The sequence below is a fragment of the Chiroxiphia lanceolata genome, chromosome 17, assembly GCF_009829145.1.
Source record: "Chiroxiphia lanceolata isolate bChiLan1 chromosome 17, bChiLan1.pri, whole genome shotgun sequence".
NCBI lineage: Eukaryota > Metazoa > Chordata > Aves > Passeriformes > Pipridae > Chiroxiphia > Chiroxiphia lanceolata.
The window spans coordinates 4,563,586-4,692,989 of NC_045653.1; the positions used below are offsets into that span (position 1 = coordinate 4,563,586).

The following is a 129,404-nucleotide window of genomic DNA, read 5'->3' on the forward strand; positions in this document are numbered from 1 at the left end:
GTGGCGTTGGCTGACACCTCCCCTGCCATCACTGAGGGCAGGGTCTGGCCCGCTCTGTGTTTCTCAGAAGGAACATCTCAGTTTCCAGAGGCAGTCTCTGGTTAGTTTTAAGTACCACAAACAGGAAAATACAAAAACGTGACAACATCAGACAAACTCTGCGACCTTTCGCAGACGCACTTCCAGGAGGGGATGTTGCAGGTGTTTATCAGAACAGAAGAAAATAATGACAACAAAAAGGTTGGGGGATCAGCTGTGTAAATGAACACCAAGAAAGCATCTAATATATTATTCTGTAATACAAAAAGAAGAAATCTGACTTGATCGCCCTATTATAAATTTGCTAAAAATACAGATATATATTTATATTTTTATATATATATAATTAATTTTTTTTTTTTAAATCTGAACAGAAAAATAGACTACTCTGGAATGCATGAAAGTCACACGACTTTTCCATACATTAGATACTTATAAAGCCAACACAATGGCAAGCAGGAGGTACAGAGGTAACTAGAACTTCTGTACTTTATTCAAGAACTATTTAAAGCCATATTCTCCCCAAGCGGGTGATCCGAAAGCAACCCAAGGTAACACTAGTTCAGTCTGATTACCGTGAGCAGAAGTGACTGCCCGGACATGAAGGGGTTGGAGCTAATTTGGAGTGACCGGGGAAGGCCAAGTCCCCACGTTGTTCCCGGCTGGACTGTGCAGGAGGGCACTGGTGCCACACGGTTCTCCATCGCCCGACTGCTTTATTCAGTAATTCTACAATTCTCTTTAAAATGAGGTGTTAAAAGCTAGTGGAGATCATGTTATGTGGAGCTTACCAACAGAGAGAGAACGTGGCTTTAGAAACCTTGTCTTTGCAATGAGTTTTACATACCCTTGCTATTGACTATAAACTGTACCAGTCATAATTCTGTCAAGACATAAATATACAATAGGTACAAATATTAACAATACATTACAATTTTACAGAAGAGAATACTGTTTTCCTTAGAAATGTGTATCTTATTAGCTGCAAGGGAAGAAAAGGCTACAGTTTATCACAGCCATAGTTGCCAAAGAAACCGACGGCCTCGGATGTGTTTCTGCGTGACTCGCACAGGCGGATATTCCCCGGCATTTGACACACGGCATGTTCAGGAAGGGAATGTGCGTTCCACGGGTTTTCTTTTCCTCTCTCTCTCTCTCTCTCTCTTTTTTTTTTTTTTCCTCCTTTCTTCTACCTTTATTGACTCTCGAACCTTTCAGAAAAAATGTGGATTTCACAGGAGACTCTTTTGTTTTGGGTTGTTTTCTGGTTTTTTTTTGTTTTTTGTTAGGGTTTTTTTTTTTCCATAAGTGTGCTTAGGTGAAGTTTCTAAGAAAAGGCACTGAGAAATCTACTGCAATGTCACGGCTTTTTTCCTCTGTTCAAGGCTAAAACTCAAAGAATCTTTGCCTCCTGGTTAAGACAACTGCACCCACTCCTTCCACATATATATATGTTCTATATATATATTTATAGATATGTATTAAAAACAACATTGATGGTGTAGGATACAAGCAAGCGCAGACATCACACGTACATAGTCCTTTCAGGTGTGAAGTCTTCTGCAGCAGCAGGTGAGGCTCTGTCAGCTTGCTTGATACATGGTGCACAGTAAATTCGCAGACCTGAATGCCAAATATCAGTGATTAAACTGCATGCTTTAATCAGGAGATACTGCATGCAGGAGATAATGCCTATTTTCCCCAACTGTTATGAACTTTGGGAAACATGTATCAAACAAACTATAACATTAAATTGTCTTTCTAGGGTCTATAGGATTTGGTGAGCATTATGTTTTCAAAGCACTGCCTTTCCTTTGCAATGAGTACAGATTTAGTCTATCACAGCTTTAGGTTAGAGTAGATTTCCCAGTGCTTACATTATATATATGTGTATTATGCACACACACACATATATAGATACATACTTCATGTTCAGACTTTATTTCATTAAAATAAATTAAACATACTTCCTTTTTAATTGGGCACAAAATGAGAGCTACATCTTCATACACAAATAAGAAAGAAATGCTCTTCAAGCATATTATATGCTTAATTTTTAATTATTTGCTTTCTATAAGAAATCTATAGGACTTTGGCTATTCAGACTTAAAAGGTAGATTTTTAATGATACTTTTGAATTTGGCTTTCAAAAGTGACTCAATAAAATGCTACTTTAAAGGTAGGACTAAATAGATGACATAAGGTGTGTGTCGTGAGCGATCACACAAGGCAGACAGAGGGCCTTTGGTTACAAGGAGAGTTGCACCAGTTGATTATCAGATAAAAAATGATAGAATTGTTGATCTATACATTTTTGTCAGTGCCATCTATAAACCAAATACATCAATTTGGATGAGAGTGTGGTAAATACTACACTATATGGCTATATTTAAATACGTTCACTTTTGCGATATGTAAAATATGACTTTTTTTTCCACATGAAAGCATCAGCTCTAAAAATATTTAACTTGGAAATCACTATTAGTTACTTTATCAAAAAAATTTTCCCTGATTTTTTCTTCTTTTTACAGTTGTGCAGATGGCAGACATGAATGATCACTAAAACACAGAGATTATGTTAAGACTGTTCTCCTTAAGATTTCTCGTTGCTGCTCCGTGGCCTCAGAAAGCCACAGAATAAATCAGTATTTAAAGCTTATCTGCTGGAAAGTCACTTCACTTTTTCATGTCGGCTCAATCTTAACTAGTATCTCAGCAATACGTCGGTTCCTCTAAGTACACTTGTATTTACTATGGCCAAATCCTAAAGTCCTTCACCAGGCAAAGAGCCCACTCAGAGGAACGGTGGTTTAGGCTGCGGGAAGGCAGAGTAAAAGCGAACAAACCTCAGGAACTGGCCCTGTGTAAATACCCTGTGGAGCACACGGTGCCTGGGACTTCTTTTGGGTACCTTCCGCGTCACTCTTTGCGCGGCACGAGGTAATTCCTGAGGGGGTGGCTCAGGTCTCACTCGCGCCTTCCCGGGGTCTCGCCTTGCAAGGGCGGCTCTGAGCGAGTCCCTGGGCTGGTCCCACCGCCCGGGGCCAGGGTCGGCTGAGCAGAGCAGAGTCACTCCACCGTGTGTACAGTTTGTGCCGAGGAGACACCTAACAAAGCTCTCACCGCAACCCACGGTAGTTACTAAAACAGGTATGTGCTTATTGCTTTTGTCTGTACATGCTGCATTCACCACTAGGGTTACAGACAGGAGTGCGGCACGGCCTGGACGGACAGACGGTACATTCAGGACTAACCAACGGCTTGGTTTTACAATAGGAAGGAACAAAACGCAGCGGACTCGAGCGGCTTGGGGGGGGGGTCTTCCTCCCACCTGTGTCTCCGCTCCCGCGTCCCGTGTCTCAGCTCGTCCCCAGACCTGCTGCCTGCAGATCGCTACACGCCCCGGCAGAACTCGGAATAGGTCAGGAAACGCTCATTGACAGTTATTTACAGTTGAGTTTTACAGTAGAAACAGAGAACAACGGAAAAGATTACCATCACAGTTATCACAGGACAGGTTGTGACTTGCTACAGGCGTGTAACAAATCACAGTCACAACAGGAGGCACAAATTAAAGTAGTGCTTGGTTAAAGTGCTTGATTGTTACACTCTGCTATCCTACTCCAGCATTGCAACAACGACAACAAAAAGTCAACGTAAAGTGCTTTTCCCCCCCAAGATTAAAAACCAAAGACAAATTATTTCCTACACAATTTGACATAACTTTATTGAAACAATAATATTTTAAAAACCTAGGCTGGTGGCTGCTAGTTCTGTTCACTTAAAATGGTCAGATCTTTTTTTTTTTCTCTTTTTTTTTTTCTTTTCTCGTTTCGCTTAAAAACGACTGGATGTTATTAAAACGTCAGGCCTGATTCTCCTGCCTCTCGCAGCTGCTTCATGCCACGGCTCTGCAGGAGCCTCTCCTGTCCAACCTCCTGGCGAGAGGGAGCACAGCCAGGCCCGGGACGGGTCACTAACGAATCCCTCTTTTTGCATATTTATGTAACACTTGCATATCTTTCACTGCGCTGCTTGGGCGCAAAAAGCTTCGGACCAACCTGTTCCTCTCCTACGCCAAGGGCGAGACTCTGGTTGGCGCCTGGAGCCGGCGGGCGGGCTGGAAGGGGGGGCCAGGCAGCCATCCCGGTGCCCCCGGAACGTGCCGGGGGTCTCGCCGCGCTCACCGTCCCCGCGGGCAGCGCAGCCACATCTCCCTCCCCACCGAGGGCGAGAGCCGAGCTCTCCTTCCAGCCCTGCGCTCCCCGGCACCGGGAAGGGGGTCTGGCTGCGGTGCCCCTGGAGAGTCCTGCTTCTGCATGGCTCCTTCACACCTTCCCACGTGGGCTGTGGGCCCCCGAGGGCCACGCGCTGGCCCTGGGGCAGGTACCGGCTTTTAGCAGAGGGTCAGTGCAAGTTTCACTATGTCCTAGGGGATGTTTGGGATTAGATACAAGTGGTGCAACTCACCCTGCTGATATTTCAAAAGAAAACATCAGGTCCTACAGGATATCGGATTGTTAAACACACAGAGAGCATTTTAATAATTGGTTTCTCTAGACCATTATTTGTTTTAAATGGTTTTCACTCGGATTTTCCAATAATGCAAGTGTTCCCTGTTACCTTTAGACATAATATCCATCAGAGAAAGCTGTAGATGGGGAACAGCTGCCCTGAAGCAGTGAGCATTGTGTTTTTGAAAGCTTTATACCAACCCCAGCAATTTATTCCAGAGTTCAAATCTGGCTGCCTTGGCATCCTTTATGGAACTAACGCAAATCAGATGTTAATATTTCCAAAAGGAGCTCTAGCGTTCAAGGGGAATGGATGGATATTTGGTCACATTGGCTTCACTGGACAACATGAAAGGAGATCAATGTGTGATCATGATTTGCAATCCTTATTTTTGACTGATGTGGTCAATGTCTTTAGAGTTGTTTCAGAGAAGGACATTTTCACAAACCCACACTGGACCTCCCCCAGACTTTTAGAAACAAGTGGCTTGTTTCAGCCAAGTTCATGCCATGCAGAAGCTCTTTTGTTTGTGTTGACTGTAAAGACATTCCTTTAAACTTTCAGTAAGTTCTTTTGGAGCCCACCTCAGATGCTTTGATCATGTGTGTTAGCATGTCCTCCACTGCCTGGTAATACATGGACTTCTGGGGAAATGTGATTTTCTAGTCTGACAGTCTCCTGATTGCCCTGGGTTCTTCCAGTGATACCTTCCATAGAGTAAATGCAGTTCTGCCCTATCAGCTTAGGGGAGGTGGGTAAAGCAGCAGCTTCTAGATGGTTCTTCTCTGTTCTATAAACATGGTCCTTTTGCTTTAGATAGCCACTGTTTGTAACATTGTACTTGGGACTCACATTTCCGGGCGGACTTGAATCGTACATCAGCTGACCTTCGTCATCGGTGTCAGCGTCTATATATTTGTGTATACCAGCATCATGGAAGTTGAAAGCTATGGCTGCCTGTGACTCCGGTGACTTTGGGGGGGTTCTCGCGCTCGCAGTTGTGTAGATTGAGGGTTCTGGGCTCATGAGAGATCTGTCAGAGAGTAAGGAAGTATCTGTGGCAGCAGCAGCTCCCCGGCTCTTGAGAGAGTCTGGATATATCCTCAGTACATTTGATGCTGGTACTAATGTGCTGGTGTCCTCTTCCATGAAGTTGACTTTCAGAGATCTTAGTTTTAAAGGGTTACTGGCCTTTATGGAGCTTTTGGGACTTTCAATGAAAAAAGCAGAACGGTGGCTGCCTTCGGAGCTCGGGTTCATTTCCACATACCTGGCACCGCTCCCCTCTGGCCTGCTCTGCTCCTGGATGACGTTAATGCTGCCCTTGCAGGGCAGGGTGGTGAGCGGGCTGTGGGAGAACCGCCCGGAGTCGGGGAACTCTGCCGCACAGCTTATGAAGCTGTCGATGCTGGACATGCTCCTCATGTCAACGATCCCATCAGTGCGAGTTGTCAGCAGGGGCACCATAGGGCCGGGAAGGGTTTCCATTTCTAGCTCTTCCTTTTGCCTTCCGGGCTGACTCGACTCTTTAGTGTTAAGGTTTGGCTGGGACTGAGTCTTTGCCATTTTGTTGTACATGTCCTCAAGCTGCTGGACGTTCAAGTGCTGGGGACTTGAAGATGACCTGGCTTTTTCTGGGGATCCCGGTTCCTTAGTTTCAAAAGATTTACTAGAGCTAGTTTCAGAAAGGGTTCTCTTGGTCCATTTCCATTTGCTGGGAGATAAATGATTGTCCTGAACTTTATCCTTTTTGGTTATGCTTTCTCCATTCTTTTCAACCACAATGTCCATGAGTTCTATGCTGCGGGCAAAAGCATCCTTCATGTTCATGGAAACAATACTACCATTCCTTTTTGCTCTTTCAAGAGCTTCCCTGCGCTTAATGGCTTTCTCCTGCCTCTTCTGCTCTTTGTAGAACTCAGAGAAGTTATTGACAATAATTGGGATGGGAAGAGCAATCACCAGCACACCAGCAATGCAGCACAGTCCTCCTACTATTTTACCTAAAAGAGTTTTGGGGTAGATATCTCCGTAGCCTACTGTTGTCATGGTGATTGTTGCCCACCAGAAGGAAGCTGGGATGCTCTTGAATTTTGTATCATCCTCGTCCTTTTCTGCAAAAAACACTAAACTGGAAAAGATCATAATGCCCATGGCCAAAAACAAGATGAGTAATCCAAGCTCATTGTAACTTCTCCTGAGTGTAAACCCCAAGGACTGTAAACCCGTTGAGTGCCGGGCGAGCTTTAGTATCCGGAGTATCCTCATAATCCGAAATATTTGGACCACTCGTCGTACATTTTGGAACTGAAGTACACTTTTATTGGATTCAGTGAGGAAGATAGTGACATAGTAGGGTAAGATAGCCAGCAAATCTATAGCATTCAGGGGGCCTTTGAAAAACTTCCATTTCTTAGGCGAGGAGAGGAACCGCAGGAGGTATTCCATTGTAAACCATGCAATGCACACTGCTTCCACGTGGGCAAGTTGGGGGTTATCTGTGGTCTGCCCAAATTCATCCATGCCTTGTAGTTCAGGAAGTGTGTTAAGGGACAAGGCAATTGTAGATAGTACAATAAACATGATGGAAATGATTGCCAAAATCTGGAAAGGAAAGAGAAAACAGTGAGTTCATCTCAGAATACATTATGCTATCGCTGCCTTTAACACATGGCTGTATTTTCACTTACACACTGCAATACTAATTTTGCTCAGTACACAGAAGTCAGATAACCAATGCACCCTGAGCTGATTTTATTTTGGAAGCTGTTTAAGTTATGGCAGATGCATAAAGGAGATAAAACATCTACTTCAACTCCTGTGCCTTCATCTCCACGTAGTCAAGGAACACATACCCAGCCACCAGGATGCCAGGAGGATGCCAGGAGGGCTGTGAAGCTGATCACAGCAGGAGCTTTTGAGTAACTACTAATTAGGTGCCCAACAAAGCCCATCTGGACAACAGGCTCTGAAATTTAAGCAAGAAGGAATGCAACTCTGAATATATAATTCGATCAGAGCAGTGTCCTCCAGTTAATGCACAGTTACAGCTGTAATTTTGGGTGCTTATGGCTAATTACAGAGATGTGTGTACAATTCTACTATGTAAGTGTACAAATAATACACTCTTGTTTAATGACTCATCTCTAATTTGAAACTTGATGGTTGTGAAATACATGAAAACTTCACCAAGCTTTTTAAGGCATTTTGAGCTCTGAGCTATTCTGCAAGTGACCGACCAGGGGAAAGACCAAACATCCAAGCAAACCAAACTGGACACTGGGACAGCCAAAGCAGGGCAGGTCCAGCCACTGGAGACCTCATCTGTTGTCAGAAAACAGCTGAAGAGTGCAACGAGATCCTGTGCAATGCTCTGCAGTGAGCAGCCTCTCTAAGTCCCACGTAAATCTGATCAGATCCTGGGCCACCGACTCTGAAGTGCTGCATTAGTGTGTCTGCAGCTTCCCCATGGCGTAGGCAGGCTGTCCTTCCGTACCTGTTTTGTATAGACATTAATTCTATACTTTCCAGCTTTCCCTAATTACACCTCCTTTTAAAGCCTTTTTAGGGAGGTTTTAGAGCTGACAGACAATTCGAGGAGCATTTTTTCTACTAGTGAATTCTCTTTCTAGTTTATTGATTGGGTAGGGTAATATATAGTTTCTTAGGTAACTGCCAGAAAACAGCTACGACTACAAAACACACATACATGTGACTAACATTTTATGTCCTCACTTCAGTGTAAGCTGGTCCCTTATGAAGGCTTTTCTCCTTTTTTATAGAAAAGCAGCATGAAATTGATTGCAATATATATGCCTGATGACTAGATACACAACGTTAAGCAATGAATTACAAAACACATGACAAAGACACACTCTTTCCTGGCCAATATAACACAGTCACAGTGACCTTTCTCAGCCAGCCTTAAAATACCAGAATATCCACAGTTACCACCTGGGGAACTGGAGAAAGAAATTCTTGATGGATTTCTCTTCAGCCAAAGCCAGCACAAACATCCTAACAGTCAGGAAATATCAGACTTCTGAACATTTATCCCCAAACAGGCAGCTGCTGCAATGGAACAAGCCTGGTTCTCCTCCAAGGAGAAATATGCAGGTACAACATGGTTCAGAAACACTATGGTCTTCTCTAGAAGACCTTTTCTCCACAGCTGAAAGGTAGAAATAGTCTACAAAGGTTGGATGCTTCACTTGAATTAAGCTCATATAGCAAACTATGATTTTAAGAGAAAAGCCCATATACCTTCAAAAAACCCAAATGTAAGGCAAGAGTTTCAATTTTTGAAAGCTTGATTTCAATGGGTGTTTTAAAAACCACTTGCTGTTAAGAAAACCCCTTCCAAATCAATGTTCTGAAGCCATTTACCTTTGAACTCACTAAAATGCACTGTATAACTGTGATTTGCACATGACACTGCAGACTTAGGAATTTAATCTGGAGAATAAGATTTTACTAGAAACAAGAATTTACTCCATTAAATGCTCTGGTTTCATTGTGTGAATTGGATTAACTAGAAGAAGTGCATAGTGTAAATAGCCTCCTATGCAATGCTCTAGTACCAGGAATTTTAGAATAGCCTCACTTGCAGTCACTAAATTGGTGTTTCCAGGAAAAATGCTGAGAAGATTCCTTTTTCTTTCTAAACAGGCAAGAGAAGGTTTGTTGTTCGCTGTGCTGTGCACTCTCCCAGCACTAATGAACCTTCTGCCTCTCCTCACTACCTTCCTCTTCCACAAATTTGCTGCTGAAATACAAACAGCCCCACAGGAACTTGTGCAATGGGGTGTTTGCCTCATTGAGAGGCTTCTCAGGTCAATGAGCCAAAAAAGCTGTGGGGAAAGACTTGGGGGGTGCAAAAAGTAGGAAGAACCACGGAATGAAGAGAAGCGGAGACGGACACAGGGAAAAGTGCTTGAACTGGTGGCTTCAGACTCAAGAGAATAAGATGTAAGTCAAGTGTCTCATGGTGAAGTGTGGGGAAATTTAGATGTTAACCATTTCTGCATGATAGCTTGTTTCAAAAGACCATCTCCCAGACACCAGGCACTACCCCTGAGAAGCAGGAGTCTGATTTGCTTTTCCAGAAGGCTCTTTTTGGTGGTTTTGCTGTCATTTCTTTGTCTACAACCCACCATTTCGGAAGGTGTTTGGGATTTTTGCAATGGTAATTTCTTTTTTTTTTTCCTTTGGCTTTATCTCTGCCCACACAGAAGGGCTTATTTGTAGGCTTAGATGTACCTGGGTTTTATCTCCTTCACTTTCAGTGTAAATATTAACACTCCATCTTTATTCAGTGAATGGCATCCAGAAGCAGTAATTGGTGTCAAACCTTCTGTTTCCTTTGATATACCTTCCTGCTTTGAAGATCAAGGCAATGCCAGATAAACATAAATAAATAAATTGGGAGATCTAAGGGTAATATTCGGTTTTGGTTTAGCAGATTTAGCCATGAAGCCAAGCAATAAAGAGAGAGAGACATTTATAATTTCTTCCACAAGTTGCAGCAAGGTGTCACCTGTGCTCCCAAGATACAGATTTCCCCCTAACTGGTCTGCTGCAATCATACATCTTTGGGAATCTTGTCAGGCTAAGAAAAACTTCTAAATATGAGGTGACTGTCCTCAGGTATTGAAAGCACTTTTGAGTTGGGAAGTACAAAAACCTGTGAGATGAAGTATCTTCTGTAAAGCACACCTTGTCCTGGGAGCATCCACCATCCACCAACAGCCACCCAAGGAACAGCTGTGCACAGAAAACTGGATCCAGCTGCTGTCAGGCATTAGCACAGGGCTCTATCCCAAAGTATTTACAGTCTGGGATTTCAGATTATAGAAATCACCATCTGTCTCTCTAATAAGGTTTCCTATCTTGGCTGTACTGAGCCTCTAGCTTGGCAGCTCTTGTATTTTCCACTGTCAGTAATGAGAGACGGAAAGCTGAAGGGGGGACATTTCCACCACCAGGAGTGCCTCTGGAGATGCTCTGCAGGCAGGCTTTTCATTCCATTCCTGGTCTTTCCTCCTTCCTTTCCTCTTCCAGGTTCACTCCTCTTTAACAAGAATAGTCAATGGGACCAATTTGGACTTGACCAGAAATTATCCCTCCTCAGTGACTGACACTCCAGCTGCTGGAAAACTTTTTTCCAGTTGCTGGAAAAAAGCACCTGTGGTCCCTGCTCCAGAGCACTGACCCCAGACCCCACAGCTGCTGAAGCAGAAGCAAGAATGGGAGAGGGCCTCCTCCTGTGGCACTAGTTTTCATGATTCCTTAAAAACCATGCAACATGGTCTTGTGCTGGTGAGGACTTTTGGACCGGCAACCAAAGAGGTTGAACAGGCTCAACCACAGAGAGGTCCCTAGAGCTCAGGCTTGGACTGGCAGAAGGAACAGGGATGGGAAAGTTCAGCATCAGTGGCCTGTTAGATTTTGTGAGTGCTGCTGAAATATCCAGATTCCTACTTATGGAGCAAGCTGTGCCCCTCCCAGGTTTGGCTGCTGGCTTATCTGGCATATGTTGGCTTGTTATGGGGACTGGGGAAGGCACCTCCAGCACCACTGCAGGTGCACCCAGAGCTTCTGACTCAGATACCCATGTTTGCATTAGATCTATAAAATGCATAACTAAAACACTGGAGAAGCTTGCACCCTAAAATTTGGAAGCACAGGGGGAAAATGGGAGCCACAAATGGCTAAAATGACTGGCCTGAGCACACGCTGGTGACACAGGCAGGTGTAGGAGTCCATGTACTTCTGGAGCCACATCCATGGCAGATGTTCTCCACTGTCCTCATGTGGACTTCATGGGACCTAATGACAGGAGTCCTGACAGGCCAGGTCTTATGGGACAGTGTCCACAGAAGAGCAGTACAGAAAATCCTTAAGCTACTCATAAAGCTGACAGGGTTAAAGACTAGTTTTTCCTTGCACTACTTTCAGACCATTTCCACTAACAAATTGCATGAGAGCAGCTCTGTGGTTCCCTTCCTCTTTCCTTCTGTGTTTACTCTTACATTTCACCTGCAGCAACACACCATAAATTGTGAAAATCCCCACTAGGTACTTTTCTAGGTTACTTGCAGAAGTTGTTGGATGGGCTCCTAATGATGGTACTGGCTGGTAGTGCAAGTCTCAGTATGTATGGGCAGGATTCCAGAAAAAACTTCTCCTTCACTCAGGCACTTTGTGACTGTTTCACAAAGATTTTTGTGAGGTGAATCTCTGGATTGCTGCTATGGTTCCTTTGTGGAAGCTAAATAACCCAAGGACAGGCAGGGCAGGGTTTTAGATGAATTTAAAGCAGTTGCCTTGAAGTGATTAGCATGATTGTACATACATGCTGGTTATTACACATGCAAATGAGACAAGCAAGCTGATTATGGGAGCAAGTGTAGCCAGTCTGTGCAACTGCTGCTTCCTGAGGCAGGATGGATGTGTCATTTTTGCCAGCCGTTAATCCCCACCTGCCCCAAAATGCCCTAAAAAACTAGGTAGGCCACCTCTACCCAGCACCTTTCAGGACATATCCCACTGTCCTGGGCCTGATCCTGATTACTGGGTCAGAATGGCCCCAGGAATTCATCCTTCATGATGGCAAGGTCTGTGCTCATCCCTGGGGGAAGAGGGCTCTCGCCTGCTCAGAAATTTCCCATCTTTCTCTTATTGCTTGATTATCTTTCTTTGCACTGCTAAAGACCCTAACTGAGATCAAGGCATAAGACCAGAGACTTTCAAGGCCATTAAAATTAATGAGAACTGGCTGTCCAAATCCCATAGATGGCTCTAAAATCTCAGGGTAAGCATCCGAGATCTCTCTGATTGTGGCAACGTGCCCTATACTTTTTCTGTCTTCATACTCAGTAATGAAGCTGATATAGCAAGGAGAAGGGGTGGTGTGTGGGAGAGAGTAGGAGGGTGTTTGAATATAGATTTGATATTCTTGGAAATACGATGAGGAAATTGTTATGTAATCAAGAAGTTCAATAATGGTTTTGTCTAATGCACTTTTTTAGCTCCGTCAAGGCCTGCAGAATAAATCCGGCATCAGGACCAGGTTTCATTCATATGCCTCATTTACTGAGGGATTTTTCTTGCATCCCCCCTGCTTTCCCAAGCTACAATATACAGTCAGACTGTCCAGCTCCACCCTGCCATGCCTATGCCAGCCTCTGTCTCCCCAGGCTCTGAGAAACAGAGAGCACAGTGTATTTTGAGCGATACCCACGTGCTGCACAGTGCAGAAACAGATGGAGAGTTCCTTAATCTCCTCCCCACTTCATTCTACACAGGAATAACATCTCCTGCTCACAGCAGCTATACATGTCTGTGGTATTTATTGACAGGGACTTGTTTTAGGAAACATCTCTTCACTAGAAAATGCCTATTTATTCATAAACTGAAAGAGTTTGCAGAACATAGTCACTTCTGATGTCAGGATTCTGACCACTGGGCTTGCAGGATGTTTTTTCTAGAAAATGCTGAGGCCATAATGAAAGATAACAGTTGCTTCTTCTATCATGGCAAGTTGAGACCAAAGTTGGGGATATGGTTGCAAGGGAAATACAGAGAACTTTTAATCCGCTTTTTCACGTGAAAGGAGGTTAAGATGTAATGTAAGACCTTGAATCTCCAAAACCCTTAAGTCCCACTGATTCCTGGGGAGTATAAACTCATGCTTAAGAGTTTTCCCTGGCCTGACACTTCACATGCCTCTTCTGCACCCTGTCCCAAGGGGGTTCTTGGGACCCCTCTGCACCAGGAGATCTGTGCTCTGGAGGGGCCCCTGCACACACCAGCTCACACCCCCATGGCACCTCAGTGACTGTGCACTCAGTCTGTGAGAATGTAAACTCCCACGCTCCTCTGTAAGCATTACTGCACAGGATAAAATCCATAACAACAAAATCAAGACAAAGCCATTTATATTTTGCTTTGGAAACACACGAGATCTTAATTTTGACATTTGCCTGGAAAAGCCCAGATTGAATAATGGTTTGATTTCAATTATAGCTGTAATAACTTTATCTGTTGAGAGAGTAAGTCTATTTAGTTTAAATAGTATACAGTACTATTTAAATAGGATACAGTACTTCTGCTGATTATATGTCAATGCTTCATTTGCCTACAGGCACCCAGAGAGCTGCAGCTACAACTGCTGCTGACTAAGCCAAAGTGGGCAGAAGAGTTGCCTTCAGGCATGGCTGCCTGTAAACTCTTTAATACTCTTAAGAACATGTTTAGTTGTCACAGAGCTATCAAACCCCATTAAATGATAAATGGTGTCAGTCTTCTTTCAGAGCAAAGCCCAGATGCAAATGGTGCACCAGAGAAAAAAATGATAGATAAATGAAAATACTGAAAAGGCAAACTTCAAAGGCACACACTGCATTCAAACATCAGTGCTCAGGAGGGGATGAGAGGGGAGATCTGTCCTATTTCTGCTGCTACTAGCATGGGGGAAATAAAAAAAGAAACCAAATGAATGGCACATGGAAGCTGAAGTTTCCCATTTTTCTCCTGGTATTGCCTTCTGCCCAGGACGACACCATCCCAGTAAACAACACTGGAGACATCCAGCCCCAACAGCTCCAGACAGACCCAAAATATGTGCATGTCCCCTCTGCATGTCCATGCACACAAACCCTACTGCCATCCTTGAGCCTGACCCAGGGGTCTCCATTGAGAATACTCCTACCATCAATCCCCCCTCCCTCCCTCTCGCTGACCCTCCATATCTTCATCTTGCTCACACATTCCCACCCTTTGTGCCGTACAAAATGCTGAAGCTGGAATGGCAGTGTGGTATTGCACAGCCTGGCCTTTCCCTGGAAGACAGCTAAAGAGCCAGGCCCTGGTGGTGACTCCCCATGCACAGAACATCCCAGCTGCTCTGCATCCCTCTGCACTGCAGCAAGTCAGCAGCTCTTATCAGGGCATGATGCAAACCCCATTCCCAGACAAAACCTTCCCACCAGGTTGGGGGTCCCCTTTCAGGTACATCTCCCATTCCCACCATCTGTCTTGCATTCAAGCAGACAGTGGTTTAGACTCAGAAAAAGCAAAAAATAAAACAAAACAAAAAAAAAAGAATGCCTTCCCCCTCAGCACTGGTGAGCGCCTGGGAACAGCTCTTCAAGAAGCCTTTGTGATTTTACCCTGCACCAGGGAGAGACGATGCTCGTGATCAACTCCCACCATGCAAAGCAGTCTGCTCAGCCTCAGACACTATTTACAGGGGATGCTGAGCTCAAAGTGTTGGTGTTTGCAGGAGTAGTTGTGGGAGGGGTTTTTTTTAATGGTTAAATTCAATCAGGAATGTGCCAAGATAGCATGAAATCAACTAAATGTAATTAAGCAAAAACTATTAGCCTGATTGCTAAACCAGTCTTCCTCTCATGAATATGCATGAGAATAATTGATATTAATTCTTTTCAAATCTGAGGCACATTAGTCCTGCATATTATAGTGTGGAATTTTTTGGAAGACTAAACCAGTTCCACTGCTGCTTTCTCACCAAAAGGTATAATTAGTTTTGCTGCAGGGAGATTTACCGAGCCATTGATACCATCTTGGGTTGCCACATAGAGAGGAAATTAGAACAGAGCTCAAGTGATGTTGTGTCTGCAAAAATATGGTGACCTGTTTAACATTTCTTCCAGAAATATATTAGGAGAAGTGGCAAATCCAGTTACCAGTCACAGTAATGACGTTATGAAAAGGCAGGGAAGCCTGCAGGAACAGTAAATCCCCGCAGATAGAAAGGCAGGGGCAATATCCTCTGCCTGCTCAATGTGTTTGACATCAGCATGGTCCTGTTTCCTGAGTGCCCAAGTGTCCCAGGGGCTGTTCTTAAGGGACCTTCAGCTCACTGGGGCTGCTGCACCTGGGGCTGCTGTAGGTCATAGGGGACTTCTCCATCAGGTTTCAGAGGGGCTTTTTTTTCTTTCATGCTTGGAATAAGGGCATAAAATTTAGCCTGAGGCATTTCTGCTGCCTGACAAGCCAGGGGACACGTGCTCCTTGGGAAGATAAATTCTCCTGAGCCGCGGGTGCAGCCCAGGCTGCACAGCCCCAGGTCCTGTCTGTGCACTTACAGCCTGATGGGAGAGGAGCTTTAGTGGCATCTCTTACACTGATCTGGAAACCTTGGGATTACACCTGTTAATTGTTTATTCCTTGCAAGCATCCTGCAAACAAATGGAATGCTAACACCCTTCTTTTTGCAGGTGGTGGGAAACAGACCCGCAGTATCTCGGCACCTTTATGGTTCTTAGTCCTTTATTCTGCTAAAACCTCATGCTTTCCTGTCAGCTTCTCTGCTCTCCATCATGCCCACACTTATCCTCCTGTCTGGCAGACAGACCTTGTGTCAGACAGAGGGCTTTGATAAAGGGACATGTCCACACACAGGTCCACCTTTCCAAGCCAGGGTTCTCAAGGCTTTTCTCTACAGCTGAGCTCAGTGCCCTCGGTGAGGGCTTTGGTACAAAGTGAATGAAGTGTTTTAATCTCAAGAACAGATGGTTCTTCCCTTTGTAAGCACTAAACACTGGATTAGATATCACATATTTAATAAACAGCAACAACTGTATACAAACTGTGTACAAAAGCAGCTAAAAGCTAATCCTTGGCAATTAATCATTCATATTAGCATGGGGCCATAGCAAGTGGTAAGTAGAGCCAGTGGACAGCAAATCTACATGAACATAAAAGAACAGGCAGCTCTACATCAGCAGCTCAACAAGAGAGTTTGATCTTGGCTCAGTAAGACGGTTTTGATGCATTCTAGCTATAAATATAGAGGATGAAACAGAACTTTGGAGATGTGTACTTGGTTCTTTGTTGGGGTTTGGGTTTTTTTTGTTGCTGCTGTGTTGGTTTTGAGGGTTTTTTTTAAACTCAGTTGAGCTCAGAAGAAGCTCAAACTCTTTGAAGTGTTGTCTGGCATTCTGGGAACACTCAGTCCATGCTTGCTGGCTTGTGGGCATTGACACGACAGCAAGCCTTTCCAAACCACAAGGAATAAACACCTACTCGGACAGCCCTTGGCTTCCTGAGAGCTCTGCAATCCCTCACAACAGCCCTTCCCATGTCACCAAACCCCAGTGTGCTCCCAACAGGCACTGCACAGGCTGGGCAGGTGTTGCACACACCTCAACCAGCGCAGTCCCCTCCTGCTCTCATCCTCCTGCAAAGTGCACTTACAACAGGAACTTACTTCTTCTTGACCAGGCCTTTTTTCAATGCTCAGGGGACTGCAGAAAATCAGAAGGGAAAAAAAAAAAAAAAGGGGAAAGAAAAAAAAAAAGAAGTAAAAAAAGTACAGCCCCTCTGGCCATTTGAGTAGGGAGCAGAGCTGGGTTTTGTGCTGTTTCTTGGAGGGGGGGTTGGTTGTTTGATTTTTAGTAGCTGGCTTGCTGATATTTTGCACTTTACCCTAATAAAAGTCACGTGAAACTTTGGAAAATGCAGATGTGCTGCCTTCTAGTGAAGGTTTACTGAAGAGTGGGGAGGGGAGGAGGAAGGTTTCCTGTAAGTGGCAGCTGCAGAGTGCCAGATGGTACGTCATGCATTAATCTACTTGGAGAATAGCAAAGGCCAGCACTGAAGATTAAGGGAAATGATACACCTCATTGGCATTTAGTGCATTTTTCGGTTACCTTTTTTTTTTATTTGGGGTTTCTTTGTTAATATAGGATGATGCCACACTATACACTGGCTGGCAGAAATAATTCTTGTCACAAATGTACTTCTTTGAAAGGCTGAGCCTTTCTGAGCCCTTAATTTGAGCTGATTTGACTGTCTCATCATAGCAGCAGACTTTGGAATAGCAAAGTTGAACCTTACTTGAACTTGTTGGCTACATTAGCACTGTTTTTCTTTCTCCTCCCCACCTCCATCCATGAATAATAATGCCCTGTATCACTTTTTTTTTTTTTTTTTTTAAATCCTAGCAAGGAGTCCTAGTCACTGTTTGCTAAACAAACACACACTAACATGGCGAGTTGGGAGAGAAGCACATTAAAGAGCCTGAGTTTTCTTTGCCAAAGATAGAACTTGTCATTCCAGGGAAACTCGCAGTTTTGATGGCCTGGGAAACTCAGGATTTTCTGTCAGGCACATGGCCCTGTTATCCCTGTTATCTCTCACATCGAGCACGCAGTGAGCACGACAGCTTTGGGGTTTGCAAAACACACGTGGCGTGTGGCCTGGGACCAGGTCACTTCTGGCTTGTGTTTCTGATCTGAAATGTCATTGCAGTTCAGCTGGACAGTCCTTGCCTGGACTCCCTGTTTTCCTCTCGGAGCAGGGCTCTGCCTGACTCATCTCGCTGTGGTTCCAGGTCACTGCAAGGAAGCAGCTCAAGCGTGGTTTGGATGTTGCAATTCAGGCTCTGCTTGGCCAGCAGAAAACACCCCGTTCCTCTGAGCAGCCCTGGCTGGGACAGGTCCAGCCCCGGTGCTGGGTCCCTGCGGCAGAGCCATCCAGCCCTTCCACCCGCAAAAACTGTCTTTGGGCAGAGCGGGCGGATCCGCAGGGCCGTGACCCGGGGAGGGACCTGCAACCCAGAGCAAGGTCAGACAAAAGCCACCCTGCGCTTTTGTTCCTTTAGCCGCTGGATAAAGCTCTGTCTCCGATCAGGCTGCATTATCCCTAACGAGCTCTGGCAGATGCTTCGGCTCTCTGCTCTTCCATCAAGGCAAACTGGTAAGACCCACCTTCCCGAGGGCAGCGTTTAACCCTTTCCATGGACGCTTGCTTGCCCACAGGGAAGCCCAGGCATTACCTGGGGCTGGGACACAGCACGTGAATGGCTCTCGCTGCCGCAAAATGCTGATTACTGACCAGGGGGATTCACCTCACAATCTCCCTGCTGGAAGCAGCGACCCCAGGGGCTCCTGATGCCCCACACGTCTGCAGAAATGGGCTCCTATTTCTGTGCTGCCATTTGGCCTCATCGCGAGTGAAGCACAAAATAGCAAAATCCCCAACCGAGCAGGATTTGCAAAGGATCTCAGCCCCAACGTAGGTATTAAAAAAAGGCTCTTCAATGTGCACATTATCCAGCATCTCTCATTGACAGCACTTCTGACAGTCACCTGCTGCCTGATGGCTTGACCAGCGCTGGTGGGGAAGTGCTCAGCACATTTGGAAATGAGACTCGGGGGAAGCCCAGCACAGAGAGAAATACACTGCTGAGTGGGAAAAACAAATCAAATCTAAACTGGGAGTCATTTAAAGAAGGCAAAAGACTAAGGGAAAAGTCACTCAGCATGCCACAGAAATAAGTTTATAGGAATTACCAAGGGATCTAGCAATAACCTTTCAATGGTTGAAATCTGGCACAGATGTGAATGAGCCTCCCTGGCAGCTGAGGGCTCTCCATGCATTACATGGAATGAGCTGGCAATTTCCAAGGGGATCTTGAAGGGTCAGGCTCATCAGAGCAGCTAATATTGGCTCATTGTTTTCCTTTATTTCTTGGAGAGAAAAAAGAGTCCTAAGGGCTGCGACACTGGAGCCGTGTGTCCCAATTAACCCACTGCAGGTAGGGTCAATCTGCTCTCTCCTGCATCCCCTTCAGAGGGCACAAAGTATGTCTGTTCCCATGGCCACTCTCCCCTGAGAAAGAAAGAGGAAGGAAAAAAGATGCTGCTCTATTTATGATTGTCCTGCTTTATGGCACTGCCCTTTCTGCAGTCGGGCTGAATGGTCTGGCTTTTTTCCTCTGTCTCTCTCTCATTTCTCTGTCAATTGATTGCTCACTGCCAGAGAGTATTATTGGCTTGAAAAGCTTCATTTTCTGGTCCCTGAGCTGCTTGTCTTTTCCTGGCTCATTGTTGCTGCTGGAGGTAATATCTGAGTCCCAGAGTTATTAGGCCATTTTGGGTTTGACCTTGAGAGCTTCCTTTGCTCACCCCATCACATGAAACACCCCTTTGATCATTGCAGACATGCATTTAAAAAAAAAAACAAAAAACCCCAACGGCCAGAGATGGTTTGATTATATCAGTGGTGAGTAGAAATAAGCTGGAACTAAAACATTCCCAGCCAGGTTGAAAGAATGCCAGTGCCTGGGGTGTTCCTGCTCCCTGCAGTGCTTGGGGTTGTGGCAGCACCCTGGCATCCCTGCACACACTAAAAACTGGCTTCAGTTCTGTAACTGAGCAGCAATTGTGCTCTGGTCCCAGCTTTTGCTGTGGACAAATTCAAGGGCTGTTCCTGAAAGGTTTCCCCCTGGATTGGAAATTCTCAAACTGTAACTTTCAGCGAGTGGCCATTGAAAGCCCAAGGCAAAAAAATGGAGTGGTGAATCCTGAGCTTCTGTGCTGTGCTGTCCCACCTCACCTGGCCTGGCTGGGAACCACAGAGAAAACAGTGCAGTGCTAAAAATACCCCATAGAAAACAATTATTTTCCTAACTTATCACCTTATATACTGCTCCCTGTAGTACTCCAGAGAATTAGATTGTTCTCTGCAGAGTGTTCCTCACAAGGTCTCATGAGATTGAAATCTTGGATGTGAGATTTCTGCTATCTTCTTGGCAGAAACATCTCTATCAGACTATTGAGTAGTCAGTGGATTTGCTTAGGAAATGGTTCCTTAGATGAGCAGGACCAGGAGCAGACACTTTCCCTGGGCAGTCAGGGAATTGGGCACAGCCTCTCCTTATTTCTGGGACGAATAAGCCAGACATGGAGCTGCAACTCCTGTGGCTGAGCTTGACCGGCTTTGGGCAAGTTGGATGTCAAACCAGATAAACTGGGACATTCTGGCTGACAACCTGCTCTTGGAGATGTGAAGGGTTACCTGGGCTGTATTAAAGCTGCCTGTAAGAGGTGACGCTATTGGAAACCAAATAAAAAAATGGCAGGAGGGGGAGGGATGGCTCCTGTTTAAAGATGCCTTAATCAAATCCAGCCCCTTATACACCTCCAGTTTTTGCTACAAAATCCAGTTAAACCACTAAGCTACCAAAGGTACCAGTTACCAAAGGGAGAGGTAATGAAGATACAAAAGAACAAAATGAGTGGCAAAGCACTGCTCCATGGGAGAGCACTGAGTTGCTGACAATTTACCTTTCAAATTTCTCAAATAAAACAACTCTTGAAAATTGCCAAAACATTATTAACATAAACAGCAACAAACAGCAGGGTGGCTTCGTGAAAATGACAGCAAAGGCCACTCTCCCCACGCTGCCAGCAGCACCACAGCCCTGCCAGGAGGGTTTGGCTCTGTGTGCATGGGGGGCAGGATGTGGGACCCCCATTCCCCGTGCCCTTGCATTCCCATGGGTGAGAGATCCTCAGCCTTGTGAGCAAAACTTGCCTAAATAGAGGACTTTCAAAGATTGGGATACGGGACGTAATGGGCTTCCTCCCCTTAGTGCCACCTTCTGCAAAACCTCCTCTCTCTGCACCAAAAAAATAATTCCCAAAGAAATGAGCTTGAAACTAGTGTGGCACCATGCTCAGTCCCTGTGAAAGGCAGCCTGGAAGTCTGGGATCTGCAGTACATCTTGCACAGCTCACCCTTCTCCTTCCAAGACTTTTCCCTTCAGGTTTGCATGCTCGGTGGAATCCCAGTTGGACCTTGTATCCCATTCCAAACTTGCTGTTTGCAGAAAACAACTGTGGCCAATCTCTATCTATGTGAAAATGGTGGAAAAAGTAAAAGAAATGGGAAACCTGGAGGGAACCGTACAGTTTCTCAAAGAAAACTGTAAGTATTTCTGTTAAGAAAAATTCTATTGAAGGAGAAAGTAACAATCACCAAGTCTCTGTGTTTGTAGCGCTGTGGCTGCTACTTTGAAATCAGGCTCTGGCTGATGTTATTTTGGGGTATTTAAGCCAGACTCTTGCTGTCAGCATCTCAGTGTTCTTGGCTTTGTTACTGTTTCTCTGTTTTATTATTCTGAAGAAAATAACTCTGTTAGTGTTCTTTTTTTGGCAAGGAGCGGCTGCGCGAGCACCACGTGGACGGACTCCAGGTGGCACAGTGGCTCAACACACGAGTCCCTTCCTCCTGCTACAGGCAGGTGCAATGTCACAGGGATTCCCCTCCCAGGGCACAGGGATTTTATGGCTCTCAGTGTGTATCCCCTCTTAAAACACCTGAGCTGAGCTCCAGTCCTGTGGCCAAATCCTGCCAAAGAGGTTCCACTGCCTGGATGTGATGCACGAGTGTGCACATCCCAGCTGGCCATGGTCTACCCTGTCTCTGCCTTTACAAGCATCTGTGGCATGAGATTTCACAAAAAAAACCCCAGCCCTTGGTATACTGCCAAAGTTAAAATCCCTTGTCAGGATTACTCTGTGCACAGTGTCAGGGAGCCCTTCCCCTGCCTCCACACTCACAGGACACCACTGCCCTACCTGCACAGATGTCCTGGGTGTCACAGACCCAGCATCAGATGTGGCTGTCCCCACCACAGGCTAGGATCCAACCTGGCTTCAACTAGGTTCACCTAGTAACAGCCTGGCAGGGAGCCAGGCAGATCTTCACATCCTGATCACTTTTTTTTTTTTTAGAATCTATGAGTTGCCTGCTGTTCCAGTAAAGGCTGGTGCTGTCTCAGCCTCCTTAACTGCCCCCTGAAAACCCCCATCCAACAGGTACCCAGACAATTTACCAGGCAAGGCTTCATGCTTATAATTAAAAGGGTGACCCTAGTAGGAGAAGCATTTTCGGGGCCAATCTGTAATTTGAAACAGTTTAAACACATCTTTAAGCAATCCTGTAAAATAACGTGCTGCCAAGCACGAGCTTTGGGTTAAATTCTATCCCCACAGAAACCACAGCTTGTGGGGGCTGCTGGGAGGTGACAGAGCCGTGGTTACGGCAACCCCAGTGGGCGACACGGCAGCACTGCAACGAAACCCGAGCTGAGGCCACCGGGCAATCCTGTGCTCCCTGGGCACGTCCTGCTCCGGAGCTGTGCCCCAGCACGGGACACGAGCCCTGAGCCATGTTTTCACGGGAAACAGCTTCAGAAGAGCCAAGCGTGTCTGCTCGGCTGGGGGAGGTTTCTGGGCTTTTTCTTTTCCCAGCTCAGGCTGCTCCAAAAAATAAACACAGAAACTGCTCTGCACAGTGTTTCTTGACACAAAGCCACTGCTCTGCCGTGTTGCTTGCGACAGTGGCACCGTAAAATATACATTCCCTGTGCTCTCTATTCTGACATTCCCAGCCTGCAGCTTAAAAGTCAACTTTTCCCCCTTCCTCAGCCCTCTCCCACATCATCTCCTATGGAGCCAGGAATACAAAAACACTAAGTCTCATTGCTAATGGCCTAAGCAAATGATTTAATCAGAGTGATGTAAAAGGAGCGAGGAGCCTGTAGGATGGAAAAAATGCTGGATAGACAGTAAGACTAATGAGGTAACGTGTAAACCCAGGCATTTTCTAACAGATGGGACGTGGCAGAGCTGACAGGTATATTGAAAGGGACATAAAAACATAGACAAAACAATAGCCTGGGTTGGCCATAGCTTGATTTACGCAGTGGAAACATTTTTTCCTCTGAAGGCAAAGGCAAGAAGCATAGAAGGCTCCAAGCTTGGTAGCGCAGTTGCAGCATCGTGACTGGCGATGCGAACGCCTGTGCCCAGCACACCCGGCTGTAGGGTGAGCACCCAGGCAACAAGTTTCCCAGGGCTCTGTGAGATAAGCCAGGATCTCCGTCCCCACAAGGGAAAGGGAGCCCAGACACCCTGTGAGACATCTTGGTGCGAGGTGCATGGGTGCCACCGCCGAAGCGGCAGCCTTGGTGTGTGGGAGCCACGTGGCTCGTGCTGGCCACTGCTTGCAAGGCAGCTCTGAAAGCAAAGTGCAAAGTGAAATCCCTCCGTGCCATCCGTGCAGAGGGTAACCCTGACTCACACCTCCAGCTGCCACAGCTGTGTCACACACACCTGTGTGCAGACAAGCTCCCAGTTCACACCGCGAGTTTGGGCAGCGTGAAGAAGTGGTCGCTGGGCGATGCCTACGGGCACAGTGGTGCCACCCAGTCCCGAGGTTGGGATGAGACATCTGCCTCCCATCCAGGATGGGTGTTGTGCAGCAAGAGAGCCGAGTGACACAGCTCTGGGGCTGCCAAACATATGGTGTGCACACTTCTGAAAAACACCAGCTGCTCAAGGTGAGGGCACGAGCGCCGGGGAGGAGAGGAGAGCTCAGGGACAGGAGCACGTTTCACTGTGGGATGGTTAATGAGGAAAGTCTGTATTTTTGCCTGCCTGCTCTCACTGGAGAAACCCCTCGGAGATTCCTGGTGTTACATGCAGAAAACCGTGAAGCAAAAACCCTGAGTCATCTGTCTCAAACTGTCACAGCAGCTTCCCCTGTCAATCCACATGACCCACTCAATTCTCATCCATTTTCTCCATTTTGGGGGAGTTGTGAAAAATAACTACAACGATTCCAGCTGATTGGTTATAACATATGCTTAAACTGCAGTGATTTGGCCAAACTCTCCTGTGTCTGTACCACAGCTTGGGCTTTATACAATCCAGGCAATAGCACCAAACGCAATCAGGGGCCCACAGTGCTGCTGTGCCCTGGGCTGATGGGCCACAGCTCAGTGCTCTGCAGCAGCTCAGCCAGGGGAAAAAAAAATAAATGAAAAGAAGAATGTAGTTATTAATGTCATTTTCCATTGAGATAGTGTGTGAAATCAATCTATCATGCTAAATCTACAAGTTCCAAACTGTATACATAAGGTATATTAAGGGATTTGGAAAGATTAAGACTAGCTCCAAAGGGTCTGTGTGTGTGTAAGCACTGATTGTTTTATCTGTGAATTACCTGCTGCTGCAGAAAAGGCAAAGATAAGGAAAGCAGCTGGAATTGGTTTTGTTGGGAGCAGCATTAGTGGGACTATTTGCTCACAGCCTCTGCTCCTCAGGTGATGTGAAAGAATCCTGGAGGGGTGCTGCCCTTCCGGGCTGGGGAGCCCAAGGGATATCTGCTGCCCCTAAAGCAGCTGGCATTGTTCATGTGCTCAGCTCTGTCCCTCACAGGGGGATGTGCTGGGGCTGTGCCCAGTGCTGGGCTGTGATCCCAGGGCTTCCAGCCCCACAGACCAGCTGCTGCCCAGAGCCTCACTCCCTGCCCAGCCAGCTGATCAAGGTGTCCTCGACATCTCTGCCAACCACCTCCTCCTCTAAAAAAGCACTGATTACCTCTGCATTAAAAAAATACAGCATTAATAAAATACAGCACTAAAATGCCATAGTGACTGGAGCCTGTGGGAAGAGGCCCTTGCTCACAGCAGGAGTTTGGGGTGCCTGCTGGCACATCCCTTGGGTTTGGTGCTGCTGGAGTGTCTGGGTGCAGGGGAAGAGCCCTCGCTGTGAGCACCAGCACCCAGGCAGGCCAGGCTGTGACAAGGGGCACTCTGGGTGTGCAGAGCCCACCTCGCCCTGCCTGGGGTCCCTGACCCTGCACAGCCCAGTGCATGGCCTTTCCAGGCAGCAGATCGTCATGGAGCACTTGGGACAGCCTGAGCAAGAGATCAGGACCAGTGCTTTTAAAACTCCATCTTGTTTCCAGTGCAGCTCCTCCGTGTGCCAGGGATAACCACCAGGGTTTGTGGCTGTTCCTAATTAGTGACCAAGCGTCAGCCTCAGCCTGGTTCCATTCCCGGGGGACCGGTGGGGCTCTGGTTCTCATAGGTCCAGGAGTCCTGTCTGTGCCCCTCACAAGACAGGCAGATGAGATGCCCATCCCCAGGACACAGCCCTGCTCTCGCCTTGGGACCTGCTGCATCTCCTAATTCCCTCGGGAAGGCGGGTGGGCAGGTGTGCTCAGCGGTGCCGTGTGAGCCCGGGCAGGAGAGGTTCAATGGGGCTGACCTGGCTGAAGGCACCTGGACTTCAGTCCCAGGATCAGTATCAGAGGAAGTGCTTACAAGGAAAGACTGTTCCACAGGATAGCTGGTACATGACTCTCACTGCCAGAGGCAAACCTCAGTGCCCCTGGCACCATGACATGTGTGCTGCTCCAAAGTGGTTACTGGGGCTGGTTCCGGCAAACCTGCGTCAGGCAGGATCCCTTTCCCCAAACATTCGTAGCGTGCGTAACCACGCAGGTTATAAAAAGCATCCTCTGAAAAGATTTTCCTTCTGGGTAAAGGCCCATTACGAGGACTTCCTGGCTTAGGTGGCCGTTTATAGCAGCAGTAATCCTATTATGCTTATCCTAAACTGTCCTCCACCGAGCAGTGAAATGAACTCTGCAGAACACTAGAAGCTTAATTAAGCCTCCAAGCCTGCTGTGAGCAGCTCAATTCTGCCTCTGTGCAGCTGCATGGTCATGTTATCACAGAAAACACAAACAGCACACCTGTACCACACACCCCCAAAGGCTGTTCCCTGTCCTCAGTCAGATGGTTCTAGTAAATTCAAGGTAAATTCTATGTAGGAAGAGTTGTCCCACTAATTCTTTATCACTGAGAGCCCAAATCCACGACCACATACATATGGCAATAACTCTGCTCTTGCAAATAGCTGTGCCAAGGCTGAAGATATGCTGCTCACACACTTCAGTGTTTTCATTGCACAGCTGTGAGGATAAATAAACCTGGTACTAATCAGCCAGGCCCTTAGCCTGGCCTTTCTGGAGGGGCTTTGTAAGTCTCTAAAGAAGCAATTTTATGCCTACAGCTGGTGAAAGGCAGCTGGGTTGCAGCAGCCCTGGTGTCTCTGTGGACTGTTTTTGCTGAACATCAGAGTGAACCTTTGTAGCACCCACAGCCTGGCGAGCTAAGCATCTGCATGGGTGTTGAGGCAGATTTGAACGACTGCTTCCTTCCAGCTGACAACATCCATGTTTCTCCCCAACACCTTTTCACACCTGACAGTCTTTGAATTGCTCCAGAAAAAGCTGAACGTCAAGGAAGGTCCTGGGCAGAAATCAAAGGGATGAGTAAGAGCAGAGAAGCTGCAGCGGGAAAGGGCTAAATGGGTGATTATCCTGAAATCTTAACATTGCTAACTAATGTCTTAAATATTGCTTTAGAAACCATAAGACAACTCTCAGTCCTGCACACAGCACATGTCTCCCTGCCATGGCAGTCTGTCTGTGTGGTGTGCCCAGGCCTGGACAGGACCAGACCTGACCTGGGATGTCACAGCACATTTGTGGCGCAGCAAGAGGTCCTGGCATCACCCCGTGCATGGCCTGCATGGCTTAACTACTAACCACCACTAAACATGGATTTCTCTGATTTTTTCAGAGTTCCCTTGCTCCTTTTCCTGATGGAGGGCACCTCTGACATTTAGCTCTAGAAATTAGTATCTTCAAACGCTTGCTTTTTTGGTGTAACAGACTGAGACAGGCTAAATATTTGTGCTCTTGTCTTGCCTGGCTGGTAACCCAGATACTATTAGTGAGGCACAACTGGGTCATGTGAATTAATATTAGCATCTGCGTTAGCTGCTTTATTTACAGCACTGTAGCTGTCAAAAGTTGTAGGTAGCTTAAAGGGAATATGGTTTATTCATGTTGACACTAGCAGAGGAATAGCCAGAGTAAGGCTGGCTGGCTCCTCAGGACCAAGAGGCCAGGCAGGGCCCACGGCAAGCACAGACCCAGGCAGGGCGAATGCCCGGTGAACAGTCTGGACACCGTGGGGTGAGCTCATCCCACTCACATGGGCCAGCAAAAGACTTGGCTGGTAACAAAGCCTAACAGTGTCCACCGGGTTTCTGCACTACCCCAAACCAGTGTAAGTGTTGCTGAAATAACAGAGGATGGAAGGACCCTGATTTTCCAAAGATCCGTGTTTCAGGCAAGCCCCGTCAGCATCGTTCTGGCTGCTGCTGAATGCAAACATGTGAAAGGCCTGTGTCCTCATGGCTAAGCAACAGGGACAGTGGTCAGTACTGACTGTTCAAATCTTGCTTCTTAAGCTAAATTCATACATTCTGTGGAGATCTGTGTTACTTCAAGAGGTGGACCTGGCTGGTCTTCATCATGGCTCAAGATGAACCTTTTCTTGATGGCCGGTCCATGGCTCTGACTGCTGCAAACTTCCCTGCATGCTGCTGCTGTCACACCAGGACTAAGGAACCCAGGCCCTGTCATTCCCAGCTCCTGCTGTGGTGTGTGCCCATAAGTGGGGACAGGGGAAACTGCCCTGCAGCCCCCAAGGCTGTCCCACCACCCACGTCCTGCCCTGGGAGCTTGGGTCCTCTCCAGCATCTCACTGTGCTTCAGTGGTGCTGTGCCAGAGCCAGAGCTGGATCTCAGGCATCAGGTAGGAGAGGTTAAGCTTTAAAAACTCTGATCACTGTTTCAATATAATTAAGGAATTAATTAACTTTCCAGATCAGTAATTATGGAAGCTTCAGCCCCATGAAGTAGTGCCTCATTCCATAGGTCCCTGTGGGTCTGACAGTGGTCAGTGGTATCTGGGAACACCTCACAGATCCTGCTGGGAGCAGAGGCAGTGGCTGCAGGGGTGGTGTTTGGAGGGGGTCTGGTGTGAGTGCATCAGACTGGCAGGAACCTGAGCACACAGCACGTGGGGAGAACACCACTGTTATTATTTTTAGCTGAAGATCAGAAGATGCCATGAAGTGCTGGGTCAGCTACACCTTCTCCACTGATGGCTGCAGCCAGGAGCTCTCCAACATGCAGGCGCTCAGTCATGTCCCTCTGAATGGACGTAAGAGCCAGGGCTTTGCCTCCACCTTAGAGTCTACTGCTGTGAGGAACTGGGACTGCCTGCTAGTGCATCTCCTGGTGGTTCACTCCTGGTAGGTGACTTTCTCAAGCAGATGCCATGTCCCTGCCACATTCTGCCCCCTTTCCAAAATCCCCACACATCCAGTGGCAGGAAGCTGTCCCTAGATACTCTGAGACACATGGTAGAGGGAAATAGCTATTTGCACATATTAGCCTTGAGCATACATTACACACCTCCTCATCTTTCCAGAACACCCCCTCCCCTTCTCCCCTGCAATCCTCCTCACAGCAAACTGAATCTCCTTGAACAAGAATGACTTCCAGAGACCGAGAGGTGATGCTTCACTGCATCCCCTCTCACATGCACTTGCAAATCCCACCTAATGATTACACAGACATTCTTCTCAGCATGAAACTCTCCAGAATTACAAAGGAAATGTATTTGGAATACTTGGGAATACCAGCAAATGCTGCTCCTGATTGGAGGAATGAGTTGGAGTTGTTTTGTTGCTCTCTGCACTGCTGTTGTGGGGCCAACAGATTGTCCCGGGGGCTGTTCTCCTCATCCTGAGGTTCATGGGAAGGGAAGTGCAGGAAGAACAAACAGTATATGAAGAACTGGTGGAAAAAAAGAATTGTTCTGGCTGGTTATTTTTGACAGAGAGCTCTGAGTTGGCTTTAGTTTTGCTAACTGTACTTTTTAATTTTGGCAAGGATGCCTGGAGCCCAGGAGAGGAATGCACTGTATATATAATTATAAATCAAAATATAATATAATACAATAAGTAAAATGAGCACTGAAAAATACCACTCGCTAACTGCATATGCCATCTACCTAATAGTTCCAGGCTGTGAGTCACCACTTGAATTAAAGAGGTGCAGCAAAGTGGTGGAGGGCCAGCTCTGCAAAGGTAGTCAGGCTCTGATGCCTGCCCTGGCACCTGTTGAAGTCAACAGCTCCCAAATCCAACCTAACCCCCCCAAGGACTCTGAGCTCAGCACTGTCCTACCTCACTGCCCTCAGCTGTGGGCTGTACATCCCCTGTGTCATATAGGCAAAGAGTTAAATGCCTGAGAAATGGGATCACAGACCTGAGATCAGCCTAAAGCAGCAAAAGAAATCCCAGGCTTGGGCAGAGCTAAACATCACCGTAAAAGGCAGAGAGGAACTTCCAGGAGAAGGACACCTACACCAGGGCAGTCCTTTCCCATAGGAAAAAAGGGAGAAAGAGAAGTTGTTGCCATGCCCTGAGGGCTGGAGCACATATTTGTGACTAGAGGAGCCAGTCCAAGCTCTAATCCCTGCTCTGCCAGGCTGGAGCAAACGTTGTAGCGAGGGAAAGGATTTGACAGTGCTGCTGAGCTTTAGTGCTGGGGCATGGGAGGCTGTGAGGAGCAGAAAAAACCAGTGTAACTGGTGTTACACTGATTAAGTGACCACTTAATCATAGAATATCCCGAGTTGGAACAGACTCACAAGGATTGTTGAAGTCCAATCCCCGGCCCTGTACAGGACAGCCCCAAGAATGCCACCATGTGTCATTAAGGATTTAGAGAATGGAAATGTGAGGGTGAGAGGGACAAGGATGCAGATTCAAGAGGTTGCTGCTGCCTACCTTAACACCCTGAATGAAAGATCAAACTTGCATGAAGACAATGAGCAGCAGGGTGAGTGTAAGGCTCTCCCACCTGTACAGAAGCCAATGTCACCCTGAGCTGCACTGTCCAGGCAAAGCCATCAGCCACAGGTAGGACCTTTCCTGAGCCCCCCATCCCTGGCCCTCCTGCAATAGGTGCTTGTGGACTTCCAAAAACCAAGAGTGGAAAATAATTCACTGCTGCTTCTCTGCAAGATGTCAGGATCCCATAGTAATAAGTCATGATGATTTCATAGTACCTTTAAGCCAGTTTTCATTCTGCTGCCAAGGCCATGTGTCCTTGGCTTTGAATCGCTTTCTCCCCACTGGAATTCAGCCACCTCTGCACTGGGACACACTGAGATTTTAATCCTGTAAATGACAGCATCAATCCTGGCCTCAGGGGCTTCCCTGGGAGCAAGGGACATGCTGCAGCATCCGTCAGTTCTGTTTCTGGACAATTAAATATTTCCCGCTAGCTGTTAATCTTTGAGAAATGAGCTGGGCTTTGGTTATCATTACTTAAATGGAGGGGATGGCAGAAGGAAGGCACCTGAAACCTCACCAAAAACCCCAGCCAAAAGGTATGAATATTTCATTCCTCTGCTAGAGCAGCAGCTATAGTATGTGACAATGCTGATAGCTTGCTGTCTTGCTGCTCTGACTAGCAAAAAAACAGGAAAAAAAGCCGTTCGTGACACATTTTTCTTCACAGGATTTTCTTCCAGAAAAGTTCTTGGTCTTTTTGAAACATCAGCAACAATGCAAGAAGACCGCAAGTGTTTCCTTCACAGCAGTTTTTGTTCCTAAACTGCTCTATGTTTGTGATGTTTGGGATGGCAATAACAACAACTAAAGCCCATAAATCGAGGCACGAGGCACTCAACCACCTTGTGTGTGGTTTCAGCGAAGCAGATTTGTTTACGGCGTATTAAGGGCACTGGGAGGTTTGAGCATTTTTACCAGCTGTTCCTTGTGATTTTCTGGCAGCTCTCAGGATGTCATTGTCATTCCCAACATAGCTCAAGATGGCTCTCAGAAGCCCAGGGAGTGGCAGCCAGGCACTTGGGCACCCTCCTGGGAGGTTCAGCATGCCTTGCACGCTCCGTCGTCTTTGCGAAAGGAAAACCCCCCCCAACCTTGCTGTGCCTTGGAGCGTGAGAGGTCGGCGGGTCAAGAAGTTCCTCTCATTGAATGCAAGATGCAAAGACAGGGAGGAAGAGCGGTTTTAAAATATTATTTTAGTCCTTTTAGAGCTTCTCACTAGAAGCTTTTGGACTTTGAACTGTGATGCTGGAAATAGAGCCCCCTGCTCTCGGGCTGAACCTGGACAGGGACTTTCCAGAAGGTCTCACAGCATACCTGGTTCATGTGATTGCCCCTTACAGTTACTCTTTCTGATCCTTTGATCCACATTTGTTTTCCTCTGCAGGAAATTAACTGCTATGCTTGGTGGTTGCTCCTTTTTCTGGTGAGAGATGGACCTTTACGGTTCTCGTAAGACCTTCAAGATATCCAGGCTGTAATTTGTGTGTTCCCTTTCTTGCACATCACATTCACTTGTGATTTGCTCCTGCAAAATTGCCAGAGAGGTTTTTTTTTGTGGTTTGCTAATGTATTTTCTTTCTTGATTGATAATGCTTCAAGAGACTGTGATATATTTACCTGTGAACTCCGGCAATATACTGCACATTTTGTCCTGTGACAAGGCTCATCCAGTTAATGCAAGAAGTTTAAATCAGATACTGCTGAAGCTCATGTTGATGCAGTACCTGCTCTTGACACTTTCAAACTTGATTACAGCCAAAAGGGCCCTTTGCAGGCCCACCATGATAATCAGAGATTGAAGGACTTCAGTGTATTCATAGACTGAAGTTATCTCAGCCACAATTTAGGCTGATGAAACAATCAATCCCACTACTTCACAGAGCAAGCTTTTTAAACCCTGTCATTATTAAAGGTTAAAAAAAAGCTGTAGTCTCTCAGGTAGCTCTTCCCAACACAAAGCAGGAATTAGTATAAATCGGTGCCTCAACACAACCGTGTAATTTGCATTTAGACTGTTACAGAGTCAAACACAAACCTTGCTTTGCCAGACGTGATGCTGCACTGAGACCGAGTCCGTCGGTGTGCAGTGTGCCACTGCTGAGCCAGGAATGAAGAGGTAGGGTGGGAACCCAATGACAAAGGACTGGGCATGAGGGGATGGGAATGATGGAGTGCCCAGGGGAGAGTAAGTCACAGCGAGGGGAAAAAACAGCACTTGCTGTTAAAGAACAGGAAGTGGAATTAGGCAGTCTGGGTCCTTTTCCCAATTACGGCATTTTGGATTTGTTCTGCGACCTTGGGTAAATAATTTATTCTCTTTGTGCACAGTTTCCTCATCTGTAAAAGAAGGTTAATAGCTACTCTCAGAAAAGTTGGCTTTTCTTGGCTTAGGTGGAGGTATGAGTCAGGGCAGACCTTGGCACAGCAAGTCTGTGATGCACTAAGAGACACGGTGGAGGTAAAAACTGCAAATAATGACTATTTCTTTTACCTAAGGTAGGTGCTAATCACAGATGTATCAATGGTGCACCACTGACCAGAGAAGTTGCCCACAGTGTGAGCAGGAGGAATTCACAGGCCAAGAAGGAAGAATAGTGGAATATTGTACTTCCTCTATGTTTTTTTCAACCTAACTGTAATGCACAGTAGATGTACTTGCTTGGAATCTTTCGAGCTGGCTGAGGGTGATGCAGTGACCCACCAAATATAGCAGTTTGGGTCTGACCACATTTTCAATCCCTTTTCTACAGATGCCATTCCTAATGCACAACAGTCCTCCCTAGTCCAAGCGATACAGCTCCGTACAGAGCTTTTCTGTCTAATTTTGGTACCTAGAATGGATTTGTAGCAACCATGAGCACTCATTTTAACTGCCCTGCAACCCAGAGTAACTGTGAGCATCACGCAGTGGGATGTGGAATAGTCACATAACATTCAGTGACTTAATCAACAAGGCAGCTGAAGCTGATGGCATGGTCTGCCCAAAGTACTGAATTTCTATAAATACCCAGCATTTGCACTAATATACCCAAGTAGAGAATTTATCTCCCAATAAGAAGAAGTCATTTTAAGTCAAGCTATAATGCTGATGTTCTGTGCAACTTTATATTCACTTCTTGTTTCCTGTAATATTGGTAATGTACAGAGTCTCTTTCATGGTAAGTGCCCACAGAAGACTAAATATGAATTCACTGTACTACTCACCCTACTATTTCTTAGTGGTGTGAAAATGCAGAGCCCAACTCATTCACAGTGTATTAGTGCTGGCCTGGATCCCTGCAAAGTCGCTTTCTTTCATCTCAGTGCACAGTAAAAAGAAAATCCAAGAGCACTAATGTTGCAGCATCAGCCTCAGGCACCCTCTGTTTCACCAAACAGACAAGTGGGAACTGCTCACAGGGGAGCAGAGCTCGTGGGTCCCACAGGCAACAGGGACCCTCTGCAGTGTCACAGCACTGCTCTGCTTACCCAGGTGATACACAACAACTCTGTGCCCCCCCCCAGGTACAGACTGGTTTTATGCTCTGCTAAGGTTGGTTTGTCCCAGCCCTATAACAACAAACAGCATCCTTATAATTTTATTGAATTGCTCAGATTTCTATCTCTTTTATAAAAAAGAAGCCACGTGCACATATAAGAGAGCTCATATTTTCGGAGTTTCCTATTATAGATGTCATTCCCAATGGTTAATAACTCATCCAAGTGTGACTTGAGTAGCCCACATCATCAATATTAAATGTGACATTTACTATCAAGAGCAAAGTTTTGGGGCTGCTGCCAGCCCCACTCACTGAGCCGTAAATATTTTGATCAGGGAGCAGGAAGAAGAAGGAGCTGATGAGCCCATTCTCGGGGCCGAGACCAGCGGGGAGCTAATGGGTGTTTTCACAGAGCCCCAGGTGGTGGTTCAGCACTCACAGCCTTGGCAGGAGCCTCCTCGGCTGGTGGAGCCAAGGCGGTGAGTAACGGGCCGTGACCCTGAGTGTGCCATGGGCACGTGGGGGAGGATGGAGACACTTCTCCTGGGGGTTAACTGCATTGCCACTGGAACACGCTGGAGCAACAGTTCCATCAGTCCTGCAAATGTCTGCACTAAAGGGAGCACTCGGCACAACCTGGGAATGGGGGAGCCCCAGTGCCCTGGGGGAGCCCCCCGGCCCACCACAGCATCCAGTTTCCAGCAGGTCCTCAGATGGGACCACCAACATGTCACCTTCCCTACGGGAGATCAGCTGAAGTCTGGTAAGTGATTCATGCAATGATCTGACCCTCTGGTGATGTTTTACAGAGACAGTTTGCTCACGGCTGTGGCCAGCCTGGAGCTGCAGCTGTCTGGGATGTTTACACATCAATGAAATCACACACATTTACATCCATAACCGTGCTGGTGCTACCTGTGCCCTGTGCTGGATTTCGCTACAGCTGCTCTGTGATTGGAGCTGTTGGATGCAGTGGGATCCCTTCTAACCAATACACAAAGGTACCAACCTGAGGAGCAGCTGCTGCTTGAAATACCTGTTATCACTGTGATTATACCTGTCCCACAGCAACGACCCTGCACAGCTTTTGAGAAGAAAGGCCCATGTGAGGGACCTACACATTAGAGCTTCCTCCTAGTATTTCACCTTCCAAAGCCATCCCTGAGTCACACTTCTCATTGCTGCAGACTGAACTGTTCCCTGGCTGCAAGCTGTGCAATGTCTCCTCTCCTCCTGAAAAGAAATATTTTGGCAACTACATGATTTGCTAAAAAATACATCACTCAGCTATGGCAGTAGGGAAACACCAAAGAAATACTGGCAAATAGTTATTTTGGGTTTTGGTTGTTTGTTTGGTTTTTTTTTTTTTCCCCAGAGTCCATCATTTTAAGGAGAATAATTCTTGGAAAATTATCAACCATGTTTTCATGAATGTGACCCTCTAACTAGACATGATGAATAAGTCTGGAAGGTCTCATTACCATGGAATGGCACTGTATAATAAAGACTGCAAATACCAAATAGCTTCATTACTCCCATTATCATCTTTTATCTTTGTTTAATTGTGTGTATCAATTTTTAATAAAGAAACTTCATGTGCCTAAGAATTAGATCTTACTGAGAGGGACTTCCATTGATTGCAGAAACACAGCCAGGCTAGCTGGGTCATGCAGACAGAGAAACAAGGTGGAGCAGGATTGAGCTCCTGAACATTAGTTAATCTCGTCTGCACGATGAAGGGAAACACTTGTTGAACTTGACTGAGTGTCACTTAATGTTACAAGCCCTCCTGGACCAGAGGGATTCTACTGCTCCTCCAAATAATGACAAATGGTGCAGCTGGACAGAGCTGAGCTATTCACTCCAGTGATAATTGTGCACAATGATATTAAAGAAGCATTCACCAAAAACTTCCCTGGTTAATGATGTTTAATTCATTATTAAATGCAGCTCATTACTGTTGGAAATAAGGCCATTTAGCAGCCATCAGCTTTGCTAATATTGCTGAATGTCTTGCAGTGGCCAGACAGGGCAGGGGGATGGCATGTTTTAAAAATATATTTTCGCTTCAGAATAAAAATGGGAAAGTTTTTGCCAGTGTTTTGTAATGAAAAAAATGTCTAATACCATCTGAATCTCTTGCCTTCCCGTAAAATCAGAGCAAATAGTAGTTTGCTCCTGGAACTAACATCTCCTTTACATGGGATTTTAAATGTGACTTTCGGTGGATGCAAATCTCTGTGTTCAGCACTGGTGTTCCCCACCAGCTGTTCAGGGGTACAGATGTTTGAACCACAGCCTGTCTCTAAGCACTTTCCTCACTGCCACTGAGACCCCAGGTTTTTCCCAGCAGGTTTTGATGCTCCTGCTCTTGCAGACCCTGGACAGTGCAGCCCCCAAGCCAGAGGAGGTCTCAGCCTCCCCCCTGCACCCCCACATGCTGCTGCAGGGTGTTCATGGGAGTGAGGTGCTGAAGGTGAGGCCAGATGGTGCTCTACTTTCGAAGCTCATTAGGGAAAGGTGTTTGCTGACCACATTAATGCTACTCCAAGTCCTTGGGTACAATTCCCAATGCCTTTCCCAGGTAGACCCCACATTGCCCAGAGCTAGAGCTGTGCTGGCAGGTCAGCCAGACAGCTCCAAAATAAGACCTGAAACTGGAGCACAAAGACCCCCAATATGAGGAGAGCAAAGCTATAAACTCTCTGAGTAATCTGTTCTGGGGTCTCTATTCCCTCAAAGCCCTTGTCCATCCCAACACCACAATACATCACTGTTCAATATGCAGAGAAATGACTTGTGTTAAGGGGGCAGGACACACAAGCCCACAGGAGCTCTGTGAGCTGGGTAAATCCAAAGCTCTTTCTGAAAGCCAGATGTGCTAATGGTACTGCCTCCCTTCTCCCCCAGCTCATGCCACAGTGAGACAGTGAAGCACAGCACGAGAGCTGGATCCCCACTGAGGCTCTCCGAGATGCAACACCATATGTTTGCAAGACAGTCTTCCCAGACGTGTTACAAACATTACCTAATTAAGCAGCAGATAATTCTCCTGAAAGGACTGGACAGCACTATCACCACCACCATCTACACGTGCAGAATGGAGATGTAATGACTGGCTCATATTTTCACCAGGCTGATGTGTCGATGTGGGTGCCCATCCGGGGGATGGTGGGGATGGTACCTGACTCCCAGCACTCTCTCCTAGCTCCCTGTACTTCTACACCCTCTTCATTTTGCTGTCTCCATTCTGAAACTGGAAGCATTACCCATTACTTCCAGCATGATGAGACACCTGAGTAAAGGGATCCAAATGCTCTTACTCCTAGTGGTGTAAAAAACAGGAGGGCCATGGGCCACAAACAGCACAAATTGTTGGTTTAAATTATTTTATTCCCTTTTTTCCCTTCCAATCCTCCCTGAACCTAAGCTCTGGAAAGAACTAGGAACTAGTGACAGAAGACATCTAACTCCATGCAGAGAAGCTAAACCACCTCTATCCAGATAATAACATTATTAGGTCAGCAGCAAATCTGTACTGAAAACATGAGACTCTGTGGACCAGAGACATGCCAGTCCTGTGCCCTGCAATGGCCCTCAGGTGCCACACCACATAAAATAGTATTTTGCTCAGCAGGAAGCCAGAAAGAGAATTAATCAGCTCAAGAGATTGCTTTGGACCTGCAGCAGGACCAAGAAGTCTCCCTGTTGGGCAGGTTGTACCTCCCCATGCCCATGGCTTGAAGCAGGGCATGAGCTGTGCCCTGTGCATCACCCACTGACACTGATCCTGCAGAGACTGGAGGGGAAGTCATCATGAACTGTCCCTGCTCCATCTGCCATCACTTGCTGGGGACAGCTCTCAGTGCTCTCTCCCAACTCCTGGGTGCTGCAGCTGCCTCTGCAGACAGTTCTTGGGATATAGAAATACAGATAAAACCAACAAGTCAACCATCAGCCAGAACAGTGAGCAGGACAGAAGTGAATCGAGGAGAACTGCATCCAATAAGGAGGTAGATCTAGTGGTTTGCAAGATACAATTACCCAAAGCAGTCATCCAGGAGCACCAGAAGCAGTGGGCAGGAACTGGACTGCTATGGAAAAGACTAGTTTTACCTGGTGGATGTGTTTTCACTCAGCCCTCCTCAGACAACCACAGTACTGCACACTGAGGGAGCTGGGGTGCCAACTTCCTCCAAGAAGATACCTCAGCAATAATTCACATCTTTTGAGCTAAAAAATTGTACAAGGTAATGTCAGGTTATAAAACAGGCCCCTGATTTGCCCTGGTTTAATTAAGATAATGAGAAGTGTAGGATGATGAGCTATGGTTCCAGACAGCAGGAAAAAAGGATGAAGAGCAATTACATTTGGAACAGTGAAGAGCCTACAGAGCTGGAGAACAGGCTGTGACAAAGGGGATGTCTACAGGAGATTTATTGGCACTGAAAATAGAGCAAGGCAGGACTGAGTGATTGGAGAAGTTTGGTGAAGCAGAGGCTTGGCACCTGGAAGGCAGGTGCTGGTGCAGCCTGCAGCTCCTCTCCAGTGGGGTCTGATGGGTAGAGGAGAAACGAGCCGGCAAATCTCGGCTCGGTTCCTCACACACAGAGTCACAAGCTTGCCTGACCCAGCAGGCAGGTCTCTGCACAGGGCTGCTCCCCGTGCCAGCACCACAACACTGCTCCCAAACCTTCCCCAGCTTCAGTGTCCAGCTCCCAGTGGTGAGGTTCCAGCTGAGGGAGCCCCGGCACACACACTGCGTGTTGAACAGTCCCAGGAGCCTCTGACAGACAGCCCAAGTCTGCATTTAAGACTCAGAGATTTCAGTGGGACTTGTGTGGACCCAAGCTGAAGCATCTGTTCCATCACTTTACTGAATTGAGCTCAGCCACTCCCAGTGCCCAGACACACACAAGAACATTTCTTCCTTAATGCAAAATGCTGGGAAATCCCGGAAAAAAGTCCAGGCACTGTTAGCTCTGCTAACTGTGAGGCACTGTTAGCTCTGCTAGCTCTGGATCAACCCCAGAAGAGGTTCAGTACTTTGTAGTTTAAATATAGTCTGTCCTTCCCAAAGTGTACCCCTGTCTCTAATTTCTATCTCAGCTCAGAGCCCCCACCACGACAGAATTTGGGTAAAAGTGTGAGAGATCCCTGAATTCATTGCTGATGCTTTCCTAATAGCAGTAACTATAATAATGTAGTAACACCTTCACCACCACCCCAGCACCAAAATCCTTGTGACTGAATTTACTACTCTGTAGCAAATAAGTGTTTGCTTCTCCTATACCATCATTTCAAACCATTGCCTTGGAGAAACCACAGACCTGCCCTGTCCCCGCTTCACTTGGAAAACAGCTGAAAACTGTACTCTAGGAAATCCAGATCACATGCTGCACTGGGACAGAGGGGAAACTCCAGATGGGTCTTTATGCCTGTGCTGCACAATTCACTGGCACCATAATTAATCCAAATCACGTAGTTTTACAAGAAGTCCTTCCGCAGAGTAATTAAGCTTATCAGTGAGCAAACTGGGGCCAACTTCAGCATTAGAGGAGCAGCCAGAGACACAGTTGGGAACAACAGGAGTGAAGGAGAGTTTAGACAAGAGACAGTTGATCAATATAGGGATGACATGAGACTTATTATAAACTGCCTTAATAAATATGCATTTAGTCCTGATCCACTGTGTCAAATCCACTTGTCTGATGCTGTATTATATTGCATTTCTATGCTGATTTTATGGGTTGAGTCCCAAGAACCATAATTTATTGACATTACTTTATAAATCTTTAAAAGGGCAAGAGAGACTGACTTAATCAGAACAAATCATTTCCCTTTGTTTGGACTAGTTTAAAATCAGTTGCTTGCTACTTGATACAATTTAAGTGACTAATTATGACTTGATTTTCTCCCCTCCCTATCCCTTTGAATCATAATCAGTGCTTTCAGCTAATGAATTTACCATTCTCAGAGCACCATTAAAGACTTGGTCTTCTCCATGAATAGTCTTATTTATGCGAGTTCCCCATCGACTTCAGAGAGCATCAGAGTGATTAATTCACAAATAATTTATCTGACAAACGTTGCTTCCCCCTCCCCCTTCCCCACCCTTGCGAACTGCCTGTGGGCAAATTAGAAATTTTTCAGTTATTCATTATTCAGAATTACTTGTGAATTTTTCTCAGCAAATAATTTTTTGCCCTAGACATCAAGTAGCTGCAGTGCACGTGAGCGTACTTTGTGCTCTGGGGCAGCTTCTGAAGCCACGTGGCCTCATTTCAGCCCACAGCCAGGGTGGTTTCCACACCGGCACAGAAGCAATGGGGAATGTTACTTTCTGACATACAAAATTACAGCTAATTCTGTGCTATCTTCAATTATTTATCTACGAGCCCACTTTGAGGTATTTTAGGCAAGAGTTACATAAGAGGAAAGTATTGTTATTCCTCCACGTGCCCCCCTTTCCCGGGACAGCGCTCCTCTCCTGCCTGCTCAGCGGCTGCGGGCGTGGGCAGCGCTTGAACTGCTGCTCTGGGGGGCTCGGCGAGGGAGGATCTGCGGGAATGCGGATGGGGAGGGAGGATTCACTTGATCTCAGCGTGCTCCTCCCCGCCCCTCGCCTTTCCCCCTCTCACCAGGATGCCCAGGACAGGGAAACTCGCTGTGGTTCCCTGCTCCAACACCTGGACACAACAGACGCTGAGCCTCCCTGAGAGTGGGTTTTAAACGGCGATGGATGGAGCTTGTGGGATTGCGTGACCGGGGTGGGGACAGGGGCCGTGCACCCCTGGAGTGCTGTTCAGCTACGTGCCAAGGCCCTGGTGCTGTGGGTGGGCTGCAAACAGCACCGAGAACTGCACCAGCAAAGGCACCCCGTGCCCGGCGGGGTCTCAGGGATCACCCAGAGACCTGCCCGGCACCAGAGTTCCCAGCAAACGTGTGTGTGCTGGGCTCGGGGAGACTCTGATGGGACTGCCACCACACCTGCCCGGCGTCACTCAGCCTTACAACATCTGGTGGGGTTGGACCTGGCAAAGCCAAGGTGTTTTTGGCAGCAGGCAGCTGTCAGCACCGGTAGGGCTAAGGGAGGCGGTGTCTGTGAGCTGGGAAGAGAAGCTTCTGGTTTGTCGGGAGATCAGATCTGACAGCGAATTCTGGGCAGCCACTTACTTACTCCCTTCTTTCTGTGGAGGGTTTTTCCACTCTTCGTACTCAATATTACATGTAAATAGAACTGATTTTTATCTGGAGAAGAAGCTGCTCAGTGAAGGAAAACAACCAAGCTCTGCAGAGGGAGGTTTGCCAGGGCACACATGATGTCTCTCCTCCAGCAAGGGGCTCTTTCTGTAGAAAACCCTTCACATGAGAAGTGCTCTGGTGGCTGACAGAGCTTCATCTAATTTAAATGAAATGACTCTCTCTCTTTCTCTCTCTGACCTCTGGTCCTTGCTGGTTGCCATGGAAAACGGACAGATGAAACCCAGAAAGAATTTAAAGGAGAACTTAACTAAATTGAAATTGTAGCCCTAGAACCTTGTTTGTTAGCCTGCTCCTGTAGTGGCCAGGCTGTTAAATAATTGAGCAGTGCATTAACAAAGCACACATTACAAAGTTAAGGGAAGTGTCAGGTGGGCAAAGGCAGCTTGGATGGCCCCCTGATCCCTGACAGGGTCTGCTCTTTGTGGAGAACAGCCCATCCCAGCCTGTGTGGAAAGGGGAGTTGGCATCTCTGGTTGTATCTCCCCACAACCCTTCTGCTGTCACTTGTTCCTGCTGGAGGAAGGGCTGGACTGAGGACAGTTACAGGGACTTGAACCATGTCAGCCAGGTGGAGAGGAAGGAGGGCTGGAGGGCTTATTTACATGTGTGTGAGGCTGGGAGTTCCCACTCCATTTTATGGCCCCTCTGACCCTATCTCCACTTAGCAACATCGAAACACCCCCCCCCCAAAAAAAAAAGAAAAGCAGGTATCTATTATGCATAAATAACCTTGTTGCCATGACAGCAGCAGTATCTGCAAGCATAGTATTGAGAGCTTTTAGGTAAATGAGAACTGACACCCTGCTCATAAAATGAAACTCCCAGGTTAACCAGGTGAAGAAGAGCTCAAGTCATCTGCCAAAGGGCAAAGGGCTGGATAGATGTGTTTTGGTTTTTAAAGAGATTTCTGAGCACAATAGATATTTCATCACTATGCCTTTGGAAGGAAACCAGTCTCTGAGGCGCAGGCTTGGCTTGGAGCACACGGGATGCACACACAGTGACAGAGCAGATGCAGCACCATCGTGTCATCCCCCACAGCCCTGACAGCCTGGGCTCACTGCAGTGTGTGTCCTGTGTCCATCCTGCCCCATGGCTGCCGTGAGACCGGTCAGTAATCGAGGAGCTGCTATTCCTAAAAGATTTGGCACATTTCCCAAGTGCCATTTTTGACTTTCATGAATGAACAGTGACTCACGCACCGCAGGGAGAGCCAAACTGTGAGCACGGACACAGCGGGGGCAGGTTTGGCCCATGCCAACAGAAAGGAGTTACACAATGGATCATCCCAGTGGTCTAATTCATCATCATCTCTCAGTGCAATCAAAACCAGATGAGGCCTCTCAATTTCTCCCTTTTGTTTGCAGTGAACTGCCTCTTGCTTTTCAAGACCCCGTGGAAGAAGAGAAAGGCAGTGCAGTGAGAAGATGGGGTCACTGACACTTTGTGGTGGGAGAACTGGCCTTTTGCAGAAGGTTCATCTTTCTGAGGTGGAGAAATTGCAAGGTGGATACTGTGGCTCACTTTGTGTGTGTGCTTTATCAAACTCTGAACCTCCAGATATCAAGCCAGACCAGGAGAGCACAGAAATAGTGCTCTGCCTGATGCACAGCCTTGCTGAATCCCAGCTCTGGGTGTGTTTTTGCCTTGGTGATCCTGCCTTTTCAAAGTCTAATGAGTGACAATTGTGGATGAGGCATTTCCAGTGAGTGGGGGGTCCTCTGCTGGCTCAGGGGACCATTTAGCTCCTGAACACCTCTGGGGTCAGGTTTTCCCTGCCTTCCCTGTCTCCAGACACATGCCTAATAAGCTTAATGTCCCAGGTCATTACTTCAGGAGAGCTGATCTGCTATTCCACACTGGCAGCAATAGGCATGGTATCAACAAAAACCTGGTAGAAATCTCTCTCACACATAATATGCAAGGCAGCAAGGACAAAGCACAGCAGAGGGCCCCTCCCATCTTCACTTTTTCAGGGACTTTTTCTCCATTTTTTGAAAATGATCTGCAAGTATTCAGCACAACTAAGATTAATGGCTTTGGATTCGTCCCAAAGAAGTATTGCTCAATCTTAGGTTTGTGCTTCTGGAAAATGATGTCTGTGTTAACAGGATCACTGCCTTCCCCTGCTCCCGCTCTCCCTTCCCGAGACTGCTTCCATAACCATCATGTCCAGTGGCTGGTGAACTGGCTGCTGTCTGCTTCCAAGTTTATTTTTAAAAAACATTTTGCACTGCACAGTCAGCTGGTGCCAGTGCAAATCTCTGCTGGTCCCAGATGGAGGAGAGGCCAACAGGTCATTCCTGCTGCAGATGTGCCCCAGCCCCTTCCTGTGCTCCCTGCTGGGGCCCAAAATAGCCTTTGCCAGAGGGCACCTCACCCATAAGCTGAGCCCTGAAAGTGACTCTTCTGATGTGAACTAGTGACTCCAAATTTTCCATGCAACGTACTGTGAGAGAAAATTTCCCTCACTGGCTGCTTCTGCCCCCCAAGGAACCACTCCAAAAGTGTTCCACAGGCCCTCTGTAGATTCGGAAATTACTAGTGTGACTAGGATATATTTTCCCCAGGGAAAGAAACAGGCTTTTTTGCTGAAACAGTTTTTCTGTTCAGAGGAAGATACTTCACTACTAGAGTTCCAAATGCGAGGTGCACATTTTTCTTTTAGACTCTTCCTTGACTCTTCCTATTTTTTCAACTGTCTCTTAAAGACAAACGGGTGCTGGAGGAGGCTGGGGAGATGTACAAGAGGAAGCCTCTGGAAGGAGCTTGTGGAGGGAACAGGAACATACTGAGGCCCCTAATGGCCTTTTTGGCCACTTTTTTTGAATGGAAGGGGAGGTGTCCGGATGTAGTGTCAGTCTGTGATTCCCAGCTTGTATCTCCACATTTAGTTTTACTGAAAATCAGCGCTCAGCACATACTCCACACACAGCTCTTTGTCAGACAGCACGATCTGGTAGTGCTGCAGCAACTGGTGGGTGCTGCAGGATTGCTTAGAGAAGATGGTGTGGACAGTACCACCCTGGCTGTACAAGGCATTCAGGCTTACAGAGCCCGTGGGGATGTCCTGCTCATTCCTTTCCCTTACTGGAAGGTGGATACACACTCATGAACCACTAAAGAAACCTTTTACATTCCCCTATTCAAGACAGAAATAATTACACTGACTTAAATGGGAAATCTCCAGCGTGCTTTTTCCAACATTAAAATATATCCTTGTACAGTAACCTTATTACAGCCAGACAAGTGACCCCACCATAGTGCTGGCCTTGTTTAGGTTTCTCAGTAAGTATAAGAAGATTACTATATTCATCTTATTTCTGGGGTGATAAGCAGCTTAGACAATATGACTAAGGGTCATTCCATACAATAGCTCTATGGAATTATATGTAATTTTCTGGTGGGCAGTGAAGTGAGCTGAAGGTTTCCAGCATGCAGCCTCAGGGCTTTGCCATTAACCAAGCAGCTCCATCCTAAGACTAGAGCTTGTCAAGAGGCTGATTGTTTTGTTTCCCATAGGAAATAAGGACATTTTGACATTTTCTGCATGACAACATTTCTGAAAATATAACATGTTTCAGATAAATAAGAGAACATTTGGAGAATACTGAAAAAGTTTGTTCCAATCATGACCTTAAGAAACACTTTGTTACTTGCATGATAGAAAATAGGATAACCTTGGAGAGAAAAGCCATTCCAAAACCAAATCAAAATTGGACCATCTCAACTTCATCAAACAGAGTATTTTCCTTGCTGTTTCCTTCCATAATACACATCTCTGCTGATATCCCCTCTCCAGAACAGGCAGGTAGAACACCTCACCCTCTGGGTAACTCAGTGCTTGTGCAGGGAGCAGTTCCTCAGGGAGCTGCTGATTTCCTGGTGGGCAGCAGTACTGGCTAAACCCACCTTGCCCCCTGCAATCCCACCTCAGGGAGCTGATGCCCCAGCACAGAGCAGAAGTGGGTGCAACCCATATTTCCTTGGCCTCGGTTTCAAGCACAGACCTGAGACCTGCTTCTTGGTGAGCTACAATCAGCCCAAACTAATCCCCAGACTAGGAACCACAAGAGTGCAGAAAAACAGAGCAAACCTGCTTTTAGCATGAACTCCAGAGGACAGGAGCTGTTCACAGGAGCCAACACAGATCTGGGCAGGAAGCACTCTGCTCCTCCCTGGTTTCCAGAGTTATATAATTCCTTCACTCAAAACAGCTGGAGCCACTAATGACCACCTTTCACCTCTGCTCCTCGGATGTGTTGCTGTCCTGCAGGTTTAGGAGCACTTCAGAGCTATGTTGTACCATCCAGTACTGTTGTGAAGCTGCAGTAAGATGCATTAGCAAACAGGTCAAAATGCTATTGACTGAATTTGCCAAGAGAAAAAGCAGTGCAACATTAAGGAATTCAATAGATAATGCGGCTCAGGGCCCAAGCAAAGCCAACTGACCCATGGTCTGACTCTGAACACTTGAAAATGTCAAGTTATGGGTTGCAAAAGGAAAACCTGGGGTGTTACAACTGCATCAGCAATTGTCCTAATTGAAGGATTCCCTCAGGTCCCTTAACTGAGGTAGAACCACCACAGAATTGATTTTGGTTATATGAATGTAAGTGCTGTGCTCCTCACTACGCACCCCTTCTGACCCTCGAAATCCATTTCTCACACCCATCCAGCGAAGTGCAGGTGTAAAGCTCAATACAGGTACTCATTGATCAGCCTAATTTACAAACCAGGTGATGTGTAAACAGTTAAACATGCCCCTTAGATCAGATATAAACAGATATGTATGGGCAAAGCTGCATTCCAGAAGCAGAATGTGCTGTCTTTGACACAGGGCTGACCTGCCCCCGGGAAGAACTTGTGCAGTCCTGTGGAACTGTTGGAAATCTCTCTGTCCCCTGAACTAGCTGAGCTTGAAAGGTAGAGAAAGTGCCAGCCAGGGAAATGCCCTGGGCAGCCTGGTGCATATTGAGATTTGTTCTGCTGTTTATTAGGGGAGTGACTCCCAGAAGCACAGCCTGATACAGTGCTGCCCCTCCAATGATGTTTCATTTTCCTGGCAAACAGGAGATGAAACACCCCTTGAGACCTGAGCTGCAGATGACCAAAGCTGTACCACGGTCCTGAGCAAGGACTGCACATCAAGTCCAGGTCTTATTTATCCACTAAGGTATTGATTTCCTATTGACTTTGCCTGCTGAGCTCCCTGCAGAGAAAAGCCCTCCTTAGTTGGGTCCAGAAGCAGATTCCATCTCTGGGACATGGATTACGTGATCCTCCAAAGTGGTGATGGCCTGCAGGAATCTTTTGGCTTCAATACAATGGCATGGGGTTTTTCTGTGAGATGAAGGGGAGGTCTCCACCTCATTTCTTTGCAACCCATCTCACAGTAACCCTATTTACTGTTTGCTCAAACCATTTCCATTAGCTTGCAGTTTTTGCTGGGAGTAGATGTTGCCAACCAGCAAGGACTGAGCAGATCAGACAGTCTGAACTCCCTGCTCATCCTCGTGGCTCCTACCAGCAGAATCTGGAAGTGCCACTGGATAAGGGATGAGAGAAGGTGCCCTGGCCACTGCAGACACAGCTTTGCAAAGCACACAATAACCATCAGTGTCTTTCCCAAAGAACAGCTCTGCAGCACAGTCAGTCCCTGGTACAACCCCACACATCAGGTATCATTCCAAGCAGATTCCTTCTGAAAGCAAAAGCTTAATTGTGACCTGCTTTTTTGTTACTGGCTCATGGAAGTTTTTGAAGGGCCTTTGAAATCCAGAATGCTAAATGGCTCCATGCAGAAAGAAACCTTTTTTTTCTTTCTTCTTCCTCCCTTTGCCAGCCTCAAGGATGACTTTCATTCTCAGCATTGTGCATGTCAGTATCTCCCTCCATAAATCAATTATTAATACAGGGGTGATTAGGCCTAACACAGCCTGGCTCTTTGCAACCTCACTGAGTTGAGATGGGAATTAGAGAGAGGTGGGAGCATTAATAATATGGGCATATGTCAAGTGGAGATGCACCTAAAATCCCATGGCTTTGGTTCTCAATCAGAAGAGAGGTGAAGGGGCTGCAGCTCTCCCTCACTCTGTCTCCTTTCTGCACAGCTGACTCTTAAATCACCATTGTTAGCCTCAAATTCTTCCATCCTGTTTCTACTGATCATTGGACCTCCATGGGCTGTGAAACCAGGCAGGTTCACCTCTGCAGTGAGCAGCTCTGACACGACCCCCAGCCCTTCCAGCCTTCACCTGCAGCAGTGAACAAGCACCACCAGCCCACCTTGGGCTGGCTCCTGGGCTGTCTGTTTCAGCCTCCAGCCCTACATGACATTAGGGATACCTGGCTTCATCTGGCCTGGAAAAAACCCATGTATTTATGGAGCAGCTCCCTTTTTCCCCATCCACATCGCCCTGCTGAATGTCCCCCCATGTCTGGCTCCATGAGGTGATGCCCAAGCCTCACTGCATCCCAGGATGCTGTGGGTGCTGGGAGTGCTGGAGGTGTGGAGGGGGGTGAGCAGTCTGTGCCATAGCTGGAGGGCAGAGAGGATTAGGCAGGGAGGAAGGGGAGGTAGCGTGGGGTCAGCGTGTGCCTGGGTTTGGGGGGACAGAGCCCAGCGCAGGTGGTGGATTTGGATTTACAGACAGCGCATTCTCACTGGGAAGGGGACGGTGTCATTGAGAGGGAGCAAGAAAGGGGAAAGGAGATCATGTTTTCTCAATGCTCTTATCTGAAACAAAGCCTTAATAAGGATTGGGATGAGCCTGGATAGAAGGGAGGGTTACCTGTGATATGGTGAAAAGCTATTGGCAGGGGGCTGCTGGGGAAGGGGGCGAGTGTGTGGAGTGGGAGCTCAGCTGGCCCCGGGAGGTGCTGACATGGGCATCACCCTCCAGTCCAGAGCAGCACATGTGCACCCTGCCATGCCAGGCTGCCACTGCCAGCCAGCACCTGCCTGCACACGCAGCGCCCATCGCCGGCTCTCAACCTTGTAGGAAAGGTTGGAACACTCACTTGGCTAATAATGACAGGCACTGGGCAAGCGGGGTCAGGGGCTCAAATGAATCCAAAGCCCAAAGACAAGGCCATGACGTAGTAGCACTCGTCTGACACCTTCCACAGTTCTCACTTCTGCTGGTCCTCTTGTGTTTTGAGTTGTTGTGGCTCCAAGGCTTGGGGGCAAAAGGTGAAAATTCCTTTTTTGATGAAAAGAAGTCCTCTCTCCATTCTCTAAAGCAAGTGAAGCCAGAGGACACTACAGGCTTTGTAGTATGTGATGTACTATAATGAAAGCCCAGAAAATACAGGAGGCCTGGAAGACCCGTCCATCGACAAAGTGTTTTCCTTACAAACTCAGTGTGGATGGGAGTGGGGATATGGGAAATTCACAGCCTTCTCTGCAGGGTACCAGCCTCACTGCACCAACCACAACCCTGAGCCCTGGATGTACCAGGGGTGTCAGGAGAAGACTCCGGGGTGGTATTTGTGCCCGGCACAACAGAGTTGGATATTTTGCCCACCACCACTGCCATCCTGAGTTATTACTGACCTCAGCAAAGGCAGGGCTGGCTCTTTCCAGATGTCCTGGGAAAAGCCAGTTCATCATGTCTGACTCAAGGAATGAGAGGTTTAGCAGCAGTGTTAGTGGGGCACAAATGGGGACTGTTTATGCTCGTCCCTCGCCCATTAGTGGCTGCTCTCAAAGAAGAATGGAAACGGGGATTAAAGGATTGAAAACTCACTGGGTATTAGTGCTACAGAAATACTCGTGGTGCGTGCTGGTTTGTGGGGAGGGTGGGTGGTGCAATGGCAATGGCAGAGCATCTATCTCCTGGGCTCAGGGTCTGACAGTGATTCCAGTCTCTCCTGGTGTTTCCATCCATCCTGAGGAAGCTGCTATCCTGACTGGAGGCCAAACATAGCGGGAACCATCAGTTGTGACAGAAATTCCTCTCTGAGGGCTTGGAGAACTCAGAAGTGCCATTATTTCCTGCATTTAAAATGACTGGTAATCAAAAGCCTTGTTTGGAAAGCCCCATTTGTGCCTCACACAACCCCAGGCTCTGATGTATACTAAAATCCAATGTTAATTATGCATGAAATGTACATCTTTGGCTTTTAGGGACAGAGGAAAGAGTTTTGTCTTGGGAATAACTGAGAATTATTTTGGCCTGGCGTCAAGAACACACAGCCCAGTTTTTGTTCATTTCAGTTGGTTTTGGGTTTCTTTCTAAGTGCCGGCAGCTGTTTGACGAGGGCCTGTTTCCTACAGAAAAGAAAGTTATTGTGTTCTCTGCAGATTCTTTCAATGCACCATTTCAAAACCAGAACAGGCAGCGTCCTCTTGTTTCCCCAGCTGCAGGGCTGGCACCGCACAGATCTCAGGTGCCTGCAGAGGACATGTAACCCTGTTTGGAGTTGTATTCCACCCCTCTACCTCTGAAAATCCAGATGTGAATCCTCCAACTAGGAGGCATCTAAGTAGTTTGTAAACAGTGGGCTAAGGAGCCTGAAAAATGGTTGCACGTCACAAAAGTGATTCCATTAGAATGGGGGATCTGGAGCTGGGAGAGGCAGTGGGGCCAGGGGAAGCTCCCCATGTTGTGCACAGCCATGGACTCATCCAGGCTCTGTTTCTGATGGATGGCACCCTGGTTTCAAAGGGCTAAGGGTGGCTGAATGCCACACAGCACCCAAGGGAGAGACAGGCCCCTCTCAGGCACCAGGCACCAATGTGGGTACAGAACAGTCTCTCAGGAGGTGAATGTGAAAAATCCTAACAGTTGTTACAGTCCAGGGCCTTCACAGCCACGTGGCCAGACTGTGGTCCCCAACCCACCCATTCCAGTGGGTACCTCGGTAGCTCCTGTGGGTTTGGTGGGATGTGGTGCAGAGTGGGGCATTTCTCCCTCGAAACCAGCCCCAAGTGAGTGGCCAGTCATGCCCGCAGGACCTGCTCCTGCTCCCAGCACAGGCTGAATGAAATCCAGGTGCCACTGCACTCTGCAGCAGGAATCCTGCTCACCATCTTGCTCCCGGCCTCAGGAGCATCCCAGGAGCTGCCTGTTTCCAGATTATGCTTCCAAGGAAGAGCAAACAATGCAGAGCTGCCATGATATATTTAATGATGAATCATTCTCTTAAAAATTATCAGCTGTGAAAGGCTTTCACCACTCTGGGAATAATGCAATGATGTATTTCATGTGAATCAGTGTGGAGCGTATCCATGGCAACCCCATCCTTGCAGTTTGCCAACAGTTGGGGTAACCGGCCTGGAAGAGTTGCAGAAAATAAACCTGCATATTATGGGTTTTTAAAGGAAAAATCAGGCTTGTTTTGAATTACAAGTGGCCTGTCTGTATGCTCGGCTCAGGCTGGCTTGGTTGGCACATTAGAAGCCCTTCAGTGGGTGTCACTACTGGGGGGGGTCATCCATCATCCATCATCCATCATCCATTATCCATCATCCATCATCCATCATCCATCACCTCCAGGCTGCATCCAGCCCCCCTGGGTGGGTGCATATGCCCAGGGGCTCCTTCCCCTGCCATGCCCTGCTCATCACACCCACGGCTGGACCCAGGGACCTGTGACACAGGGTACAGACACAGGTGCTGAGCCGACTGTGGTGCTGGATTTACCCTCCTGCTCTCACAAGCAGCGCAGGCACCGTGGGGCAGGTCACTGCAATGCTACAGGCAAACAGATCCTAAGCCCACGCAGAGGGCACTGATGAAGAGGATTCAGATCCAACTACAGGTGCAGCATTTCTGCCTCACAGTAGCTCTGAAGCAGCTGAAATGCTTGTGATGTGCTCAGAACGCCTGCTTCCAGCGAGTGTTCCAGAGCCTGAGGTATTTGGGAAGCCTTCCGTGGGGGCTTGATCCCCAGGATGTGTCTTTTGGCAGGTTTGGAGAACGCCCTGTTGTGTTCCCTAGGCTGGTGTGAGCTCCAGGAAGGTGGTTCATGGACAACTGCTGCCCCTGCTTCCCAGAAATGTTGGGGCAAGACTCAGAAATTCCCTCTGTAAATGAGAAGTTGTTCCGAGCAGCCTCTTGCATTACTCAGGAGCTGAATTTTGAACATCATACATAAAGCACTGGGGAAAGCCTCAAAGGAAAAATATATTTCAATTTGCTCTTTGGCTCTGGCACAGGTGTTAGACTCTCCCAGGTTCAGTAATATGAATCCTATAGAAACGGAAAAAATGTAATTTTTCTGTATGATAGCAGGATTTTCATGAAGTTTCTTAAACACTGAAATTCCTGCAAGAGTGCCATGGTTTGTTTAACACTCGCCGGGTCAGTCTGGGGTCTGTGTCTGCCCCAAGGAAAGAAGAAGCAGAGAAGGGCAAATTCCTGTAGGGAATGAAATGCCTGGTTTGATGCAGATCACTGGACATTAGCAGGCTGTGTTGGATGTGCCTCCCTGTGCACTCAGACCAGAAATGGTCAGGAATGGGGAGGGCAGCAGAGCTGGACCATCCCTCTGGAGTGCTCAGCCTGGCTCCCGAGCCTCAGTCCAGTCCTGGTGCTCCGGAGCCCTGGGAATGTGTAAACTCTGCTGAGCTTTGCTCCATGCAGACACCTAATGGGTTTTATGCCTGGTGTGTGGAGCTTGAAAGCCCAGCCTGAGGCAGCATAAAGCATGATTTTCCCCACAGCATTATGTGGTGAGTGACTCCAGCCCATCTTTATTTTCCCTGAAGCATTCTGAAAGACTAAACACTCCAAGAAAATGGCATCCATTCACAGCATGCCAAGGCCACCGGCGTGCTAATAAAAATTCTAATTGCGAGAGGATAACTATCAATCTCTCTGACTCATGCTATGGAAGATGCTGAAATGGCACTCTTGTTTTCATCTCTCAAGCACTCTGTCGCAGCTATCGTCTCTTTATGATAACATCTATAAAGCACATGCAGTTCTTGATAAGTTTTATGATTCCACTGAGCATATCCCTTACATTTCCCCATTAAAAATACGGAAAAAAAACAAGGGGGGAAAGGATGAAAAATGGCAGAGAGAAGAAAAGAGGGAGAGAAAATTGGGTAAAGGAAGGTTAGGAAGAAAAACAGTTTGGCTTCTAACAACCTAAGATTTTTTCAGTCTTCTGAACCAAATATCTATCTATTTCTCCATGTTTCACCTCTCCAAAATTCCACCATCCCACATGGTACCAGGTCATCCTGGCTGCCATGCCCAGCCCCTGTCCTGGGGACCACCTCCTCTCCCACCCAGCAGACAGGCCAGTTGTCTGCAGGCACTGCTCAGGACAAACCAGTCCTTCTGCCACGTGGAGAATTTCCAGGATGGTGGGATATATCCCAAAAACTAGCAAACCCAGCTCAGGGAAGTAATTTATGGATGCATCCATTATCATATTAATCCTCTGACTAACTTCCAGACAGCAGAACTGTGTCTTGGCACAGCCCCAGAGTTCCTGGGCCCATCCTTGCTGTCAGCAGCACTACCTCGGTCTCGGCCAGGACCAGACAGTGCAGCCTCAGGGAACAAACGTGAGCAAAATCTAATTTTCTGCTGGATCAGCCTTTATGTAAATCAATAGCTGAGTTTCTGATTGTTTTGTGGGGTGTGTCAGCACTGACCAGGGCACGGGTTCTGTACAAGTCCTGGTGTTGACCCTGGCACAGGTGACAGAACCTGCTGGGTTAGGGAGATGAAACAGGTACAGGTACTCAAAGTTACTAAACTTCCCACAGGCAGTTACCAACACTCCTGCTGCATCATGAGCACAGACATGATTAATTACCTCACAGTACCACAGAGAGGCTGGCTGCAACTGAAGTATGTGAAATAACAGAAACTGGTGTTCTGAGAAGCACTGGGAGGTGCAGATCCATGGATCCCCAGCACTACCTGCCTGCCCATGGAATCTCACCCACTGACTGGCTCCTGCTTAGTTTCCAGCAGTGCCTGGACTACTGGTGTCTGTCTAGAGAAGGGAGAGACTGTAGATATTCAGACTACCCTGGGTGATGCTTATTTGGTTGTTAATACGTAAAACCTGGGATGGGACCCTGCCAGGTGACTGCAATATTTATCAATATTATTGCATTATACAAGTAGTTACAAAAGCTCACGTTTGAGGAAGGCTGAAAGCCATTTATGTATACATGTGCAGGTATATTCTGGTTTTGGAACAATTAAAACTCAACCACCCAGGACATGAGGGAGCTACAGGTGTTCTGTCCATGTTCTTGGCTTGGACAATGGCAGAACCAGGATGGGTCACTTAGTGTAGCTGTAATTAAATTGCTGTGGCAATGCCAGGGCCAGAGCCCAGATGTGCTGGCTCTCAACATCCTGCCTTCAGACAAGACCATTCTGGTTCAAATGGTCCATGCCAGACGTCTGCACTTCCCCAGACAAGCGGTGGTAGAGTGGAGAGGACAGGACCCACAGACCATGTGTGTGTCTGGGTAAGAGCTTTGTGCTTTCACACTGAAGGGAGAGGACACAGCCCAGAAAACCCTGATGTCTGTCCATCTGAGCCTCATGCTGGACCCACCCATACCTGGTTGTCCAAGGACAGCAATAAGGGGCTGAGCTGACATGTCTGTCCCTCTGCTGCTGCCCAGGTTTTATTGATAAATCTCAGTCACTCCCTTTTGGCACGTGAATCAAGAATTTTGACTTACAAAGAAGTGTCTCACCCTTCTCCACTTCATTTCTACTTGGTTTCTGTCCATGTCTGCTCCGTGCAAGCCCACTGCAGCCAGGGCTGGACTGTGCCTGCCAGCTGGGATGGATTGTGCTCACGACCACCAGATCCACCAAAATGCCTTGAATTACCAGGCTCTGCAAAGCACTGCTGGCAGTTAGCACCCTGCAAACCTGCAATAACATTCATGTCCAAAGGGACACATTTTCCTTATCCACATTTGCCAACAACCATTTCAAAGACTTATGTGAACCCAAAACAATCCCTGGTGGACAAAGCAGGTCTGGACACAAACTCATATGGAGCAATAAAACTTCCCTGCCTTCCTCCCAAGCCACAGTCCTTTTTGTGCAGAGGCAGTATCCCACCACTGGCAGGACAAATGTGCACGACAGGAACAAGATCAACAAATCTTCCATCATGGCAGAATGAACAGAGGCTTCTTTTAGAGGGAAAGACAGATGTATATTTTCTGAGGCCTCAGTCTGCCTCAGAACGTCAGTCTGAAGTTGGCCAGCACAGCTGATATCAGCAATAAAATAAGATCTGACTGGTTTTAAGGAGCCAGCAAAGCACACTGCGGTGCAGGACTGGGACCTGCAATGCTATTTTCAGGGCTGTGTTCTTTTCATATTCATGCCATTGGTGGATCTGCAGCATGCAAGCAGGCAAGCCACAGAGGGGAGGTTAAAAATACTTTTTCTGAACACATAGCCCTAAACAGTGGAGACTGAGTTTCAGCCTATTAAGATAAGCAAATTGAATATGCCATTCTCTTAGCACTATTTTCAAAAGGTGGGTTTTCCTCTGGAGGTTGCCACCCTATTAATATCACACGTCCAGGTCTTACCTTTCATCACTTGCATTTTGCATCACCAAGTGGCATCTGTGGCAGAGATAAACTGACCACTGATGACACTCTGTCTTCCAGAGGTTAAATGACTTTATCAATGTCCTATTCATAAAGACTCCACTACTCTTGATTACCTGCTTCCTTCTAGGTACCCTGGAATCTGGATTTCCACCTTGGCTGAGAGCAGAGTCCTCATGTTCTCAATTCTCAGCTGCCTGGTCAAGCCCCGAGGACCCTCAGCCTCCCATCAAAGTAGGTGTAATGTAATTTTACAGAAAAGCTCAACAATGTGCTTTTACTGTGTTGCCTTACAGGTTTGCATTGATGGCTGCAAAAGACAGTCACGGGTAAATCCCAAATGCTCACCTTTTTTTATCCCACTGATTTTATTTGTTTCCTGGACTGTGTGTGTTTGTGTGGCTTTTAAGATGGCTTTTATAGTAATTGTTTGCAACCAGTTTCTCCTATGGACCAGCTGGGAATGGCTGACCAGAGCCTGAGGATGCTCTGGAGGAATATAGCCTGGGCATCCTGTCCCTGGTCCTCACTGTCACCAAAAGTCAAAACTCTCACAACTTTTCTAAACCTTTCTGCTGCTGGAGGCCTGGCAGCTAAAGAACCATCCATTTCCTCAAAAAACAACCTGTGAAATGAATAATTTTGATAGGTGCCAGGATAACATTGTCCTGTTTTGTAGGAATTTATGTTCTGAAGCGATACAAGTTGAGCTACAAACAAAGTAGAAAACCAGAAAGATATGTGAACACAAATTTACATGGTTGGTATGACAACAGGGATGTTTTGTTTAGATAAGACTGAAAGGCCTTGAGAGAATATGTACACTCAAAAAAAAAAAAAAAAAGGCAAATCTGGAATGGCTTCCCCAAGATAGGCAAGAATTTATTAATAATTTCCTTCAGAGAGAAGATAAGGTTGGCACACAGAAGAATTAACCTGAGAATCATCAGTTCTCAATGAGCTGAAACCAAGTGGTGAACACACCTCATGGTTACATCAGAGCTGCAGTTGGGAGGGATGGTTAGTTATTAATTGTTAATCATATGAACATTTCCTCTGCCTGTGCTAAAAATGCTCAGTGTGTTTGAGAGATAAACCACAATGGAGAGAGTCTGCACATTTCCCACTCTGGTATTCCCTGATTTTATGCACAATAAAGAACTTTCAATTCTCCAAAATCAACAGGTATGATGCTGTATTTATGTTTAGTTTAGCGAAGTTAATCAGAAAAATCTGTTTTGTGGAAACTTTTGATAGTCTGGAAAATCAACATTTGTGTTTTCTTTGGAGCAGTGGAAGATAACAGGCTTTGATAATGTTGAATTATGATGTTTTGTGCTAAAACTACAAAGTCATAATCCACTATAAAAAACTAAACAGCAGATGTACCTTATACTCTTATACACTGTCTTTTTAAAGCTTGTATTTTCATCTGCCTCAGAAGCCAAAATGACACAAATTGAAATGATCAAATCAAAGGGAAACATTTTTACCTCAGCAAAATGAAACACCTTTGATGTTATTGAAACTAAACAAGAAAGTCAAAATGATTTGACACTTCCCATCAAAACTTAGTCAGTACTGACACGCTTCTGTAAAACATTTCTAATTTAAGGAGGATTCAGGAGGCCCTGTACCCTCCCATGTGGAACCTCCCTGGCCCTCTCACCCTGGCTCCCACCTCCTGCTCCCTGCCCATGTGCTGGCTCTGCACCAGCTCACTGGAAAACCACTATGCCCATACAAAATGGCTCAGGTTTTCCAGCCAGGACTGATTCTGGAGGCTGTGCAAGGCTGTCTGTCCTTCCTCCAAGGGTGCTTTAGCTCCTGCAGCCATTCCTCGTGTCCCTGGACCCTGCGAGGTGGATGGTGCTGCGCAGGGAATCCCACAGACCCAAACATTGCTGGGGGGGTCACCACGGGGGCCTGGGAGGCTGGAGGATGCACAGCTCTGGAGCTGGGCTGACAAGCTCCATGAGGGATGTCTCCATGCACCCCAATGCTCCTTCTGTTGGCACAAGTGGCCTCTCAGGAGGACTGTGAGTCTCCCGCTTTCCCATTCCATGGGGACCAGTTCCATCTATGCTCTGTTCCATCTTCCCCCCTAAAAAAAGTCTCTTCGATACTTGTGGTGACAAAGTGCTTAGAGATCAGTTCCATTGCCACAAGCATTATCTTAAGAAGCTGCAGGCATTAATAAAAAGTTTATGGAGAAATTTATGCAGCGACTTCCATGATTCAGCTGAGAATTATACTTCATCTAGATCATCTTTTACTCTGGTTTAAGAAAGAACATTATCCTTTGTAAAATCCTATAGGAGCTTTTATGAGAGACTTAAGAAGGGAAACAAGAACCGCATATTCCATCTGATTCATCCAGTATCCAAGAGGTATCTTAATAAAGTTAGAAAACAAGAGAATGTAGTCCAAAAGTACTAAAAGCCTTCCAGTCCAGGCTTCCCCAGTACAGGTGGAATAAAAAGCGGAATTAGTTGTCAAAATCAATTATTATGTGATTTTGTTCAAAAATGCTCAGTGTTCCTAGGTCTACCCTTTAATATTCTAGGGAGGAGAAATCTTAAACCCTGATTTTTGTGTTTTGACTTCAGGGAACTTGTGTTTACCACCTGTTTGCAGAGCAGTGTCTGTTTAACTATCACAACAGAGACACCAGCTGTGACTCAATTAAGCTGTTTCTCTACCTCTGCAGCCCAAGACAGTCTCCCTCTTGCTCTGGGGCTCCTTCTCTCTCTGGCTGCTAAAGAAACAGCCTGGCCAAAAGTGACGTGCTGTGTCCCTTCCAGCCCATTCGCCCAAAGAACGGGGGAGGAAAACTCATTTGAACACGGTCCTTTCACAGAGCCTGTCTGAAGCCACCCCAGGGTCCAGCTGAGGCTGCTGGGGGACAGCAGCAGTGTTGGAGCACAGCGCGGTGCTGGCCCATGACAACCTCTGCATCCCGCTGGGAAACAGCATGTCCAGGCTCCCTTTCCCATCCCTTAGATGGAGGCCAGCGCTCTCCTCCTGCAGATGACAGGAGCTCCCCATCTCCCTCCTCTCCTGGACAGCAGGATACAGCATTAAAAATGTATCTCGTTCCATACATAGCAGCAGACAGACCCAGAAATGTCACCCGGCTGAGCGCGCAGCCTGTGCGGACTTGGCCAACAGCTCCCGGGTTTATCAGAGCTTCCTTCTCACTGACCTCAGCAATTCCAGAGGCTCAAACCACAGGGCCTTGACTGTGAGATCCCAGAGCTGGTTTAGGCAGCTGAGGGTGGAAGCAAAGAACAGCAGCTCCAGCAGCTCCAGTGGCTCCAGCAGTGACAGTGTGGGAAGGGAAGGTCTGATCCCTCCTCAAAGCAGTGTTTGGGTCGGAGTCCCTGAGCCCAGGGATGCTGGTGCCTCGCTCCAGGTGGCTGGAGGAGCCTCCTCCTGCCTGAAGCACGTTCATGCTGAGGTGGGGTTTTACACCCACAGAAGAGTAAACTTGGAGAAGTTCCATACAGAAAGGAGTTCCCGATGTGAACAGGCAAACAGGTCTGACCTGTGCTCTTGTGTCATGGGCTTCATTGGGCAGATGTGGAGAAGAGGCAGGGAGGAGGCTCCCAGTTTCCCTCTTGTTCCAGCAGTTCAAAGAGGTCTAATGAAACCTTGGACATCTCAGAATCACCCAGGATAAGGTTAAATAAGTACCTCTTCCACTGTTCACTAAAAAATGAGTATTCAGAGTACTGCCTTGACATGGCAATGACACATCAATATTACAATCCTGTTTGTTTGATGAGGCACATGAGACAATATGAGCTCTGGAGCTCACAGTACCTTGTAATAGATGCTAACCTGAAGCTATGAAAACATATGACAAAACAATGCCTTAGAATAAAACAGAAGACCTCTATGAAAACAAAGTTTGTTTTCGTAACAGTCCCCATATGACACCATTTGACAGACTGTGGGAAGGAGGTCTGACCCAAGAGTACCAAATATCTATGACACAGTTCTATTGAGCTTTCAGACTCAAACGAACAACCTTCAGCTCAGTACCCCCCACGCACTCATTTTTATCACATTTGTTCAGATTGTTTCCTCACTGCCAAATTTTTGCCAGGGGGGTCCCAAATGTCACTATTTACCAACAGACAATTACTTCTCTTCAGTGCCACCAAAACCTAATCCTATATATTAGCAGTTTCTTCCCACTCTTGTAAAAAGAGGTGCATCTCAACCTGCGAGACCCTGGCATTTGACTTGGTTTGCAAGTACCTCAATGTGCTGCAGCTCAGTTTTATCCAGACATTCTCTGAGGAAAGCAGAGCACTTTGGGCCTGACAGATTCATTTGAGTTTTTACTTCAAACACTTTGCAGGATAAACTCACTGCAAAGGGTTGAGTTATACAACTGGAAACACACTCACAGAAAGAGCCTACAAACATAAAATATTTCTGGAGCTAATCCCTTCCTTAGTGTTTTACTTTGGTCTTTTAAACAGCCCTTGGAAGGACGTGAAGAGGGTCCCACCCTCCCCTATGCCTGCTTTTGTGTCCCCCTACTCCAGCTACACATGAGGGTCAGCCCTGCCCTCCGGCCACGCCGCGCTCCCCTCGGCCAAACAGCTCAGGAAGACTCATCACATTTGTGACTTGACTTCTCAGCGGGTGTTTGTGAGACTGCTGGGGTTTGTTGGGCCCCACAATACATTGACTTCTCCCATCAGACTCACTCTCCTGCCAAGGAAGTTGACTGAATGGTGTTTTCTCGTATTTCTCCATTCCCAGAGAGTGTGACTTGCCTTTTGAATACATCCACAGGTCCAAAGTAACTGATCAAGCACATAATATTCAAGTTTTGGTATTTTCATAGCTATATACCATGTCAATAGCTGTCCTCTCTAAGAGCCTGATGGGATTGCCATGTGCAGGACCAACACCACTGACTGATGTAGCACTCTGGGGTCCTCAGTCTTCTCCCCCAAATGTATTAATCAGAATTAGAACCACAAGCTGTTGTAGTGCTCCCAGTTATAATAACTAATAACTTATTTAACAGTTCTCATTTCTAACCCCCAAACACTGCAGAAAAAAAGGGGACTAGCAAAATCTCTCTTTGACAGAATTTTATCCTCCTGTAGCACAGGAGTTACACACAAATCAGGACACAGGGAAAAAAGCCAATTTTCACAGCTTGAACCCTAGGGCCTTTGGCACTCTCCCATATTGCTTGTGCATGGATCAAGTAATTTGGCAATAAATGGGTCCCTTCTAATTAAATCAAAAGTGTGCTGATGTTTGGAAAAAGCTCAAGGGGGAGGGAATGGGACAACGATGACAACCATTATTTTTTAAATCTCTTTGTCTCATAGAACTGACTGATCTGAGCTGAATCACCATAGTTGTTCTCAAATCTTTTCAGAACCATGTTTGAACACCAGGAACACTGAAAACCTTTTGGGAAAAATTATATTCCTAATTTGAAGGGATAGTTTTGGATAAATTTACTAAAAAACATGGTGACCTATGGGGCAGCTTTCTAAAAGGAACTGTTAGATGCTGGAACCAAACAAGGGCTTGGCTCAAAACCATTCAGAATAGCTGAAAGCAAATTCATTGCACAACTTGGGATAAGGTCTGAAGGGATTCTCTTACCATTTCCATGAGACCAAGAGGGACTGACTGTGCTGGAGTCAACAGAAAGAGGGTAGAGAAAATGGGTGTAAGAGTGAGGTCAGAGCCAGCCCTTAAATCGTTAGATAACAAGCCACGCTGGCTTTATTATCTCATTTAATGACACATGAACTATGGAGGTGTGGGAGTAGAAAATCTGAAAAAGCCAAGATTCAAATGAAAACATTTTATCAGATAAAAATTCTTTTCCTTTCTTTGAGAAAGCTAAAAAAAGAAGAAGGGAAATATCCAGAATAATTAGCCCAAATAACACCATTAATCCTGAGCAGAAAAAGACACTTATTCTTCCTGGACCCCTGGAGTGGGATGAGAACATTTTATCCTGTGCAGTGTAGTGATTTTCCCTGTTTACTTGTTGCACATTGTATGCTCCTCTCCTAACAAGCAGCAGCCATTGCCAGTCCTTCAGCACAGCCCAGCATAAGTGTTCAGATTATATTCATCGCTGTTTCAGAGCCAAAATGCTGTAAATAATCTACCACTCGAACTTATTATTATCTTGACTGCCAAAGCCAGCTGCTCTTGCTGCCTCACATCCCCTTTCAAAGGAAACACTTTGGTTCATCCAGCTTTGGGTCTCCTCTCACACACCAGTGGAAGCAGGATAGGTCTTCAGAAGCCAGTGGAGCTGTGGAGATGTGAGCTTGGGGCATGTGAGAAAGCATTTATTGCTGTTCTGTTTTCTCTGTTGCCATAACTCCCCCAGCCCCTCAACCAAATACGTGCTCCAGTTGTGCTGGGAGCTGTACAACGTGTAATCCTTGCAGCACTTGAACTCAAAACAAGCCTGTTTTGTTTTCTCTCTGGTTTATTTTCCTTATGTGGGAGCTCCTGGGAAGCTAGGGGCATGAATACATTGCAGGATGCTACCCAGGCCTTGAGCAAGGAGTTGAGCTTGGAAAATATGGTGAAGAGCCAGACTGTCTGAAATAGAATGCATTTTATTACTTAGTTCACTGCTAATATGATCAATTCACCCTCAAGACAGAAGGTGAGATGATGACATTTACCTCTCTAGAAGAAGATGTGAGTCTTATCCAAAGGTCTTCAGTGTTGTATATGTTGTATACAGTAGCTAAATATCTCATGTGCCTTGCAAAAGAGATGTGGAAATAACATGGGGAGAGTAGAAAACACACACGACTTCTACAATGCAAACTCCTTTCCACAAAGCTTTAGTCATCTGCTGAGCTTCATCTGCTCTTCACACATGACAACTGTTCAAAAACAACAGGGTCCTGGATAACAGGATCAGAAACCTGACTACCTCAGCTCACCTGTGCTCTGACCAGAAGAGGTACTATTAGATCCTAAACCGGATTTGACACTATATTGTCTCTAGAAATGAATGTAAGTTAACATATAGTTGGTATATAAACAGAATTTCTCATTCTGCTTACAAAACTACACCTGGAATACACAGAGCTGCCACCCAGCTGACAACCAAGGGAGTCTGTGGCAATGGCTGTTAATTGTGCTCATTCCTTCTCACCTCTATTAAAAAGTACTTCTGCTTATTTGCTGGATTTCCAACCATACCAGAGCTCTTCATCTGGGAACACAATTTCAGGCATTCAGTAGGGTCTTAGCAGAGGTTTTAAATGAGACTTCTTGCATATCTTCCTGTTTTCCTCAGTTTTTCCTATGATCTGGCTAAACATTTCAGCCCTGAACCACCTCGGCTAATGCACCTCAGAAGCATCTGCAGTGCTGAGCCAGAGCCTGGAGCCTCCAGGTTCAGAGCTCCTGTGAAGGCCATCACAGCACAGCAGCAGCAGCAGAATAGCTTCACTCCCTAGAGACCTTCTGCCATTGCTGCCTATTCATTTCATCCTTCAAATGATGTCCCTTCCACCATTTGGTACTGTGCCAGCCCTCCTGGGGTTTGGAAGCACAGCCTCAGAGCGTGCTGTCAGGGATCCCTTTGCAGCTCCAGACCTGTCCTTCACATAAGCAACAGCAGCAGGGAGGGAAAGAGCCCTGACATGGTGCATCCACCCCCAGGGGCACGGGTTGGGAGTCTGCTCTGCAGCATCTTCAGTGTTTTTATTATACACATTAACTACAGTGAAGATAAGCCTAAGCCGGGCTGTGGTCCCCATGGAAACAGGTCCAAAGAGCTCTGGTTGATCATTAATCAAGGTATATGAACGTCCTTTCTCCTCCAGAGGTCCTGAGGAAATGTGTCCCATTAGGAGCCCCAGGAGCAGATGGACACATACCCAGGAGGCTGTAGCCTGGGGCTGGCACGGGATTTTACTTGCTTTTCCCACAAGGAATGGAAAGAAGGAAACCTGTTCGAACCTTCAGCAACTTTCCACCCTTTTTATCCCACAATACACCACCATGAGATGGTTTAGAGACATGAAGTCACACTTTGTCTCCTTGGTCTTGGTACTTGAAGGCCAGCAGTGGCGTTTCCAGGGCTGGCGTTCGGGATGACAAAGTGTTTGCAAGCAGGGGTGAATCATTTCCCTAAGGACACCCTCACACTTGTGTTCAGGAGGAGAAAATGTTCTTCCTTTGGCCTTGACAGTCTTTTAGCTTCCCTGAAGTCCACCCATCAGACGTGCAGTCACACACAGTGCTGTTCCTGTGTCCTCAGCTGTAGCTGTTACTGATTCTCCCAATACAGAACAAACACAAATCCCAGTGGCCAAACTACCACACATCAGGAGTTCTGGGTCACGTGTGAGAGAGCAGCACAGTCACAAAGGGGCTTGAGGACACTCAGACACCTTTTTCTTTGGAGCACACGACAGCCACCAAGGAACTGCACTGGCAGGAAATGTGTGCCCCCCTCCTCCACCCCTGCCTGGTTCCTAGACTAAATTTGCACTGGAGAGTGATGGAAACTTTATGTCCAAATCAGAAAAAAAATTTTAAAAATCCTTAAAAGTCCATATAAGTGGGATAATTAAATTATTTACGTCTATAATTTCAAAATATTTTTGTAGGATTAAAAATGGTTCATTTTTAATATTATTTTTAGCATAAATTAGCTGAAGTTTCATTGTAAAAGCTGTTTTGAATCACACATCAGAAAATCCCATTTCAAAGCTTCTCTAAAACTCCTGTTTTAAATTTGTTGCAAAGAAGGGAGCCCTGCAAACTGTCACTTTCCTGTATCAGCTTCAACTTCAACAGCCATCTTCTAACAAAAATATTTAGCCAGAAAGTTCCCAAACAGCATTTCTACAGCACAGCATTGCCCCCTGATCTTAAAACAGGAGACTTGGTGTTATCAATCCCAAAGTCTTTCTCAGTCATAAACACTTTTCTTCTTAAAGGGAAAGCAGACTCATGAGCTCTTCCCTCCCCGTGGTGACCCAGCCCTGAACTCATGGTCAGCAGTGGGAGTCCTTCTTCCCTTTCCAGGAGTTTTTGGCATCGGGCTTTGTTTCATGGCAACAAAGAGGAAGCAGAAGAACATTTTGCTCCAGGATCCACCTGCTGCAGCCCAGAGGTCCCAGCCACCTCCAGGGCAGCTGGACATGTCACCACACAGCCACGGTGGTCTCTGCACAGGGTCACTGCAGCCACTCAGAACCTGCCAGACCCTCCAGCACAGGGTTGTGGGAAACCATTCCTCCAGTCCTTGGGGAAATGCTCCCCCTTGGGAAGCCTCCACCTTCACCAGTGGGCCTGGCTTCCAGCTGGTCCTGTTGGCCACTTCGTGCCTGCTCTATGGGAGGTTCTCCAGGATGGGAACTGGCAATGGCAGGGCCCAACACTAGTAGAGGAGGAACTAGAAGCTCTTGGCCAGTTGTGCCCATTTAAAACTTGTGTCTTGGCAGAGCTGAGCTTCCTCTCTGGGCACAGTCTGTGTCTGGGACCCCTATTCCCTGAGCAGAGCACTCTTCATAGCTTGATGCTGTGAGCCAGGGAACTGTATGATCCCTCTAACCCTCTCTTCTGAAAATGAAAGTTGTAGATTTCCCTCCTCCATTGCCCCCTGTTCTTTCTCCCTCAACATAGTGGGTGCTCTGAGTAAAGATAACATAAATTCCTCATTCCCTCTGCCTCTTTCATGACAACAGGAGTTTGTGAGCTTTGCTCACGAGATGCCACAGACCACATGCACAGGCTGCCACAGGAACAGGCCACTAGACTGGATCTGTGCTGGGCGTGGTTACGAGCCCTGGGAGTTAAGGGACAGGGAGGATTTAGTGCTCAGCTCCCAGCCATGGGCAGAGGAGCAGGGGCCACCAGGCAGCACCGTGTGCTCTTCCCAAGGCTCTGTGTGCTCCCTGCTGTGGCAGTGCAACGGGCCATGGAATTGCCTGGAAACTCAGTGGGATCTCATTGTTAGCTCAGCTCCTCCGTGGCTCTGGGGACAGCCAAAATGGTACAAGACAGCCAAGTCACTGATCACATTCCCCTCATGGGAGTTTCACAAGCTTTAAGTGTCTAAAGCAAACAATACAAATCGGGCAGCAATTATTTGCTGGAAGTTTCCTTTTCTGTCTTTCATTAAACAAAATCTTTTTTCCCTTCTGTCTGTTCTGGAAGATTTGGGATCTCTGGGCTGCACCAGGGAGCTGCATCCCTCCACCCACAGCCACACCATGGCACTGGGTGATGAAACCATGGTGCCATGGGGCCCTGCAAGCCAGTCCTGGGAGGCTGCACAAAGAACAACTGGACCGGGACTTAATCCCAAAAACTCCTCTTCAAGTCTTCCCAGACACAAGAATGTCTTCACTGAGTCATTACATGTTCTTTAAGCAATGACACTGAAAATAAGACCACGACAGGACACTCAAAGGGAAAATGAAAATGAGTTGATTTCAAAGAGTTACACGTTCCCTCACTCGAGTTCAGAAGCGCCTGCTCAGAAGACACACACAGACCCTGTATCTGTCCTTCAGCCAAACTCAAACAGAAATTTCTTGCCCTCTGACAAGTGACTCTGTTTTGCACAGTCTCCAGGTAAAGTCTGAGTAAGAGGCATTTTCACAAGGGAAAGAAAAGGCCCATCACCTTGTTCTGCAAACCTGAGTTGTTCTCTGAACACAGGATCAGGGTCAGAACAGGTCTATCTGAGTTTTCTATTTCTAGTCAAAAGCTTTACAAAACAACTCTGTGCCAGCAACTCCCACAACTTTGTTTGCATGGAAAGGGCAGTGACCTCCTGGCCAGCTAAAAAATGAAAACATTCAGGGTCCTTCTGACCTCATTCCTTTCTTGCAGAAGAAGAAAGGCTGGGAGAGGAGATGGAACCCACAGTGACTGGGGGGTGTTCAGCAGCACTATCCTCCTTCCAAACAACTACTGACTTCAGGCTCCAGCTTTTCACAGCAGCTTCAGCCCAAAGCAAAACACAGGAGTTAATCCTCAGAGGCAGCAGCTGAAATAACTGGAGGTCAGACAGCCAGATCCTGCTGGGTATGTTTGAGTCTTTCAGAGGATTATGAAGTTTTCCACAGAAAGAAAAGGTTATGCTTGAGCTCCTGTTTTTGCCCAGAAGTAAGGTGTCATGGTGCCTCCTCACCATCCTCTGCTCTGCCCTGCAGGGAGCCACAGTCAAATCCACATGCCAAGGAACAACAGAATATTTAGATACTTATTTCCTAGTTGGACTAACAGATATGGGCTGTTAGGCATTTGCATAGGAATTAGGGCCCTTAGAGCTTTTCAAAACTGTACTTAAAATTTGTTTTATCCTCACTGAACCAGAAAGCCTGTGGCATCATCATGAGAACAGATCACATGGGGGATGGCTGTTTTCCACATCACTGCTTTATCCCCTGGGCATTAACAATTTTGTAAACTCATGGGAAACACACACATGAGACTGCTTTGGGCAAAAATCTCTGGCCTTAAGGAAAATACAGTGGTGAATAGTGATCTCAACATGAAATTAATGACCTGAGAATATTTTTGACTTTTCTTGCCATAATGATGAATTTGTAGAAGAAATAATAAAGACAGTGGATAAATGGTTAATGCTCCTCTGCAGATGGTCACAGTTTATTACTATTATTACTACATTATTATCATAATGATTCAGAGACTGGCAGGGAGAACCTGATTAGCAGCACAAAATCTCTTGGAGGTGAATGTCACTCTTAGTTCCTCCAGAACTGTCCCTTCTTTAGAGTTCTCCAACACTAACTGCTGCCCAAGAGCCTCTCCAAAAATTTACACAGTTTTTATCATCTGCCTGTGTTTTCTTGAAGGAAAAAAACCCAGGAATCTCTGTAGATAACTTCCCTGCTGCGCAGGCACAGGCCCACAGGCTCTTGCCAGGCCACACTGGAAAAGTGGGGTGGTGCTTTTCAGTCCTATACTGGGACTGGGAGGGAGAGCCCTTTCCCATCTATCAAGATTTTAAATGGGAAGCAGAACTAAAATGTTTCGTAGCAGCTAAGTTTCCTGAACTTGACTTGTAGCTCAGCAGCCTTCCTGAGCACAGCTCAGTTGTCCTTCCCAAAATACAACGTGTACCGAGCACACTTTGCTGTGTCTGAACAGCTTTACTGCTCTACTTTTTCCTTTAAAAGCATGCATATTCTAAGGCTGTTTTTCTTTAAATAGCTTGGTCCAGCCTGGGTGGAATGAAAGGCAGACAGGGAGGAACAGGCCAGTTCTCTGCTCACCTTTTTGCCATGCACAGTCTGTGGATATAGTCCAACCTTGGAGCAAGTAGGAATTTTTCAGGCTAGACAAAACCAGTGCCAGTATCTGAGTTTCACACCTGAGGAAACTGATGCACAGGGTAATTTTTTTTTTTTAATCAAGCCTTGATCTTGAGTCTCTTATATCAATGCCCTGGCTGACAGCATGGTCCCTCCCTGACTTGTCCTGCTACTCCATCCGTTTTGCTTACTCAGCTTTGAGCAAGGCAAAAGACTGATTCAACCAAGAGAGATGCATTGGGAAGCCTCTGTATATTCATATAGGAAACCAACAATCAGGGCACACAAGAATGATTTCCAGTGCTGCCAATAGCCAGAAGAGCAAAAGGGAACTGAGAGCTGCCAAAAGCAGAGGGGTCCCCAGGCAGCCACGACCACCCACTGACTTCACAGATGCTGGTGGGGTGGACCTGAGCACCACACACAAACCAACAGGCAGGAACATCCAAGTCAAAGCTCTTTGGCACTGCAGCCTTAATTTCTCTTGCTCCATTACCCTCCCAGTAAACCCAAATGGTGTCTGATACCTCTCTCTGCTGGAGATGGGTTGCCTGTGTCCCCAGCCAGCTGTCCAGAGCAAGCAGATGGACTGTTGGTTTGCACTGCACGACTTATCCAGTGACAGTGGATGTGTTGGCTGTATTGTCCCCAGGACACTGTTTGTTATTTGTTATACTAAGTAAGAAATAACATTTAAAACAAAATAAAACAAACCTGGTTTTTATTACTCTAGAGATTTTAATTTGGTGGGACTGCCCACTACTACTGACCATAAAACGTTACATTAAAATCAAATGATATTACAAGAGTATGTTACAGAGTAAGAGCATGAGATTAAAAGCCAACTGTAATTTTAGCAATCTTGTCCATAACAGCAGTGCTCCTCAGTCTCTGGATGAGCATGATGCATGTTTTAGAGACACGTTTTTATTGACTATAATTTATAGCCTGAAACCCTATTGTCTCTGTGTGAAAAGAACACTTTTGTTTTCCAGTGAGCAAACAGCTCTCCAGAAGGCACCCAAGTCCTCCAGAGAGAGGCAAAGGCAACAAAATGTTTAAGGAAGAATAAAGAATTTACTGCTGGACCAACACAGGCTATATATAACCTCTTTTGCCACTGACCTTTCCTGAACAACGTAAATGAGAGATTCCAGCCTGACAATGAGCTACAACCATCTGGCAATCTGCTGCTTGAATGTGCAGCAAAGGGGACAGCAAACTCATTTTCCCCATAAAAAGGGATGTGTTCTCTGCAAAACACCAGCTCTGCACTGCCACAGGCTGCTGTGCAGAGCAGGGCAGTGCATTCACTGCCCTTACCCAGCTGAGAAAGCCCCTGGCACACCAGCAGTGCTGCTCCCCTCCTCTTCCTCACCCATACATCCTTCAGCCCCCTGGAGAGCTCAGTCTCTGAACTGTTTCCCACACGATTTTTGTGGGGCAGAGTGGAAGACAATCTCTCACTGTTGTAATGACTGTGGGGTGACAGGAGAAGAGCCCTAAGGGGATCCTCACCACGCTTCCAAGTGATAACGTTGATCAGCAGCACTGAAAACAAAACAGAAATTCCCAGAACCAAACCCGGCTTTTTTTTCCTCCCCAGTAAAAACGGGTTTGTCACACATCAGTTACCCAGCCCTAAAAAGCCATCTGAGCTTCTACTAATGAAGAGGTGAAAAACTTTCATTTCAAACACGTCTGTTTCCCAAAAATGTACCTAATTTATGTGCATTTAATTACAGCAGTTGCAGAACAAAACAGCCTTTGCCTGTGTTCTCAGTAATTGCACATGAGCATAAGCATGGTCTATGCATTAAAGAACATCTTGATATCTAGTGGTAAAAATAGTATCAGCTCTGTAGACAGTATAAATGAATGGCTATAAAGCTCTCACAGTTTACTTCCAGTAAGGTTTGCTCTGTAATTTTTAACCAATCAACATCTTTTCAGTTGACAAATGTGAGCCAATATGGATCATGTTGCCTTGTGAGGCTGAAAATAGATTTTGCAAATATGTTTCTGGGTGCGGAGGTGGTTCATGCAAGTGAAGCAAAAGATGAAGAGAGAAAAGATGGACACATTTTGGTTCCTGGGGCTGGGTCTGAGTCTCTCTCATCTGCCTGTGCTCATTAATCAGTCCAGAAAGGAAACACTGATCCTATTCACAGAGTACACGACTTGTGCTCAGAACAGAGAATGTCGCTGGGACTGACAGTGCTTCACATTCCTGCAAAAGGGTAGAGCAGAAACACCACCTCGTGTGTCCTAACATGTCCCACCATCAGGTAAAAGAGCAGGCACTGGTACTCAGATTCCTATTTCTAATGCTTCTGCTCTTAAAATTAAGATCAAAGGTAGGTAGCCCTAACATTCGCCTTACCCAAACAGAAATTGGAAGTTTGATTGGGTTTTAGTTGGAAGACAGTTTTATGATGCAAATCTCTACTATCTTTTAATAGTTTTGTCATACTGTAACTTTTTGGTTTTCCTAAAGAAAAAGAGACACTTCATTGACTTGCTCATTTATTTCAGGAAGAACAATATTTGAGAGCATTGAAAAATGTTCAAGAGCAACTTATATAAAGAGCTGTAACAGCTGGAGTGGAACCATTACTTGTCTAAAACTTGAATTTGCTACAACTGTATGATTTTTATGTCTGGCAAACTATAGTAAAATCATCACATAATAAATTACTTACAACTGACCTATTTTTATTTGGAGCAAGCAGAGAAAAAAATATCTGCAAATGAGCTGGAGGAGGAGGAGGGGCTCAGAGGATGTCTCCTGGAGCTCCAGGGAGCCAAGCCCTTTGAAGAAGAGATACAAGTAAAAGTCAGTCTGTGTTTCAGGGATGGAGAGAGCCCTCACTCTCAGAAGAAAGAGGATGGGTACCTGAGGATCTAATTTCACAAGCTTGTGCATGAAAAGTACCTAACTGAGAACCATTTGCATGGTTGTCCTCCTCCCCACAGCTTTGACTGGGTAAAATGTCAGTGGACATCTGGTCCATGGAGCAATAGGGGAAAGGGCAATTTCATGGGGCTGCAAGACCATGCACAAAAAACTTCCAAAAGGGCCTGGCCCCTTGTTAGGAAACACAATGAAGAAGTCAGGAAGGTGCTGCTGAAGCAAACACAGCTCGATTCCTGTGCCCTGTGCCAGTCTCCAGACTGCCCAGGGAAGGCTCACACGCAGTGTCCTGCACAGTGTGTGGGGCTGCCCCCCAACCTCGGGGCTGCTCATCTCCAACCTCAGGGCTGCTGTCCTGGGGCAGGGGGCAGGTCTCTCTCCAGCCAGTGCCTCAGTTTCCCCTGGTCAGGGCTGAGCAGTGTCAGTGCCCTCCATATGCCTGGCAGGTCAGTGGATGAGAGGACAGTGTGAGTGCTGCTGTTCCAGACAGCCACACACACCAGGTCAAGGTGTAGGGCAGCTGGAGGGACACGCTGCTGACTTTAGACAGTCCCATCATGAGACTGGTACAAATATAGTTTTTTTCAGGTTTTTTATCTGCCTTCTGGTTTTTTAACTTTTAGGGAGTATTTTTGTGCATTCATGAAGACCTGATACTGTAGTTTCTTCTTTTAAATGAAGAAATGTAGTTTCTTCTTTTAAATGAAGCTGAAACCTCTATGGACTCACAGTTTTGGCACAGGAGCCTTCAAAGAGAGCATGACCGAGAGAGCAGACAGCTTGCACTGAAGTCCTTAGTCCATTTGTACAGAGCCACTGCTGTGTAATGTGTTTGTTTTCCCATAGCTTGATAGATCATTCCTTAGCTGTAAAGTACCCACCCACCTACTTGCCGCCAAAATCATGCAGAGACAAGTGAGCTGAAACAGGTTCTGGAGCTGCCTGTCAGGACATCCATGCTTGTTTCTAACCAACACATACTGTTCTGTGCCTAAAGGACATCGACATGGTGAATCACACTATATCTTCTCAAAGAAAGCACCCATTTTCTGCCTTTCTCCTGTTACTCCAACTAATGTGGAATCTAAATGAACTTCTGCCACATATCTTAAAATTGTCCTGTTACATACCAGAACCCACCACTGCCTTTTAGCTTGGCTTTCCTCAAAATCAAAGCTGGAGTCTTAATCCCACTAAAACTGAGGCAAAACACCCATTTCAAAGCCTGATGTTACATCCTGTGTACTTAGTCTGCCAATGTGATAGGAATAGATACAACAGGAGAGGAGCAGAAGAAACATATCCTGATGGGAAATGCCCTTTTTCAAATACAGAAATTCTCCAAGAAGTTCAAACTTTATCCAAAAATCTCCCATTGCAAAAAAAACCTCATCCATTTTACGGTCGCAGCCGGTTCCTCCCATGTCCCAAATTCTATTTGTATTTTTTTTCCACAATGACTGTTTTTCAGAAAACCCTTTTCCCACTAAAGCCCTGCAGTGTTGAATTACTTTTTTTTTTTTTGAGTGGTGATGGAAATGCATAAAGGGAGATGGAGGGAAATGCATTTCCATTTCCACATTGCCCTGTGCTCCCACGCGCGGGGGCTGCCATGGGGAGTCACGCCGTGTCAGAGCAAGTGATAAACTCGCTCAACAAGAAGCAGGAACACAACACAAGCCGTCGTATCTGACATGAGATGACACAGGTTGTCATAAGAGTGCTGTGTCAAACAGCCAGGGAATGGAAATAACAAGAGACACTTCACAGCTGTCCGGACTGAGGTTTGGAGGCGCAGCCGTCTGAGCATTGCAGGGGCAGAAACTCTTCCCCTGGTCTTGTACAGAGCATGTATCCTTCTATTAATGGCAAAACCAAATCAGAATTAGATGTGTTCTTCTCTGGAGCTTCTTTCTGCTCCTGTGCATTTATAGCCTCTTTCAATCCAGATAATGTGGCTGACAAAGCAGGATTGATTTGATTAGCATGTAAATAAAGCCTCATTGCTGCTCCTAGCTTGTCTGTCACGGTTATGTTTTGATGGGATTTCTGTCTGCCTTTTCTATTTACATCTGCTTCTTACTATCTTAGGGTGGAAAAGACCTCTAAGATCATCGAGTACAGTTATTAACCCAGCACTGCCAAGGCCACCACTAACCCGTGTCCCCAAGTGCCACATCTACACGCCTTCCATCTCCAGGGATGGTGACTCCACCACTTCCCCAGGCAGCCTTGCTTGCTGAGTTCCTGAGCCCTCATTTTGGGAAGGGCTCAGGTCTCCGGGAACTGCTGGATGGAGACTCCTCATGCACTAGCACCACAAGGCACATGTGGAACCACCTGAGCAGAGACCCAGGACCATTGGGCCATGAGCAGCACCAGGAGCGTGGTGGTGCTCAGCATTTCCCCATGTTGGTCTGCACTGGTCTGGTGGGGAATGAACAGGGACTGGGGAAGCCAAACCAGCTGTATAGCTTACAGCTATTTCAGCTGTAAGCTGAAAGCCAGCTCAGCTCAGCCAGTGCCAGCTCCCAGCTCCAGCTGGTCATGCCCAGCTCACGCTGGGGACCAGCATCAACTTCTGACCATGCTTCCCTTGCACTGCCAGGCAGGATCTCTCTGGTTCTCTGCAGGGCTGCTCAGCCTCTGTCCTGAGCAGAAGTCACCAGCAAAGAGACAAAGGTCCCACTCCGAGCACGTGGCACTTGCTCCTGACCCAGCTGCAGGAGCAGAATTCCATCAAACCCATCCTGCCCCCTCCCGCTCATGAGGGAGCAGAGAATACTGTTATATTCATATCTCATTTTTCAAGCAGAACAGTTCTAAGCATCTTATGGGGGAAAGAAAGAATTGAAGCACGTTCCACTGAATGCTGGGAATAGAGCAAAAGGAGCCACAGATGGAGAGGTTCCAGATTGATTGGTTCAAGTAATGGTTAAATACATGTTCCCCAGAATTAAACAAACAAATCCCTTTTCCAAATAAATTTCACCACTCCCCTGTCAGTTCCAGAGCTGGTGCTGTTTTGAGTCACTATAGCAAGGAAGGATAAATCTGCAGAATTTTTAACAGTAACAGCTCCAGGAGTGAATCCTGACAGTGAAAGATGGTTTGCAATAACCTGTTAACAGGAGACAGAATCCCAATAAATGGAAGTGGCAGAAATCCACAATACAAAGCAACAGACTGCAAGCTAAAACTGATCATCAGATAAATTGCTACGACGAATACAAAACTTGAAAGTAAACACAGAAATCGCCTTGCAAAACCATCAAAAGAGCTGCTGAGTGAAGGATTGGGTCTGTGCATGTGGACACATACATGTGTGAAAGCCTGTGTGCACAGGTTCACATGTGCCAGAGCACAGCTGTGAACCCCTGTGTTTATGGATTTGAGATCTTTGGCTTTCCTTGGAGTAACCCTATCCCCATGGATCTGCCAGGGATGCTCACACACACCCCTGAGGGACCCCCGGGCCCAGCCCTGGACCATGGAGAAGGTGTCATGCCATGTGCCCAGGAGAAGGGACCGCTCTGCCCTCCTCTAGAAGCCCTGCTTTTCCCTGGGGGATGGAGGAAACTCAAGGGCAATTGTTTTCCTCTCGTCTGCTTGGAGCAGACCAGATTTCTGCCATGCCACGAGGCTGCTTGTGGAAAGTTCCCTTAGCTTCTGGAGATGAAAATTTCTCCGCTCCACATCCCAAAAGCCCAGGGAACCCACCCGGCTGGTCTGAGGCTGGAGCCGCTGCTCGGATCTGGCGCGGAAGCTCAGCCCCAGTGGAGCAGCCAGGCCCTGCTGGGCTCCCTGGGCTGCCTTCAGATTTGGGGGGATTTGGTTTATTGATACTCAGATTTTGATCTTGTAATAGTCCTGAAGCACTGCAAGTGCATTTGGCCATTCATGGCAGCCAAAAATAATTACAGCTGTGCACTGTTATCTAAGACAGGACTCTCTCTCTCAGGCCCAGATGCCACACTGACGGGCTCTCTGGAATTAGATGTGCCCTCAGCCATCAGAACAACAGGGCAGATTAGGAAAAATGGAACTTCTGATTCGAACTGAAAGGAAGAAACAACATTTTTGAAGTTTACCCAGAACAGCAATGCAGAAAGGTTTGTTAAAGCAATGCCACATCAGTTTGTTTCCCAGTGCTGGAGCAGCCAAGGGAATAAACACGCTGAATCTCCACACCGCTCGCTGTGGGAACAGTGGAAAGGGTTCATCTGATGTGAAGGAGAAAGAGAAGTGCAAAAAACAAATTCAATTTGTGTGTCTCTAAAACAAACCCAACAAAGCTGTGCTTTCAGGCAGAAGATTATTCTTCATTTAAAAATTACTCCTTTGCCATCCCTGAGGCAGCACTGGGGAGGACCAGCACTCGGGGCACCCCTGGCCCTTCTGTGCATTGCCAAGTTCCTCAGGTGGCCATGGCAAAGCCATCGCTGGTGCCTGGTCCCCCTCCCTGAGGTGAGATAACAACATTTCTGCAGATACACTGGTCCCATCACAGACCACAGGCAGTAACCAGGCTGATGGCTTGGGACCAAGGACAGAGCACTAACCCCTCACCCTGCCTTCCCCTGCTGCTGAAGGTCTCCTGTGCCTGCCGTTGCTTAATAACTCTCCCAGGTAATTTCATTATTATTATGATGATTATTAGGATTATTATTGTCAGTCCAGCAAAGAAAGCACCTCAGAAGCACTTTTGTGCACACTCTGGGGCTGTGGAAATTAATGGGACGTTCATCTGTGACCAGAGGCAGAGTGTCCCCGGTGGGACTGCACTGTCCAGGTACAGGATGGGAGCTGTGCCTTGGCATTTAACCCTTGCTGCGGGGTTAGTGCTCCAGCCACAGCAGGGTTCAGCACAGAGGCTCTGCAGCATGGGCCCTTAGAAACTCTGCATGTTGATAAACTCTGTTATGAGATAAATGCCAATATATACAATGAATCTCCCTGTTTGTGGCAGCGGGGTGAGGCTGCAGGCTGACAGCCTGCACACTTGGATTATATTATCCGAAGGAAGCACCAGCCAAAGACTGCCTAATGTCATTTTCCCTCATTAGGAGGTTATTAGTGATTCCACTCGCAGTGCTGCGCTGCACCCTGACGCTCGGCAGTATTTCAGGGGATGGCATTTTCGACTCTCATTTATAGGAAAAGGGAAAGGATAAAGTTCACCATCATGAATGTCTGGGCAGCAAAGTGCCTTGTTCATGAGGTCCTTGAATCAATGTTTCACAGGCATCTGATGGCATGGCTTTACCAACAGGAATGTCCCTAGTTTGGGGTGGATGTGTAGAAGTGAGGGAGTGAACCCCACACGTCCCTACAGCAAGAACAGCCCTGACAGTGCACGCTGGGCACATGTGGGGTGATCAGGTGCAAACCAGGCCAGCCACGAGGGATGACACCTCCAACTGCACATGCAGGGGTGTGTCCCAGCACGGCAGGACCCGCTCCTGCCCACCCCACTCTGCCCCGGCACAGCTCTGGCACAGCCCTGGCACAGCAGCAGGAGCTCAGCTGCAGCTGGGGCCTAACAATGCCATGTGGGCAGGAACCACAGTTGCCAGCCACGGGAAATCCGGGTTATTACCGGTTTAGGTAATAAAATCCTTCTGCCTCGGAGAGAGAAAAAAGCTCCAAATCTTGAAATTTCCTACGGAGCGAAGTTGAGGGAAAAGCTGACTCACTGAAACACTGTGCTTTAACCAGATTGATATGCATGATATGAATATTAACTATAATAAGGAAATTATAGTTAAATACAATATCTGTATTTAACATAAAATTAAACAAAACAAGACCATCAGTTCATTTGGGCTGTTCCAGTGGGGAATTCAGACAAAATTAACACAGCCCACAAAGCATCTTAATTTGAACATGACTGAAATATTATGGTTCTGCTGGGGGATTTCTGAGCAAATCCAAAGTTTTTAGCTAAGTTACGTGACTTCAACAGTAAAATCATTTTTCCTGGGGCACAGTCCTACCCTAACAAAACACTGGACAAGGTCTGAATATCCCCAAAACCCAGGACTGTTCCTGGCCAGTGGAAACACAGTCTCCTGCTTTGCTGTCCCACAAGCCCCTGCTTACTTGAAAACATGGAGCAAACCCACATTTTTTAAGCAAAATTATCCAATTTCTCCCCAGAATCTTTTCTGCTCTCCTCTCGAGGGATCAGCACCACTAATCACTTTGGTGTTTTGAATCCCTCCTTCTAAACAGCCAACTCCTCCCACAGCAGCCATCTGACGGGGCTGCTGCAATCAGGCATCGCGGGACGGGAACCAGGACAGCCATCCTTGGGGCAGGCACGCCTCTGCCTCGCTTATAACATATCTGCTATTTTTATCCATTACAGAGAGCTAAAAAAAGCTGATTTTTTTTTTTCTTTTATTAAGAATTACTTCAGTGGAAAAGAAACTCTGCACTGAATCCTTCGGTAATTTCTGAGCAGTTCGTCCCCCCCAAAACACTCAGTACCCTTCCCCCTGCCTGCCCCTTCCCACCATTAGCAGATGGGGGAATGGTTGGGGTCTCTGGCTGCCTGTTCCCCCCCGGGGCTGCTCCAGCCACTGCACTACCAGTGTGCCCCAGCGCTGCTTGCCATTTTTGGCAGTCAAGCCCAGAAATATGCAGGAGACATAAATAATTCCTTTTTCGAATTTGGTCAGGAGGATGGAGCGCTGCCTCCCGCCGGCAGCACGGGATGGGCGGGCAGGGGCACACAGAGCACCCCACTGCCCTCCCCCCAAACGTGGGGGGTTCTCCTAAGCTGTCAACTATCCACCCTTTCGAGGATGAAGGAAAGGAGAGGAACCCAGAGATCTGACAGCAGCCCTAAGACAGGACATGTTTTCAACAGTAATTATTGCAAGGAGAGGTGGGCAGGCCAGCAGAGGCTGATCCAGCGGGCACCAAACTGCAGAGGGGCCCTGCCCTCAAGTTCTCCTAGCCCAGGATTTAGGGTAGCAGTACCCTCCTCCTGTGTGTGTGCTCTTTGGGGCACATGTGAGGCAGGACCTCTCTGTGGCTCGGGCAAGGGAAGTTTCCAGTGGAGATGGGAGCTGCTGCCCAGCCTGCACATCTACCGTGCTCTGGCCAGGCTGCCACATCTCACCACAGCTGTTCAAAGGGGTTCTGTGCTGGAAAAGTGCCCTTGGAGAGTGAATTTCTCTTACCCCAATCCAACATGTGTTATGTACCTGGATGCTGCCATCCACTTGGTCCTTGGCTTCTGCACTGCAGCTGCCTGCCAAGAGGCTGAAGTTCACAGCCAGAGACCGACTTGTTAGGGAAACAACCATTCCTCTTACATGTTATGGCATGGCTGAGTCTCACAGTGACATTCAAAAGTGCTGTCAGGCTCTGAGCTCCTGCAAGGTGCATTCTCCCTGCTCAAGGCTGCTGACACCCTCCCCAGAAGCTCCAAAACCTATGACCTTCATCCTCCCTGGCCACCTCACACCTCCCCATGCTCATCAGAAAAGGCCAACACATGATGAAGACCCCACCTCCCAGAGCTCTCATCCGGAGCACCCTGACTCAGCAGCACAGCACCACCACAAGAGGGTAACGAGGTGCTGGCACTGCATTTCATAACCCATAACAGTGTTCGGGCAACAGCTCATTGCCCAACATCTGGGTAATCCATTAACAGTGAGGAAAACCACGGGCTGGGCAGAGTGCTGATGTACGGGCAGGGATCAGGAAACTTTAAGACACACAAGGCTGGAAGGACAGGAGACCTGGCAGAGGGCAGCTTTGGCAGGAGGTCCCCTCCCCACTGCTGGGGTCCCTCAGCCCAGATGGTCTGTGATCACCATTACAGGAGCCTGCAGTGGCATCAGACCCGGTCTCGCATCAGGAAAATCTCAACCCGAATATCTGAACCGGGTCTCTAAAACTGGCCTGTGACCATGGCTCATGCATTGGAATAACCTGCCCCCTTGAAACACCTCGTGATTTCATCAGCTGCCAAAGAGCCTCTACAGCAGAGCCCTTAGCACTGAGACAGCTGCTTCACGCCAGTATTTATTTCAGCTCTCCAACTGCACGAGAAAGAAAAACAAAAAACCAACAACCCTGAAATATTCTCCTGGTGCCCTGAAAACAAAACACTCCAGAGTTTTGGCACCATGGGCTGATCCTTAGTAGGTGGAGATTTGCATTGACTCCAGCTGAGCTCTGCTCTTTGACATCAGCGCAAGAACTCGCCTGCGTCTGCAAATACCCTGCTTATGCAATGCCACTAAGTACATTCCCTTGCTGCTACTCCATCAGCTTGTAAATACAGCCGGCCCCACACACCACGGGGGCTGCAGGAGCAGTGAGGGAACAGGGATGGGCTGGAAAAGCAGGGCTTGATTTGTTTGGTCACTCGGCACTGTGGGTATTGACAGATGGGAGCTCTCCTGAAAGATTGTGTCCAATTCTCTGTAAAAGGACTCGAGAGGGTTTTCCCCCTCCTGCCCAGCAGTGTATGGTGAGCTGCTCCTCTGCCTGCCAAGGCACTGAGCTCCCTGAACCAGCTGTCAAGGGCCCTTTGAGCTGCAAAGAGGGAAAAATCTCATGTTTACTCACCGTGGGTGAAAAAATATTCACTGGAGGGCCCAGTTTAATGAATAATGAGGGGATAAAAGGGCTGCAGCAGCCCCAGTAAATCTGTTTCATGCTCAGTGCTTCCTTTTTCCATTGTAATCTCCTGGCGCTGGGTGCCCGTGGCACTGACAAACTGCTTCTCCTCCGTGTACCGCACACGTGACGCTGCTGTGCCGCCGTCAGGGGATAACTCGGAGGCGCAGCAGGGGAGGGACGCTCACAGCCCCCTTCCACCTCCACCCAGACTGGGGATCCCCCGGCTGTGGGTCCAGTCCAGCCTCTCTCCAAAGGAAGCGACGGCCTCGCATCTCCCAGCACGACTCCTGCATTCCCAGCCCTTCCCAGACGCTCCAAAAGCTGGAGCTGGCAGATCACCACGAACAAAATAAGGTCCACTAATGGCCCTGCAGGCTTTGCAGGCTCCAAATGAGTGGGGTGTCTGGATTTTCCTTCTTGTGCTTTTAAAATGTCCCCAGTCGAAGCCTGCAGCTCCAGCAGTGGGAACGAGCTGCCATGGAAACCTTCAAATGCCCTTTTCTAACAGCGGCTGCCTAACACACAGTTGAAGAGCATTCCCTCCCCAAGACACACAACTAGGAAATTACCCCTGCTATCCCTTGTGGGATCTTCTGTGTGCCTGCAGCGTTCAGATAAATGGTTTGGAAACCTGTTGTGGAGCAAATTCACTGCAAATGAGGTTGGGCACAAAAGGATCATAAGCCAGAAATTCAAAGAAATCCAGATATACGCCACTGTATTTCACTCCTGTCCTGGGCTAATGAGTTTCCTTCAATGACATTTGCTGCCACAAAGGTATTTCCTGGTGCTTATGAGACTGGCAAGGAAAAGAGAAATATTTCCATTTTCTGACGATTCTAATCATCTCCCGCCCACGTCTCTCTTTGATCAGGGCATCCCGAAGCACTGTCAATAAGCCGCAAGTCACTCACTGAATGAGGCCAATGGGCAAACAGAGGCAGGAGAGTGTGCTGAGAAAGTGCTGAGCTGCACCAAGGCAGTGGGAGGCAGGAGCCCTCAAAACCTAGAGCTTCTTTAGTGCTGGTGACAGTGTGGGCTTGAAAGAGTTCAGTGAGCATCCCGAAGCACGAGTGCAACAGAAACCCCACATGCTGCTCAGACTTGCTGAAAATTTAGGTGTTATTGATGCAGCTTGAAATCTACTGGCCCATAAATGTTATTTAAGAAAAACTAGCAGATACTTAACCTACCTGATTACAACCATTATCAGTGTAAATCCTTTGGTACCCAGGAACCTTTCCGAATCTGGCCCAGGGTCAGGGACTTGGGTTGACAGGAGGCTGCCAACAGGAGAGGTGCCCTCCTGGCTCCTCAACTCCTGCTCTGGGCACACAAAAGCTCCCTTGAGGAGTAGGAAAAGGATTCAGACAGGCAAAGACCCCAACTTCCCCTTGAGGTCTGGACAGCCTCCCGACAGAGTTCCTGCTGTCAGAGCCATGCTCTCACACCAACCACCCCAACTTTTACACTGAATTTCCCAGCTTATTTGTTGTTTTAATAAGTTTTGCGGGGGCCGAAGGAAGAACAGCAGATAAGATCTGTGTGAGTTAACTGAAGCAGCCATCAAGGGAAATTCTGACAGACTGATAAGCAACCAAATGCAATTCTTGCGACAAGAGTTATCAGACAGCTTAAAGATTAATGAACAGCACCAGCCCCTGGGAACGAGGCCTCCAGAGCTGTTGGACTCTCAGAGAAGACAGGATGCCATGTCCAAGACATGCTCAGACAGCAAAAAGAGGGGCAGAGGTGGGGTAGAAGTAAGAGCTACGAAAGTACTGTACAGTGCTATTCATTGTATGACTTGGCTTTGGGTTTATTCTGCTTGGTATTCAGGTCATTTGACTTGTCTTGATGAGAGGAGGGAGGATTTCACAAGCCAGCTAGAAATTATTTCGACCAAACAACGCATGAGTGCTGCCAGAGTACACTGCAGGCAAAGCTGAGAAGGCTGGAAGGGAGAGGAGAGAGCCTTCATTTGCTTGAGGACAGATTATCAATCTGGATTTAGCCACTGACCCCCTCAACCTTCTCCATTTACTTTCATCCCATTGTGCCAAGAGGGCTCCAGCCTGGTGTTCAAACACCAGTTCACTCCTGACCATCACAAGGAAGGTCCTGCAGCAGCCGTGCAGCAGCTTGGGGTACACCCCAGCCACCCATTCCTTTGTTGACTTGTTGTGTCTGGCTAATCTGTCTTTAATCACTTTAAATTATCCAGCATTCAAGGGAGATGCCATTTATAGCCTTTAATTGCCAAGTTCCTACCAGTTCTTGTTGCTGCAAAGCTCTTGTGCTGTCAGTCAGAGACAGTCCCTTGTTGCAAGATAACAACATGAAATTTCACTACACAGAAAAAGAGACCTCGTACAAGATTGGCATCTAATTACCAGCAAAAATCAAGAAGTTGTTAATATCTTTATCAAAATGTAGTGTATGTTGGACATACAGAATAACCAAGGCTTAGTGCCCAGGTTTACCTCAGTCCTCCCTGGCACTTCATTTAATTATAACGAGTGTGCAAGTCCTGGAAACCTGCTCAGCTACAAGGAAATGTTCCCCATCCTGTACCTGAGGAAAGCAATGAGCAGCTTCTTCCCTCCCACAGCTTGCAGCCAGCACTCAACCCAAAAGCTGCCACGCAGAGCAGAGCAGAGCAGGGTCACACATCCCAGCCTTCTGTCCTTTCCCATGCAGGTTTTTCCAAGCAGAACTAAAGCAAAGCAGAAAGCGGGCAGCAGAGCCCTCCCTCCCTGCCTCCTGGAGCACTGAAGACTGGCTCAGGGCTCAGCTCCTTGCTGGCAGGAGAGGGATGTTCCTGCTTCACTGCAGATCCCACGTGCTCCCAGGTTCCTTTGGCCTCTTGACTTACAGCCTAAGCCCACCAAACGTGTTCAGGGGGCTGATCAAATGCCAGGTTGTTTGGGAAGCCCCTGAGGGCACATGGAAATATCAGCAATTCAGGTGGGCTTGCTTTTCTCCCTCTTTCTAACCTCCAAAGCTTGGAGTTCCATCAGATGTCTCTCCAGCTCTGCAGGACCAGCAGAGCTGGGGCACTGGCAGCTGGGAATGGTCTCAGTGCTCTGTGCTCCTGAGCTGAGCAAATAAGTCCCCTCAGGAATTTTTTCCCTCAAGGACTGCTTGAATGGAAACAGTCTGACCTCTCCTCAAGGCCTCTGTGGGCTGGCAGTAAAGAAAATTGCAACAAATTCCTGGCCTGGAGTTAGAGCTCTCCTGGGCTCAGTTTCAGCCTGAGTGGTCTTTGCCTATTTTCTTTCTCTTTTGTAGGTGCTTTTTTAGCCCCTTCACGCTGGAGTTCCCCTTGGTTACCAGGCTCTACCATGGCCAGAGGTCTCGTGACTCTCCAGTCCCCAGGCAGGGCTGCACAACTTCACCCGTGCTCAGCTGCCTGCCAGGATGCTTTGTGCTCCCCAGCCCAGCACAAACTTCATCCCTGCCTGCAAGACTTCTTACAGCCTCTCTGGGAATCTTCCAGATGCTCCTTTAACTCCCTTTTTTTTTTTTTGAAGCCTATAGCTCTTTATTAGAATTTGCTCTAATCTTATTTTAATTCCTTTTGCGAAGTCTCTAGTTGCCTTAGATCTACTTTAATTCCTTTTGCAAGATCTCCACCTCTTGTTTTATGTCTTCATTTAAAGTCTTTTGGCCTAAGGTCCTGGGCTCTGTGCACGGCTTGGGCATTTGCTCCATGAGATTCAGCAGCAATTCCAGCTCACAGCTTGTTCCTTTGAAACCAGCTCCTGCTTCTGATAGCCAGACTTATCTCTGTTTGATCTGGATCAAAGTTTGGGGCCCCACCAGATGACCCAATTAATAGGAAAAACTGACAAAAGACTTAGGCATTTCTCTGATGAAATCCTACTTATTTATGCAGAATGAACAGCCCTGATTCCCTGAAAAGAAACAGGAGTAAAGTTTCCTTTCCTACAGCTCCAGGCATGCTCAGGCAAGGCTTAATCCCCCTAACTGCTCCTTTTAAACTTTTCTGGGATAACACCCCAGGATGCCCCTCCTGATTTATTCCCCTCCGTCTCTGTCTCCATTCTTTATTCTCCTCTCGCCTAGACTGATGAAAATTCATCAAACAGTTGCCTGGAGGTTCTTTCCTCAAGCTGTACCAGTGAGAAGACAGGAGTAAAGGGACATATTTTAGAGGCAAAAAAACAAGGGGTCAGCTCCTACCGACCCCACAGCTCCCACCAGTGCAGGCTGGGGTGAGTCACTTCTTCCCTTTGAATTACATTCTCTCGTTTTAAAAATGAGGGCATGACAAAGCTTTCAAGAAAATTTTGGTCTGGTTTGGACAGAAACCACGGACTTTGTAAAGAAACAACCTCCCCAGCGTGTGCAGCCAGCTGTGCCACAGCTGGCACTGTCCACTGCCCTGCACACACACGGCCATTCCCAGACCCTCTGAGGCTCTTGGTGTCTCTCTCTAGAACCAGGATCTCCAAATAACATCCAAGGTTGCCTTTGTCCCCCTGGAAGAGCCTGCAGGGGGAATTCAGCCATCCTGCAGCTGCCTGGACTTACAGAGGGGGAAGAGGGAAGGGAGGAGGGAGCTTGTTTTTCTGCTTGTCGACTTTTGGAAGTGAAACCAGGAGCAGTAAGAATTGCACTAGCAGACAGAAAGACAAGTTTTCACTGGTGGCAAGACCTTAAAAGACAATTGTTTATTTAAACTAAGTCAAGGTCACAGAGATGTCCAGCTTGAGAGAACTCATTTTCTTCCCTTTGAAATTCTGCATCTGAAGTTGCTCAAAAGACAAAGCAGGACGGTATGTGCATGTGGCTCCTGCTGATAGTGGGAGGGCAAAGGAGGGCTGGGGAAGATGCTGGAGCCTGAAGAAAAGCAGAAGCTTTCTGTGAAAGAGTACAGATTTGGGCAGCATGGAAAGGTCAGCCCTCCCTCCCAGCAAGAGCAAAGCTCGGAGGCAGCCAGAGGACTTCACGATCTCTTCTTCTAGTTTTGGAAAAAAAAAAATTCAATCTCTACCTTTTGAGGAGTGAGGATTTAAATGCTGGGTTTTCCTAAATATTACAGCCTATTTCCCAAGTTCCTTCCAGTGGCAGGTGGCTGGGCATGGCCAGGGTGAGCTGGGAATGCAGTACAGTCCTTGGTAGAATTTCTGAGCCTTCTAAGTTTGAGCCTTTTTGTTTGAAGAGACTGCCCAAGTGCTGGAATGAGAAGGTACTTGGACATTCAGATTTTGATTGTAAGCACAACCAAAGCGAAGTCTCATCTTGTAATTGAAAAGACTGAATTGTCAAAGCTCTTTGGATTTATGGCTACTGGAGATCACCTCCCAACTATTTTCTAAATTGGTTCTCTCTGAAGTAAAAAGAAAGCTTTAAAGCTGCATCTCTGCAGAGATTTTGCTGAGGAAGAAAAGCAAAGCACCTGAAATTTAACTTTGATTTATTTTCTCAGGGATTGAGTGATTTTTTTTCCACGTGGTCCAGTACAACAGAAATTTATTGATGCTAGTACCATGGGAAATGGAAAAGTGACGTTTGTAAGAGTTAACTCACGTTTTTCCTAAGCTTTCCTTCATGGATTTATATGCTTGTGATCACATGCTCAACAGACCCATGACTTAGTCACTTCTTAAGAGTCTTCTTTGCAGATAAAATATCTTCTCAATTTGGCCTTCCCGTGATTCAGAAAGAAAAAGCCTTGAAAACTGGCACGAACAAAGCAGCCTGATGCAGTGAGCAGATGGGAGTCCCAACTCCCCTCGGACACCTCCGTGCTGCCCCCAGTCCCACACACCCTGCCGAGCTTGGGCCGTGCTTTGGGGAGCACAGAACTGGCTCTGAGACTCTCTGGCTCTGCTTTTTGAGTCTGCAGCTCCCACCTCACAAGCTCTGTTGATTTTCACTGGGAAGGACGTGATCGATCCTCCCAGCACAGGGCCGTAGCTCCAAGCACACCAGCCAAAGGCAGAAAAGATCCTGTGACAGATTCCCAGCCGTTGAATGGTGATTGGGAGCGATAATTAAAAATTATGGAGCAATGCAGTCTGTCAGAGACATTGCGCACGCTTTCAGCAGAAAGTTGAACGGCTCCAAACTGGAAATACTGCTATTTTCTCTTGCCAAAAAGCATTTGCAATTTTGAACCCCTCTTACCCTGACTGGTCAAATATCCATATCCATATAAATCTGCAATTGCAGCTCCAAACAGCTCTATACTTGCACTGCAGGAGCAGTCTTTAACTATCAGGCAGATCCAGTGGGCAAAGAGAGCCCATATGTAGGAGCTGGTCAGCAGGTATTTGAAGCCTATAAATACAGGTATTGTATATGTACCTGCCCAGTAAATATATATATGGACTCTTTTGTTCCTACACAATGAACCACCTCAAAGCAATACCCTATCCACTGCTGTCTGGAGACACTAAAACCTTCTACGTGCCACATCCCAGCCTGGAAACCACAACTGCTTCATTTTCCAGCTCTAACAGTTCTGACCTCTCCCAGCCTTTCGTACACTCCCGAGACTCATACTTTTCTCGGGATCACAGTGAGCTTGTGTTTTTCATTCTCATGTGATTAATAAATTATGCTCTACAGATATTTAAGCCGCTCGTGTTTATTTTTCTGTCAATGGAAAGAGAATGTTTATTTGATCTGGGAGCCCTATTTTCCATTGTCTGAATTTAAACTGCAAAGCAAAAACTTGAGATATTAGGTGATTTATGAGCCTCTGCTAAAAATAGCTCAGCCCATTCTCATCAGTGAATCTCCCATTTTGCTCTTAGCAATATCCCAGCAAAGCAATGGGGGAAAGGGGAATCAAAGTCCATGGCTACTGGTACAGTTAGACTTATGAACAGAGACACCTTGATGTTACACTCAACTCTGCTCTGACAAGACACTGGGACCTCCCATGCACCAAACAAGGTTCTACTACTGACTCCCCCAAGAAACACGAGCAATTTTTTGTTTAAGTTACAATAACTTACAGCTTTAGCTCTTGGATTGTTGTTCTCTCAGCTAAGGTATCTAAGCCCAGCTACTGCGGGGTTTGGTGTGAATACCTCTTAATTTAATCTCCATTTCTGGACCATGGTTCCTGAACAAACTTCACTTACTAAGTGGCTTCCTCCCTACAAAAACCTGTGTGATACATCAGGGGAAGTATCTTCTACGCTGGGGGCTCAGAGCAGAGGGAGAAACTGGCACTGAACTACAATTCCCATGAATCCCTGCAAAAGCATTTCCAAATAATTTCGGGGGTTTTTTTTGGGGGGGGGGGAGGGGAAGAAAGAATCCAAGTGATCTATAGCAAACCACTTCATTTTGCTGAAATATAGTTTTCAGTTGGACGCTTTTCCAGCAGCTGTAGCTCTAACAGTGGTGCTTCCAGGGGCCCTGGGAAAGGGCTGGAATGGCTGATGAGCTGGTCTGCGGACAGCGGGAGGCAACAGCGGGCCAGAGACACCTTTGTGTGCGGGGAAGGGCTCGCACACGGGTCCTGCCCTGCGTCGGGCTTGGGGCAGCTCCCTGCGAAGGGCCACTTGCCCAGGGCTCCGCGAGCCAGAGCTTCTCCTCCTCCCCCTGGGAAGGTGCTGGGAGCCCATGTGCGAGGCAACCCCTCGGCGCCGGGGCGGATGGGGAGTGTGGTTCCCACCTCTATATAAAGTCTCTGATTTCCTGTGATGCCGAGCGTGTGGGTGTCAGCGAAATGGATGTTTTCTGTCAGGGATGACAGTACCGGGGTGAGCGTCTGCTTCCCGCACGCGGCAGCGCCGGGAAGGCGGCACGAGCCGGGGATGCTGCGGCTGCCGCGGGGATTGGAACATCCCTCGGGAGACGGTCTGCTTTCCTCTGCCCTTTCGCTGCTCTGATCCCCTCCTTCCCCCCGACACGCGAAGCTGTTCACAGCTCGAGGAAACGGCCAAATTCTCGCCGTGCCCTGCGGGTCCTTGGCAGGGGCCAGGCTGAGCTGGGTGGGGAGCCCGCAGCTCCCCGGACCGGAGAGCAGTGTAAATAGCAACATCTCCCCGGCACCCACCTGAGCCCGCCCCGTATCTCCGGACCATTTCTCTGGATAAAGAACAAAAGACAACTGGTATTTACAGGGCAAAGAAGGTCTCTAAGGTTATGGCTTAGGGGATAAATCACGAAAAGCAAACAAGCCAGTCTGTTGGCAGAGCCAAAAGCCAGGAGAACAAACCACAACCGTACTGCACAACAGGCTCAAATTCAACAGCAGGGTCTTAAAAAAAAAAATAATCGGTTTGCTTGGGCACTAGCAGGGCCAAATGGGCCACTGTTTCTTCCAGCAGGGATGCTCACCCATGGTTAACCTGTCTTGGGGGGTAGTTAATGGCTCCCACACTGCTATCTCCAAAAAATCCACTGACACAAGTTTGCCTGCTGGATGCTGACTGTGTCAGTGGCAGATTTTCTTTCCCACGGACAATGGGGCAGGACCTGTTCCCACCCCACTGTGCTGTGCCATGGAAAGTCAGATCCTACATGGAGAAGGAGCTACGGGTCAGGGCTGCCTGGATCATCCCCCCACCAGCAACTCACTGGGGTGGGCAACACAAGCTCATGGTCTCTCTCAATCCCTAATTTCCGGAATACGTCAGAAAACTATAATTAAGGAGCCCTCCCCTTCTGGTGGAAGTCTGCTTGTGTCAACAGAGAGACGGGAGTATTTAGCAGACTTCTTTTTCCATCCTGCTAATTTTAGCCCCTTATATAACATTTCTTTCAATACAACCCAGTTTCTGTAGCCCACTGAAGGAACGGCGCTTCTCATTTGTCTTACACCAGTGCCTAAAATATTCCCCAGAGCCTGAGGGCTGGCTCTGTGCTCCCCACCACATAGGGGGCCAGCTCTGCCTACCTCACCCCAGGGTTTAAATAGACCAGTATGTAGAGGGGGACACACACAGAGGCAAAAGGGGGGATGTCCTAGTGCAGCAGCAGCGGGGGATGGAATAAAAGCCAACCAACTCCTGGTATCCCCAGGCAAACACCAGTAGAGAAAAGAGTTGAGGAGATGACACCTCCCCAGCCTTCACACACTGATGTCTGAACCTCCTGGTGAGCTCTGAAGCTCCACATGATGGTGCTTCAGCTTTCAGCCCTCATTGCAGATTCCCTCAGCCCCTTCCTGTGCTGCCTCCAGCTGTCATCTTTGACGGGGAGCAGTTCTTACCTTCCTAAGTAAACCTCAAAGTTTGATTGTGATGCTCCAGAGCGCATCAAAAATACATCAAAATAACTCAAACTCCCTTTGACAGACCACATAAAGTTTGCAATTAGCATTTCAAAGCCACGATCAGGCATGGAAGGCAAAAGCAAACAAGGCGGTAGCAGACACCCAGACCTGTCAATTATCCCGCTGATTTTTTTGCACAAGGCTGGGAGAGCTGCAGAAATAATTGCCTGAGGCCAAGCTCATTCCTGCCCTGGCACTGCTGAACTTGGTGGCTTTACACGTGTGACAAGATTTGACTTTTCTACATACTTTTCCATGTGAAAATGCTGGTTATCAGCATCACACCGCAGGGCAGCCTGGGAGCACGCTGGTGTAGCACAGCTGCCAGAGCAGGGGGGATCTGGCCAGTTAACTGGTTAAAAAGGAAGGAGTTTTCACTACTAGTGAGGGGAAAAAAAAGGAGTTGGAGTTGCCTGCAGGCACGGAGAAGACTATGGAGATGCCTCTGAAACGACATGTGTGAAAAAGTGTCAGCAGTGGGAGCAAAGTGTGGTGATTCCCTGCGAGAACAGGCTCTTCCCACACTGGGTGTGGATCCGTCCCAGGGCCGACCTGCTCTCCCTGTGGGGAAACTGCTCTGTTCCCTTTCCCTTCAGCTCCTCACTAACACAGAGACCAGTGTGGTTATTCACACCCCACCTCGATGACTCTGTCCTTCCTTTCCTCTGCACCAAGTCAGGCCTCCGAGCTCTGAATCCACCAGGGATTTCTAGTGAAACCTTGAATAAATAATGAGCACCTGATTTCACTTTACAGTAATTACTCTAAGGGATAATGCACTCATTTGCTAATGCTGGGAGCATTTATCTTTTCCTCAGAAAGAAGTTTTTGCTATGAAAGTTTCCCTCTAAGTCAATAAAACCCAAACCACTATATCCATCCTACACTTATAATTGGCTTTAGCACCAGCGTGGAGAGGGAATATTTTCTCTGCAGCACAGGGGTGAGATACCCTCTCCTATCCAGGAAAGTAAAAGCTGCCTCTCATTCCTAGCATCCCTTATGAAGATTTGGCAAGAAGACAGATGGTGTTGCCCAATCTCCATTGGGTGACTCCTGCCTTCACCTGCCTTCCCTTCTCTTTTCTCTTTGAAGCTGTCAATAGTCAAACCTTTGGGCCAGGCTGCCTGCACAGCTCCCAGCACATCGGGTCCTGGCCCAGGACTAGACCTCCCAAGCACTACCTTGATGTAAATAAATATGATTCATAAAGTCTAACTTTGAATTCAGCAACTGATCCTCTGAACAAAGCTGGTGAGTAAAGTCCTGAAGAGGTGGAACCAGCCACAGCCTTCCTGCTCGTGTTAGTCAGCACAGAGGAAATCATTGCAACTGCTCCGACGTGTGAACTCAGCAGGGCTGATTTCAGTGCTGGCAGAAAATTATTTTCATCATAATCCTGAACTGTTTGACCATCTCACTGAAAATGATACCAAGGAACACTTTTTTTCCAGCTACCTAAGCAGTGCCATATTGTGCCAGACCCTGAGCTGGCATCAGTCAACATAAACCTCAACACACAACAGGGCTGGAAGCACTGACACCAGGGCTGGGCAGATGGAAATAAAGGGGATGCATATGTGGGAGAATAGAGAGGAGAATCAAGGGAAAATAAACATGACAGCATGGACAGAGGATTTGTCAGTGTAACTACAAGGGAGACACCACAACTGTCATCCCATGCTATCACATAATTTAACACCTTAAACCCCTGGGTTTTGGGTAACTGGCACTTAAATCTTCTACTTCTTCTACAATGAAGCTGTTGCTGCAGAAGAGAGTGTTTCTCTTCTATGGGCAATCACCCCCTCACTGCCACTGGCACAGTCAACCACGTGTTGGAGGAGATGGAAAAGGATGGAAAACAGCATTAGGCTGAGCAGTTTCTCCTCATTGCAGAGCTGGAATTCAAGTATGCTCCAACAGCCATCCAAAGCAGACCACCTTAATGGCAAGGAGTCCCCAGAGGTCACCACGGGAGATAGGGACACCCACTCCCCATGTGCCCTGGGAGCATTTTCCCAGGTGATGCCAGATGTTGCAGCCCAGCACTGGCAAGGGCAGGGGAGGGGCAGCACAGGAGCTGCAGTGGTTTTTTTCTCAGCTGAGATTCTTATTGTGACAAGTGAATCATCAGGAATGACTCTAACAAAGATAGTGCGGCAAACTTAACAGAAAAATTATATCCCTCCGGATGCGTGTTATATTTTGAGAATAAACTGAAGAACAGGGCATTCCTCAGTTTAATCCTGTACCCTTTAGCCTGGGGTAAAAATACAAACCCTAAAAACAAGCCTTGTTTTCTCATTTCCATTAAACCTGTCTTTGTGAAAGCTGAGAGCGAGACAGCCCTTGTTAACCTGCTCCCTTAGAAATTTTCAGAAGTACAGACTGTCCATGGGTTTTTGATTCTCCACCTCTTCAGAATGCTCTGTTGGGAGGGACAAAGGGTCCAGACTGATGCCAGCAAGCTGGTAGTGCCCCAAGTACCCCTCATCTGCAGTTCACTTACCACACAGTGATCAATGCACTTGGTTTGCAGATCCTGATTTTTTTAATGAGGACATTACAAGGTGGACCCCACCTCTGATAGCATTGCTGAAGGATGGAGAGTTAAGGTCCTCTCTGTCCAACTCTGAGGGGACTTCTGGGACTCAGCAAGTCTGCTGACACCTTTCTGATGCTACGTGTAGCTGTATCAACTGGAGGCACCATCTGTGCCTTACAGAAAAAGCCTGTTGAAATCCAAAATGCACGAGGAAGACTGAGATGCTGTGGAAACCTACAGACCATCATTCTGAAACCAAAACTCCAGACCAGCAACAAACTGTTGAACAAGGCTGTCCTGCTCATAGTTACACTCATTTCTAACCAAAACATTCAAAAACTATAGTGACCAAAGTGAACCTTTTAGCCAAAGCATCCATTTCAGCTGTTTTCTAACACAAATTCACCCTAGGTCTGTTGGTCCTCTGTGGTCAGGGCACACAGGGAACCAAATCTGCCCTCCACTGAGGAACCAGGTTTAAACTCAACCTGAGCTGGTAGGAAAGCAAAGCCCCTCTGCCCTTGGTTTGGAGTAACCATTGCCATATTCACCCTTTCCCCCTCACGAAGAGCTGTGAAATCCAAGGCTTTGTATGCTGGGATCCCACTGGTTCCTAATGGGAAAGCAACATATAGATGGAAAAAGGCTGAAAACAGGGTTGCAGGGGAGCAGAACAGAAAGAGGCCAATTTCCTGGTGAATGTTTCCAAGCTCAGGTGTAGCTGCTCTGTTTGAGGGGTATGGGTGGGGGTGTGTGTGCCCATGTGGGATGTGTCAGAAATCCCTTGCACTTCCCTGGGCTGAGGGAGATAAATGCAACCCCAAACGCAGCGATTCAGTGTTACAAGAGCTTTATGGGAGCTGACTTCCAGCCTCACGGCTCCTTTACCCTCTCAGTTAATATTTATACAGCTCAATATTTGTGCAGTGTTGTGCAAGGGGAGGAATATTAACAAGAATGCCCGTGGGGCATCCAGGAGAGCAGCTCTGACTGTGGGCCAGGCACTGGCCACCTCCCTGTGATGGGGCATCAGTATAACACAGAGAGTGAGAGAATCATCAAAGGCAGAGTTTTAGCCCTGGGCATTTAATTCAGGCTCCGTGTGCATGTGTGGCTACAGAGATAAAGGGCAGCCAGGATAAATCCCAGGGCACAGAGGCTGAACTGCCGAAACAGAGTTAAAACACTGCCATGTTCTTAGCACTGAAATACTTGGAAATCGGGCCAAGAAACTGGACTTTGGGGAAAGATCAAAGGATCAGTACATCTCACCATCGTGTTTCCTTTTATTTTTTTTTAAACTGTGATCAAATTTGCAGGAGTAGAAATGGGTTTTAAAGAGGCGAGAACAGGCTGCCCCTCCTGAGGACTCTCCCCTGCTCTGCGGGAGCCGCATTAACTCTGTCTAAAAGGAGTAGCCATGCCATGACTCATATTTTCCACTCCCCATAATCCCTCTCAGTAGGGTGCAGACTTAAGAGTTTTCCTCTGACTTCTGACTTCTATTTTGTTATAATTTATGCACCTGTGCTTCGGGAGATCCTTTGAAAAATCTGACAGTGAAGGAAAAAAAGGAGCCTGTGTTATCTGTCTGATGGACAGGCTGAAAAAAACAGCCCAGCGCAGTGAAATTCTGCATTACCAGGAAAATAACATCTGCGTCTACAGCTTTCTACCAGGCTGTTAGTAACAAAAACTAAACTACTAGAAATCCTTTGTCACAACAAGGGCAGAGCTTAAGTGAAAGAATAAGCAGTTCAACTGAGTCAGAAGCGTGTGGCTGACACAAGACAGAGCGAATGTCTTTTTAAAAAAACACGCCAATTAATTATGTACAAGCCCACACTCAAGGGCCCAGATCCCATGTCAGGCTCCCAGTGATTTCAGCAGTGACCATGGTGGGTCCCACATGCTTCCCGAGCCTCTGGGGCCAAGCACGAGGCAGCGGGTACTTCTGTAAAAGGATTTCTTTTTATGGGGTTTTGGAAAGGTCAATAAATAAAATCTAAGTTTTGACATGCCAGCTATTTTAGGAAAAGTGACTTTTTTCCATTGTCCCTGGGTCTGAAACAGGGAACACTACTGCTTCAAAGCCACTCTGGAGCTGCAGTTCTATACACAACGCCGGGCTATGTCACCACTGCAACTAACAGTCTGCAGGTGACAGTCCACGGGACCTTCCCCATCCAGCCCAGATGGCCTTGGGTCCACAATCCATGTGGTTTGTACCTCACAGCCTCTCTGCAGCCTGTCCTCAACACAACCACTGCACCTGATCCCCCCTGCCAGCCCCACTTCCAGCCATGTGCTTCCTCGCCTGCCTTCTGTTGGCACCAGCCCCCAAGGCTTTCCCAAGGCAAAGAGCCCTTCCTGGGCTCCAACGCTCCATTTCCAGCTCTCTGCTCTGCACCACACGTTACTGAAGGAGGGAAAGCACACAGTGCACCTCCCCTCTGGTTCCTACAAAAGCTGAGTTCACCTCAAAGGGCAGATTTCATTGCCCAGGTCTCAGGGGCAGCTGTCCTGGTGTGTCCCACCTGGCTGTGGATGTGTCCTCGCTGTGAAGAGACACACCCAGAGGGCTGTGCAACACTGCCCAGCACCCCCCTCAAATCAGATCCTGCCCTAAAAAACCTCTTCTGCCTCACCCAGAAGATAAAACTGTAAGTGAGGAAGATTTCCTTGAGTTACTGTTTATTATTATGCTCTGTTGGTCTAAGTTGTGTATTTTTACTGTCCCAGATTGCTTATTCTATCTAGAGAAATAGCAGCAAACGCACAACATGTGCTGGAAAAACAAACAGTTTTACTGCTGGCTTTCTGGAAGCTTTTGGTAAATAGCTGCACCTGGTTCCAAGTGTACTTTGTTCTAAAGTGCTGGTAGTACCTGCCTGATGTTGTGCTCTCTGAGGCTGTTAATTAAGAAAATGTTGAGTTTTATTGGTGTTTGCATTTGGCGCTGTGTTTTGAACATATGAATGAGTGGTGCCCCTGGGGAATATTATTATTTCTGCTGGAATGCAAATTGAAAAAATATGTGAATAATAGAGACAGACCCTCTTAAAACAGCTCAGTTTATCGACTCCATTTCTAGAAAGTCATATTACCCAGCTGAGAGTATATCAATGATGCAAAATTGCTAAGGTGGTGAGCTATTTCAGGATATTCCAAACCCAAATGATAACATCTTGGTACTCTCCTGTGATGGATTTATTGAGTGTTAATCCTTCTGCATATCCTCGTCCTGCAGTCAATGAGCAGCTCTCCTCTGAAAAGCTCAGGAGCCTTTAACATCCATCATCTTGATGACTGCAAGCATCTCTTTTATGGTGTGAGCCCCAGGAATGACTTGCACCTATATGAGAGTATAGAATTTTAAGAGTACTCCTTTCCCTGGAGCTTCCCTGAATGTTAATAATGGGAAGGAGACAAGAGGACAGTGGGAAGAGATTTAGAACTTTGCTGGTCTGCGTTAAAGGTACCCATAGGTAACGTCTCCAGGTTACCTGTGACCTTCACCATTCTTAATGCCACTAATATAAACACCTTACTCCACACAAACCTCCTCGTATCATTCAACAAATTTAAAAGGACCAAATTTGACAGTTTGTGCACTTCTATGGCCTTTCCCCAGCAGTGGGGGAAGCATTTGCTCAGAAATCTCAATTATAGCCCTACTGTTAGCTCTATAATTAGACCTGTTTGGTCATTTTGAATGTAGTGTGCGTTGTTCACCTCAAATAGCAAATAACCTGCCGTTCCACCCACACTTTGTGCACCTCTCCAAAGGCTTAGAAGCTTGGCTGCCTGTGTGGTTCCAGACAATGGACCTGGATTGCTCTGGGGATCCTGGTGAGGAGCCCTGGTCGTGGGCTCAGCTCAGGCAGCAGCCGCTCAAACCTGTGGCTGCAGGGAAAGGAGAGAACCCGCTCCTGGTGCTATTCCTGCAGCTCAAATTGAAGACTTTGATCAAACACTGCAGAAGTGCTGGCAGCTCTGCCCATCAGTGCAGAGCTTCCTCAGGGCTTTGCCAGCACACAGAGTGCTGTTCATCAGCATGGCACTCCAGAGCATCCCAGCGCAACACTTGCCTCCTACCTCCTCACATGAAACCTCATAAACCACAAGAGACCTCTGTAAATAGCAGGGGAAGTACAAATAAGACCAAACCATGAGCCTTAGCATTAGTGCTGCTATACCATCGACTGCTGAACCCAAAGAAGCTATTTTTCTTTCTTTTCCCCACCCTACCCCCCCCCCCCCCCCCCGAGGTATCAGACAGTCCCATGGCAACCAGCCTTTCAGAGTAGTTGTCATTTGGTCAATACAACTTGAATCATCAATCAGAAAAACAGGTCCTTTCACCTATCTGCTTCTTTACAAAGAAGTTATTTGGCCCGTACAGATGCTGTAAAACTGCCCCATGACTGAGTTATTTTGGGATAATGTGTGGTGGGGTCACAGAGCCCCTGCAATGGAGTCATTTGCTGCAGAAGGCTTTCATTCAGCCCTCAGTGACTACCTCAATCACAAACACAAGGGATCATTTGCCATCCACAGTCTCCATGGCTTCAAATACGCAATCGAGGATTAAATTGTCCTACACAGCACACACAGAAACATCACCCAGGGAGTCAGTGCAAGCTGGTGTAAGGTAAAGCCAACCCTGGCTTCTACCAGCTTCACTTCCACCCAGGAAGCCTCAGCAAGGGTCTGGCTAAGCCCTTATCGCTGCCCGAGCCAATACAGCCACTTGCTATTGAGAAAATAACATAATTGCACACCAAGCACTAAAGTCTAAAGAAACCATATCGATTTTCTTGTTAAGGACTATGTTTCTAGGATTGCTGACCTACCAAGATGTGTTTTGCAAACAAAGACAGAAAAGAGCAGAGAAATCTCATTGATGATAGAACAAATAACCCAGCAATGCAACAGGGCTTGTTTCAAACTCAGATCTCAAAGGTGACGGATTTTAAGGTGCTGGCATCTTGTGCTCATTGCTTGATGGATGGTTTTGAATGGCACTAGGTCACTAATTAGAGACATTTTGTATTGTGCCCCTACCAACAGAGGAGGGAGGGGGCTTACAGTGCCCAAACTCTCCTGTACATGAGCACTGTGAGGGGATGCCACAGAAGATGGAGGGGTAGTGAAGAGGGAACAGCTGTCATGTGAGAAGGAGGAAAACTGAGTTACTGCAAGAAGTGTCTGGCTGGATGATGCTGAGCAGGGATTTCAAATGTGGGGGACCAAGTTGAAAATTTATGCCCAAATCCAGTACTGGGATCACAGCCTCTGGAATGATATGGGTGTCTCGCCCCTCTGCCTTTTCCTTTAATTCCTTCCTTATTTTTCAATGTTTTCAAAGTACAGAGTTGCAAAGGAATGCCCAAGAGACGATCTGAGGGTGAAGCATGAAAAATGGCAAGTCTACACTACTGTTGTTTCCAATAAATATGGCACAGACTGGGCAGAGAGCTGGAGATCACTGTCCAATGTCAACAGACATGTGGTTCCTCCAGCAATCCCTTCATTTCAGTGTAGGCAGAAACTATGGCAAACATTGACTGTCTTTATGATAACTACTGCACAAAGACTCAGCACCAGCTACCTGGAGGCTTTACACGTGCTGGAGAAGTGCTGCTCTCCCAGATTTGGCCATTCACTATCTTACACTTCCACACAATCTGCAGGGCAACAGCTTTCCAATACAGCCTCCCCAGGAAAGTCTCGTTCTCAGTAGACAGCAGACTCTCATGCTTCCAGCCTAACACACCACCATGCAGAAGGACACTGTCCAGAAGGAAAACAGAGCCCAGGATGCATATTAATTACTGGTGGCACAAAGCCCAGGCAAGGTTGCTGCTCCATAGTCAGGCTATAAATCTGTCCAAATAGGATTCTGGCCACGTCTGCCTTGTTTATATTACAAAATTTTATGGCCATGTGATTCTTCACCTGGAGAGGAAGAATATCCCTGTGCAGCCAGTTAAGGGCTGAGATTTATTATCTGGTGAAATAGCTCTGGATGTTCCTGCAGCCCGGGCAGTGTCCATGTGTGCCAGTGGCTGTGGCATTCCCAGGAACAGGAGGCTTTCCCTGGGGAACCGCCTGGCTGCAGAGGGACCCCTGCTCAGCACCTGGTCACAAGTTCCTGTAGAAGTTTTATCCCTTTGTTTTCCCCAGCAGAAATGCCTTAGAATAACAGAAATCTTCAAGCCACCCTACCCCTACCAGCCTACTGAGCTAACCAAGCTCCTGTAAGGGCATCCCACCCCCTGCCCTGGGGAGAACCCGGCCCATCAGAGACCTGCTCTGACATGGACTTCTGCTTTCAGAGGGGCTTCCTATAGAGTTTAGGAGGCTATTTCACAATGAGGTCAAAAAGAGGCTCTCCCCACTTTGTCCCACTCTCTTGCAATGAGACTGGCTCTGGGATGCCAGCAGGAGAGAGAATCCAATTGTTGCTTCACCAGGGAGGGGAAGGGACTCCAGCTGAATGTGCAGCGGCAGACTGATTGTTGAATTAGAGATAAAACACATTTCCTTCCCTGTGTCAGCCACACCTTACAGCTCCTGGACCCAGCACTGTCACAGTTACAGCACAAAAAGCAGATGAGACCTTAATGGTCACAGAGGGCTTGGGCTCATGAGGTCCTTCACTGCAGCCCAGTGTCCAGCTGAGGGAGGTGACTGCTGGTGTGACCACTGGTGTGACCACTCTGAGCCCTGGCCAAGGGCACAGCACACAGCTGACGGGCTCCAGATCAGGAGGGGGATTGGCACTGCCTGCACGGCTGACCTGGGGTGGGAAGCACTTGCCTGTGGCTCAGACCTGAGCTGGGAATGCTGCTTGTGTCTCAGTGTGCCTCAGTTTTCCCTGTCTGCAAAGTGGGCTTAGGCAGACACCTGCAGAGCACTGTGATCCCCTCGTGAGGGACACCACAGAGACCAGGGCAGAGAACAACCTTTCCTGTAGGTATGAAGGATCTAACATCTGCAAGCAGAAAAGTGTCCACACAGATGAAAACATAAAATAAAATTCAGATTGTTGAACATCTGTTCCACAGAAACAATCTCTGTAGGCTTCTTGGATGTTGCAGATGTCACATTAACCTTAAGCACTTAAGAATTTTAACTGAAGGAGGAAAATGTCCTTATTTTTGTAGAAACTTTGCCAGCACACACTCCTGGCCTCCTCAGTGAAATGGGTCCTTTAACTGAACCATGTTTAACGTTAAGCAGATGCTTAAGACTGGTTGACTTCCAGGAGATTACTCAAATGCTGAAAGTCAGGTGTGTGCTGAAGTTTCTGACTCTTAGCAAGGGTTTCATTTCACCTCTGCTCAGATGCAATCAGAGGGTCAAGCTGGATCCAAGCATCATGTATGCTCTGGGCAGAGCAGGAGGATCAGCTCTGTCTGATACGCTGTCTTAAGAAACAACTTCAAAAAAGGGCGAGGGAAGGCATCTTCCATTCCTTGTTATTATATGAACATATAGCTCCAAAAATCTCCATTCTCTACTGGGTCCCGAAGGAAAACATTTGAAATAATCCATATTCATTAGAGTTTTTAATCCCTCACACACCAGAATTCAGCAGGCAGCTAATGAAGAAGACAATTATGCAGCACTTCACACAAAGAGCAAACCAGAACAGGTGCAAAAGCTGGAGTGCTGCCACACTTGCTCTCTGTTCTTTGGCACAGGGATCAGTGCTTTACTTAAAACATACCCACACATCCCAACAGTTTAAGGAGTCAGTTTGAAAGGAAAAGAGGTGACATTTAAGATTAATCATTAGCTGTTGACCACCTAAGACATTAAATCAAAAAGGAGACAGCTGGCCAAACTCAGCTTTATCTGTATTCCTTCTGAAGAACACAAGCAGAAACGGTGCTATACCAGCAGGGCAGTGAAAACACAGACTGTGTTTGGTTTGCCCTTTGAATTAGGGCTCCAATGTACAAGTTTAGGGCAAAGGAGTAGTGGCCAAAGGATTTATGGCCTACCAAGACAAGCATGGGAAAAGCAAAGAGAGATTTTCCGTCTTTTGCAGATGTTGGTCAGAGGCACGGGAAAACAAAAATCCTCTTTTGGGGTTTGTGCAGAAAGCTCAGAGCAAAGCCATGACCCTGATGTGCTGGTACCAGCCATGGCACTGCCCAGCAGGCTGTACTTCTCCTTGGGGTTTGATCCCACCTGTGTGGAGGATACACAAACCAGAGCAGTGCAACACCATGGGGCTGAGTTCAAGGACATGGAGCTTCTGGACTCACCAGAAACATCCCGGGAAAGATGGCACCAAGGATGTCAATGGTGAAGGACTTCTACTGAAAGAAACAGGCTTTCAAAGAGTGTGTTGCAATGTCCCTTTGATGCAACAGATCATTCTGGGGGCAGGAAGAGGGAGCCTATTACCAGTGTTATGGCTTATTCCACCCAAAAAAGGCTAAGGAAAGGAAATATTCCAGCAGGTAGCTGATAATGTAGGGAACAAGGGATGATAAGATAGCAAAGATATGAACTGCTTAAAGACCTGGTGGAAAAGAAAAAAGGAATAAATTTAGGAAGAGACTTAGTACTTGATTTCCGTTAGGATATAAAGCGATTAATTACTGATAGAAAGGTTCTGATTTGCTGACCATTTAAACACACAACTGCACCTCATGCAATGATACCCACAATTTGCACACAATTATCCTGTTTTTCCACACACAGATTAAGTAATTGCTTGTATAAACTGAAAGATACATTTGCATAATCCGGCTGCCTGATTTGCATGTGAAATCACAGCAACTGTGTGTACAACCCGGCTGCTCCTCCTTCCCTTGCACACGCACCACACCCCCCTCAGTCTGCTCACACCAAGGCCAGGGAAGCATCAGCAATGCACCATGGACTGCCCCTGGGAACACTTCCCAGTTGCTCCAGGATTAGTTTAAAGCAATGAAGCCTGTGATGCAACAAGCTAAGGTGAGCGAAGCAGGGAGAGCCAAAGCAGTAACTTTCTGTCTGTATCTGCCCCACTCCCTGTCTTGGACATCACTGCCCTGAGCAGATGGGTCCTGCAATTCCTCCCTCCTCTCAACAGTTCAGAGCCCTGCTGGAAACTGGGATCCCAGTTTAAGTAGGGAAGTGGTGGTGAGGTGAGCAGCACAGTGGCAGAGCAAGTAGAGGCACATCATCCTTCTGCCACTCCTCCTCAGGAAACAGGCCAGATTGCTAATGGGATCAGTAATTATGGAAACTAATCCCACACCTTTCTACAGCAGTTTTTGCTTTCTCTGTAAAACATTTTTATTACCCATTTTGGGGTAGTGTACACGAGCTGTGAGTCAGGACCCTGTTGCACTTAATGCTACATAAACACCGAACAAAAAGACAGAACTTCCTAGAAAGAGTTTATGAATTAAATAAATTACATCTGTAACTTCTGGAAGTGCCATGCCCAAGTTATCTGGACCACGAAGCAAGTTTTGCAGAAGATAGTGCAAACTAAGAAGTATTTCACAGCCTCTTTACAAGAAGCTCTTAAGAGCATCTTTAAAAATAACTGTTAAGTCAAGTGGGTTTTGTTTGTGGACATTCATTCATAGCCAGAAACTTCAGCAAATGTCTTCTTTAGTTTAACGAACATGCAAAAATAATGGAATTGTACCTGCCCCAGTGTTCAGCAGAGAGGAAACAGAGGCCAGATATCCCTCTGGTGGGACCCGATGCACTTGCCTAGCATGATGAAAATCTGATACTTCAGCAGGCATGTGCTGGAGCTTTGGCCAGGGCTGCGGGTGTTAAATGAGACCATTCCCTGGGATTGCTGAGGTCTAAAGTTACACCTATAGAATAACACTGTGTGTAAACACAGACAGAGAGAGCACAAACATGTCAATTAGCAAAATGCACTCTGATACCTGACATGTTCTAGAATGCAGCACATAAGGTATGTTTGGTGCAAATATCTTACCAGGACAACCCAAAAGTGTCCTGTCCTGCTGAGCCACATACAGGAACTCGGAGTTAAGAAAGGGTCAAAACACATACAGGGAGCACTGGGTCTGTCAGTACCTTGGGTGGTATGAAAGATGCATGAGGTTCTTGCTCCTGAAAAGCTCCCTTTGATAAGTTCTGCTTCAGCCAAGGCAGGGCTAGTAGGACCCTGACCACTAGGAATTAATCAGACTTTCCAGGCTACACTTCATCTGCTTCAAATTTACCTTGAAGGATCAAAATGACAGTAAGCTGGATCCAATATACCTGGAGTTTGCAAACCCACCACTTTGTCAAAATAAACTAAAAGTAAATGCTAGTTATGACATTTGGCATCTCCTCCAGAAGGAGGAACTAGAGGTTGACATATCTGAGAGCTCTCGTGGTACCAGAGGGTCTTCAGCACTCCTGGGAACATGGCCCAAGAGCAGAGGAGCAGTCAGAGATGAAACACTGAAGTGTGAAAGTCCTCTGGATGTCAGCTGATGGGTAGAGGGCCCCTTCATGGGATGCTACACGCTCTTGCTGGGCTGCCCCTCGAGGACCCCTCATGCCCAGGATAACACAGAGTTCTCCTGGAGCAAGGATCAGTAAATCCCAGCGCTGAGGCTGCGTTGGAGAGGCCACTGCCACCAGCTCTGCTGCCTTCAACCAGGAGGTGAGCTCTGCTGCCTTCAACCAGGACGTGAGCTCTGCTGCCTTCAACCAGGACGTGAGCTCTGCTGCCTTCAACCAGGACGTGAGCTCTGCTGCCAATCACAACTTTCCTCTTGCCAGCAGAGAAAACACTGCACTGGTTGAGAAGATCTCCCAGCTGCTGTGCTCAGCCTGTGTCCAACACCACTCAGCTCCAGAGGCAAACTGCTGGATTCACATGAAGTACAGCCATGGAATGATGGCATCTGCTCCAGCTGCTTTACCTTTCGAGACCAGCTTTGCTCTTGCCTGTGTCTGGGAGATTTTCTTATTTACTATTTCTTCTGCATTGTCATATTTCAGTGCAGATTGATAGCAATAGTTACTGCACCAGAGAGGTGTGAGGATTGCTTAATTAATGTTTGTGAAGCACTTTTAGATCATCAGATGAAAGCAGCTAAGAAGCAATGTATAATTATTATGTATTATTAATAAACTTCTGGCACAATGACAGGAGGGAAGACAACACTTTTTTTTTTATCCTTTCATTTTCTAAAAAGATTCAACTTTTATGCTATGAAGGACAGATTTACCAAAAATTCACAAGTAAGTAAACAAGGAGTGAAAGCTCCTTATTCCACCAGGGAGGCTGGGTGGTTCTGGCAAAGACAGCAAACACTGCTTCAGAAAGCGAGTTCCACTCCTTGTCTATCCAGACACTTGATGAATCCCTAGTTTTTGAGAGTGGCCAGTTATGGAGAAGTACAGAGATGTTACAGACATTGCTAATAGTGGAAGCGGTCAAATGCACCAGTTACAAGAAGCAGTAAGTTTGTTTAATGTGTGATCACTATGGCTGACAAAAACATGTCCTGCAGAAGCAATGATGTGTGCAGAGCAAGAGATGGACCTCTTGAAACAAACAGAAAAATCACAGCTGTGTGAACCAAGTTTCTCAGAGCTGAGAACGTGCCAGACGCAAACGAGATTCCCAGAAATGTGAAGAAACCCAATCTCAGAGGGATTCCTAGGCAGTTCCATGGAAGCAGCAAACTCATGTACTACAGCTGCCACTTGAACACTTACAGCTGGAATCCAGCTGCACCAGAGAAAAAGGTGGTCCAGAGGTTAGGGGTGAGTTACAATTCTGTCCCTTGCTCCATCACCGACCCTGAGAAGCCAGTTAGTCCCCCTGTACCCTCTCCAAAGAAACCAGGATAATCTCCTTGAAAAGGCAACTCAGAAGACAAACATATGATGCGCTTGGATGCCAGGACAGAGAAAGTCAGGGATGGACAGACACTAAATCACTGGAGGAAAGGACAAGAAAAGACTGGACACAGTCACACAAAAGGGTCCGCAGGGATCCAAGTTGCTGCTCCTGGTGCTTTGTGCCAGAACATGTTTCCATTCCCAGTTTATGCTCCCATCAGATACCACTGAAACCAGCCAAGCAAAGCACAGCTGGCACATAGAAGAGATTCCTTGTCAGGGAAAGTGTGCTTACTACAGTTCCTGCCCCTACCAAAGAGTTTAAGTGGTGACATTCTGACAGGCGTCTTTGCTCACATCTTCAGTTTGTTCTTTTAGCAAAATGAGGGGTTTTAAAAGACATACCCGGAAGAAATCTGAAGTCTGAAATAAAATTTGGTAAGCATAATCATGTTTTAGGAAACATTTTGCCCATCAGTACCAATGATAGAGCATTTCTGGTGTTTATGCTGTTTATGTACTGCAAATGAGATTTACAGTTCCACTCTGTTCAAAAATGAGCAAGAGCAAATGGACTTAAAATAAAATAAAACCAAACTAATCTGTCCTTCTGGCTAGAGACTCTGCATGAATCCTAGTCCAAACAGTATTGCATAAATTCAACTCATAATAACAGGAACTGTTACATACTATAGGGGAAAAAAGAGCTTTCAGATAAATTCTTCCTTCCATTTGCTTTGACTATTCACGAGCTTTTATTAGTGACAAGTTTTTTATCAGATTAGATGGATGTTGTCAATATGAGTTTAAGGTACCAACAAGTGCTTTAGCTTTAGCTTTGCTACTGATTTCTCTTGTCCAAACCCAGGTTTCAAACACACAACCCAGAGCCTGAATGCTAAGGTCCCACTGCAGTGCCAGCCCCTCAGGGGAAGGGTCACAAATCACCCACACCCATGGGACCAAAGGTCCACATGCTTGGAGCAGAATAACTGCAAACCTCATCAAAAACACTCACGGGAATCACAGTGGGTCTGGGAGAGACTTGTGAATGAAGAAGGGGGAAACACTCCTAAAAATGCAGGTACATCTCTGAGACCAGGCTGAAGGGAGCTCTCAAGCTACCAAAAGCCCATGCTCTGCCCCTCACATTCACACTGGTGCTGTCACTACCAAGAGTGGCAATTGCTTTGTCCGGGCAGACTCCATTCCTGATGAGTAACATTCGAGTGTTCGTTACATTTGCTGTGCTCAAAGTGGAGCTGGTTGCTCAGATTAGTTCTTAATTGAAGATAAACACCTTCCTTATACAGGTTAATTTTGATACACAGGAATCCCCATATACCAGAGCAGTTTTAATATATGTCCATACATATCAATATATACTATAGTGGACACGTATGATTTATTTAGTCATTTCACAACACAGGGGTTTATATTTGTTAGTTTGATACATTTACTCTCTTGCTATTCAAAACAGTTTAGCAGCATCCCCTCCTTAGAGCCAGAGCTGCATCAGAGCATGTGGAAAACACCCCACTACAGACCTTCTGCTTTTAGATCTACCAGAGCAAAACCTGCTATTTTTCTGTAACCACTCATCCCTCAAAACTGACAAAGCTTTCCAGCACCTTCCCATGCAGGCTGGACTCATTCCAGTAGGAATACCTGTGCTGAAACAGGGAGAGGTTTGATTTCTCACTCCATCCCCTTGGGTAAACTGCCAGAGAGCTTCCAGCACCTTTCCCTCTGTAACATCTCGCTGTAGGCAGCAGGCACAGGGAGTGCTGGAAGATCATCCATACCATGAAAACATCCTGGTGACATGGGACACCAGGAATCCAGTGTCCACCCCCCCAGCTCTGCTCTGGTCTGCCCCACTGACCTTGAGCAATGGTCACCTCTTCACTTTAAGATGGGGATAATACATATATCGCAGGTTTGTCCTGGCCTTAACTAATCCATCTTTTCAAAGCACTTTCAGAGCTTTGCTTGATGAGCACAGACATTATAATACTCGTCTGCTCCCATTACATTCAGTGGGAGTTTTACCCTGCACAGAAACACGACTGGTCTGCTGGTGTTATTGGGGGACTTAGAAAATGTGCTTGGGATGTTTGAATCTAGTGTTTGGGGAGGGGCCAGAGCAGGCACAAAGGCACAGTGCTTGCCTAGGGATGCTCAGCACTCTTCCAGGTTCACTCTACAATACAGGATAGAAACTTACATTACAAAAATCAGAATGAGACCTCACCCAGTCCCTACTGGTAAACATGTTTAGCTAGTGTCAGGCTGTATAGGAGACAGGAGAGGCCAAAAGAAAAGCTAGGACAGTGGGGAGAAGCCAGAGACCAGGCAAACCTGGGGAAAGCTCAACACAAGGTTTACTTTTGCTGTACTGAGTAACTGAGAATGCCAGGAGGTGAACATGTGGCTGTTGCCTCAGCAACTAAACTTAGGGCAAGGTCATCTTAAGGATAAAGAGTGCCAAAGCTAAAGCAGCTCAGGCAATGCCAGTCAAGCAGTGGGGTGTGGGGAGGAATCCCTGAGCTGTCACCAGCTCATCAGTCCTTGGCATAGAGCAATGAGGAGCCAATTCACCCCCTCAGCCCTCGAGGCAGCTTTGCCCCCTTAGTACAGAGACCCCTGAGCTCAGCTGTGCCACAGTGTCAGTGCTCCCAGTCCTGGTGCAACACAGGGAGCCAACCCAGCCCATGGTGGAGCTGAGACCCTAGATCTAGGAATCAAACTGGGTAAGTCTCATCACAGTCAGGGCCTGATCCCTGTCTGCCTGAACGTAGCAGAAGCAGTGACAATTTAGAGCTTCTATGCACAGCTTCTTGAGAGAGGGCTCCTATTAGTGCCTTGCTCACATTCACTGGCCACATCGTGCCTCTATTGCTGCCAGATCTCTCCATGGAGTAAATCATATTGACTGTGTTTATTATAAGAACTAAGTGATCAGCTGTGAACTTTCTTTGACATAAATATTTTGCCATTAGCAATGACAAATAGCAACGCTCATGCTGTAAAAGTAACATTGGATTATTCCTCTCCATGGGGGCATTCACGTCAAGAGGAATCAGAAGGGAATTGTGATTGAAGGAATGGGTGAAAGGAAGAATGTGATGGCAAGAATATTTATCTCACTGTGTAAGAAGAGTTAAGAAAGTATTTTTAAAAAGTGAAAAGAATGGATTTTTCCAGAGAGCTCTGGAGTGCCTGTGCAGAGGCACCTCTGACACTGCAATGGTCAGGGTGTACACACTACACCACACCAGCATTTCTCTGGGGGTATCAGGTCCAGCACTTTTCTTCTGAATCCCATTATTACTAAACCACTGCAGTTACAGCTGAACAAAACAGGGATTTTCCATTGTTGCAAGATTTCCTACTTTTTCACTGGTGATGTCGGCACCTCAAACCCCATCTGCTCTCAGGCTGAACAGGATGGGAGAATACTGAGCAGAAGAGGAAATTAATTTCTCTGTGGAGATTTTTTTTTCAAAGGTACAAATGAAGAGCTGGTGCTTTAAAAATAGCATTGACTATACTTCTATAGCACACGTCCTCCAGGGAATTCAGTTGGAGCGTGTAAGCTTGTCACTTCCCTCCTGAGGCAGGCAGGCTCACATGAATGCAGATGCTCAGGCTCAGGGAGGACCAAACCCACTCCAGGCTCTCCCAGCAGGAAGTCAGAGAGAAGTTAAAAATCCAGGAGGATGCCTACACATGTGTTCATGCATACTGTACTTCATGGACTAGATGGCAAGTACATGGAAATAAATACCAGGTCTAACAGTTAGCTTTCCTTTTATAAAGTTCTTTAGAGGCTGCAGAGCTGCAGGCTTGGATTGGAAACTGGTGAACCCAAACCATCTTCAGGCAGGAAGTGCTGCAGTAACAGGTCTGGAGAAAAGATCACCTTAAAAGGGTGAGGATCCCTGGAGAGCTTAGACCAAGTTTGCAGATGCATGGGCAGATGCATCCCATGCAGGATGGATGCAATGCCATCAGCCAGGGTGTGTTACAAGGACTTCCAGCAAGACTCTTTAGAGCCAGGAAAGAATCACAGGACACAGCTAATAGGCAGGCAATATTACTGGGGTTTGGGAGGGGGTTTTCTCCCCCAGCTTGGAATTTGTGGAGGCTGTAATGGAGAGGAGTTCTGGGAACTGTCAGCACAGTACATTGTAGGGGAAGGTCATTCCTGAGGCAGACACAGAGGACACACTGCAGGGAACTGAACGTAGGAATTAGGGGTCTCCAGATTGAAGATTTAAGTCCACTGGAAGGACAAGCACCCAGAAAGGAGCTGCAGGATGAAAAGAGGTTGATACAGAACAGCAATCAAACTGTGTGTCCACAGGACAGTGCTGTGCTAGAAACCCAGTGATAAACTATATACCAAAATGGCAAATCCCTGAACGCAGGGGACTTGGAATGAGGCTCTGCTTTTGAGGATCTCTGAAGACAGGAGTTCAGTTTGGATGAAGAGAAAAAGTCTCCTATATATAGCAAAAAAGCCAAGGCAGTAGCTGCATCACACACACACACACAAAAGTAAGTACAGATGCAAGCAAAATATGGGCAATCTGGCTTTAATAGTCAAAGTCAACATCTGCCTTGTGGTGGGACCCTCAGAGACAGACAAGACATGGCTAAGATGTGACCCCTGCAATTCAGGAGAGGGGTTTCCTCTACTGAATGCTAAATTCAGGCAGGTTTAGAGATGAATGAAAACTGCACACCATAAGGGACGGCCAGGAATAGAAAGCCCATGTGGGGGAAGAACGCTCTAGATGTAGCAAATGCATTTCCAAGAGGCTTTTATCATTCTTATTTTGTCACTACTATCAACAATAATAAGAAAAGAGCTTACAGAGCAGCCTCCCCAATCCCTAAGCAATGCATCCAGAGATTAGCAGCAGAGAGCAGTGGGCAGCAGAGGAAAGCTGTTCAAGGAATGTAGAGGCATGCATAATGAGATTATGGAATTGGAGTTGCATGTTTTCAAGGATAAATGTGATATTATTGCACTGGTAAAGGCATAGCAGGAGCAGGGAAAAGGATGAGAAATAGCCTGTCAGAAGGGAGGGATTGCTGCAGTTGAGCTCCAACAGGACAGGGACAAGTGGGAAGTGGAGGCAGTGAGGAGGAGAGGAAGTGCACATCCTACTTGACATGCAGATATGCAGAGAAGCTTTTTGCAAAGTGGGTGATGTCATCGTGTTTTTCTCAGCCTTCAGGACAGCAAGAGAAAAATAGATGAAACCAGCACATGCAGAGGAGTCTGTAAGACGAGTAGACTTTCCCCCTCCCCTCTGTGCAACACTAATTGCTCAAATATTGATCGGGGAAATAATTTGCGAGGACTAAAGGAGGAAAAGAAATCCTTTCTTCTTAAGAGGCAAAAAGGGCAGTGTTTTTGCAGAGTTGCTAGAAAGGTCCAGGTGATCAGAGAATTTCCAAAACCATGTAAGTTAATTTAAGATGGTCAGTTGGTCTAAATTTTATTTATTTATACTGGAAAACATGAAACAACTGCAGTCTGTGATTTTTCAGGATACCACGTGAAGTCTAGTTGGAATTACAGCTAGGCTGGTTCTCCCAAGGGGCACGAGTGTCTCACCAAGCTGGTGAGAGACCCATGGATCATAACTAGCCTTGGTTAGTAGAAAGCAACAGCTTCAGGAGGGACTTTGGCCAGCCAGGGCTGCCAGTTGGGCTGTGGGTGACAGGAACCAGCTGCCCAGGCTTAGCCTTGGCAAGAGAAAGAGCAATTAGGATCAAAAACCCAAACCAGAGCACTGGAGCACTGCTAGCCACTACTGCCCTGGCATGGACACGAAGCCTCAGGGAAAAGCAGCAGTTCTGCTTGGCTTCTGGAGAGCTGCTTTTCTTCCCTGAGGCATGGTAGTTTTCCTTTTCCTTTCAACAAAATCTAAGAGCTAGTCCAGAAAATACCTGTACCTCATCCTCTTCTAGGGTAAATCCTAACAGAAGTGAGCACCAGAGAGTCATCTGTGGTTAAAAATGGATGTTGGGAGTACACTAAAGTACAGGAAGAAAACCATTAAAAAAAAAAACAAACAAAAACAAGAACCAACCACCAAACTATCAAGATAGGCTGGGAGAATGATAAAAATAAGCATGAACATGCAAAAACAGTGACTGCAGGAAGAGGAGGAAGCATCCACAAAGCCTGCAGTGGGTATTTCTCAGAGATATACAGGCAAATAGCCACAGAAAGCAGGAGAATCAGACCCTTTGAAATATATTCTAAGGTTAGAGAGAAACAAATGGAGTGTTTTATTAAATAACTGCCTTATAAATATTTTTTCATTTGGTGGAGAGCAAGTCCCTCAGATCTCAATTTTGTGCACAGGGGTTTTCCCACTGGGCAAGGTGAGTGCAGGGGAGCACAGCACAGCAAGGGCTTCCAAGCTCGGTGGACTGGTGGGTGAAGTGGTTTGGGCACTGGTTGCACAGCCTGGCCCTGGGGAAGGGCTGGGGTGCTGCCCTGACACCTCACACGGGGAGAGTGCAGCTGCAGGTACAGGGTGGGAGAGCAAACACCCCTCTGGCAGTGCTGGGGGTGACAGCAAAGATGGGGTTTCAACAGCCATCCAGTGCCTCATCCAGAAATCTGGAGGCTCTCAAAGAGTGGGTGTTACAAAATACAAGAGTATTCTCTCAAGTCACGTACAGGATTAAGCCTCACACATAAATAAGACCCTGCCTGCCGCAAGGTGGATAGTTTAAAAGCCAGACACAGTAGTCAAAAGATACAGGTAAATCCCCAGTAGATAAGAGAGCAACAAAAATTAAGATCTGGGAGATTCTTTTCTTATTTGAATGCTGTTTTCCACCCTGGGGTATATCACACATAATCCCATTTAAGTAAATAATAAATACAAAATCCCCAAAACAAACAAACCAAAAACCCCAGCCGAAGAACAACAACGAAAAAGCAGCAAAACCAAACACCTAAAACACAAATACAAATAAAAGACAACTCGCTCAGCATTTAACTGGTTCCAGTGTAACCCTGAGAAGTTCTGCAGTAAGCTGGTATGGAGGGGTCAGGTCAGGTGCTGTGCAGAAAATGTTAAAATAGAGCCAGTGCTGACAGCCAAAGCCCCCCATGCTGGAGCAGGAGCCAGACAACAGGCACAACTACAGAGGGACTGTGATGGCTTTGGGGGAGAACCTGCATTTGTAGCCATTTTCTTGACTTCTTAAAGAGAAGAAGTATCTTGTATTTGTTCTGTTTGTTACATGAAAACACCTTTGCATTGAGTTGCACAAGTCTGAAGAAGAAGAAGAATAAGCAACAGTAGTTCAGGTTTCCCCAACAGTGGTTTTAGGCCCTCGTGTGACATTAAACCTCACAACAGTTCACTTTGTTCCCTTTCCACAGGAACAGTTTGAGCTCTCAGACCTGGCAAAGCAGATGAAGTCTGGCTTTAGGAGAGGTGACAGAAGTTCCCGGAGGCCCATGCCCTCAGAGAAAGTGCTCCACGCGGTGCCAGCTGAGGAAAGCTGGCCAGGAGCTGTCAGGCAGAGGCTCAGATTTAGCAAACGCAGCCCAAAAGGGAGCCTGGGCACAGCTGGATAGGTCAGATAACAGGTCAGGCTGCCAAGTCCCTCTCCCCATGTCCTTCCATCAGAAGCTGAAGAGTGAGTCCAACCTATTCAATATGTGGATTGAATTTTCATGAAGGTGATCAAAGCAAAGGGCATACTCTGGCTCGAGGGAGAAGCTATCCACCAGCAGGGAGCAAATCGGATAAAGAATAGGCTTAGCCACACTTCTGTCCCTGCCTGCTAAGCTAATTGTTCATCAGGTCCCTTTTCCCTGCTACACTTGAGATGAGGGGGAATCTGTGTTTGGGGACTGCTGGAATATTTGAGGTCTGAGAACATACGGCATCGCTTTCATTGCAGTAATGAAGGCACAGAATGGTAGCTCTAAATGCATGGTAATGCATGGTAATGATGCATTACCATTCACTCTCAATTAATCCAGAGCCTGCAATGCCGAGTGCACTCACTCCGAGAATTTTCTCAGAAAATGAAGCTAGAGTGTATTTCATTTATAAATCACAAAAGACACTTATTTGGCAAGAATAACCCCTGCTCATATACAATAAATCATGAACATCAACAGTCTCTAATGGATTTTGAGTCAGTGCCACAGACAGTGAAGCCCAGGGCCTGTGTTTCAGGATTCCAGGACTGTGCCAAAGGAGCCTTATAAATTATTAATGCATTCAGCACAGTGTCATCTGTGCCACTGGAGAGAAAAAGACATTCTGGGGCTCTGTTTGTCATTAAAAAAGTAATAATGGGTTCAGCAGGCAGACCATGCCTCTCCCATCCCTTGCCAGGATGAGCCAAGTTAGCTCCACACTTCATAAAATCCCTTCCCCAAACTTTCGTACATGCTCTTGGTTCACGACGAGCAGCATTCAGAGAAGAGAAAAAGAGAGGGAAAGAAGTCTGTTGTCACAAGAAGCCCACCAAAGCCAGACTTCCTGAGGGACAGAGCTAAGGTCTGTGTTCACAAATCTTGCAACAGGGAGATGCATCACAGAGGTAGCTGGGGCCTCTTTCTACTTTGCCATACAGTGAGGACGTGGGTACATAGAAAATTCAAGTTTTGGTCCCTACTGCTCAGTCTCTCATGCTTTTCAGTTATTCATCCCACAGTTTTCAACCTCTCCCCCTTCACTTTTGTCCCCATGGTTACTGAATCACTGTGTTCACAGAGATTTTCCTCACTGAAGAAAATGTGACTAACATGAGGCAGCTAAATTATCAGAGCCAACTCTGACATTGGTTTCTCCCAACATGGATCTTATCTTTGAAATGCCTTCAAATAGATCTGTTGCACTGGTACCAACTTCAAAGTAAGCAGCACTTCAGCTATTGACAGAGACAGAGCTGCATCAGTATTGCACAGGAAGACTTAAAATAGGCTGGAATCAGGTAAAGGATGACATTCAAACACCAGCTTTAGCAAACCCGCAGCCTAGGACTGCATGATACAAATGAGAGATGCATGCATTTCACCAGAAAAATATTAAATTAAGCCCAGAAGGGAAGACATTATTTCCTGATTGGACCTGGGTCTAAGAGTTCGAGCAGATATCCTCTTCTTGAAGGCCAGTTTGGTTGAGCAGCGGGAGACATGCTTGTTTTAGGCCCAAAGAAATCTCTGCTACAAAGTGCACCAAAACAGGCCCCTGGATAACAAGTGTAAAACCTCCAGCCACAGCAATCATTGCCTGCTGACCCACTGCTCAGTGGAGCTTCCCCCACACTGAGCAGCATAGGCAGTCCCAGGGAAGTTTAAACCAGATCACCTCCAAATTACCCAGAAAAAGATACAATAAAACTTGTTTGCATCGGAGAGGCCTTTCTCCCCTTCACTTGCAGCATCTGGTCAGCCACAAGAACCCAGATACCAAAGCAAGGGCAGCAGGACAACACTTCATGTAAGCACCACCAGCCACAAGCCAGTAGAGACAAGACTTGAGAACAAACGTGGAACTCTTACCTTGGCCGCTACGGAGGAGTTGGGCTTCTCCAGGAGGTCCCAGAGCTTTTTCCTTTTCTCAGCACAGCAAGTGTTATCGAATTCCTCCCCTTCCCTTTCCCTCAGGGTCTCAGCTTCTCTCTTCAGCTCCTCGTTCATCTGCTCCTTCTTCTGGTGGTAGCGGGCCTGGCAGCAGGACTCCAGGTAGATCTCGTCCACCCCCCAGTAGTCCAGCTCCTGGCTGAAGGACAAGGCGCACATCTCCTCCATCATGTGCAGCTTGCCAGTACGGTAGAAGTTCAAGATCGAGGTGAATGCCCCGGGATGCCTGTCGAAGAAGTACTCGTTCTCCTCCAGGTTGTAGTCATCACAGATCTCCATGAGGGAGTCGTGTGTGTTGCAGTCTCTGAGCTTACCCAGCCTGGTCCGCGGCAACCTGTCCAAGGTCCGCCAGAGAACCTCGTGGGCCAGCCCCCCCACGTTGAGCTTGACCCTTCGGGAGCAGGCCTTGCTCCTGACGATCTCGGTGGGGTCCGGAGGCAAAGAGGTAGTAGAGCGAGATCCATGCTTATTCATCCCCAGAGGCATCGCTGGTCCCCCTCAGGCTGGACGCTCCAAGGTGCGGCGCGGGGCAGGGCGCGGGGGCCGGCTCTGCTCACCTCTCCTTCCCCTCCATGTCCCAGAGCTGCAAGAGAGGCCGCGCGTGGGTCCCCGCCCGCCGCCCCCGCCGCGCCCGCGGGCGGGGAGCGGCGGCCCCGCTAATCTGCGGGGGGGGCGGCGGCGCTGTCCGCCCGCCGGTGCTGAACCGCGCCCGGCCCGCCCGACCCGCCCGCTCCCACGTGCGGCCGGGCGCCGCCGCCGAGCTCCCCCGGGCGGCGGCCGGGGGTCCCCCCGCACCGGCGGTCCCCGCACGCCCCGTCCGGGAGGGATGCGGAGACCGGGCACGGCCCCGGGAGCCTCTGCTGGCTGGCGGGGCGGGCACGGGGTGGCCCCGAGCACCGCTGGGCGAAGCGCCCCAAAAGGCGCCGGGCCGCCAGCCAGGGGAGCGCTGGCACCGCGTCCCCCATCCCGGAGCGCCCGGGCCCGCCGGAGCCCGGTGCCCCCGCGACCCCGCGGGCCGGCCCCCTCCCTCGGAGCCGGCGGTGCCCCCCGCCCTGCCCAGCCGTGTAGGCTGCGGGGGGAACGAGGAGGCTTTTAGTAACTCCTGCCTTGCGGATTTCCCGAGGAAAGAGCTGGGGCAGGAAAAAGGGGGGATTTCCAGCCACTCTAACGCGGCGCTCTGCCTCTCTGGGCTGCCCAGGGTCTCCCCTCGCACCCCCACGCCGGCCTCTGCATAACCGGGAAAGCAACGAAAACGGCAATAAGGAAAAACCCCGAGCCTGCCTTAGGGTGCCGGGTGGTTCATGACAGCCCCGAGCACTGTTGCTTACACAAGATGGCACGAAGAGAAACCCCGGCGCAGCCAAGAGCGGCTCCTCCGTGCCCAGCCGGCACAGCCCGGGGCTCGGCCCCGTCCCCGCCGACCCAGGTCCCCCCAGCCCCAAAAACGAACCCCCCGCCTCTGCCTCCCGGCCGCCGCCGCACACGAGGAGAGGCTCCCCTGCCTCGGCCCGAGCCCAGCCCTCACCTACCTCCTCCTGCGGGCTCCCAGCGAGGCGGTGCGGGGTGTGCGGGGCCGAGGGCGGCTACATCCTGCGGCGGGGCGGGCGGCAGGGGCGGCCCCGCTCGCATCCCCCCGCGGGCAGCCTCAAGGCGGAGGGATGGCGGCGGCGCTCCCGGCTGTCCGCGGAGCCCAGGGGGAGGGGAAGGGAAACGAGGTAAATCGTATCCTTCGGCAGGAAGCTTTCCAAGGCCTTCCCTCGGCTGCGGCTCCTCTCTCCTGCCTACAGCCAGCGCCGGAGCCGCGTCTGCCCCCGCCCCCAGCCCGCTCTCCGTGCAGACACAAAGGAGAGCTCCGGTGCTTCCTCCCGCTGCCCCGGAACGGAGATCAACAAGTGCAGCCCGGAGCTCCGGCGTTGCCGAGCGCGGCTGTCCCGGCGCGGGGCGGGCGGGCGGGCGCGGGGCGGACCGGAGGAAGGGCAGCTCCACCGTGAGCTGGAGCCCAGCATTGCAGCGCCCCGGGGCCGCTCCGCACCGGGGCACCGGGCAGACCCCCTCCCTAAGGCGAGGGGGCTGTGCCGCCAGCTCCCGGTGCCATCACCCGTGAAAACAGGAGCGAGGGCTGGTGCCACAGAAAAGCGATGAGCGGAGAGCGCCAGTCAGCCCAGCAGGGCCCCCGTTGCCTCGCAGACGGTTCCTCGCTGAGCCGGGAGCAGCGGAGCTCAAGGAGGCTGCTCATCGCCCGGGTGAGGGCGAACCGGGCCCTCGCTCCCACCCTGGCTGCCCCTCGTTGAAGGAACGAGACTGTTGGCGGGATGGTTGCGGATATTTGCAGAAACAGAGAGGAGGAACAGTAGCAGATCTCTACTGCCGATTAGGACCATAAATATAACGTAGAGGAGCATTTACTAACCTGAAAACACAGCAGAAATGGAGAAAACGGTGACTTTCCTGGCAACCACACAGCAGACAAAGTGCTCCTCTGCCACTCCGTCCTTCCTGCCTGCTTCCCTCCTTCACTCCCCCCGAGGAAAATGGCCCTCGCTAGGAGCCCAGAGCTCCATTAGTACCAATTAGCATCACTTAATGCAGTTCACCTGTTCGGGCTGGTACCAGAGGCACAGGGCTGTGCTGATTAGCCCCTTCTCCGCTTGCATAGATTGACCTGGCTCTTGGACTCTATCGACAATTCCTGCTACAACGTTTCTGAAATAGGAGCCTGGTGTCTGATTTTATGTGATTAACTAGGAAAAAAAGACTTTCAGTGCTGCTTTTCCCCACTTTCTGTGCTTCTCTCCCTAGTCCCTGTCTGCCTCCTGTTGCCCAGTGTGCACCTTGTCAGCGTTACGTGTTTGATTGTCCACATCTTCTTTAGAGGTCACCTTCTGACGTCCCAAACAGTGTTCTTTTTTCTCCAGTACCTCTCACAACTGCATATAATCTATATGTTTAGAAATTTCTTACAAGAAGTGGCTCACTACCTTTTGGAGATGAGGAAATTAAGATAGAGAAAAGCAAGATCACCCAGAGGGGAGGTGGAAGGAAGAACTGGGAATAAAACCTGTTGATCAGCTTAATTCCAGTCCAGTGCTCCTCTAGTGAAGTAGCTGCTCCTAACCCACCAAAACCTCCAGTTCAGGACAGACATTAGGACAGTATCCAGAGTTGATCTGTTGCTCTTTCATCATTTCACCTCCAGACCCTACTTTACTCCTCTTACAACAGAGATTAAGCCCCTGATCAAGGCTAGGAAGCTAAATCTGTTAATGATTACAAAGTGCTTTGAAACTTCCAGCTGGCAGGTGCTGTAGGAGAACAAGAGTTTGTTTGTCAGCACTGGCCTACGGGTACATTATCTCCCCTTGTGACAAACGTGGGAGGAGGATGCTGGGAGGGAAGTAGCCCAATGCAGGGAGATGCATCACATTCACCACAGTTAAATCACTGGGAGAGAGGCAAGTCAGGTTTATTAGCAGGGCATCTGTGTCTTCCTGCACAGTTCTTGCTCCCCTGCCACTGCTATTCACGTGTCCTGCCAAGAGGCTGGAGAACCCCATGGAGGGGCAGCATGGGAGCACAGGCTCCTGCACTGCTGGGAGCTCTCAATTCCACATGGGCCAGCACTGAAAATGGTACTGGTGGAAGCTGGGAGAGGGAACCCTGCCCAGGGCAACCCCTCCAGCTGGCTGTGCCTGGGGTAATCCAGGAATCTGGGGAGAGCATAGGATGTTTCCACCCTCAGGACGGCTGTTCCCTGCAGCATGTCATGTCCCACACAGGGAGTTTGTCGGCAAGGGGCAGTGCAGGCCTGAGGATGCAGAAATGTGTAGTCTGCTCCCTCTTCTCCAAGGTTATTTCACCCACTCTTGGATTGGATACACCTTTCGATTGATATTTTTGTACTCTGAGTTTTGCAAACTTAATTTATGGTTTGTTATTTCCCCAGTCTATGGAGCCAGCCAAATGATTGGATGCAGTTTGTGGCAAACCCTGTTTCTCTCCAGGTTTTACAGCAGTTATTGACAAGGAAACACCTTAAACCCCAAGTACTTTAGAGGAAATACACAGAGTATGGCAAATAAATGTTCTCTTGGGCTTGCAGTCAGTGGAATAGACACCTGGATTTCACTGCCAGGCAGAAAAGGTCTGTAAGGCAGCGTTTGTTGAGCTACAACATTAAAGGGAAATAGGCTGAGCCTGAACGTGGAAATACCCCTCTGCTGATCTGCAGTGACTCCTCTGCCTGCATAAAGAAAAGTGTCACATCTTCCCAAACACCCATGCCTGTACAGCAGTCTGGCATCTTCCTGTCTGTCCTGCGAAGCAAGAGGGGAGGCTGCTTTACATCGTTTTACTGGTCACAGGAAAACAAAGGGCTGTGAGAAAAAGGAGGCTCCTGGCTCGCCTGTGAACCAGCACTCAGCGCTGTCACAGTGGTGGCACGAGGGACACAGGGTCTCCCACAGAGAGGGGCACAGCCCCTCTGGTGGCCCCTGAGTTTTGGCCGGTTCCCCATTGCTGAGTTTCACATTTTAAAATGAGCTCTAAGATGTAACAATGACCCATATTGTTCTTGTAGCCCAAGGGCCTTGTACTTATCCTCAAGAATGGGAAAGGCAATCGTGCACAATAAGCTGTCTCTGTTACAGAGTGTTTCCTATTATGCCCCTTTAAGGATTCCCTTAGTTTCCAGGGATTTTCTCTCCAGACTGGAAACACTTTAGGTACAATGGAGATTTTCTTTTATGGCCCCAAATCCTTTCCCTTAAATGGGAAAAAATTATCAGATTTCTTGGCAGAGATCCATAACAAGTGTTGAAAAGTGCAAAAAGTACTGAGATAGATAGTGCTTGTGCTACCGAGAGCCCAGGAGCATGGAAATACTGGAGTACCAGAGGAAAATACTGGAAGCAGACAGCAAAGTACAATCCAAAACCAAACCTTAGAGAAAGAGGAGCCTCCTCAAAAATACCAGGCAGAGCTTGGATGGTGCCAGCAGCAGCCGAGCTCCATCCTCACATACTCCCCTGCCAAAAGCCCCTTTTGAGGGAATTCAGCTGTGGTTGCAGTGAGGGAGTGGGTTCTGCCTGCAAGGGGTGAACCCTGGTCCCCAGCCTGCTCCACCATACACTCTTGCCCTCCACCAGCTTCTCCTCTCACCAGGGTAAGGGGAAGCCTTTTCCAAACCATTTACTTATATATATAAATCTATAAGAGCTCGTTGGTCCAGAAAGCAGAGCCTGACCTCTGCCAGGCTCTCTGGGTCCTCAGAGAAGCCCCAAAGGATCTGCAAGGGCTGGGCTGCTGAACTGGATATCTGCAAAAGTGAGAGATGGAGGGAGGAAGAGCAGTGAGATCTCAGCAGGAACCAGGGAGCAAATGCCCTTGGCAGAAGGCAAAGTCTCTGAAGGCTGTCTCAGCTATGGAAAAGACAGGTGAGGGCAGCCCTCTCTTGTTTTTGGGAGGACAGTAGCCACAGGGTGACCCTGTCCTGTAAAGAGTTGAAGTTTTCAGCTTGCCTAAAATTTTCAGATGCATTTTGAAGCCCCAGGACTACCCAAAGACCCCCCATTGCAGGCAGGCTCCCCTCCCTCCTGCTGCCTCGAGGAGGGGCTCACCAGAGCTGCATCCCTGCTTTCCTGGCACTGTTCTGCCAACAGCTCCTGCTGCTTTGTCAACCTTGGGCTCCTTTGGCCTTTGGGAAAAGGGCAGGAAACACGCCAGTGCATATTGGTTATCAGAGAAGCTTCTGGTTCAGGTTCCCACAAAGCACATTCAGAGCCATCCCCCTTGGCTCCAGCTTTCTGCCTTTCCCAGGATATGCATTTCCTCCTGTGCATCTATTCAGTCTCTCTCTGTGCTCACTGACCACAAGCATAGACCACGTGGCTCCTCTTCCCAAGGATGGCTCCATCAGACCCACCTTTCCTCTTATCTTGATGAGGATGATTCTGAGAGACTGGCTGAAAGCTATGGAAGCACCAGCCTATTCCCTAAGGTGTGTAAAGCATCACACCTCCTGGCTGCATCTGTCTTGTTCACGTCAGGTTTGAGAACAAATACAATTGCTTCAGGAAGGAAAAATGCACAAACCTTTCTCTGGTTGAGGAATAAAATCCCCCAGTGGGCCGATTTGTCCCTGTCACCCAGCTGCTAGGGAATTTGCAAAAGGACCTGAGAAATTTTCTCCTGACTGTCAACCCCGTAGGCCAAACACCTGAGGGGCCCTGGTTCCTGTCCTGCTCAGGAGGGATTGATGGCAGTAGGACTCCCCCAGCCCCTGCACCCCATGGAGGAGCTGGGGGATGGATGTTTCCTCCTCTCTGCTTTCACTCTTCAGGCAGGGCTGGCACTGAGGGAAAAACAGCCACCTATAATATGTTATCTAACATTTAGCTTGAAGCACTGAGCCCTGGGAAGCAATTGGACTTGCCTTGTTATTCAGCAACTGCGGATTTATTAGCCCCTGAAGGGCTGGAGGCTCACACTAATCATCACTCGGGAGGGAGGGCAGCAGAGCTGGAGGGGTCAGCCAGTCCTTGTAGCACTGGAGATGTGGCTTCTCTCACGGGGGTGACCAAGTGCTCCTCCATCCAGCCACTTTCTGCTGAGGACTCCAAATGCCCCTGCACTCTTTCACACCCTTTGGGGCTGTGGCACCCCCATGACTGCAGACAGACTGGGCAGTCTTTGGGGACAGCCAGGGTCCAGGTCCTGGATACAGTATCATTCCCAGGAATTCAGAGGCAGGAGGCCGTGCCTGCCCTCCCTAAGCTCCCCCCACGGTCAGCATGCATACATGCTGATTTCCATATCTTGCCCAACTCCTCTTTAACAAGCACAGGCTGAGGGCTCAGCCTTGGAGGCAAAGCAAACACCAAACTCAGCCACAGACAAAACTCTGCTTTGTGGTCTAATGCTGGAAAAATGCCATCATTTCAATGTCCTGAAGCACAGCGAGTTTCCTTAGGATAATGAGAGCAAGAATTGCTCTGCTCTTGCTTATGTGGGCTCTAAAAAGACTCTGCAGCGAGAGCAATCTCACATGGTTCCTGGGAGGAAAGTACCATAATATCCCCTTTGAGACTGAGGGAAATTGAGACTGAGAGGGTTTAAAGCAAGCTGCCAAAGGCAGCATGGGGTGGGGGATGAATGAGCAGCCAAATGTACTTTAAAACTGAAGAGATATCCTTTAGTGATTCCTACCAAGATTGTTTGCCTTGTTGCTGTTACTGCTGCTGACAGGGAGCACGTTGTCAGAGGCTGCTGCCATCGGAGGCAGAAGCTCTCACGAGAGTCTCTGTGAGATTCAGGCTGATGGGAGTACACAACTGGTCAAGATTTTTGTGGCTCATCTTATAAGAGAAACAGGCAGAAAATAGGCAGGACTTGAAAAAGTTGTATAAAAGCAGCCCTTCTTGGCCACTCCCTGATCTTAATTGCCCTGAGTCTTGAATAAATGCACTCCTCCTCTCCTTTGTGCCATTCCACAACAGTAAAAGCTGGAGCTGCTTTGGGGTCAGGAAGCCTCATGCCAGTGGCTGGGAAGGGACATGGAGTGGGGTCAAATCGATTTTCAAGTGACTATTTAATGTTACTTCCAGTGCTGAGGAAGCCTTGCTCCCTGGGGACAAGGATGGAGGAAAGGCTGGGCATCTCGTGCTACAGATGGGGCTGGCTCCTTGCAGGGGGAGAGCTTTGATCTCAGTGACATCCACTCAATAGCATAAATTGTCTCTGGGAAGGGTCACTTCCAGCCTTTCTTGGGTTGTTTTTCATCTGTAGCTTGCCTTTAATAAAATACATTTTAATTTGGAGGATTATGGAGATCATTTTAAAGAAGCTTATCTAACACTGTTCTCCTTCCCTGTTTTCCCCAAAGTGTTTGTGGGTGATGCAGAAGGCTGCAATAAGCCTTTCTTGAAGGCTCTGTCGGATTAAACTTCTTCACATGGGACAACACTACTCCCCACGAATTTTGATGAGTTCTTCCAAACATGCCCTTTTCACTGCACGCATCAGTTCTGCAGGGGAACAATATCCAGCACCAGCTAACCTAAAAAGGACAAATTGGATGTAATCGCACAGACCGAGAATGCTGCAAAAACCGACTGAAAAGGCAGCTCCACTTCCTTGGCCTGGGCAGCAGTGGAGGGTGCTGAGGGCAGTGCCCAGTCCCAGCTCAAAGGGGGCTGCAGGGCTGGATTTTGACACTGGGCTATTGCAGAGTGCCCATGGGGAGCACCGTGATTGGGAAGAGCCTGCAACGGAGCAAAGAGTTGCCTGGAGTTGACCAGGAGGAAAACTGGAGGAGAGAACCATCTGAGGATCACATTTTTTTGGATTCTTGGATGGCCCCTCTTTAGAGTGCCAGTGACATTTCTCCTTTCCCTTGGGATTTGCAGCCTGAGACCCCCTCCTAAAGGCAGTTCTGTGTGCTGCATCCTTCAGTGCATTGCTGGCTGGTCACTTTGTTTTCCAAAGGTGCAGCTGGACAAGGTGCAGATTTTTTGTTTTTTTGAAATACCCCAGAAATGAGCACTTGTCCAGATAGCAGAGACCCCTGCTCAAGCACTTCAGCACAAAGAGGTTCAATGGCCTCCCTGTCCCCAGCTGCTTCAGATTTAGGCACCAAAATTCCAAACAGCCTTGCAGCAAAACCTTTACCCCAGTGTCTGACCCAACCATCCCTGCCCCACTGAGACTCATTTTCTAGTGTGACTAAACATCTAAAAAGGTCAGCAGCTTGGAAATCTCTACCCTCTCTGAATTCCAGCATTGGAGTACTTTAAAAAGCTTTTTTTATGTCCAAACTCCTCATGATAACACAGAATTCTGGTGTACACATTTTCTGCAAAAAGCAGTTGCAATGCAACTCTCCTGTAAAGCACATGAGGCTCCTTCTGTGCAAAGGGCAGAGGATGTGGGTCTGTGCTCCTGCCAGCTCTGGAGGGGGGTTCAGCAGAACCCAGATCACTGTGGAGGACAGTGAGTCACTGTCACCTGGTTTTAAGCAGATGAAGTGATGGGGCTTGGCCAAGCTCCCACGGCTCTGGAGGGTGAGGGCCCTCGGGGAGCAGCTCCCACCCACCTGCTCTTCACAAGTCTGCTGGGTGGGAAGGGGAGTTAAAAGGCATCACTGTGAGCCCAGTCTCAGGAAGCCTCCCAGCCTCGTGCAGGGGCACAGCGGTCACAGGGCCCTGCAGAGGGTGTGGCACCCATGGGGCACGAGCACCCAGCCCAGTGAGTCACCTCACAGAGGGCTGGTTCAGAGATGTGAGGACTTGACACCGTCACTTCACTACCTGGGGACAGCTCCTGTGCCCACGTCCTGCCTGTCTTTCAGACTGCAAGCTTCTGACAATCCCCCATCCACGTGGTCCCTGGCACAGCGAGGTTTCCCTCCCTTCTAGCACTTGTGCTCTGTCATTCCAGTAACAGAAGTAATAATAATACAAAGATTCCTCAGGATTATCATAATAGAGATTTTTAAGAGAGTTGCCAGCTACCTACCTTTGTCTTTTTCCATACGTTAAAATATTAACAACCCAGCCAATGCAATACAAAACTTAAAAGGCCCTCAGTTCAAGCTGTTAAACCCCAGTAAATCAGGAAATCCCAGCAAACTCCCAAACTTCTCAACAACCATCATGTTTGAAGAGCAAGCAGCCATTTCAATGTTTCACAGTTGTTCTCTAAAATGCTTTGATGGCCTTTCACGTTCAAGCTTAGCCTGCATTTTCAACCTACCTCCTCACTTCTGATGGGCTGCAGAACAAGGCAGAGCCCCTGCCATGGCCCTGAGCAGCCCCTGGCCCTTGGGGGCTGTGTGAGGCTGCTGAGGGGTGACCCACTCCCACCTCGCCACAGCCAGAAGCACCAACATCCTCTGCCCTGGCAGCTGATGCTGGGAGATACCAGCCTCCCCTCTTCCCCTTCCATCCCACCACAGAGCAGGTCCTCTGCATGTGCTGTCTCTGCTCAGAGGCCACTGCTCACCTGCTGGCAGGAGAGGGGTGTTTCCCCACTCCTTGCACACCCCGGGTATCACCCCATGTGCTGGAGGCACACACAGCACATGGAGAGGTTCTCTCACTTTTCTTCAGCTCCCTCACCCTGTCTCTGTTTTCTGGCATGTTCCCACAGGTCAACCACAGTCTTGCACAGGAAAACCAGAGGTGAAGAACTGAGCCCATCCCAGCACTCACTTGGCCACTCTCCACGTGGCTGCTCTTCAGACAGTCTCTTTTTCTCTTGCACATAAAAAGTGAAGGTGATTCTTCATCAAAATCAATAGAGGAGGTTAATTAAATACCTCTGCTCAGCAACACATCAAAGCTTCCTCTTCAGGCCCAGTGTGTGATCTTTGCCTGCCTTGCCCAGACCAATCCCTTTGATTCAGGAAGGGCTGTGCAGGGGGGCTTAGGAAGCCAAGCAGCAATCCAGCTCTTCTGGTCAGCAAGGACAACACAAGTATCATTACAATGGATCTTAAGCTCCATAAAGCAGCTACAATTTATCTGCTGGTTCTGCATGGGTGTTTTTCTCCTTTCTGCAGTAAAAGTCCTGTTAAAATGTGAATTGAATTTTGGGGTGCCACATGTGGCTGCACAAATCCTTTCTGCTTTCAGAGGAAAGGGAGGTGGTTGGAGCAGTTTGGAGGCTGATGTGGGCTGAGCAGATCCCAGGGGCTGGAGAGCTGCAGGGAATGTGCCGCCTCTGGGAGCAAATGCCCATGGTCCCAGCAGCTGCTTTTCCAGTTAAAACAGCTAATAGCCCCCAGGACCCCTGCAGACAGGGGAATTCAATGAAAACTAGATTTACTTGGAGCTTCTGTAACAAAACCTTGAGGATCTGACGTATTCTGCTGCCCCATTGCTGGGTGCCTGCAGCTCCTCTCCACCTCTTCTCTCCAGATGCTGAGATAATGTTGGCCACTGATGGGTCCCTGTAGAAGGTCAATGGGCCCTCTCAGCTCAGGAACAAGTTCTACTGCAGCCATGCAAAGACCTGAAGCAACACTGCACAAGTACAACTCAGCCTGGCAGTCCCAGACCACTGAGCAAGTGACAGTAGAATCACTGTCCCTCTGGTCCCTTCCTTGCCTTCTGAAGTTCCTGGCTTCATCTTGTTCCAATGTGTGTGCAGAGGACTTGTCCTCCTGCTGCAAAGATAGAATCAATGATGTGAACAACAGATCTCAGAATATCTGTTCTTAAAGCATCTGCCTTTGCAAATTTTAATTTAGTAAACCCAGAAAGGCCAGTTCAATTTTGCAAAAAAATGACTAAAACAAGAGTTTCCCAGTGGAAAAAGTTTAATTAGATAGGAACAAGAACAAACAAACAGCACTGTCTGGGGAACCATCCCAGGAACTTCAGTGGTTTGCTTTACAAGTCTTTGCAGTGCAATCTGAGACCAAACCTCCCAACCATTTGCTTGATCAGGAGAAATGTGATGCTCCAGCCCAAATACGGACTAAAGTACATTTTAGAGGGGGTGACTTTGTAGATACAGGCAAATCCTTTAGGCTGCTCAGAGTTTCCAGGTTTAAATTCAGTCTTCTCAGATCCTGAAGAAGCACCTCCAAAAGAAAGCTGGAGGCTGTCTCAGCACTCAGAAGCTGGAAAGCTGCAGTCTGAGTGGAGATGTACCTTCCAGCCAGTGCCTTGCAGGAGGACACCTGTAAACATCCATAATTACAGGCAAAGCAAGCCCTAGTCCCTCAGTGCCTCTGTGCTAGGTGCCACCAGGCTTACCAAGGGCACTGGAAAGTCCTGCTTGACTCTCAGAGAAAAATAAGTCTTTCCAGGTCTGGAATAAAGAGTCACCTGTCTCCTCTTCCCTGCTTCAAACAGAACTGGTCTGTCTGGGGAAAGCTCAGAAAAACAGTGAAGCTTTCCTTTGGAAAGGGACAGCAACGCCCTGCACAGGGTGATGTAATGCTCTGATGTGATTTGTCCCCATCCCTGCCCAGCCTCAAAGCAGCCCTGCTCCTCTCCCACCCCACAGCCATAACTGCAGCAGTCGAGCAGCTGCTCCAGCAGTCAGATGTTTTCCACTCTTCTAGGGGACCTCTTCTTTCAGTCCAACCTGCCTGAGGATTTTCACTGGATCAAACCAGAATTTGGGGCCCTCACACCAAAGTCTGAATCGAGCAGGACCCCCAAGCCCATGATCAGTGGGTCTCCTGACCTCACACACCGCACCAGGGTTTACATTTCTGACCTTTGGGACTCTAACAGGCGGCAGCAACGAGGAAGCAAAGCCCGTTTCCTCTGTGTTACAGAGGAGAGGACAGAGCCGGGCTAGGGGGTAAAACCGGTTCTATATTTAAGGACTGCATCGGGTTGTTACGGCAACAGGAATTCCAGCCACCACCGCGGGCTCCTCCGACGCCTCCCCTCCATCCTCTGCAGAGCCCAACTTTGCATCACGCACCAGCCTCCTGCCTAAGGCTTGGGCTGAAGGGGAGGGGAAAAAATGTGCAACTCATCTTTTCACAGAGCGCTTTTTCCTCCAGGCGTGGAAAGCAAAGGAGAACAGCTCAAATCACTACACCTATGGATAGAGGCACCGAAAGCCAAATCCAGCAGCAGAAAGGTTCAGACCCACTCAGCTCACGAACCCACAGGGGCTGGGAGTCCCCAGCATGAGAACCCCCCTGGTGTGTCCCGACGGGTGGGAGGGGGTGGAACCACACGGCTCCCGATGTGGGCATGGGGTGTGTCCCGGTGGGGTGGGAATGACTCCCTCCTCCCCCCACGGCTGGGCAGGGCAGACATGAGGCACACACACGCACACACATACACACACACACACATACCCCCCACACCCACACCCACACACACACACACCATCAGCAGACACGGTGACACTTCCTAAGCTCAGCTTCTTCAGTCTGACTAGTGGAAGTCTGCATTTCATCTGTGCATCCATCTATGTACTTATATGGCCCTCATCTCCACTGTGTCCGAATCTCAAGGGCTACCAGGACATTGTTTGCCTTTTTTTTTTTTTTTTTTTTTTTTTGCAGCTATCATGCTGGAATTCATAAACAGAAAAGCTGTATGTGAGGCACATGAAGTAAACCTTCACTGCCCTGCTACTAAAGCCTCAGCTGGAGTCCTGCATCCAAGTTTGGGCACTGTTCACCAAGAAAGGCAGGCCCCAGCTGGCAGGAGCCCAGAGGACAGCAACAGGAGTGACCAGAGAATTAGAAAACAGCCTCTGAAGAGAGGTGGAGGAAAATGGGTCAATTAACTCCTAAAAGTGGAAGGCAGAGGAGAGATGGGATAACAGTTTTCTGTAGAAGAGAGCAGTGGCTTGCTTTCCTTATCTACTGAGAATCAGACAAAAAATAGTAGGATGGGAGAATTAGGATGACTGTTGGGAAAAAAAGAGTAGAGCCCTGGGGTAGTTGCCCAAGGAGACTGAGGGGTAGAGATATCATCAAGACCTTCAAGAAAAAGATCCTTAAGCATCTGTCAGGATGGTCTAGACATATTGATCGTGGCTTGGTACAGAAGGATGGATTAGGGAGCATCTCCATGTCCCTTCCTGCCACACAGAGCTGTGATTGTTCTGTGAGAACCTCACATGTGCATTATAATTACACACCCCCAGCAGCCACTTAGAACAGTCAAAGTCATCTTGGTGACTGGAATCAGGTCTGCTAATTCAGAAGGCAGCAAAGGTTTTCAGTGTCACCCTGGACCCACCTCACACTGCACACTCAGCAGTTCTCAGCCTGCCTTTCCGAGGCCACCCCAGCCTGGGAGCTCAGTGTCCCAGCAGCAGCACTCACGTGTCTCTGCTCCACTTTCTTCCAGCAGATGTCACTTCACCTTAAACTGGCAAATCTGTTATTAATCTACTGAGCACGACCCTGCACTTAGAAATGGCTGTGATGCAATAACACCTTCCTGCAGCCCATCAATTCTGGGCTTTCTAAGCTGCTCCTGCCAAATGGTCTTGCCTGTTCTGGAATTAATGGCACATTAACACCAACACATCGATCCCAGTGGGGAGGATACTGAGCAACAGGGCAGCTTGAATCCCAACTGATTTGAATGGCAAATGTTTTTTAAAAAACATTGATAGTTGAAAAAGAGAGAAAATGAAGAGTTATTGGTAACCAAAACATGCAGAAGAGGCACACCAGCCCAGAACTGCTGCGTTGTCCAGCACCCCCCGGCTACACCCAAGGATCAGCTTTGCAGCTTGTCCTCTGCTTCCAGTCACTTTTTCTAATTCACCTTGAACTGCTTGAACTTTAGGAGAAATAGGAGAAGCCAAAAAACCGCAGGACCTACATCACCATTAACAACAAACACCTGAGAGGACTCAGAGTTATTCAGATAGCTGAACTGGAACCAGCAGAGCCCCCATAAAGCAGCACATGGGTCAGTGACAGCACCACCATGGTGACAAATGCACTGTGGTGGACAAATGCCACCATCCTGGTTCACATGCAGCACCAAGTCCTACAGTGGGCTGTGAAACAGCCTCTTTGCAGCAAAACCATAGCTATTGCAACATAAGACTGGGAGGAAAAGCAGCCTGTCAGTGGTGCAGCACAGTATCAGATGGACCAGCTGGGGTATTTTTGTTCTTGGTAATAAATAAATAAATAAAATTGTGATGATTAAGTGGAAGCAAAATAGCATTGTTATCGATACTGCAAATGCCTTTGCAGTACATTAAACCCAAGTAATTTAAAGAGCAGAGCATTTCATATAAATAATTAATTATTTGTTGGTAAGCACAATGCCACTTTAGCTGCCTAAATTTTCAAGGAGGGGGTTGCTTTTTAATTAGAATATGGTCATTACAAATGCACGTGGGTCTTCAATCATTCATGTTGGAAGCAAGCTGACTTGGTCATGCATGAGAAAGAATAAAGCAGCTCTTATCTCTCTGTAGGTCACAGAGCCAGCCAACCTTGGGGCTGTGAAAGAGCAAGGAAGTCTGCCTTGTGATGGGAGTGTGTTTTCATCTCCTGGGCAGCACAAAGTCATCTGGGAAGGTGCATTTGCTCAGGTCAAACGAAAAAAGAACAAAGTGCTGGAGAACCAATGTGATGCAGAGCAACCTGCCTCAGTGCCAGTCTTAAATCAGGTTCTTCCCGGCAATTGGGATATTATGAAGGCAGATAACCAGAGTGCAGATGATTTCAAAGGGCTGAATTGCTTTCCTTCTAATGACACTGCAGGCAACAGCCCTCCCCCTCTTTCCCCAAATCTCTGGCTCAATGGGATCTTCCCAGCTGGTTTATGGGTCTGGACCCGGCCTAGGCAGGGGCAGCATAGTGGGAACCACAGCCCTGGTCTGAGCAGTAACTTCCACAAAACAGATTCCAACATAAATAAAGCTCTGCTGCCCAGGAAGCAAATCAAAAGCACCCAACACCTATTATTTGGGAATCTCTAGATTTTTACCCTAAGTTGCTGAATCCTGAGAGCCCAACACTGTGAAACCAGGCTTTACCTGCATAGCCCTGGGGCTGCTCTGTCCCAGGTGCTCCTATGGCTCATGGTGGCTGTGGGTCTCTTCATGGGTTCTGTATGCACCAAGCAACCTAAGCCAGCCTGAAAGCACATAAATCATAGGATTTCAGTGAAAATTAAGAGAGTAACATCTAGGTTAAACCAGCCCAGTGACCAAACCCCGCTGGGAACCTGCAGCCCACAGAGAGGTGAGAGTGAAGGAGGATTTTCAAACCCAGCTGATGGCCAGTGGCTGCTTGGGAACAGGCTGCAGATGAGTCTGGGGGCACAGAGCATCAAGAGGGACTCATGTTCCCCTCTGCCCAGCTGAGCAGATCTACCTGCATGGACCCCTCCTGCTCCCAGAGCTCCTGGATATTTCCCAGCTGCTTTGCTGCTCTGACTTTTCAGACAGAACTTTCCAGAGGTGCTCTGATGCTGGCAGCCTCCTTCTGCCCTGCATGGAAACAGAAGCAGAAATTCAGGTGCTGACATAACGTCTTGCTGCAGCAGAAATTCGGCCAGGAATGCAAAGTCTTGCTGCAGCCACTTTGCACGAGGTTTGCCCAATTTATGGATCCACAGCTCGGACACGGAGCCCCGACTGATGTGAGCAGAGCGATGCCCCTCGGGCCGTGGCACCGAGGCAGCGGCTCCAGCCTGTCCCAGCAGTGCCATCTATTGCCACATTCGGCTCTATCACAGCGCCAGCTCGGGGCAGGGAGGGAGAAGAAAGAAAAGGCTAATTCCCACCGGGAATAAGGGAAACTTCCCAGTTCACCCACACACTGCTCCGCCTTAGAAAAGCTGAGAATGTTTAAAATATCTGTGTGTGTTAGACCACACTAATCCCCGAACCAGTGATATTTGAGAGCCGAGTTCCCCGTCAGGGTCCATAAGGATCATCAAGTCCCAGCAGGAGAAACCACTGTCCTTGAGCCACTGGAAAGCAACCAGGAAAACTGTGTATCCATTCTCACGATATCTTAAATAAATAAAAAATCCCAAACAACAAAAACCCCAGCAACAAAACAGCAGCTGAGTTTCAGAAGGGCCTTATCCACCATTCACTGCCAAAGGCTGTTTGGAAGTGTCAGTCTCCATCCTCCCCCCAAAACACCACTAGGAGCTGGCAGAGGCAGCCCCTGCCTGAGCAGGGCTTTGGGACATCACTGAACAAAGAACAACATTCCAGTTCTTAACTTGACTTTAGCCAAACATTTCAGCAGCTCATCTCTTCCCTGACACATCTAGCAACACTTTGTCATTGTAAATTGACTCTGGTTTATATTAACTAAAAACCTCTCTCATTCAATATCTGCTTTGAAAAATGTTGGCACTGAACGTTAGCTCAGAGTAGATTTATACCCACAGATCATGCAGGAGCACTGGGATAAGTTTCCCAAAACATGAACCCAAGTTTACCAAATAAGAACATGAAAAACCCGAAGAACTGATTCCCATCATCCAACTCACACATGGCAGATACACGAGGGCAGTGGGAACCCGCAGACATAAACCATGGGCAGACTTTGCAATGTTCATGAGATGAAAGCAAAACATGGATTGCAGTGTCTCAAGAGGAGAGCAAACTCAAAAGGACTCCAGCATCAGGTTTAAAAATTCACCACATCCTGAACTGCACCTGGTGGGACACAGGGACAGAAGATATTTCCAAGAGATCAGCTGCTGCCACTGGCTTGCACAGGGTTTGGGAGCAGGGATGAGTGAGTTAAGCCTTCAAGACACCTTAGTTTTCCAAAAGACACGTTGTTCCCTGCAAACTTCCCACAGGGGAAAAAACCTCTAAAGATAGACTCGTGGGATGTGCAGAAACACCTGTCTTCTTTTCCAAATGCCTTCCTGGATTGTCCCAGCTTACATCCCGACCTCCTCCTGTGCAGTCCAACACCTGGCAGTCTGGGCCAAAACAGGCAGGGAAAGAAAAAAGGGGGAGATGAAAAATGCCAAAGTTTTTTAAAAAATGATCCTACTTTTTTTTCTTTAAAACAAAGCTTTGACATTGTTTAAAAGAAGAAAAATGTTGTGTTGATAAATATTAATAGAGAAAAGGATTAGACAGAAGGGTAAAATACCACAAACCTGAAACATAATTTCTGAGTATGAGGACAAATATTTCTCTTCACCTCAGAACTTTCTCTGGTTTTGGTCATGGGATGAGAGAACCCTCAGCAGGCCCAGACCTGCTCCGTGGAGAGGCAGTGGGAAGGGAGGTCTTCACCAGGCACTGGGCAGAGGAAAGCAATGAAACAGCTGAAAGACAATTACAATGGTTTCTTCTTGGTAGAAAGTAACAGCTGCAAAAGCAGGGATAACTCACCCCAAGAAATCGGGAGCATGTCACAAAGATGTCTGGGAGCACCTTCAAGGTCAGGCTTCGTCAAGAAGCAAAAGCCACCAGCTGTTTCCCTGCCGGCTGCTCCCCCGGGCACTTGAAGACTTCTCTGTCACTATG

General features: G+C 47.7%; 1 protein-coding gene across 1 annotated transcript; it reads right to left on the reverse strand.

The window, feature by feature from the left end:
* Window positions 1-1,168: 1,168 nt before the first annotated feature.
* Window positions 1,169-113,374, reverse strand: KCNB1 (potassium voltage-gated channel subfamily B member 1). Its single transcript, XM_032705022.1, has 3 exons — window positions 112,973-113,374; window positions 111,363-112,026; window positions 1,169-7,158 (listed from the first exon to the last, which is right to left on the reverse strand). The coding sequence occupies exons 2-3, from the start codon at window positions 111,927-111,929 to the stop codon at window positions 5,140-5,142; spliced, it is 2,586 nt and encodes an 861-aa protein (XP_032560913.1). The 5' UTR covers window positions 111,930-112,026; window positions 112,973-113,374; the 3' UTR covers window positions 1,169-5,139.
* Between the last annotated feature and the right edge of the window lie 16,030 nt (window positions 113,375-129,404).

Excerpts from the sequence above, each read along its gene's own strand:
- KCNB1 (XM_032705022.1), bottom strand. The coding sequence starts at position 111,929 with ATGCCTCTGGGGATGAATAAGCATGGATCTCGCTCTACTACCTCTTTG. Across the intron at positions 7,159-111,362 it reads ACTCCTCCGTAGCGGCCAAG|ATTTTGGCAATCATTTCCAT; the intron begins GTAAGAGTTCCA and ends TTTCCTTTCCAG.